At 43.1% G+C, this 144179-nt stretch overlaps 1 protein-coding gene across 1 annotated transcript; it reads left to right on the forward strand.

Annotated features, from left to right (window-relative positions):
* The first annotated feature begins 20979 nt into the window (after positions 1-20979).
* LOC126175620 (sialin-like) lies at positions 20980-118866 on the forward strand. The gene is made up of 10 exons (XM_049922504.1): positions 20980-21074; positions 39360-39571; positions 45539-45772; positions 55823-55907; positions 62744-62958; positions 71498-71650; positions 79945-80077; positions 100993-101234; positions 113303-113423; positions 118639-118866. The coding sequence occupies exons 1-10, from the start codon at positions 21047-21049 to the stop codon at positions 118716-118718; spliced, it is 1503 nt and encodes a 500-aa protein (XP_049778461.1). The 5' UTR covers positions 20980-21046; the 3' UTR covers positions 118719-118866.
* Positions 118867-144179: the final 25313 nt, after the last annotated feature.

The following is a 144179-nucleotide window of genomic DNA, read 5'->3' on the forward strand; positions in this document are numbered from 1 at the left end:
TGGCGATCTGGCAGCATGCCACTACGCAGTCTGTTGGCGGACAAACTTGAAACCATTATCATCAGTACATCTACACTACTGGTCATTAAAACTGCTACACCAACAAGGAATGCAGATAATAAATGCAATCAGACAGAGCTTGGATGGCGTTTACAGGTACAGCTGCCCATGCAGCTTCAACACGGTAATAGAGTTCATCAAGAGTAGTGTCACGAGCCAGTTGTTCGGCCACCATTGACCAGACGTTTTCAATTAGTGAGACATCTGGAGAATGTGCTGGCCAGGGCAGCAGTCGAACATTTTCTGTATCCAGAAAGGCCCGTACAGGACCTGTAACATGTGGTCGTGCATTAGACTGCTGAAATGTAGGGTTTCGCAGGGATCGAATGAAGGGTAGAGCCACGGGTCGTAACACATCTGAAATGTAACGTCCACTGTTCAAAGTGCCGTCAGTGCGAACAAGAGGTGACCGAGACGTGTTACCAATGGCACCCCATACCATCAAGCCGGGTGATACGCCAGTATGGCGATGACGAATACACGCTTCCAATGTGCGTTCACCGCGATGTCGCCAAACACGGATGCGACCATTATGATGCTGTAAACAGAACCTGGATTCATCCGAAAAAATGACGTTTTGCCGTTCGTGCACCGAGGTTCGTCGTTGAATACACCATCGCAGGCGCTCCTGTCTGTGATGCAGCGTCAAGGGTAACCGCAGCCACGGTCTCCGAGCTGATAGTCCATGCTGCTGCAAACGTCGTCGAACTGTTCGTGCATATGGTTGTTGTCTTGGAAACGTCCCCATCTGTTGACTCAGGGATCGAGACGTGGCTGCAAGATCCATTACAGCAATGCGGATAAGATGCCTGTCATCTCGACTGCGGTGATACGAGGCCGTTGGGATCCAACAAGGCGTTCCGTATTACCCTCCTGTACCCACCGATTCCATATTCTGCTAACAGTCATTGGATCTCGACCAACGCGAGCAGCAGTGTCGCGATACGATAAACCGCAATCGCGATAGGCTACAATCCGACATCAAAGTTGGAAACATGATGGTACGCATTTCTCCCCCTTACACGAGGCATCACAACGTTTCACGAGGCAACGCCGGTCAACTGCTGTTTGTGTATGAGAAATCGGTTGGAAACTTTCCTCATGTCAGCACGTTGTAGGTGTCGCCACCGGCGCCAAGCTTGTGTGAGTGCTCTGAAAAGCTAATCATTTGCATATGACAGCATCTTCTTCCTGTCGGTTAAATTTCGTGTCAGTAGCACGTCATCTTTGTGGTGTAGCAATTTTAATGGCCAGTAGTGTACTATATCCCAGGTGCAATAATTATTTCCGGCTGTGTATTTACCTACATCAATGTTTTATAATAACAATGCAGACAGCCTCAAAATATGAACTATGTGTGGTAGGTTAAACAGTTGTGGGGTATCTTGATGTATCTGAGGAGAGTAACTATTCTTGTAACTTATAAGATTATTTAATACGATTTAGCATGTTAACAATAAGTAACATAAGTTGTTAAAATTAATAATCATTAACTGTATAGAACTATCTTGCAGGACAGCACAGCAAAAGCACGTAGACAGAGCCGCATGTTGGCAGGCAGAGGACAAACATGTCAAAAGCTACCTTAAAATAGAAAGGCAGGCGGGAAGCAATAACAGGAAAAGCTCGTGAAGGTAAGAAGGAGGCACCTGATGGAATTTTGAAGACAAGAAAATGAAAGAGTCGTACTGAACCGTGAATTTACTTACTTTCAAAAACTTTTCTTAAAGAATTTACTTTATTTACTAGCGATCCATCAAGAACTTTAACACATTTAATCAAACTAGGTGAGCGTGGAAGTAGTTGCCACGAAGTAACTGATGGAAAATGAAATTACTTTTAACAAATGTGAATTTTATTCCTAAAAGCTTTTTCAAAACAGATTTAAAATTATAACCAGAAAAGCACCCTCGAAATATCAAGTTACGATTTTATTTAGAGGCAGAAAGAACAATATTAACAGTAGGAGCCTTCGGGCTGAAAAGCTTGCCTGCCCCCTCTCAACACGGCCGTAGTCATGACCGCTCACAACCTCTGAAAGAGTACACTGGTGCAAATCTGCAACACACCAGATTACTTTAAACAAACACAAAATTTTTTTTAATAACTCACACAAACTGCAATTTGCTTTTTTTTTTTTTTTTTTTTGAAGGACTCTTACGGTGGAAGGGTGGCAACCTTATAACCTAAAATGACTATTTAAATAAAACCCATAAAACGCAGACTTACATAAAATGTATAACATGCTCTACATTACACATATACCACCTCGCAAGATGATAGGCAGGATAAAAACATATTTCAAGAATTCGGCCTTTAAGCAATAAATTCGTTAACACCGAATCCGACAAACATGACAGAGGCAGCTATTAACGTACGGCAGACAGACACTAACTGCCTAACAAATGCGGGCGAGAGACAATCGAGCAAGCTGGGGACGAGAGACTGACCAAGAAAACAAATCGAATTTGGCAAGTAACTGAAACAACATATCACGAATAACTTAACTCCTAATAAACTGCGATGTCTGGCGAAGACCTGGCGCAGCACCCCCAAAACGCTCTCCCGAACCGTCCTCTGCCAGCCGCTTCAACGGACGCAGGAAGGCGCGCCGATCTCCCGTCTCACGGCGCCGCAGCTCGCACCGGCCAGACCGATGTCGACGGTTGACTCCTGTTGCTCTCGTGTCGGCCGCGAAGCCACTACGTCTCGCTATACGGCGCGGCCGCTGGACTCACGTGGTGACCTCACATGCGCCGACGTTCCAGGCGGACAAGCCATCTTGTGTCCCAGTGTGCGACCGACCAACCGATCGATCCAACCGCCAATACTCATTGCCTGAGCAAACTCGAGCAGACTGGCGGCCTAACACATACTAGCTCTCCGGACGACAGACTGACACTAACTGCCTCACCAATGCGGACGAGAGACAGACCCAGACTAACTTGGCTGACCAACTGACCATACTCGTCCTGATTGACAGACTGACCCCCTGCGGAGCTCATAGCACCCCTTAAATGCACGTGAACAGCCAACCTTTCCCCTTTCACACCAGAGGGATTACCACAGCAGCGCAACCGCCAGAAACGGAGGCGACAGCTTCACACTACGAGCAGCGGCGCGCTCTTCAAAACAGCAAATTTTACCACGGCTCACGTACAACGTTTGTTGGAAGGAGATTCCGAGGTTAGGTTCAGTCAAATAATTGGAATCGGTTTTAATTCCTTCACAGACAATTGCCCATTTTCTCGCAGTATTTGAGAGTTGTGTCTTAAAGTGTCTCTGTTGATTGTAGACCATTCTAAAGGGTGTGTGAGTAGAGTAACATCATGTTAGTGATGTACTGCGATAAGAGAAGGGTGAGGGAGAAACCTGGTGCAGGCACATAGCCTTGTCATCTCGAATAGCACCAAGGGGGCCGTCGATCTTAACATCCTCATCCGACGGACAGATCACCATAAGTAGCGTACCTGCCCTAACTCTGCAAACTATTACGGGGAAAGGTTTTTGATCTAAAGCAGAACATAGGCACAAAGTCTTGCGATCAGGAATTTCATGTCACAGCGCCTTCTTTCCTTTCTGGTCAAACAAATACTGGTGGTGAAGATTTCTTCCACGATCAGGATTCGAAGAAAGTATCTTCGAGTCGAGCGGCGCCGCGTAGCCATTGAGATCGGTTCTGACGGTAAAAATATCAGTACAGCTACATGAGTGCGAGATGTTGTCACTGGATGCAATTGTTGCCTTATTAAGGTCGTTCGTTGCCCTGAAACGTATTTATTTCGTTCTCTGACTGCTTTGTTTAAACTTAAAAAATGAGTAAGTGCAGGGTCTTTTCTCAGTGTCACAACTGACGCTCGAAATAAGTGCACCTTCGTGTTCATTAAACAATACTATTTACTCAATTTTTCGTGAGCGAATTGTCTTGTCAATAAATATCTACTTCCGATTCTTTAGAATCGATCTCCCATGTATAAACGTCATATCTCCCGAACATGATATACGATGATATAATTTTACAGGCGAATTTAATGATGCATGTCAATACTGTCTGCAGAATGTCTTGCGAAAAGATTTAGAAATAAAGAAGTAATAAATTAAAACGTCATGCTTGATGCTGTAGTTTTACTGCCTGAACAGCGAAAATGTAGTAAGCGATAACGTTTTCTCCTTTGTGTGAGAAGGAGGGGGGGGGGGCGAAGAGGGGGAGAGGGGGTTCAGCGAGATACATTTTCGTAAAAGTGTTCAATTGTGGTAAAGTTTGTTGGGAGTCGCTAAGTGCTCTCTTTCTCAATCCGTGAGTGAATGTAGTCTGGGTAATTTGTGCGCCGTGACTTACGCTGCTTCAAGACTATGCGCAGTTTCTAGCCGTGAGGACTGTGCGGCTGGTCCCGGCGGAGGTTCGAGTCCTCCCTCGGGCATGGGTGTGTGTGTTTGTCCTTAGGATAATTTAGGTTAAGTAGTGTGTAAGCTTAGGGACTGATGACCTTAGCAGTTAAGTCCCATAAGATTTCACACACATTTGAACATTATTTTCTGACTGTGAAGTTTGACTTATTGTGTTATTCTTTAACATGAGATTATCCGTCGTCGTCAGAAGATTAAGACTTTTAAATTTTTAAATTCGGAAAATAACACTTGGAAATATTGAAAATCAACTTTTAGTTGTCAGTGGAAGCCATTACATAGGCAGCCTGAAACTGGAACCCCATCTGGGGATAGCCGTTTAGTGACATACGAGGGGCGTTCAGTAAGCGATGCAACACATTTTTTTCCTCGGGCAATTTCGACTGAAAAAAATGCTAAATTTATTGTGGGACATCGTGGAATATTTCTGCTTCAGCTCCTATTGTTTCATGAAGTTCGATAGGTGACAGCTCTATTCGTAGCCTTCAAAGTGGCGTCTGTAATACATCGACGAACTATCGATTAATCGGTAGTACATGCACTTCAGTCACTATCGGTGGTCTGGTTTAACTGTCGATAGTCCTATCGTTATAATATATCTCTTTTTGAATTGGCGCCTGAAAAGTCGTCGGTTCCTATTACCTCCAAGCCGTTTGGAGTGCAGAGGAAAAGTAGATTCTGTGGAGGTATTTAATCTACAACAAATATGGTGGCGCCTTAGCCAGTCTAAGTTGTTCATAAACTATGTTGTTAATAGTGGGGCAGGGTTCGTGAAAGAGGCAAGTTTCTTGTTTGTCATCCAGTGATGACAGCTCACGGTCGTGCCCATCTCATACCGATCAGACGCTTATGGTAAAATCTACACACGTAAATAACATGGATTCGTGAATGTGCATTATACTGATTTTCATCTTCACACGTGTGAGCTTTTTAACTTGTAGCAAGGAACACAAATCTAGATTAGGCTGTTGTAAGATACCGCAGTTAGTAGAGGAAAAAATGATGTTTTAAAGGTTTGATAAGTATTTCTGATTGTTATGTATAATGCATTTTAAAATAAATACAATCATTTTTAAAGATTACCTTCTTGTGGACAATTGGGAATGTGGGTCTCATGGGAAGCGTGCAAGGGATAAGTCCCTACAGTCGCACTATCCTTTGTGCCCTCGGTGGCTCAGATAGATAGAGCATCTGCCACGTAAGCCGGAGATCCCGGGTTCCAGGCCTGGTCGGGGCACACATTTTCACCTGTCCCCATAGATTCATATCAGCAACACCTTGTCGGCAGCTAAGGATTTCGATTTAATTATAATTTCATTCTAGAGAAGCTGCACGGTCATCAATGGTATCTGTTCTTTCGGGGACAGATACCATCTTCATATAGTTAAAGGCTACCCGGTCATTGACCTTCTTCTGTGCGAATGTGCACTCTTTGCCCGAACTCTTACGGGACTCGTCAGCTTAGTCTGGCGCGAGTAATGAGCGAATGGGCAAATACCTATTAGGAACACTACGAATGGAGGTTGTGGACAGTTGGGAATGTGGGTCTCACGGGAAGCGTGCAAGGGATAAGTCCCTGCAGTCGCACTGTTCTCCGTGCCCTTGGTGGCTCAATGGATTTGCCGGCACGGTAGCTCAGCGTGTTCGGTCAGAGGGTGTAGCTACCCTCTGTAATAAAAAAAAAACTGAGTAAACGGATCAACGAACAACCTGAACGAGTGTCATTGGACGTCCGCCACGAACAAATTCAACGAACAATATAGAACAAAATGAGATTAAAAAAAAAAAAAGATGGATAGAGCGTCCGTCATGTGAGCAGGAGGTCCCGGTCGGGGCACAATTTTCATCTGTCCCCATTGATGTATATCAACAACACCTTTCGGAAGCTAAGAGTTTCGATTTAATTATCATTACAATCATTGTCGTTATTAGTTAAACACACCTGCTGCTGTCCTCTTCTGTTTCTGAGTCCTCATTGTACTTACAATAGTTTTCAGTTGTTCGTGTTAATGTGTAAAGTGATTCGAAAACACTAAACACTGACGCAATCCTAATGCCCCTGCGTCACCACTGCTTTTGCAGAAGCAAGAATATCATTCATATGTTAGTTGCCCATGATGTATCGATTAGCGGTGCTTACTCCTTCGTGGTCTCACCAGCTCCCGTAAATTTGAATATACACTCCTGGAAATTGAAATAAGAACACCGTGAATTCATTGTCCCAGGAAGGGGAAACTTTATTGACACATTCCTGGGGTCAGATACATCACATGATCACACTGACAGAACCACAGGCACATAGACACAAGCAACAGAGCATGCACAATGTCGGCACTAGTACAGTGTATATCCACCTTTCGCAGCAATGCAGGCTGCTATTCTCCCATGGAGACGATCGTAGAGATGCTGGATGTAGTCCTGTGGAACGGCTTGCCATGCCATTTCCACATGGCGCCTCAGTTGGACCAGCGTTCGTGCTGGACGTGCAGACCGCGTGAGACGATGCTTCATCCAGTCCCAAACATGCTCAATGGGGGACAGATCCGGAGATCTTGCTGGCCAGGGTAGTTGACTTACACCTTCTAGAGCACGTTGGGTGGCACGGGATACATGCGGACGTGCATTGTCCTGTTGGAACAGCAAGTTCCCTTGCCGGTCTAGGAATGGTAGAACGATGGGTTCGATGACGGTTTGGATGTACCGTGCACTATTCAGTGTCCCCTCGACGATCACCAGTGGTGTACGGCCAGTGTAGGAGATCGCTCCCCACACCATGATGCCGGGTGTTGGCCCTGTGTGCCTCGGTCGTATGCAGTCCTGATTGTGGCGCTCACCTGCACGGCGCCAAACACGCATACGACCATCATTGGCACCAAGGCAGAAGCGACTCTCATCGCTGAAGACGACACGTCTCCATTCGTCCCTCCATTCACGCCTGTCGCGACACCACTGGAGGCGGGCTGCACGATGTTGGGGCGTGAGCGGAAGACGGCCTAACGGTGTGCGGGACCGTAGCCCAGCTTCATGGAGACGGTTGCGAATGGTCCTCGCCGATACCCCAGGAGCAACAGTGTCCCTAATTTGCTGGGAAGTGGCGGTGCGGTCCCCTACGGCACTGCGTAGGATCCTACGGTCTTGGCGTGCATCCGTGCGTCGCTGCGGTCCGGTCCCAGGTCGACGGGCACGTGCACCTTCCGCCGACCACTGGCGACAACATCGATGTACTGTGGAGACCTCACGCCCCACGTGTTGAGCAATTCGGCGGTACGTCCACCCGGCCTCCCGCATGCACACTATACGCCCTCGCTCAAAGTCCGTCAACTGCACATACGGTTCACGTCCACGCTGTCGCGGCATGCTACCAGTGTTAAAGACTGCGATGGAGCTCCGTATGCCACGGCAAACTGGCTGACACTGACGGCGGCGGTGCACAAATGCTGCGCAGCTAGCGCCATTCGACGGCCAACACCGCGGTTCCTGGTGTGTCCGCTGTGCCGTGCGTGTGATCATTGCTTGTACAGCCCTCTCGCAGTGTCCGGAGCAAGTATGGTGGGTCTGACACACCGGTGTCAATGTGTTCTTTTTTCCATTTCCAGGAGTGTAGTAAAAGCACAACCCGTAGAATGCCAAGTTTTTTTTTTTATTTTTACGGTCGCTGGACATAATCATTAAAATGTACAGCTGTATTTACATGCTATCTTTTTTCACAGCATTACAGTGGACATTCATAAGCCATTCGGGCGAAATGTGAATGTTTCAGCGAATGTGAGACAAAACTAATCTCTTCTTGCCAACAGTTGACTGTGAATGTCCAGGAGTGTTTCTGCAAAACTCCAAATCCCGTAGATAATTCTTAAGCTCGTTTCCATTAATGATGAAACCTCTTGTTTGAAGCTTATGTAGCGGGTGAATAAGTTCACCATTATTTTTATTTATTTGTCATTTTTTCGAGTTTACATTATTCTGCAACCTGATTAATAATTTTTCGAGCGTCAGGAGGAAAAGTTCTATCTTTAAAGCTTCTAGCTATACGGGGTATTCGTAGGACGTGACCTCAATGTGCCAACAAGGCTTCTTCGTCACTCATTTCTTTATTTAAAAACCACACAAAAGGATAATTCTTCATCACGCAACTACAGTGCCACAACTGTTGAATCGCTGTCTTTGGTAGCAATGAGACAAAGAGCACAGTAGGGAAGAAGTGTTCCGTATGGGGCCGACCTGAAACGATCAGTACTTTCCGCACGCCACCGATAATCTCTGTTGACTCAGGAAATTTCGCGCTTCCAAATGGTTCAAATGGCTCTGAGCACTAAGGGACTTAACATCTGTGGTCATCAGTCCCCTAGAACTTAGAACTACTTAAACCTAACTAACCTAAGGACATCACACACATCCATGCCCGAGGCAGGATTCGAACCTGCGACCGTAGCGGTCACGCGGTTCCAGACTGAAGCGCCAGAACCGCACGGCCACACCGGCCGGCTCGCGCTTGCAAGATTATTTTGTTTATGTAAGAGGTGCGCAAATAGAGTTTTCTTGTTATTGTTTTGAAAATGAACCGTAAAAATCGATCATCTGTGTGGAATTTTTTCAAGAAAGTGGGGGATAATAGTCGGTTTGTAAAGTATACCATCTTCATTAAAGATTATAACCGTGATCAGGAAATAGGACTAATTTAAGAGACCACTAAAAAAAAAAAGAATGGTGAAAAACTATAGTTCAATTCTTTTATCTTGGCGGCTCGCGCATGCCCGCCTAGACGCGGGAGATTGCTGCGTTGCCAGTTGCACACGACGCACGCGCCAAGAGAAGCAGCGCCATAGTATAGCATAGTTCGCAAGCCTACGTTTAAGGGGGAGCGCGCAGTTCATGAAGTGAAGTCACCACGGCCACAGTAACCCTTTCGCTGCTACAAAGACGTGCTCCCTGCATTCCGCGCTGTGGGCGATTTTGTCACTGCACTGCTCGCCTGTGCAGACACATTGTGTTCCGACTGCTTTGGCACTCTTTATCATTCTATTCCACAAAAACTATTTGGCTCAAAAATTAGATTTTTACCTATCTTCTTGACTGATACCTTCCCCCCATAAATGACTTAATTTTGTTTCGATGTTCAACGCAGCATTAAATATAGTAAACCATTGCACGAAATTTTGAAGACTTTGCAGAGGTTAAGTCCATAGAGTATACTTTCTGGATGGTCGATTTTAGTTGCCACAATGTTGAGAATGAAATGTGGACAAGATACCTATATATTTCATTTAATTTAAGTACCACATAAGTGTCGTATGTAATATTGAGAAATATTCCACCTTTCGCTACTGTAACGAAAGTTTTACTTACACTGGACACGTCTGGCTTTATTTTAAAGCACTTCAATCAATCAAAAGGAAGTAGACAAAATACATTAAACAAAACTGTGGACTTACAAAAACATTAGGACTTGAATATGCCGTCTGTCAGTGAAGTGCTCAGAGCTATATCAAATATAATTTTGTGTGTGGCACACACAAACAGCATTTATTTGCTAAAACACTGATGAGCCAACACAAACGTTGAATATTGTGCTACCGCAGCACAAAACTACGAAAGGTGACTTGGCAATGGAGGACACAAAATACAGTCCTCTTATGATGCTTCAAAAGAGAGAAACGCATCTGGTCTAAATAAGTCGCTTATTACAGTTGCAGAAGAGGGATATATTTCAATACCATTGGTAAAACTGCGACTGTGGAACAAAAACAAGAAATAGAACATGAATACCATTGTGTATGTGCCATAGCTTTCACCGATGGAAGTGCTTTAAAATAAAGCCAAACGCGCCCTGGGTAAATAAAACTTTTATTACAGTCGCGAAAGACGGAATATTTCTCAATATTACATACGACACCTATGTGGTACTTAAATTAAATGAGATATTGTTATACAGTAAATATTATATGAAATTTAGGTATCTTGTCCACATTTCATTCTCAACATTGTGGCAACTAAAATCGACCACACGGAAAGTATACGCTATGGACTTTTACCTCTGCAAACTCTTCAAAATTTCGTGCAATGGTTTACTACATTTAATGCTGCACATCAAAACAAAATTAAGTCATTTATGGGGGGAAGGTATCAGTCAAGAAGACGTGTAAAAATCAAATTTTTTGGCCAAATAGTTTTTGTGAAATCGAATGATAAGCGTGTCAAAGCAGTGGGAACACCATGTGTCTGCACAGGCGAGAAGTGCAGTGATGACAAAATCGCGCACAGCGCGGAATGCGGGGAGCACGTGTCTGCAGCAGCGAAAAAGTTGATGAAGAGGCAAAGCACTAGAAATTTCATTCAAACGAATAAAATTCGTGAAGTAAGGCACTCCAATATTGTTTTAAAATATTAAGCACCCCACAAGGTTTGAACTCATTTCCTTTGGCTTGGCAGCCCAACACCTTAACCGTTCCGCTACCTCAGCTCATCTAATGGTGTGACTCCATAAGAACTCTAACACTCACGCAACTACTTATAAACACTGTTGGTATGACTATGAATTACTCACGCTTCGTCGAAGTACAATAGGAAATAAACAATTACCGCTGTTCGTTATTGCGAAAAAGCAGTTCATGAGATTGAAACAGACACCTTTCCTTGCTATCGCCTGAATTAGGAGTCTTATTGCTTGTTTGATTTAATTAATTAATAGAATATGGAGCAGTTGGTATAAAGAATGCTTTTTCCAAACTTTCTATAAAAGAAAATCTGCTATCAAGATATTGCTTTTGTTCTATTACTTTATTTATGACTGAACGTTTCTAAAACTGAAGACACTCGTCCGTGCTCTGCACTGCAGTCGAGATCTGGCAACGTCGTTCTCCGTTCATTGGCTGACTGTGTTTTGTGACGTCAGATGCGCAGAACGAACCTAAACTCGGCCGCCAAGATATATGACGCGCACTATAGGATCCACGAATTAGCAATAGAACTGAAAGATGAGGGATCAACTTGTGAGCTAGATCAAATCCAAGAGGTGTAACCAAAAGACTTGAGAAGCTCTATAAAAAATTATTTTAACAGAAGCCAGTTGTACGACGCCAGTTCACAAATAAAAAAAAAACTTGATTCTCTTTATGCACAAATGATTGTTACCGATATACTACCATTCAGAACTTCCGGCCACCAAGGTGTAAAAAATTTGTTTATGCCTTAGACATCAGATATGAGTTGTCAGATAAAACCACACTTAAATGTTTACAACTGCAGGTCATCCATCACAACACAAGATCTATGCACAAGTAAATAACATTTTTTAAAACTGTTTCTTTCTTTAACTCGTCGATGCCATACTGAGTTTCGTCTCATTCTTGTGATCAGTACATGTTGGTGTAAGTCTCGTCGGCGTAACTTGTAAGTTATTTCTTGGGAGTTTCAACCTTCCCCTCCCCGCCCCCACTCACCCGCACCCATCTTGTCTTTAGAAATCAGAAGCCATTGTGTCATTTGTGGTTGTTTACGGATACTGCTAACCGTACAAATCATTGAATAGGCTGATGACCATAGATGTTAAGTCCCATAGTGCTCAGAGCCAAATCATTGAATAATTGTGTTACATTAGGCTTAATATATTTTCTTATTTATTAATACAAATAAGCAACACATTTGAACATAGATGTCTTTATAATGGCGCTTTTTCAAAACATTGTTACTTCCGCGACCAAAGCTTTCACACGCTCAAAAAAATTCTGGAAGTACGAAGTGACCTTGGGATTGTGACAAATGAAAGTTCAAAAGCACTGCCTACCTTCACAGCAGAAAATTGCTTAGCTATGCTAGATATAATAGATCTTCGTGAACCTTTTGAGAAACCAACAACAACAAACTCAGTGGAGTAATATATCACTGCTTTCTTAATTATACCTTTTATACGAGGTTTTGTTTCAAAGTTTTCAGAGTTGTAAAGCTTCTTAACAACTAATGAAAGATGATGTGTTCTAGATTCCGTGATTAAATCAGTCAAATAACACATTGACTGTTAATATGCTTGTGACATTATTAGATCCTAGCTTTAAAAAACTCGTTTCAGGACATTTCAAGAGGCAGAGAACGCTGCACAAGTACTTCAGAAAGAGTATGCTGCTACCATAGCATCAACTACAAGAATAATACCTGGAACAGAAGCATCCATGAGCAATGCTAATGCGTCTACTGAATACGTCCAACAGTTTGAAATCGGATGTTCTGCTTTTTTTGCCCAATTAGCAACAGCGTAACGTCGATGTTGTTACACCAGTCAGTGAATCCACAATTCACCTACATCAATATTTTGAAAAACCTGTAATAGACAAGCATGTTTGTGTATTAGAAAATTGTGCAAAATCTAATAATATGTTGCATGTAATGGCCATTAAATTTTTGTGGTGTCCAGCTACTTCAATTCCTGTAGAGAGGGGTTTCTCCAAGGCAGAACAAATGTCCGCGGCTCGTGGTCGTGCGGTAGCGTTCTCGCTTCCCACGCCCGGGTTCCCGGGTTCGATTCCCGGCGGGGTCAGGGATTTTCTCTGCCTCGTGATGACTGGGTGTTGTGTGCTGTCCTTAGGTTAGCTAGGTTTAAGTAGTTCTAAGTTCTAGGGGACTGATGACCAATTATGTTAAGTCCCATAGTGCTCAGAGCCATTTGAACCATTTGAGCAGAACAAATACTTACTTAAAAACGTAACAGACTAAAGGAGAAGAATATGACCACCTTACGGTATCTTTGTGGTGCCACACAATGTGGCACTACGCAAAACTGGCGCTAATAGCACAGGCGCACAGGGAACACACACGACACAGATCTGTAAGTCCACATTATTGGTGATAAGTCGAGAACACCGTCCCGAAACACGTGCTACAAAACGCAACTGTTTCCTGCGCATGTACCCCGACATCAATATGGGATATGATCAGCATGCACACGTACACAGGCCGCACAAAGGTTTAGAATACTCTGTATCAGGTGGTCGAGCAGCTGCTGGGGTATAGCCTCCCATTCTTGCACCAGTGCTTGTCGGAGCTCCTGAAGTGTCCTAGGGGTTTGAAGACGTGCAGCAATACGTAGACCGAGAGCATCCCAGACGTGGTCGATGGGGTTTAGGTCTGGAGAACAGGCAGGCCACTCCACTAACCTGATATCTTCTGTTTCAAGGTACGCCTCCACGATGGCAGCTCAGTGGGGCCGTGCGTTATCATCCATCTGGAGGACGGTGGGGACACTGCACCCATGAAAAGGCGGACATACTGGGCACCAGTCATAATCCCATCCCACACCATCAAACCACGACCTCCATACAGGTCCCTTTCAAGGACTTTAAGGGGCTGGTATCTGGTTCCTGGTTCACGCCAGATGAAAACCCGGCGAGAATCACTGTTCAGACTATACCTGGACTCGTCCGTGAACATAACCTGGGACCACTGTTCCAATGACCATGTACTGTGTTCTTGACACCAGGCTTTACGGGCTCTCCTGTGACCAGGGATCAGTGGAATGCACCTTGCAGGTCTCTGGGCGAATAAAGCATGTCTGTTCAGTCGTCTGTAGACTGTGTATCTGGACACAACTGTTCCAGTGGCTGCGGTAAGGTCCGGAGAAAGGCTACCTGCAGTACTCCGTGGCCGTCTGCGGGCACTGATGGTGAGATATCGGTCTTCTTGTGGTGTTGTACACTGTGAACGTCCCGTACTGTAGCGCCTGGACACATTTCCTGTCTGCTGGAATCGTTGCCATAATCTTGAGATCACACTTTGTGGCACACGGAGGGCCCGTGCTACGACCTGCTGTGTTTGACCAGCTTCCAGTCGCCCTACTATTCTTCCCTCAAAACATCATCAAAATGTGTTATTTGAGCCATTTTCAACACACAGTCAGCATCAGCATGTCTGAAAACGTCTGCACACTTACTTGCTGCACCGTACTCTGACATGCACCAACACACCTCTGCGTATGTTGACTGCTGCCAGCGCCACCGTGCGATAACCGCAGGTCTAATGCACCTCCTGGTTACTTAAACTCGCAAACCGCCCACCACAGCAGCGTTGTTTCACCGTGCATCAGAATTATCCTTAATTTATGAGCACGAGTGTATTTTATACAACAGACAAAAGGACAAGAATTTAAATACCTTACTTTCTATAAAACAAAATTTTTCCTATCTTGTATTGTTGTATTTTAAGCAATAAAAATTTTGAGACAGCTATTTTTCATTTGAAATACCTGTCCAAAGCAATCGATAGTTAATGGCAACATCGAAAGGTATTAGAAATACTATCGGTAATATCGGATGTGTCAACTATCGATGTTTAAGCAACACAGTTTTCATTGTGGATCCAGCTATTCAAGTCTGCAGCATCGAGGAAGCGGCCTTTCTGTGTGATCTGTCGCTCGCGAGGTAGTAAGGGGTCGAGAGGTTGGCCCTTACTTGGTGCGCATGCTCATGGCACGTGTTACTAGTGGGGTGGTGCGGCAGGAGCCAGCGGCGAAGTTGAGTTCTGGCACAACATGTGGTGTTTGGTTTTGTGCTCAACACGCAGTGAGCGTTGAGAAGAAGAGCTTGCCGAAGTGTCGCCTGCTCGTATGTGTGAGTTTGGTCCCGAGTGTGCCATGGCAAGTTAAGTCACACATGCCATGGTAACCGGCTTTAGGCATTCCATCTTGGTTTCTTACTACGTGATAAAGGATCAGTAGATATATGTAAGCAAGACTGGTGAGCTGCTCATTATTAAGTGATTGTATGTTTATGGCGGTGCTAACCGTGCTTCTTAAATACAAGCATCTACACATTAGTGACGGGTAATGAAAGACGATGCTGTCTCGTAAAATCACATAATGTTTCATGAAAATATTGTTTTGCTTGGCTCCGTCTTCAAAATAAACTCAGCTGTTACTATCGCGTGGTGTTACGATGTTTAAATGAATGCTTAAGTTGTTTTTTAGGTGAGCTTTCCTGTTTTAATTGTTATTGTTTTATGTTTCGTGTAGTATGAATGTGTAAATGCAAGTCTGCTGTTCTGGTTGATTTATGTTTCAGTTACGTGAAGCGCAGTGCATTTCGTCCGACAAGGTGGGGCGTGGCATCGGGGCTTGACGTCTTGGCCGTTGCCAGCGGAACTAAGATTCGTTTGACCGGCTCCATGTGGAGGCCCTCTTCCTCGGTCACGTCTTTAAGCTGAGTATTGCTCCACCCTTTGTTTCTGGCTCCGTCAGGTCGTTAAGCTTGGTAGCCCATTCCCCTGCCACTCTGGCGAATGTACTTCGGGCTTGAAGTATGACGTCGATCTTGTGATGTTGAGTGGCACTCTGTCATTAGTGCCCGATCAGCTTCATTAAGGCTCCGCTTGGATAATTGTCCTTTTTTTTATTAATCAGGATGTTGATATTTGTACCTTGAGTGTGAGTTGTAAAGGTTTAAATTTTTATAAAGCAAGGTTTAATGTGTCTATGTTAGCAAGCAATCTTTAAATGCCATGGGTCTCTTTAATTAATTGTTTGTTATTTTAATTAGTGTTTATCTGTACTGGTACCTACTTGATTATTCTTTAGTTAGAAGTTGGGGCATTGGCTGCCTTCAGTAGGGAGCGTTAAGATTTTAGAAGTTACCTTTTAACTCCTTGGGTTTTGTAATATTTCTTCACGTTATTCCTTTGGCATGAAATGTTATTGCAAAGAGAAGTCATTGTATAGCCTAGTCTTATCCGTTTGGGTTTGGCAAGTTAGTTTTATTAAATGTTTGTGCCAGGAGCAATTTTAATTAATGCTTATACATTGGTTAAGTAAATGTTCATAGGGGTTTGAGAAAAGTTTTACTGTAATTGTGGTAAGGTTGTTAAACACCAAGCTATCTTGTTGTATTAAATAAAATTGTTTAACACAAGCTGTGTATGTTTGATATTGTGGCCCTGCTGTTTTCTGTGTAATGCTAGGATGCAAATGCGCGTCCAATTGGGCGACAGTAGATTGGTATCTCATCTCTGTCCTGGGTGTTTCCAGACATGTCTTCGGTCTGGAATCTCATTGACTGGAGTAGAAATACCTTGAGTCCCGCTTCTGACTGAGACCTGATTGATGAACAGCGAAGATGTGTCTGGAGACGCCCCGAATGGTGGTGGGATACCAGCCTGACCGTCACCCCCTATACAGCCAGACAGCCTTGGAGTGATGGTCTGGGGTGCCCTTTCTTTTCATAGGACGACCCCTTTCCTTGTCATCCGCTGCACACTTACAACACAGTAGCACGTCTACAGTATCGCCGATATTCTACCGAACCTCCACTGTTGTGACTTAATTCAACAAGGCACGAGTAGTGAAAACAAAAGACGGTTAGAGCTAACCATGAATGTCTGTATGCGTTACACCTGCAACATTCGCCGATATGATCATGTTAGTGCCTCATACTCCCAACTAGGGTGGCTGCGGCCGGACAAATTGCATGTTCTATGTCTACTTCACCGTCTCCTCGTCGCGCAAGCACCCCAGTACCTTGCTTCAGAGATTAAACACCTTTCATGCCATCATAACCGAAACAGGAGGTCACTGCTATTTGGTATCCTAACTGTGCCCACTCACAAAACAAAAAGTTTTACAAACTCCTTCTCAGTTGCCGCTGTCCGCCTCTGGAACAAACTGCCCCTTACCTTGTTCAAAATTAAATCCCCTGCTGCTTTTAAGAAGAAGTTGAAGCATTTCCTACTATCATCCTCATAACGTTTTCCTCAAAATTAATGTACAAGGCCAATCCTCTCCTCTGTCAAACAGCAAAGCTAGAGTCTCCTATCTTGCTCCTTTCTCTTCTTCCTCTTCATCTATCTCTATTAGCCACGCAATCTTCTTTTCCTTTATATTTCCTAAATTATGTTTCATCATGTCTCTATTCTACGTCTCACTCATCAGTCTCCCTCATACTTCCTGCTGCTAGCAATCCTATCTAAAATCTGTCTCTTTCATAATGTCTAATTATAGCAGTACTTATCATCTACGAATATAAACTGTATATTTATGTATTTTTCCAAGGGTGCCTTTGTAATTGTTTATTTCATTTTTGTAGTAGATGTAGTTTAACATGCCTACTAAAACTTATGGAAGTAAAATAAGTAGAATGCCTGGTTAGATGTAAGAGAGGGCCTGATGGCACTAATCTTGCCAGGTTAAATGAAGAAAAAAAAAATAAAATTGAAATATTCTATGTCCCGTTTTCTTCCCTTCATGGCAAGCCAACCTGGATTTAACATTTCAACAAGACATCTTGGCCAGCAAGGTCGCCGGATCTCTCGCCGAATGAGAAACGTTTGGGGAATTGTGGGTGGGGCTCTTCAACCAGCTTGGGATTTTGACGATCTAACGCATCAGTTGGACAGGACTGACTCGCTATGAGGAGGACATCAAATAACTGTATGAATCAATGCCAAGCGAAATAAGTGCTTGCATAATGGCCAGACGTGGGCAACGTGTTATTGACTTGCTCAATTTGTGAAGATCTTTCTGATGAATAAATCGTCCAATTCTTCTGAAATTATAATCATTTGTCTCTACATTTACGTCAAACCTATCGATTTTCGTCTCATTCGGATAATCCATTCTTGGTAAGTCGTTTTTTTTTTTTTTTTTTTTTTTTGCCTTAGAATGTATTCAACGGTAGTTACTGTTTCCAGCAAATTGTCGTAATATTGCAGTTTTACGGTAGTGGATTTGATGTTCTATGTATGCGCAATGTATTACATTTCTTTACATTCAATATCAACTGCCAGCCCGTGCACAATTCATCAAAACCTCGCAGGTACTTGTGAAAATCGTTACTGTCTTCTGGTGTTGCTCTCTTCTTATAGACAACTGCATCACCTGCGAACAGCCTTTAAGAGCTTCCGGATCATTCTACTACATTATTTATATACAATGTAAACAGTAATGGTCCTAACAAGCTTCTTTGGGGTACTCCAGAAATTCCCTTTAGATCTGTCGATTTTCTTCCGTTAAGAGCGACATGTTGAGTTCTGTCTACGAGGAATTCTTGAATCAAGATGGAAATCTGGTCCGATATTGGTAAGGTAGTATTTTTTTCACTAAACTGCAGTGCGGGACAGTGTCAAAGGCCTTCCTGAAGTCAAGGAACACGTCATCAACCAGAGCGCTGTTGTCTACGGCGCTATGGATCTCGTGGAGGAACAGGGCGAATTGAGTTTCGCAAGATCTCTGATTGCGGAATCCATGTTGATTTTTATGGAGGATACTTTCATTCTCCAAAAACATCATAATTATTGAACATATAACATGTTCCATAATTCTACATTAGATTGAGGTCAACGATATAGGTCTATAATTGAGTTCATCTGCCTACAACCCACCTCGAAAACAGGAGTGAGCAGTGCTTTTTCCAGTCGCTAGGTTCCTTCGTTGCTCCAGTGACCTACGATAAGCTGCTGCTAGAAAGGGAGCAAGCTCTTTTGTGTAACCTCTGTAGAATCTTACAAGTATCTCATCTGGTCCTGATGTCTTTTCACTACAAAACGATTGTAGTTGCTTTGTCTGTTCAGCGATAAGTTACCTTAATATATATCATTTTGAAGTCTGAACAGCCTTTGAAAGGAGGGATCGTATTACGATCTTCCGCGGTGAAACTACACTACTGGCCATTAAAATGGCTACGACGATGACGTGCTACAAACACGAAATTTAACCGACAGGAAGAAGATGCTGTGATATACAAATGATTAGCTTTTCAGAGCATTCACACAAGGTTGGCGCCGGTGGCGACACCTACAACGTGCTGACATGAGGAAAGTTTCTAACCGATTTCTCATACACAAACAGCAGTTGAGCGGCGTTGCCTGGTGAAACGTTGTGATGCCTCGTGTAAGGAGGAGAAATGCGTACCATCATGTTTCCGACTTTGATAAAGGTCGGATTGTAGCCTATCGCGATTTCGGTTTATCGTATCGCGACATTGCTGCTCGCATTGGTCGAGATCCAATAACTGTTAGCAGTATATGGAATCGGTGGGTTCAGGAGGGTAATACGGAACGCCGTGCTAGATCCCAACGGCCTCGTATCACTAGCAGTCGAGATGACAGGCATCTTATCCACATGGCTGTAACGGATCGTGCAGCCACGTCTCGATCCCTGAGTCAACAGATGGGGACGTTTGCAAGACAACAACCATCTCCACGAACAGTTCGACGACGTTTGCAGCAGCATGGACTATCAGCTCGGAGACTGTGGCTGCGGTTACTCTTGACGCTGCATCACAGACAGGAGCACCTGCGACGGTGTACTCAACGATGAACCTCGGTGCATGAATGGCAAAACGTCATTTTTTCGGATGAATCCAGGTTCTGTTTACAGCATCATAATGGTCGCATCCGTGTTTGGCGACATCGCGGTGAACGCACATTGGAAGCGTGTATTCGTCATCGCCATACTGACATATCACCCGGCGTGATGGTATGGGGTGCCGTTGGTTACACGTCTCGGTCCCCTCTTCTTCGCATCGACGGCACTTTGAACAGTGAATGTTACATTTCAGATGTGTTACGACCCGTGGCTCCACCCTTCATTCGATCCCTGCGGAACCCTACATTTCAGCAGGATAACGCACGACCGCATGTTGCAGGTCCTGTACGGGCCTTTCTGGATACAGAAAATGTTCGACTGCTGCAGTGGCCAGCACATTCTCCAGATCTCTCACCAACTGAAAACGTCAGGTCAATGGTGGCCGAGCAACTGGCTCGTCACGATACGCCAGTCATTACTCTTGATGAACTGTGGTATCGTGTTGAAGTTGCATGGGCAGATGTACCTGTACATGCCATGCAAGCTCTGTTTGACACAATGTCCAGGCATATCAAGGCCGTTATTACGGCCAGAGGTGGTTGTTCTGGGTACTCGTTTCCCAGGATCTATGCACCCAAATTGCGTGAAAATGTTATCACATGTCAGTTCTAGTATAAGATATTTTGTCCCATGAATACCCGTTTATCACCTGCATTTCTTCTTGGTGTAGAAATTTTAAATGCCAGTAGTGTATTTGGAAAGACCGAATTCAGTATTCCGGCCGTTGAAGAGCGACTTACATAGCGTCGTTATTATTTGACATTGTGAATAGGGAGAAAGGCGACCTCTTACGTTAAAATGTGTGGATAAAAATCCTAAGTCGAGACTGCAAAAATTCCTTTGTTGATTAGTAGGTTCAGCTCATTGACGGGCCACTTTGACTCAGGAATTTTATCCACATATTTTACAAGGCGTTATACGGATATAGAATTCAGTCTCTTTAGCAGCATAACGAATGTCGTTTCCTGCGTGGTTCTGAACTGAACAAACCGACACAGTAAACAACAGGGTTCAGATTTTACCCTCTCTCAGAATGACGTGTGGTTTTCGAGATAAGTGACGTTGGTGTCAGAATGCATGTGCACCTCCCCACCCTACCTGCTTGCACCGCAGAATCAGGTGAGCGTGCAGATAAAAACAGGCGGCAGGAGGACGCTGTCTTGTTGAGTCAACGGCGCCGTCGGCTCCCGCACATCCGCTCCCTGCAGAGGAGCAGCGCAAGGGCACAAGGGAACAGCAACCATGGCGACAACACCTCAGGACAGCAGCGGTAAGTTCTCATGCAGCCGTTAAGCGGGGAGGAAGGTTAGCGTTTCACGTTAGATTAATAGCGTCATCGTCAGAGACAAAGAATCGGCCGTGACCTTGTTGAAGAAACCATCCTAACATTCATCTCTAGCTATTTAGCGAAACACGGAACGTCTAAATCAGATGATCGGACGGTGACTACACCCACCTCCGGAACATGTGTCAGCATTTCACTCAGTGTGTCACCTTGTTTTCTTCTAAATGGCGAGCACGGAGACGCCACTCTTAGAAATGTGGTACACTGACCTTGCTTGACGGGTGCCACAGAGCCAGGACTAACTTAGTCTGGGGGCTAATGACCATTGTAGTTGTGCGCCCTAAAACCACTAAAAAAAGAGCCAGGACGAACGTGTTGAGCGAATAGAAGGAAGACTTTGCTGAATATCTGGGCTGTGAGCAGCGTGAATTTTGTGGAAGACAACACAATAGTACATCTTGCGTCCCAGCAGGATGTGGTATCTTATCACACTGATAACGAAAATGCACCGCTAAATCCTTCATCAGACTTAACACTCCTGAAAAGGCAGAAATTGTTAACTATCTTCGGGCGATCGTGGCTGTGTTTTCATTTCTGGCCTCGAGTCTCTTTATTGTTTCTTAATACGAGAAGTTTTTCATTTGCAGCTCTTGTGAACAAAAAAAAAAGCAAAAAAAAAACAAAAAAAAAAAAAAACAAAAAAAACCGTAGGGCTCCTGTAACGATATTTCGTGAAGTAAGAATGATACCATGTGGCTCCGAACTTGAAACACGTATTCTGAAGGAAGCACGACAACAGCTGTGAACTGCATTCTATAAAAAGAAAGTGCGTTTAAAATTAGTTGCGACTTTTGACGTTTGGCTGAATAGAGGGGGACGTGACGCCATTGCCCAGGTAACACCAATGGCGAGCCTGTTTTCCCTACCACGCCGCCAGCGGTTTGGCTGGTGAAGTGCATAGGTTGCCACGCTATGAGTAAACAGTACCACGTGGTTTCACGCATCAGACGCATCGTCAGCTCTCGTTTAAAGTCGTATTTTCTGGCTTTGAACTGTTCTGTAGTCCTCGATATTGTGAACAAATGTTTTGTGTTGGCCTTGAATTAACAATAACAGTGCAGTACCTGAATACGAGATTTGCAATAAAGGTGCCGTCCAAGAACACGTTCACCGGCTGGGGAGATAACGTTCTGCTGCAAAACATTCCTCGGAATTCAAAAATAGTAGTGGACGCATAAAGCTCCAAAAATGCATTGGTGGAAAGTGGATAGTTTGCTCTGGATACAAAAAAATGTTCCGTGGTATAAAGTTTAGCAGGTATATGGCGAATTTAATGAAACTTGTAGTGTTGTACAAGCCGAAACTACACGCGTACCAGGTCGACGAACTGGCTAACGGTAAATGCCATAGTTTAATCAGGCTTCCTTTGAATCACGTTCATTTAAATCCGACTGACAGTATACGGGTCTAAGTGAAAAGTAATGTGGCAAAATACAACAAGAAGTTTACGCTCACCGAGACTGAAATGCTGACAAAAGAAGCCACTGCAAATGTTGCACGACGGGTCTGGTCTTGGGTTGTCAGCCATACCAATAAGGTAGTTGAGGAGACATTGATTCATGAAGTACTGTGACGAGTTTTGAGGAGTGCGTAACTTGTCTTGTCGCCATGTTAAAATCTACTTCTTTTGTTTGGAAATATTCATCTCACTAACATTCTAATGGAGCTGAAATTGCGAGAGAATCCTGAAATAGTGTGTGCACTAATAACTGAGTGCACGTCAAGTCAGTAGTTTATGAAATGACCCTTTCTCAGTATAAAAATAAACGTGTAACTTCTTCACTTACGTTGTTAAAAAACCCACAGCAGTTCTCCTTTCACATCTGTAGTCACTTGAATACAGCGGCAGATATGCAAGTTCCGCATATTAATCATATGGCAAAACACTCTCGTCTTTGCACGCTATCATTTGCCAAGATGTTGTTTCGATATCTCAAACCAATTATGAGACTGAGATACGAGGGATTTATAAACGCTTCATTCTCTCTTTTCCTTCTTCTTCTTCTTCTTCTTTTTTTTTTTTTAATTACCCCACAAGTTCGTGACAGAAGCGCTTTAATTAGATTCCATTTTCTCGAGATTGGAAACAGACAGCGAAGAGTCGTTCCAAGTTTAAAGAATAATTCAATGTACTATCTACATTTAATACGAGGCAACATGTAACCTAATCCACACCAAACACAAATTCATAGGGACATCTATTTTTCATTGCAAGCTAAGAATTTCTTGCAGTAGTTTACCTGCTATCGAAATATCACAATAACTAGCATCATTAACGAAGTGATAGGCGGATAGGCGGATCATCACGAAGCTGAAGAATTTAACTATAAGATGGGCGAGAATGAGAATTTATTACTAGGTTTTTTTGTTAAATCGTTTGAGAAAGATCGCAGATGGGCCGGCTCGCTGTTCACTCAGTCAAGCGAGCCTGCCAGGTTCCGCGCCGAGTAGCTCTGGCATTGTTGTAGAGTGGCCACCTGCTGACAAGCTCAGCACATGCTGGCAAATACGCTTCCCTCCACTCGCTCCGTAATGCACTGTCAAAAGTCGCAACTTATTTTAAGCGCATTATAGCTACAAATGGTTATGAAGATACATATGGGGAGGTACATGCCACGGTTGCTGCCGCCTGGGAAGTGGCCGGCTTGTAGGTAGCCTACGCTTGGCTGCACTGGATGGGTCACCACCCGGATCTGCCGAGTGCTGTTGGTAGGACCGTTGCTATTCACAATATACATAAATGACCTTGTGGATGACATCGGAAGTTCACTGAGGATTTTGCGGATGATGCTGTGGTACATCGAGAGGCTGTAACAATGGAAAATTGTACTGAAATGCAGGAGGATCTGCAGCGGTATGGCGCATGGTGCAGGGTATGGCAATTGAATCTCAATGTAGACAAGTGTAATGTGCTGCGAATACGTAGAAAGAAAGATCCCATATCATTTAGCTACAATATAGCAGGTCAGCAACTGGAAGCAGTTAATACCATAAATTATCTGGGAGTACGCATTAGGAGTGATTTAAAATGGAATGATCATATAAAGTTGATCATCGGTAAAGCAGATGCCAGACTGAGATTCATTGGAAGAATCCTAAGGAAATGCAATCCGAAAACAAAGGAAGTAGGTTACAGTGCGCTTGTTCGCCCACTGCTTGAATACTGCTCAGCAGTGTGGGATCCGTACCAGAAAGGGTTGATAGAAGAGATGGAGAAGATCCAACGGAGAGCAGCGCGCTTCGTTACAGGATCATTTAGTAATCGCGAAAGCGTTACGGAGATGATATATAAACTCCAGTGGAAGACTCTGCAGGAGAGACGCTCAGTAGCTCGGTACTGGCTTTTGTTGAAGTTTCGAGAACATACCTTCACCGAGGAGCCAAGCAGTATATTGCTCCCTCCTACGTATATCTCGCGAAGAGACCATGAGGATAAAATCAGAGAGATTAGAGCCCACACAGAGGCATACCGACAATCCTTCTTTCTTTCCACGAACAATACGAGACTGGAATAGAAGGGAGAATCGATAGAGGTACTCAAGGTACCCTCCGCCACACACCGTCAGGTGGCTTGCGAGGTATGGATGTAGATGTAGATGTTGGTAAGCGGAGTCCACTCAGCCCTCGTGAGGCCAATTGAGGAGCTACTTGATTGAGAAGTAGCGACTCCAGCCACGAAAACCGACAACTGCCAGGCGAGTGGTATGCTGACCACATGCCCCACCACCGAGCGAGGTGGCGCAGTGGTTAGCACAGTGGACTCGCATTCGGGAGGACGACGGTTCAATCCCGCGTCCGGCCATCCTGATTTAGGTTTTCCGTGATTTCCCTAAATCGCTCCAGGCAAATGCCAGGATGATTCCTTTGAAAGGGCACGGCCGAATTCCTTCGCCGTCCTTCCCTAATCCTATGAGACCGATGACCTCGCTGTTTGGTCTCATCCCCCAAACAACCCAACCCACATGCTCCACCGTATCCGCGTTCGGTGACGCCTAAGGGCTGAGGATGACCCAGCGGTCGGTCGGTACCGTTGGGCCTTCAACGCCTGCTCGGACTGTGTTTCATAGGTAGCCTACAGCTTTGTTGTTGGTTCCCTCATGGCAAGTTCCGGAACAGAGGAACTGCCGCCTGGATATCGTAATTACTTCGCTGTGCATTGACACTACAGAGACGGCCGCCATTGGGCAGAACTACGGTGTCTCGGTGTTGTGTAATAGGCTTATGTGAGGCAGTGTAGAACTTCAAACAATGCGGCGAAAGCCGGACGGCAGGCAGTTGTCGGGTAACTCACTCAGCTACTATTTGAGTTCTTTTTTTTGTGTATAGTGCTTTTGTGGAAAGTTCGACGTTGAAATCAACACAGACGAATTACTGCGCCGCAGTAAAGGCGTGTGCTGTGGGGCAAGACTACAGACATACACAAAGATAGCAACGCAACAACGAATGCTTAGAGAGAGGTATGTACAGCTTAAGTATGTACAGCTCTTAAACGAAGAATGTGAGTTCATAGGCACGGGAAAAAAGGACACATTGATTAGCTGCATATTTATTAACGTCGTCTACTCATTAGGTTCAGTCTACCACATAAAGCTCTGCCGCCTTTCCATCATTCAGACTCAATAATATTCTTTTGAAAGCTTCTGTTTCCGTCAAATTGTGATAGATATTGCTTTTCGCTACAAATAATCTCCGATACATTTAGTCTAGTGTTAGATGAAAAATGGAAGAAGGTGGGCAGAAATCGTCTTGCTTATTCAACAATATTGTGTACAGAGTTACTGTGTAGATCTAGAATATCTGAAAAAGGGATTAGACGATATTCTACGCATGCCATTTTAAGAAGCATTAAGTCTTGAAAGAAGGAGTTCTGGGAGGACGCATTCATCAGTTTCATGTGAGAGTATTGAACTGGGTACAAAATTTCAAAACCCAAAAACGCTTAGGCCTACCTGGTCAACTAGATACTCACATTCGTTCTCCGGAATGTCAACATTTTTACAACAGTTGCGAGAAATGCACCCTTTTCTGAAATTACGAGCGCCACAGCGTCTTCCTATAAAGGATGTTCACTTGAGGTTTACGAGCAAGAAGAAGATACTGACCCTATCAGCGCATCCCCATATACGAGGGTTGGAACTTTAATAGTGGTAACTATTTATTTACAGCTCGTACAAAATAGATACGTGTTCCAAAGTTTTACTGACCTTCAAAGTAGTCACCAGACTTGTGCATAACCCGTTGCCAGCGATGTGGAAGTCGTAGGATACTCTTAGCAGCGCCAGTTGTGTTGACAGTTCGAGCGGCACGGTCTATTGCCCGACGAATTTGTAGCAGTTCTCAAGCGAATGTCGTGAAATGTTTCCTTCAGTTTAGAAGTCGAGTTGAACTCACGAGGTCTTAAGTCAGGGGAGTGCAGTAGGTGGTATAGCACTTAGCAGCCCCTTCAGTGAAACAAATCAGAACAGCTTGCACTGTACGTGCTTGAGCATTGTCCTGCAAAATGATGGTCAGGTCCTGCAGAAAGTTTCATCACTTCTGTCTCTATGCTGTTCATTTTTGGAACACAACATACGACCAGCGAGACAGAAATGATGACACTTTATGCTGGACCTGACCATCATTTTGCAGGACAATGCTCAAGCACGTACAGTGCAAGCTGATACTGCTTTGTTTGACTGATGGGGCTGCTAAGTGCTATACCAATTACTGCACTCCCCTGACTTAAGCCCTCGTGAGTTCAACTAGATTTCTAAAGTGAAGGAAAAGGTGATAATAAAATCGAGCCAAGTTTACAATGAACTTGGCAGCATGAGCCCACTTATTATGGCGTTATACCCTCTATGGCCTGGATGCAAGCACTAATTCGGTTGCAAAGAGTGTCATAAAGCCGTTGTGTACTTGCCTGAGCCAAGCTAGCCCACAACTGTTGGAACTGGTCCATCATATTCCAGATGCTGTCATTGGGACGCAGTTGACGTCTGACGTAGACACATACGTTTTTCTCCGCGAAAAGCTGTGGGGATCTTGCTGCTGAAAGAAGTATCTCAGCACAACTCAGTTCATAGAGAAACGTTCCATTTGTAGATGACCACTATCCTGTTGAGAAATGGCACCATGGTACTATCGCATAAGAGCGCAAATGTCCGTAATGTACCGTTGTGCCCTTATAGTCCTCTCAGTCACTGACGGTCGTGACCTGAAGTCATACCCAAAGGCTCCCATGACTCCCGGAGTAACACTGCGGCACATCTCCAAAACACTGGAAGAATGAGACGTCTCTCCAGGATGCTGCCATAGTCGCCGATGATGATCATCTGAGATAGTGAAGACCTTTGTTTCATCGCTGGACACAATGCGACGTCATTCGTGAGCAGTACTTGCTTCCCAGTGACGGCACCACTGCAAACACAGCCATTTGTATTATGGCGCTAATGGCAGACTCACATGGCATATTTCTGCTATCTTCTATCAGTGGTCCGGATGACTCAGAATGTTGCAGAGAGTCCACTACTTCTTCTCGGACGACAGGTGTAGATGTGAATGAGTGTGATGTGCTTGGTGCAGAGTAAGGCGATCGTCCCTAGTGGGTCAGACGTGGTTGCTCGGAACCTTGGCTACAGGTATGCCTTCCCTAACATTCCTACGCAGTATAACATCGGGCCACTGGTCCGCCCCAGTAGCTGAGTGGTCAGCGTGACGGATTGCCGTCCTCCGGGCCGGGGTTCGATTCCCGGCTGGGTCGGAGATTTTCTCCGCTCAGGGACTGGGTGTTGTGTTGTGTTCATCATCATTTCATCCCCATCCGGCGTGCAGGTCGCCCAATGTGGCGCCGAATGTAATAAGACCTGCGCCAAGGCGGCCGGACCTGCCCCGCGGGGGGCCTCCCGGCCAATGACGCCAAACGCTCATCATCATCATCATCGGGCCACTTTCACAACCGAATGCCCCACGGAACTGGATATTGAACGAATCGACTAAGAAGCGGAGACCCACAATGAGGCCCCTTTTAAAATGTTTCATTTGATGATAATGCTATCTCACACGAGCACACGGCATATCCATATCCTTCACAGGAACCATTCAACGTTTGATGCTGTTCATAGTCCTTATACATTGACGTGATAAAAGTATACCTGCTAATCTCGTGTCGGACCCATTTTTCCCCGGAGTAGTGTACCAGCTCGATGCCACATGGACTCAACAGGTCATTGGAAGTCTCCTGCACAAATACTGAGCTAAGCTGCCTTTACAGCCGTCCATAATTGCGAAGTCTTACGAGTGCAGATTTTGTGCACGAACTGACCTCCCGATTATGTCCCATAAATGTTCGATGGGGAATGTCGGGGGATCTGGGTGGCCAAATCATTCGCTCGAACTGTCCAGGACCAATCGCGAGCAATTGTGGGCTGGTGCCGCGGCCAATGTCATCCATAAATATCGTTATTTGGGAACATGAAGTACATGAATGGCTGCAGATTGTCTCCACTTAGCCGAACATAACCAGGAGCCAGTGCATCCCATGTAAGCACAGCCCACACCATCATGGCGCTACCACCAGCTTGCACAATGCCTTGTTGACAATTTGGGTCTATGGCTTCGTGCGGTCTGCGCGTCCGCAGCTCGTGGTCGTGCGGTAGCGTCCTCCCTTCCCATGCCCCGTTTCCCGGGTTCGATTCCCGGCGGGATCAGGGATTTTCTCTGCCTCGTGATGACTGGGTGTTGTGTGATGTCCTTAGGTTAGTTAGGTTTAAGTAGTTCTAAGTTCTAGGGGACTGATGACCATAGATGTTAAGTCCCATAGTTCTCAGAGCCATTTGAACCATTTGCGGTCTGCGCGACGCTTGAACCCTATCATTACCTCTTACCAACTGAAATCGGGACTCATCTGACCAAGCCACGGTTTTCCGGTGGTCTAGGGTCTAATCGATAAAGAAAAGGCACTGTTAGAAAAGGCACTCGCGTCGGTCGTCTGCTGCAATAGTCCATTAACGCTAAACTTCGCTGCACTGTCCTAAAGGATACGTTCATCGTACGTCCCACATTGATTTCTGGGGCTATGTCAAGCAGTGTTACTTGCGTGTTAGCACTGACATCTCTACGCAAACGCCGCTGCTCTCGGTCGTTAAGTGAAGGACGTCGGACACTGCTTTGTCCGTCGTCAGAGGTATCGCCTGACGTTTGGTATTTTCAGCACACTCTTGACACTGTGGATATCAGAATACTGAATTCCCTAACGATTTCCGCGTTCAGAGTCTTTTAATCGCCGTAGAGTGGCCAGAATCACGTCGGGAACCTTCTCATATGAATCACCTGAGTACAAATGACAGCTCCGCCAGTGTATTGCCCTTTTATACCTTGCTGTACGGCTGCCATCTGTATATGTGCGTATTGCCACTTCATAACTTTTATCACTTCAATGTGTATTCCATCAAGCCTATTAACGACACTAAACACGAAAACATTAATGCACCCTGGTGGTCGTTCTGCCTGTCACAGAAATTGCAACTCTAATCATTTGTATACCTGCCAGTGGTCTGTACGTGTACGAAGTTACGCTGGCATCTGACCATATCATCTGGGTGCTTCGTAGATTTTGTGGGGCAGTGTTTTTCTTTCTGCGGCAGTTACTGGATTTCTGATAAGAGTTTTGACATTCTATGGTGGTTTAAAAACTTGTAATTTTTCGTTGAAAGTGATCATCCGTTCTACGCTGTAACACTTTCGCTGATATTATTGCTTACCTAATTAAATACAACAGGCACAGTTTCAAGATTTATAGAAAAAGATAACTTCCAGCACCACAATTTCTGCCACATCATGTCACCAAGATATACACAAGAAAGTTGTACGGAACACAGAGCAAACAAAATTCCGTTGAACAAAATAGGCAGGGAGAAGGAATTAGGCATCATTAAGGGACTTACAGTAGCTAATGATTTCCCCAACTCAATGATGTAGAAATAAAGTGCAAAAAAAGAAAGATCTTTGCTTTGTAGAAGAAATACCGTAACTAAATGTGTGACTATTCCAGTAAGAGTTTGGGCAATTTGTGCGCGTTCGCACAGACGAAGGTCAATGGCTGGGTAGCCTTTAACTATATATATACGAGGGCAGTTCAATAAGTTATGCAACACATTTTTTTTCTGAAACAGGGGTTGTTTTATTCAGCATTGAAATACACCAGGTTATTCCCCAATCTTTTAGCTACACAACACTATTTTTCAACGTAATCTCCTTTCAATGCTACGGCCTTACGCCACCTTGAAATGAGGGCCTGTATGCCTGCACGGTACCATTCCACTGGTCGATGTCGGAGCCAACGTCGTACTGCATCAATAACTTCTTCATCATCCGCGTAGTGCCTCCCACGGATTGCGTCCTTCATTGGGCCAAACATATGGAAATCCGACGGTGCGAGATCGGGGCTGTAGGGTGCATGAGGAAGAACAGTCCACTGAAGTTTTGTGAGCTCCTCTCGGGTGCGAAGACTTGTGTGAGGTCTTGCGTTGTCATGAAGAAGGAGAAGTTCGTTCAGATTTTTGTGCCTACGAACACGCTGAAGTCGTTTCTTCAATTTCTGAAGAGTAGCACAATACACTTCATAGTTGATCGTTTGACCATGGGGAAGGACATCGAACAGAATAACCCCTTCAGCGTCCCAGAAGACTGTAACCATGACTTCACCGGCTGAGGGTATGAATTTAAACTTTTTCTTGGTAGGGGAGTGGGTGTGGCGCCACTCCATTGATTGCCGTTTTGTTTCAGGTTCGAAGTGATGAACCCATGTTTCATCGCCTGTAACAATCTTTGACAAGAAATTGTCACCCTCAGCCACATGACGAGCAAGCAATTCCGCACAGATGGTTCTCCTTTGCTCTTTATGGTGTTCGGTTAGACAACGAGGGACCCAGCGGGAACAAACATTTGAATATCCCAACTGGTAAACAATTGTGAGAGCACTACCAACAGAGATGTCAAGTTGAGCACTGAGTTGTTTGATGGTGATCCGTCGATCATCTCGAACGAGTGTGTTCGCACGCTCCGCCATTGCAGGAGTCACAGCTGTGCACGGCCGGCCCGCACGCGGGAGATCAGACAGTCTTGCTTGGCCTTGCGGCGATGATGACACACGCTTTGCCCAACGACTCACCGTGCTTTTGTCCACTGCCAGATCACCGTAGACATTCTGCAAGCGCCTATGAATATCTGAGATGCCCTGGTTTTCCGCCAAAAGAAACTCGATCACTGCCCGTTGTTTGCAACGCACATCCGTTACAGACGTCATTTTAACAGCTCCGTACAGCACTGCCACCTGTCGGAAGTCAATGAAACTATACGAGACGAAGCGGGAATGTTTGAAAATATTCCACAAGAAATTTCCGGTTTTTTCAACCAAAATTGGCCGAGAAAAAAAAGTGTTGCATTACTTATTGAACTGCCCTCGTATATATAACACCGCAGTGTGCGCGAGTAATGAATGGATGGGCAAATATCTATTAGGTGCATTACGTATGTAGATTGTGGACAGTTGAGAAAGTGGGTCTCACGGGAAGCTTGCAAGGGATAAGTCCCTGCAGTTGCGCTCTTCATTTGTGTCCTCGGTGGCTGAGATGGACAGAGCGTCTGCCATGTAAGCAGGAGATCCCGGGTTCGAGTCCCGGTCGGGACACACATTTTCAGCTGCCCCCATCGAGGTATATCAACAACACCTGTCGGCATCTGAGGATTTCAATTAATTATCATTTATTCTAGAGAAGTTGCACGGTAATCAATGGTACCTGTTCTTTCGAGAACAGTTACTATTTTCATATATAGAGGGTGCTACATTGATAGTGACCGTGCCAAATATCTTATTAAATAAGTATCAAACGAAAAAACTACAAAGAACGAAACTCGTCTAGTTTGAAGGGGGAAAACAGATGGGCTATGATTGGCCCGCTAGATGGCGCTGCCATAGGTCAAACGGATGTCAACTGAGTTTTTTAAAATAGGAACCCCCATTTTTATTACATATGCGTGTAGTTCGTAAAGAAATATGAATGTTTCAGTTGGATCACTTTTTTCGCTTTGTGATAGATGGCGTTGTAATAGTCACAAACGTAGAAGTACGTGGTATCACGTAACAGTCCGCCAGTGCGGGCGGTATTTGCTTCGTGATACATTACCCGTGTTAAAACGGACCGGTAACCAATTGCGGAAAAGGTCGATATAGTGTGATGTATGGCTATTGTGATCAAAATGTCCAACGGGCGTGTGCTATGTATGCTGCTCGATATCCTGGACGACATCATCCAAGTGTCCGGACCGGTCGCCGGATAGTTACATTATTTAAGGTAACAGGAAGTGTTCAGCCACATGTGAAACGTCAACCACGACCTGCAACAAATGATGATGCCCAAGTAGGTGTTTTAGCTGCTGTCGCGGCTAACCCGCACATCAGTAGCAGACAAATTGCGCGAGATTCGGGAATCTCAAAAACGTCGGTGTTGAGAATGCTACATCAACATCGATTGCATCCGTACCGTATTTCTATGTACCAGGAATTGCATGGCGACGACTTTGAACGTCGTGTATAGTTCTGCCACTGGGCACAAGAGAAATTACGGGATGATGACAGATTTTTTGCACGCGTTCTATTTAGCGACGAAGCGTCATTCACCAACAGCGGTAACGGAAAATCCACGATGGCTGCGACAAGTGGTACATCAGCGACGTTGGCGGGTTACTGTATGGTGCGGCGTTATGGGAGAAAGGATAATTGGCCCCCATTTTATCGATGGCAATCTAAATGGTGCAATGTATGCTGATTTCCTTCGTAATTTTCTACCGGTCTTACTACAAGATGTTTCACTGCATGACAGAATTGCGATGTACTTCCAACATGATGGATGTCCAGCACATAGCCCGCGTGGCGTTGAAGCGGTATTGAATAGCATATTTCATGACAGGTGGATTGGTCGTCGAAGCACCATACCATGGCCCGTACGTTCACCGGATCTGACGTCACCGGATTTCTTTCTGTGGGGAAAGTTGAAGGATATTTGCTATCGTGATCCACCGACAACGTCTGACAACATGCGTCAGCGCATTGTCAATGCATGTGCGAACGTTACGGAAGGCGAACTATTCGCTTTTGAGAGGAATGTCGTTACACGTATTGCCAAATGCACTGAGGTTGACGGACATCATTTTGAGCATTTATTGCATTAATGTGGTATTTACAGGTAATCACTCTGTAACAGCATGCGCTCTCAGAAATGATAAGTGCACGAATGTACATGTATCACATTGGAACAACCGAAATAAAATGTTCAAACGTACCTACGTTCTGTATTTTAATTACAGCGCCATCGATGACAAAGCGAAAAAAGTGGTCCAACTAAAACATTCATATTTCTTTACGTACTACACGAATATGTAATAAAAATGGGGGTTCCTATTTAAAGAAACGCAGTTGATATCCGTTTGACCTATGGCATCGCCATCTAGCGGGCCAGCCATAGCGCCATCTGGTTTCCCCCTTCAAGCTAGACAAGTTTCGTTCTTTATAGTTTTTTCGTGAGATATTTGGCCCGGTCACGATCATTGGACCACCCTGTATACAATGGATTTAAAGGGGAGACGGAAATTTTTGTACACCACAAAAAAGGGGGAAACGTTCTTATTGATAAACTAAATAGTGAACAGTTAATTTTTTCAAACGTTCCTCCTGTATATAATAATTGTATCAGATTCCGCCGGCCGTGGTGGCCGAGAGGTTCTAGGCGCTACAGTGTGGAACCGCGCGACCGCTACGGTCGCAGGTTCGAATCCTGCCTCGGGCAAGGATGTGTGTGATGTCCTTAGGTTAGTTAGGTTTAAGATTTAAGTAGTTCTAAGTTCTAGGGGACTGATGACCTCAGAAGTTAAGTCCCATAGTGCTCAGAGCCTTTCTTTCTTTTTTTTTTTTTTTTTTTTTTGTAGCAGATTCCATAAATATGTCCACTTCCTCGTAGCCTCTACTCAATATTTGCAGCAAAATAGAATATAAAATGATATAAAATGTAATGGATAATATAAAAGTCAGTAACAGTCAGTAACGGTAAAACAAATTTGTAAGTGATAACTTTATGTAAATAATGGAATTCGCAGAAAATGTAACACCTCGGTCTACATTCAAACTCTTCACGACACTTTCAGCCAAATACCGCAGGTGCAATGAAGACCTTCCTGCGGTATTTTCGCTGGGACGGGTTTTATCATCCACCATACAGTCCGGACTTGGCTCCCTTTGACTCTCATTTCTTCACTCATATGAACCGCCGCGCGGAGTGGCCGCGTGGTTGAAGGCACCATGCACGGATTGGGCGGACCCTCCCGCCAGAGATTCGAGTCCTTTCTAGGGCACGGTTGTGAGTGTTGTTCTTAGCATAAGTTAGCTTAAGTAGTGTGTAAGCCAGGGACCGATGACCTCAGCATTTTAATCCCTTAGAAATTCACACACATTTGAAGATTTTCACATGAACCGCTGGCAATGTGGACAACATTCTTGCACAGACAACAACTTGCAGACCAGCCTAGGGAACAGGCAGCAGCCTTCTGTGACGAGGGTTTTGGAAAGTTGATACCATGCTGTCACAAAAAGTCTAAGTCGGAGTGACGACTATGTGCGGTATAACGAATCGATACCACCCACGGGCATCATAAAGTTGGCAACGGAATTGCAAGTTTCAGTCAGATGCCGATAGCGGTTGTACAGGATCTGGCGGACCCAACGGTGTGCACCCGCTGAACCACGCCTTCAGCAGGTATATAACATGAGCGCCGCCTGCCGCCGCAATATAGGTGGCCGGTGATAACCACATGCACACTCGCACTTGGAGCCTCTTCGCTACTTTACACTACGGAGACGCTGCCTGGTCGGGGCTCTGACACCATTAATAGGGCTTCAATATAGAGAGCCACATCCTTGTTGACATTGAGACGTGGACTCTATTTCTTACTGAGTTTTTTGTAATGAGTTTTCGTACGCTTAGAAAAATACAAGTTACTGTGTTAACTTGTTCGCTAAGCATTTCTGCTTCTGCCCAGCTTTCCTACAACAACAGTTCCCGCACCACTCTGTAGCCCGCCTCCGCTTAGCGTTGTGTACAAAGTCTTACACACCACTTGGTAGGGACATAGTTGGAAGATGTAGCTAAATGTTGCAAATAAAATACAGTTTTGATTTTTTCTATGGTATCTATTTGACGACAATAGCCCTTGTAGTAAAGAGATAGCAATGACACTTGCCATGTCATTTTATGCAAACTCTTCAAAATTCAAATGCGGCAACCTGTTGATGCTGCATAAATATTTTTGTTACTACTTTATCGACGTAAGTGTTTCCTTTTTATAACTTTAATAGCTTAGTGCTCTCTGTTTAGCTCGTGTAGGCTAGAGATGGGCAAAACTGTTCTTTTCATAGATTGAATCAGAACTGTTCACTCCCTGAAATGAATTAGCTCTTTTTCATGACTCACCACTCATTTACAATAGAAAATAAATGGAAGGTACATTGCCCTTTAAACTTGGTTTATTCCAGTACTATACCTGTATTATGATCTTATTTGATCCTATTTTGAAGTAACACAGATAATGAGTAAGAATTTTGTATTGTTTATTGAAATTTCCACGATATGACAAAGTTTTTGATTATTGATTTATTTTGCACTATCGTGGTTTTTTGGGTGCTCAGAAAATGTTGTAACTTGAGATTTACATTAACAATATATTTGGCTATAATGTATTAAAATTTCATTAACCTCATACAAATACATCGCAAGCCATATATTTTTAAAGTGAACGTTTCCTTCCGAAGACGCCTAAAATCGCAAAATCCGTACCAGAATAAGAAAAAAAAATATAAATTTGACTGTAAAACGAAAGTGCTGCACATAGCCTTACGCAGAATAAAACAATGAAAATATTGGTGTATCACATTTTGCGATACGTTTATCGGTTCGCTCGTAATTAAAGCGTAAATTCGAGTGTTCATAATAAAAATCCTATAGTAAGAGGAGTCATCAGGAACTAATCTAATCAGTTTAAACAAATAAAAATAAAATAAAAACAATTGATGTATACATAACATAATAATGTAATATACATAGCGGTATTACTACGAAGAACAATATCCAGTAGGGACGAACTCCGATGCAGAGGCGCTGAGTCAAGCAGGTCGAGCCGCGAGCTGTATTACTGCGTGAGCTAAGACCGCAGAGACCAGAGTGACACCTGAGTCGCTTTGCTCAACGCTCTGGCTAGAGTTGAGAATGGTGGGGTGAGCGTTGAGCGGGCGAGTCCCGAGGGTGGGGGGAGCGGTGAACTCACCCACTCCGAGACAAATCGTCCGTTCCCTTGTGAGCAGGTTGTTGCAAGTAGTTCCTATGTTATCCGCTAGATGGCTCTCTGTCCCGTTGCTTGCATCAACTGCCCAGAGGGCAGGACGTGCGACTGAAACGATCGCCAACAGAGTGCGATGTGAAGTTAAGCTGCGCCAGACACTGCACGCGGCAGACGACGCACAGAGACAGCACGGCATATGTGAAACACAAAATCCAATGGGGCACTGCACAATGCAGGCAGCCAAGGTAGAAGCAGGGCAGAGGCCGGCGCTGGCTGTGTTGTGTGGCGTGCACTGTGCACTGACCAGCAGAGGCGCTGCTGATATGCTCCGTCTCTCTCTCTCTCTCTCTCTCTCTCTCTCTCTCTCTCTGCCGTGGGAAACGTTTGGAGCTACCGTTCTTTTTTTCTGAATCACTGATTGTTCACTCCTTTGAAAGATTCAACTCTATGAATTAGTTCAAGAGCGGATCCCCCATCTCTAGTGTAGGCAGTATGGTCTGCACAGATTTTTTTATGTCTTTCTTTAGTCGAATTTTTATGTTGTTCACAAATTGCAGACTTTCTAAACTTTTCATGCTAAATACCAAAAGCCGAATGTCAAGATTCGAACGGTCCCTTCTTACGATGCTTACAGTATAAGATACATAACCTTTCCAAATTTAAAAAAAATGGTTCAAATGGCTCTGAGCACTATGGGACTTAACATATGTGGTCATCAGTCCCCTAGAATTAAAACTACTTAAACCTAACTAACCTAAGGACATCACACACATCCATGCCCGCGGCAGGATTCGAACCTGCGACTATAGCAGTCGCGCAGTTCCGGACTGCGCGCCTAGAACCGCTAGACCACCGCGGCCGGCTCCAAATTTCAGGTTTCTATCCTTAGCAGTTTGGGCTGGGCGATGATGATTCAGTGAATCAGTCCTCTTCAGTCCCTTAGAGGTTGAATTAAAATAAAAGAAAAAAAGAGAGAGAAAACAAATACTGGTTGTCATAGACATAGCTCTAACAATGCTTTCACAATGAAAAATTTTCATAAAAAATTTAATACCCCTCCCCTTACTTCACCCCTAAGGGGTTGAGTATCCAAAACAGTGTAATATGTATTTTTTATTTCTAACAGAAAATCCAAATACAAATTTTCATAGATTTATCTTCAAAAATGTTTGCGTCATGAAATAATTCCATAAAAATTTTCATCCCCTATTTCATCCCGTAGGGGCTGAATTTCCGAAAACTGTGAAACACGTATTTTTTTTATTTCTAAGTGAGACGTCAAATACAAATTTTCATAGATCTACCTTTAATAGTACTTTAATAGTTCTATGAAAACGATTTATTTTCAAAAAAATTTCATCCATTATTTTACCCCATAGGGGTCAAATTTAAAAACATACTGAGCCTCGTATTTATCTATTTCTGGTCGAGAGCCCAAATATCGATTCTAGTAGGTATACCTTCAAAATTGACTAAATGGTGGCATGTCATCAAAAAACTTTCATCACCTATTTCACCCCATTAGGGGTGGAATTTCGAAAGATCTCTTCTTAAACAACGTCTGCAGTATAAGATCAACACCTGTCCAAATTTCAAACTTCTATGCTTAGTGATTTGGGCTGGGCGATGATGAGTCGGTGGCTGAGTCAGTCAGACGGGAGACTGCTTTTTATGGATAGAGTTTAGAATAAGTCTTTACATGGCGTAAAGTTATTAGGCACTCTTTGGTGACATCTCAGAGATGCGTTTGTTTCTAGTAAATCAGCCAGTAATTTACCATCAGAGGGAAATGATGCGTGTAACCATCTCAGATGAATGAGAACTGGCAGTAAGCGTCGTCAAATAGATAGTGTTCTTACATCTCTTGTGTTCAGTCGTTTTTAACTAATCTTTTTTCCTTCTCCTGAACTTTCTGAAAAAAATGATTGTGTGGAATATGTAGTGCTTTTCCTTGAAATTATATATAATATGTCTGTTTTTCCGGACATGTCTTCTGTTTAGTACGTAGCTGCGCTGATCACTACACCATCCGGACACAGTAGTCATTGTAAACGTAGGGACTACCTTCGTACGCCTCCCGGCAGACCCAAATTGTCATCTTACCCACACACTACTGATGTAGTACCGTTTGCCCTTTACTCTCATTATTCGCAACATCTCGATGATCCCTGTAAGATTACGTGCGTGGTGTTCATCCTCACTGAGGTGCTCAATTGATCGTCCCCACCTTAATTATATATGTGGTGTCTGTTATTTCGAGGAGAGAAAGGATGGTCAATTGACCACTTCACTGTAGATGCACACCAAGCTCGAACTCTTACGGGAACTGAGGAAATGCCGCGAGGATAATGGGCAAGGGATAGTAGAACAGTAGTTTGTGGGTAAGTTGAGAATTTGGGTCTGACATGAGCCGTGCGGGGATTGTCCGTGTAGTTGCGATGACCACTGTGTCCGGATGGCGCAGTGGTCAGCACATCTGTTTAGTAAACGGGAGATCTTCCTTAGAATCCGGTCCGGCACAAATTTTCAACTTTCCCCATTGATTTAGGAGGAAAGTTCAATAATGATTCACTTCACAGCTGGGAAGTAGGAAACAGAAGGCTGAGCTCCAGTGACAACAAACACGGAGGAGATTTGAATCTCACTGGTGTCATGTAAAGTGTATGGTGTCACAGGATTGAGTTATTATAATTTTTATTGTTTGCCATTGATGTATGGGACACCTTGGCTTCAATAAAACTCTGTTACACAGTTACTAAATTCTTGCACTTTTGACGAGAGAGTCATCTCATGTTTGAACAATTGACAGAGGTGATTTGGACGACGGCGTGCCTGTGTCCTCAGGCCTGTGGAAGACGCGCTACACGATGGCGCTGCTGTGCCTGCTGGGGCTGACCTCCAGCCTGACAACACGCGTCAACCTGTCGGTGGCCATCGTGGACATGGTCAACGAGACGGCCGTGCGGGAGCGGGACTCCAACGGCAGCGCCCTCGTCTTCTTCGACCCTGACGCCTGTCCGGGGGAGCTGGCGGTCAGGGGTCCGGGTGGCCGCAAAGTGAGTGAGTCTCTCCCATGGTGAAAACTGTGTCTTGTTTTACCTTCAGAGGCTGCGAATGTAAGTAGCCTTATGAAATGACTTTAGAAGTTTTCCTAATAATGGTTGTAGGAGCCTTGGTACTGGCACACAAGTATTTAACAAGTCTTGCCATCCGGACACAGTGGTCATCGCAACTACACGGACAATCCCCGCACGGCTCATGTCAGACCCAAATTCTCAACTTACCCACAAACTACTGTTCTACTATCCCTTGCCCATTATCCTCGCGGCATTTCCTCAGTATTTAACAAGTCTTCTACTACTTTACTTGCTTTATTTGATAAGATCTCGGCAACTTCATTATTATCCCTTACTTAATCAATTAATTCAGTCATCATGTTCTGTCGATCCTATCTGGAAGAACCTTCAGGAATGTGGAACGAGTCGAGGTATACTCCATCAATCCAATAAGTTTCGAGACTGGATTAATAAAAAACCAGAGAAAAGATAAGATGGTAGCTTCAAACGCTTGAGGTGTTCTACGAGGCCTGTTCGGAAAGTAAGGTCGATCGGTCGCGAAATGGGAACCACAGTGAAAACCCAAAATGTTTTATTTGCAACAATTTACTACATCTTCCAGCTACTTCTCGATATAGTCGCCGCTCCGACTTAGACATTTGGCGTATCGTTGTACCAACTTTCCAGTACCCTCGTCATAGAAGGCAGCCGCCTGTGCTGTCCGCCAATTCCCTACTTTCATCTGCAATTCGTTGGCTGTGCCAAAACGTTGACTTCATAGCCATCGGTTCGTATGAGCAGAGATGAACGTCAGAGAGAGCCAAATCTGGCTGTATGGTGGGTGATCAAAATCTTCCCATCGAAAACGCTGCAGGGGCATCCTCATTGCCCCTGCAGTGTACAGCCAAGAATTATTGTGAAGGAAGAAATGAATAATAGTTACGTTATGTGGGCTCCATGAACGAAATCAGGCGAAATCTCACGGCAGGAACCCATACCTGACCGGAGACACTATTGTTCTAGGTATCCTTACGTGCTCACTGTGCGCTGAGAAATGAAAAGAGCGACGTGACGCGACCGATGGGCATACTAGACACAATACGTAACACATCTGTGCGTCGTCAGATTTCCATTGTCTTTTCCAATTCGCGAGTTATAGGACCTCTGAATAACCCTCGTACTAGTTTCTCCCCATTTGAGAACAACGCAGATTAGATTAGATTAGATTAGTTTTTCGTTCCATGGATCCGTGTTGAGGAGATCCTCGTGGATGTGGAACATGTCTTTTTTTTTTTTTTAAAGCTGAAATAACAATACTAATAGTATGAATATATACAATACATCATTTGTTTCTATTAAAAAATTCGTCAATGGAGTAGTAGGAGTTGGCCACTAGTAAGTCTTTCAGGCTCCTTTTAAACTGATCTTTATTTGTAACTAAATTTTTTATGTTTGCTGGCAAATTATTGAAGATGAGTGTTCCTGAGTCGTGGACCCTTTTTTGAACTACAGTAAGTGCTTTTAAGTCCTTGTGCAGATCATTTTTTTCCCTGGTATTGTATTTATGAACTGAGCTGTTTGTTGGAAAAAGAGATATATTATTTAGGACAAATTTCATTAAGGAGTAAATATACTGAGAGGCAGTAGTTAGTATATCCAGTTCTTTGAAGAGGTTTCTACAGGACGTTCTTGTATTTACCCCACTAATAATACGTATCACACGCTTTTAGAATCTGAAAACTTTTGTTTGACTTGAAGAGTTGCCCCAAAATATTATACCATATGACATTATGGAATGAAAGTAGGCAAAGTATGCAAACTTTTTCATTTTTATGTCGCCTATGTCTGCTAACACTCGAATTGCAAATACAGATTTGTTAAGACGTTTCTGCAGTTCTGCTGTGTGCTCCTCTCTACTGAATTCATTATCAAGTCGCAATCCCAGGAATTTAAGACTGTCAACCTCTTCTATCTGTTCTTCTTTATACTTTATGCATATGCTGGGTAGAAACTTCTTATAGGTTCTGAATTGCATATAGTGAGTCTTTTCGAAGTTTAATGTCAGTGAGTTGGCTTTAAACCATTTATTAATATCCATGAAAATATCATTAGCAGATCTTTTAGAACTACACTCGACATATTATTTATTGCAATATTTGTGTCATCTGCAAACAAAACGAACTCTGCTTCTGGCAGTGTAACTGATGAGAGATCATTAATGTACACAAGAAAAAGCAATGGCCCTAAGATGGATCCTTGTGGGACACCACATGTAATTTCTTCCCATTCTGATGATGACTGATTACTTAATTCACTAGTCCCTTGCACTGACACCCTTTGTTTCCTGTTAGAGAGGTATGACTTGAACCATTTTGCAGTACTGCCCGTGACACCATAGAATTCTAATTTATTTAAAAGGATGTTGTGGTTCACACAATCGAATGCCTTTGAGAAATCACAGAAAATACCTGCTGCTTGTAACTTGTTATTTAATGAATTAAGTACATTTTCACTGTAGGTGTAAATAGCCTATTCGATATCAGAACCCTTTAGAAATCCAAACTGTGTTCTTGATAATGTGTTATTTGTGGTCAGATGGTTGAGAAGCTGCCTTTACATTACTTTTTCTAAAATTTTTGAGAATGCTGGCGAAAGTGAAATCGGTCTGTAGTTTGATGGTATTTCTTTATCCCCTTTCTTGAATAGATGCTTAACATCTGCATATTTTAGCCAGTCAGGAAGTATCCCAGTTATAATTGACTGGTTACACAAGTAACTTAGAATTGTACTAAACTCACAAGAACATACCTTAATTAACTTTGTTGATATTTCATGGTAACCCCTAGAAGGCTTTGTTTTTAAAGATTTTATTATGGAAGTTATTTCTTCTGGTGAAGTGAGTGACATATTCATGTACCTGAAGCTATTTTTAAAGCCTAGTTTCAGATATTCAAGGGCATTATTTTCTGATCCTGACAATCCCATTCTATCAGTCACGGATATAAAGTACTTGTTAAATAGATTTGCCACACTATGCCCATCGGTTACTAATGTGCCATCTACCCTTAGTGCTATTTGCTCCTGTTCCTTTCTGGTTCTACCAGTCTCCTCTTTCACTATATCCCATATTGTTTTTATTTTGTTCCCTGACATTGCTATCTTCATCTCGTAGTGCATTTGTTTAGATGTCTGAATTACTTTTTTAAATATTTTACAGTATTCCTTGTATTTAGCTAAATCATCAGCATTGGAGCTATTCTTGGTCGACAGATACATTTTCCTTTTTGTCTTACAGGAAATCTTTATTCCTTGTGTGATCTATGGTTTTATTATAGACTTCTGTTTAATTTGAGTAACTTTTAGAGAAAAACAGGTTTTAAACATGGTACTGACATTGTTCATGAATGCTGCTATAAATCATTGTTTGGGATGTTATTCAATTTGTGCATCACGTTGGCTTGAATGTTTGTTGTATCGTCAAAGTGTTGACCCTTCACCTGGATTTCTGTACTTTGTCGTTTTATTGCAGCACATTGCTGACAAAAAAGGCTCATCACGTGATGATTTTTTTTAAAGAAGAACTGCCCGCGTTTTGCATTTCGAACGTGTCACGGGAGGCGTCAATATTTTTCAAAAAACGGTTGAAATGGCTTTGAGCACTACGGGATTTAACATCTGAGGTCATCAGTCCCCTAGAACTTAGAACTACTTAAACCTAACTAACCTAAGGACATCACACACATCCATGCCCGAGGCAGGATTCGAACCTGCAACGGTAGCAGTCGCGCGGTTCCAAACTGAAGCGCCTAGAACCGCTCGGCCACCGCGGCCGGCCGTCATTATTTTTGCTCGGAATCAAGGTGTCTGGGAAAAAGTTTTCAAACATTTTTTTCCTCCTCAAAATATTGTCTTGAACACTTGATGCTCCATTGCTTTTTGTAATACAACAACACTTATCACACTACGCTGGCCCGCTGATGCTGAGTAAATGTTTAAGTAGACTCAACAGCTAAAGCCGTCAATTTCCTTTTACCTCCCAGGACAGAAGCAGTGTGTCTAATCTTCTGTGCACAACTGTGAGAAAGTGCTTGGAATATTTGTGTGGCGTGTATCCGAGGCAGATCATACGAAACGCCGCAGTATTCAGTTAGGGGAATGTGGGGAAGCGTCGGAAAGCTACATGCAGGCTAGCTGGGACACCGACCCCTCGTTAACCCGCCGAGTGGATTCGATCCGTGGCTGGCATATGTCTTTGTGCTGAAATCGGTCGCGTCAACACTTGGCCCTACCCGGATGCATATGAGGTGGAATGTCCACTAATTGTACTGTCTGTTGACAACTGTTCGAATGCACATGATCGCACACTTTTACTTAGTCCCTGAGCGGAAGATGCTGACAACGGCAACTTGCGATCGGCTTGTAGCACATTGGCTGACGAGACAATCTCCACCTCCTTCTCTCAGAGTAGCCAGCATACTGCCCGTGAAAGGAATGAAAGTGCAAAAGGTTAGTGTGTTGCAGAAATAACACATTCGTTTATCAGTTGGCAGAGACCGTAAATATTCTGGAATGGCACGAAGTCGGCAGACTTCTACCTATCACAGAGGGGCAAAGTAAAACTACGTTGTTTAAATATTGCGCTGACGTCGCTCATGCGCCAGGAAGAAAATCAGTCTCGGAACTTCTTGGATGGAGAATGTGCACTAATTAGATCTCTAGAAAGCATTAAAAATCTGCTTGATAATATTTGTGTTTATGCCAGGCAAATACAAGCTAGTAAATTTAGAGAGGTGTTACTTTTCAATAACGCTGCTTTTTCTAAGTCGACAAATCCTATTACGCTGAGGTGTCTCGGCTCCATTCTGGCAATGTCAGAACTACCTCTCTGGTGCCTTTGCCTTTCCTAAAGCCAAACTGAGTGTCATCTTTTCCATCCTTGTTCATACCATTGTTGTCAGCAATCTGGTCGAGTGAGCTGTTAAGTTAATTGCATGATAATTCTCGCATACTTTTGGGATTGTCTGAAAGGTATTCTTCGTAAGTCTGAGAGTATGTCGCTAGCCTCATATATTCTACACAATGCCAAAACTTTAATGTTAAATATCTATGAATGCATCAAAGCATAGTGAGATAAAGATATGGGGATTCGTGAGTCATGATTCAGCCATTCTGTTGATTCCCCTTCGTTGTAAGCAGTGGAAAGTGAAAATCATGTGCAGATTCGTAGCACTCCCTTAGGTTCAGGTAGTTGAATTTTTTTGAAGTAAGTAGGAACTGTACTTTACAGAAGCCATTCCCCATATCTCGGCTACGTGGAGCTAACTGACGTTTCAACGCGCATCCTGCTATATGATTGAAAAACATCACTCTAAGAGTGTATCAACAGTTCTAAAAGAAGGTGACTGTCATAATTTAAAATCATGTGGAGAATACGAGCCGCGCCTGGTATACAGACTCACAGAAATTCAAACGTTCATCTTCATCTCCCAACACTTCAGCATCCCACCTCATCACGCAGTGATACTTCTTGGCGATTCTCTCAAACCTCCGTCTCGTCTCTGTCACATCTGAATTGTAATCTGAGTATTACCTGCTTATAGCACACCTTACAATCCAGCATCTGGTTTAGGAATCTCTGTTCCGCCATGACATGATGAAGCTGATATTTTGCCACGCCTGCAGGTCTTCCCCAAGTGTGCCGCCTCCTCTTGTGAATCATGGACAGTCTATTCACTATTACCAACTGTTATTTATTGCACAACTCGTTAAGTTTTTCAACTTTCTCGCTCGAATCCCCCGTCGTTACTATATTGTCACCTCCCTTTGCATAATGAGTTTCGCATCCAGTGCTCTCACACACCCTCTCCACCCATTCATCATATGCTTGTGAAGTTGGAAAGTATAGCTAAAAGGAAGAGGAGGCGAATGTTACAAACTTAATTCTTTAACTGTGTCTGTTTGTTGCAGGATGGCGACTTCACGTGGGACAAGCAGAAGCAGGGTGAGCTCTTGGCTGCCTTTTACTACGGCTACGTTATCGGACACGTTCCTGGCGGCATGCTTGCCGATTACTTTGGAGGGAAGATTGTGTTCGCAGTCAGCATCTTCGTTTCGTCTCTGCTCTCTGTTCTCTCTCCGGCTTCAGCGTGGGCTGGTGACTACGTCCTGTTTGCCAACAGAGTCGCACAGGGACTGGTGCAGGTACTTTTTACATCGTCATGTGCTTTTATGAAAGCACCCTAGGCTACTGGTGACACAACGAGCAGCAGTAGGCATTTTCATACACTAAACAACACCCTCCCTCCCCATGTAAAACCATGGGTTGGTTGCAAACACTTTCATTTCACTTAAATTAATCATAATGATCTGTTCCGTTTGCCCAGCTAAAGGGATGTAAGATTATTTTTCGTTACATTTTATTCCTATGCTATAAATAAGTAAAATACATCCTAAGACAAAAAAAACCTATCTGGGTTCCACGAAGGAATTATCCGGGTGGGATGGAAATCAGTTGATGTGTTGTAAATGTACAAACAAATTATTTCAGTTTCAGAAAAATTGGAAGACTTATTCAAGAGACAAAGCTTGGCAAGTTAATAACATGTGGCTCCACCTCTGGACGTGATACATGTAGTTATTCACCTTCGCACTGACTGATACTGTGGGATATCGTGCCAATTTCTGTCCAACCGATGCGTTAGAAAGTCAAAATTCCGAGGTCGTTGGAGAGATCTGTCCACAATGCTCCAAACGTTCTCAGTTGGGGAGAGATCCGGCGACCTTACTGGCCAAGGTAGGGTCTATGAAGCACGAAGACAAGCTGTAGAAATCCTCGCCCTTTGCTGGCAGGCATTATCTTGCTGAAATATAAACCCAGGATGGTTTGCCATGGAGGGAAGCAAAACGACCGTAGAATATTGTCCTCGTGCCGCTGTGCTGTAAGGGTCTCGCGGATTACATCCAAACGGGTCCTGCTATGAAAAGGATTGACATCCTTGACCATGCCTCCTGACTGTAGCGCTGTATGGCGGACGACAATCAGGTTGGTATCCCACTGTTGTCTGCGGCTTCTCTATACACGTTTTCACTAGTCATTGGGGCTTAATTCGACGGTCTAACCCGTCCGTTGCACAGATCTTGGCACAATGTCTCTCAGGAGGACATCCAACAACTATATCAATCAATGCCAAGCCGAATAATTGCTTGTATAAGGACCAGAGGTGGGCCAGTGCATTACTGACTTGCTCAATTTGTGAAGCTCTTTCTCCTAAACAAATCATCAGTGTTTCTGAAATTGTAATCACATCTGCCTACTTCCATCCCATTCAAATAATTCCTTCTTGGTTAGACACTTTTTTCGGTCATAGAATGTAAATGTCTTGAGGGAAGTTAAAGAAGACGAACCAGGAAATACGACACCTTGCCAGCATTGACAATGGAGTCTGCTCATTCTTTTTTAAGGTTATTTTGTGACGCGTATTGCGGCACATATGGACGTCCTGCACTGGAGGCGCGTTTCCGAGCTCTGTTGCAGTGGCGCGCTATGCAAGAGGTCACTAGCAGAACACGGGAAATTCCGCAAACACTTTTGTGACCGTTGTCAAGAGGAGAAGCAGAGCAGGTTGGAGTACGTTGACGGTCACCAGGGGAACCAGACCATGAGGAAGCAGAGTGCTGCAGTTCCAATGGCAGTGTGCAAACAGCATCAGTGGACTGCAACTGTCTGTATTGGGAGTGGTAGGCTGTAATGTGGATATCGCGAGCTATCGTGGCAGATGGCGTGTTTCTTTCAGAGTCCAGATTGCAGATGGCAACTCATAGACAGGGAGGAAAAAGGGTTGAGAATTTTCGCTTGGCAATAAATTGCTGAGTTTGAAGTGTCGTATGTTCTAGGGTGTGTCTTAATTTCAGTTCGTGGGCACGATAGTCTTCAGAGTTCTGACCAACCAAAATACAGTACTGCGATTTCTGGCTGTATCGATGAAATCAGCCTGGTATTGTCTGTTGTTGTGAAGATGTGCAGCAGGGTCATGGGTAATTTCATAGTGCCATGCTTGTATTTAAGTGAGTTATGTGACGTGGCCGTGGTGCTATCTGAGTGTACAATTATTGTTTTGAATTGGAAAACATGGCGAGGCCATTGTGAGGTCATTCTCTATTAGCGATAAGTCATGATGCCTTTTACTTGTTTATCCATTGTTGTTGTAGATTTTGTAGTAAGTTGTGTATGAGTGTAGTTTGTATTGCTCTGTCTGTTGTCTGTCTGGGAACGGTGGAGGTGCAGGTACTAGTGGACTGTAGATCATTCTAATGAGCAATTCTGCTTATTGCGGAAGGATATAGGAAGGAAACAGAAGTAATCCGCTGAATTACAGACCCATATAACTATCGTCGATTTGCAGTAGGATTTCGCAACACATACTGTATTCGAACATTGTGAATTACTTCGAAGAAAGCGATTTGTTGACAAACAGCCAACACAAATTCAGAAAATATCTCAGAAAATATCTCTTGTGAAACGCAAATACTAGCTCTTTAATCTCACGAAGTAATGAGTGCTATCGACAGGGAATGTCAAATTGATTCCATATTTTTACTTTTCTAGAAGACTTGGTACCGTTCCACAGCAACTCAGTTGTGCGACTGAATCCGTGAGTGGTCACAGTCCGTAGTAATTGACGGATAAATGGCTCTGAGCACTATGGGACTTAACATCTATGGTCATCAGTCCCCTAGAACTTAGAACTACTTAAACCTAACTAACCTAAGGTCATCACACAACACCCAGTCGTCACGGGGCAGAGAAAATCCCTGACCCCGCCGGGAATCGAACCCGGGAACCCGGGCGTGGGAAGCGAGAACGCTACCGCACGACCACGAGCTGCGGACAATTGACAGATAGTCATCGAGCAAAACAGAAGTAATAAATGGCATTCCCCAGGGAAGTGTTATAGGCCATCTGCTGTTCCTGAACTGCTTAAGCAATTTAGGAGACAATTTGAGTAGCACTCTTATTTCTTCTTGTGAAATTTAAATCACCAACTTTCTCCTCCGGTTGCGAGAATATGTTGTTGGCACCCACATACATAGGGAGAAATGATCATCATAATAAAACAAGAGAAATCAGAGCTCGCACAGAAAGATTTAAGTGTTCTTTTTTCCCTCGGCCGATCGGGATGAAACGGTAGAGAAATAGCTTGAAGGTGGTTTGATGAACCCTCTGCCAGGAACTTAACTGTGAATTGCACAGTAATGGTGTAGATGTAGATGTTCCTGTTTTATTTTGGCTCCCCCATGCAAAGTCATCTGCGAACAGAAGCAATATTGTTTTATGTAATGTTTGCCTGTATCTTTTGATAAATTTTTACTTTACATCATTAATGTCCACTCTGATTATTTTATTACTGTGGGGCAAATAATTTTTTTGTTACTCATTTGTTACCTGAGTTTATTATTGCAAGACGTTGAGCACAAGTGTTTCCTGTATTCAGGTGTACTCTGGTATTGTAAATTGTTGTTTCAAAAAGCAACTTGCACGATCTCCAGCCAAACACTAGTCCTATACAAATCCTGAGCAACAAATTGGTTGAAAAGCGAAGTAATGCATTTCGCTGGCGTGGTCCCTTAGTAGAGTATTCTCTGGAAACTGTGTCTTTCACTCCTTTGTCGTGTTTCAGGAGTGGTCGTTAGGGATGTGGCAAATGCCTTTGCCTTTTGGCTACGTAAAGGTGGGATGGCCTATGAGGCAGTCATTCGAGAGAGGCCCCCTGTGAGCACTGTGGCCAAGTTAACACAACAGCTTCGCTAGGTAACGGGGAAGCTCGTTACAGTTGGCACTGGGGGGGGGGGGGGGGCTGCACCTGGACATGACTAATGAAATACTTGGTTGGCGCTGACAGAGGCAGAGTTGGTGCTGAAATTTTTCGTGTGCGAGGCTCCTTCTTGTTTTTTCTTACGTAGGTTACAGGTTATTACTACGCATTACGTAAATAGGCTAAATTATTTAATATTTTTAGCTAAAGGGGCAGTAAGCAAGGAGGTCATAGATAAACTGAAAGGTAAGGTGGCGTGGGTAGATGTTATTACAAGTGGTACGTTGTCAATTACAACCTTGCAGAGCAGTAGAATGATTATGAGGTACCAGAGTTAGAAACAGGAGGAGTAAACAATTTGGTAGAATATCACACCAACTAGTAGGTATAATGAACAACTATGAGCTCTTTGCAGATTCCATACCGGCAATAGTGAAGTGTATATATCACTTGGTAGCCTTAAATGAGCAAAAACAGGAGTTGAGGGTTGATTGATGTTGAGATGCTGCAAATGTTGTAACCACATACACTGGGCAGTTTAGTGCAAAGAGTAGCGGCTGCTATTACTGGAAAGAAAAAACTCTTCCATGAAGAATTGTGTAAGAGAGTAATGCCATTTAGAGCCATAAGAAAATTAGCCGGTCTCATTACGGCCGCAAGCAGGGGATAAGAGAACAGTTCGACAACTACATAAATGAGGTATGGACAGTCACTTATGCGTTTTGCCTTCTAGATACTGAGGCGGAAATCGTAGCTAATATAGTAGAAAGGTTCAAACCTGCAGGTCGGTAGTGCATAATGCTTGCCTCACCCCGTCAAACATTCAATGACTTAGAGGAATTAGCATGCAGTATTGACGGTTTCAGACATATCTCCCAAGGGATGTCGAAGAGAGGAAGCCGCTAAATATGGAGGGAATGTTCCACGGAATTAAGAGGAGACAAGGTCGGATGAGTGTTTCTTCTGCGGCACTACTGGCCATTTTAGATGCGACTGCACACAAAGAAATAAAGATTCAACCATGAACAGATGACAGATTCCCAGGGGTACAGTTGGTAGTGTTAGTTCTGTCGTTGCACAGTGTGGTATTAGGTCGATGTTTTTATGACAGTGAAATGTGAGCACATTTATGTCTTGTAAGATTAACAGTGAGCCATCGTGTGTCCTTCTAAATACATGTAGCTAAGTTATTATGTTAGGAGAAAGTTGTTTCCATACTCAATAGGCAGCATACTGATCGCCAGGGTTAGTCAGGATGTTGTGTCTTACATTACTGCTATTTCGAGTTCAGTGCATATGCTGGGACAGATGTATGAGGAACTGAAGATTCGTGGTTTACGTGGAAAATGAAGATGAGGGTGGCGGAAGAACTTTCCACAGACGTGATTTTGGGGTCAGATATCCTTAGGATGATGGAAATTGTTCCTAATTTGGGTCCTGACTGTTTCACCTTCCAATTCTGTGAAGATGTCCTTCTGCCTGTACTCTTACGTTTCTATAGTCACAATACATCGGGAGCGAGGTGAGGATGTCATAGTTCGTTTGAAACACTTGCCTTGAGCTGGAGAAAAGAGATAAATCAGTTGTGTGGCAATTTAAGGATTTTTGGTGAACAAGCTGGGGACTACCAGTCTGATTATATATCGAACTGAGTTCACTGATATGGTGCTATATCGTTTGCTGCTGCCCCTTTTAAATGAATTAAAATGTTCTAGTGGAGGAGATGTTAGAGCAAGGGATCATTTGGCAGTTTAAGTCACTATGTTCTCCACCTATGTTCTTAGTGCCAAAACTGTCAGTTAAACCCAGCATGGTAGTGGATTATAGAGAACTAAATAAGAACGTAATTCCCTTGTCCATAACACTGCTGGATTTGGAAAAGAAGATCGTTTGCATGTGCCCAGATATAGACAATCTTAGATCTCAACTATCTATACACTCAGATTATTTCAGCTGAGGGGTTAGGCATTTGCTAAGGACTGGAACCTTTTTGAAATTAATTGCTTACCCTTCGGGCTCACAATGCTTGTAGCAATGTTGTCTCCACTATTGTATATAGTATTTTCTAATATCAAGGTTAAATCTGTATATCATTATTTTCACGATTTAGTGACTGAAGGAATAGTTGCGAGGAGCATATTGAGTATTTACAAGAAGTCTTCACGTGCCTTAAGTTGGCAGTAGTATATCTAGGGGCATCTGAACAGCTTTGACCAACACTGAACCTTAATGACATCATGTGGAGTCACTGGACTTGTGTAAATAACATTGTTATGATGACAGATGGCAATATTTTAAAAATGAGAAGAAATTTAAAAGTCAAGGAAAGTGCTACTAGGAAATTTAAAAGTATTTGAGATGGTGGGTGACAAGAAATTTAAAAATAAAAATGAAACAGCCAGTGACAGCAAAGCACATTTTTTTTATCGAAGTCCGCCATGTTCAAAAATATTTGCATTTTCAATTTTTGCACCATACTAAAAAGTATCAAATTATCTTACAATGTTTCCAAAAGCCTTTTGTTGTTTTCACCCGAACTGGGCACTATGTTCAAAAGTATTCGATTATTTATCGTAAATTACATAAGCACACACACACACACACACACACACACACACACACACACACACACACACGCACGCACGTACATATAGGTGCACATATGCCAAATATTGTACCAACTCATCTCTAAACTTAGTCTGCTTCTTTGTAATGTATTAGAGAGTTTATGGGAAGGAGAAAAGCTCAAACAATAATACTACAGATCAGAAATTTGATATTAACATTCCATAGAAAGCTAGATGGACATATTTACTTACAATCTGGCGATGGCAGAAGTATTCAAAGTTTAAAATGTTCAATGTTTTTAACATTCAATGTTTCACATTTTTCTCACACACACAATACAAAAGTATTCTAGAGGCAAAGAAGATTACATCCCAAAGACAGTTACATGCATGCTTGATGGTCTATATACATTCACATACACCAATGAGGACAGCTTATTACTTACTCTGTAGCAAGAATGCAGAATATTCGGAGCAAGCACATCTGATGTTTTTACATTTTTCCACACATGCACAATATAATCTGTCATCATCATGTTTCAGTTTCTTTTTCACATATTCACAATAAAATCGACCATCGAAATAGCAAAACGGTTAGTGTCACTGCTTTTGGTGTGGAAGGATCTGGGTTGGATTCCTGATACATCCTCAGATTGATCTGAGGTAGGGCTGTCTGTAACGGGATTCACTCAGCCTCACAATAAAACCAATCATTTTTCAGATTGTAGTGACCACAAGCTAATATATTCACCTTATCCAGAAGTATAAACCATTTATCGTCTTGTGCTGGTAAAGCTAACTTGTGGTGTTTAACTGTAGAAACTACACACTGCTTTGATTGAATTACATTCTGCATAGTTGCTTTAATTTCCAAATTCACATAAGCTATAATCACCAGTACTGAGCTCCTTTACAAAAGATTGTTTTACATCCCTTGCTCTGTGCTTTATGTGTCCTGACTCGACCTCAAGTGTAAAGATTTTTACTCTCAGTTCTATGAACAAGCATAAGCGTTTAGTCAGTATACAAACATGGAAAAATATCTTATAGAATCGATCAGTTATTCCGGCTTCATCCACGCATTTCCAAAACACTTGCAATGGTGAGTGAAGCTTCAGCAGCATTCTAAAATCAAGAGGCATATTGGTTGGTTGTTGTGGGGGAGGAGACAAGAGGCATATTGCTGAGGTTTTAACTTGCAGTACTAAAGGCCTGTCATCTGCTGATTATATTAACTTATGCTGTCACAGAGTGCAACCACATTTCACTTCACCTCAATGTGTCATCGTTATATCGCAAAATTTTATGAAATTCCTCTATGCATCACTATTTATATCAAAATTGTAACAAATTATCCTTTTATGGCAAAAATGTAACAAACTGACATATTTTACAGCAAAATTGTTAACATATTACAGCAAAATTGAAACAAACTGTCAACATATTCCAGCAAAATTGTAAAAAATTTTCCTCCATGGTACAGCAAAAATGTAACAAACAGACCCATGTTACAACAAAACTGCAATAATTATCCACACATTTTACAGCAAACCAGTATCAGATTGTCCTACAAGCTGTGACAAATATCGCATGTTACAGTGAAACTAACAAATTGATCATTGTTACAACAAAGCTGAAACAAATTTACCAACCATCTTACAGCAAAACTGTAACATTTTCCCCCTCCATGTTACAGTAAAACTGTAACAAGTTTCACTCCACATTACAGCCAAACTGAGCAGCATTACCCTCCACCCAATAGTACTTGTGGGGAGAAGGGATAATGGCAATCAACCCATACTGACAATCCTTGCCCTACTTTGTAAATTGATTATCATTTGCCTTAACTATAAACTGACAACCATTGCCCCAAATCTGCATAAATAGGTGTCATGTTAAAAGTACCTGAATGATCTGGATTTTGTGTAAATTAGTATCATGATCAAAAGTATCCAAAAGATTTAAATTTGAATAAATTAGTGCCACATTCAAAAGTATCAGAATGACCTGATTTTTGGATAATTTAACATCATGTTCAAAAGTATCTGAAAAATCTGAATTTGTGTAGAATAGCACCATGTTCAAAAGTATCCAAATGATTTAAATTTTTTGCCATGTTTAGAAGTATCTGGGCAAATTATGTTTGTAACTGTAAATTTTAGCGTAAGTTCGTCTTTGTGACTGATCTACTGCTTGTCGAGTGAACTCGCAATTGCCAGGAAAATTTGTCCTTATTACCTTGAGTTCAAGTATGATGTGTACTTTTTGATAAAACGAAAATTTATGTAACTTAAAATATTTGCAAATATAAGTAAGCCAGAAAAACCCATCGTAATTTCACAGAAAGTTAATGTGTGAAAAAATGTAAAGCATTCAACAATTTAAACTCTGAATATGATATGTCATAGTTAAAGTGTGTGCAATAGGCTTAGCTGAATGTTGTATGTAAAGATGTGCGTGAAAAATGTAAAAATATGAAAGTAAAATAATAGTGCTATTTAAATTCTGATACTTCCATGTCATAGCTACAGTTTATGTTAATTTGCTCACTCAACCTTAGTGTAATCTTTTTTTACAATAAATTTTATGTCTAGAGTATTTTTCTTGTCTAAGTTTCGTCCTTCACATTCCCTCTGTAAAATATTACAGAGATGAAATTTAAAGATGATTAGGTGAACAATATTGGATCTAAACAGAGAGGTGTAATTTACTGCTGATGAGGCGGTATAGTATTTAATATAAATATTAGTGGAGCATTAAAACAGTGAGAGAAGATCTTTTCTGATGATGAGATAGTACAGTCTTTGACATAAATATTAGTGGAGTATGAGAACAGAAAAAGCTGAAATACACAGGTGGAATACAATATGTGTGTAATTACGAAATTTGTTTGATAAATAATCGAGTACTTTTGAACATGCCATTTGGAGAAACTTTTGAAACTACTGTAGTATAAGTGGATACTTTTAAAAATGAGTCAAAAGTAAAGAATTGAGATACTTTTGAACATGGAAGAGTTTCGCAAAAATTATTCTGTGCTGCTATTTGCTATTTCATTTCAATGAAAATTTTTTCCACACTAACTTTGTTTTTTAAATTACCTACCAATCATCATCGCACACACTTCTGAATTTCCTGTCAGCAGTATTTCTGTTTTTTAAGTTTCTCGTCATCCACCATCTTTGATTTTTATATTTCCCATCATCTGACCTCTTGGATTTTCCGCAGTCTTCTATATTGATGACGTGATGTGTTCACGGTCAATGTCAGCGAAAATGTTCCAGAAGCCCCATAGAAATATCACTTGTTGCTATTTTATTTTAGCGTCCTCTTACAAAGCCAGTTGTGGGCAGAAGTAACGTTACTTTTCAGGCGTGTGTCTGTATGTTAGGATAAGTTTTTGTTATATATTGTTGTTGCCCACTGTGGAGATCAGATTATTTAATTACCATGGCGCGAATAATTGTTTTGCTTTTAGTTATGTTATTAGTTATGAGAAGTTAACTAATGCAAGAGGTTTAGCACAAGTGTTTGCTTTATTCATATGTGCTCTGGTACTGTAAATCATTGCTCAACAACAAAATACTGATTAAAAGTCCGCAACTGCACAACCTCCAGCAAAACCTCATCCCGTCCAAATGCGGCGCCATAATTTATAGTTACTTTTGTAAGCTACAATTTTTATATTTTTTTCTCTAAACTGTAATTGAAGTACAAGCATTGATGTGCACAGTAAGGTTCAGAAGTGATTTTTCTTAAGTGATCTGACATAAAGCAACAGAGTGTTCAGTTGTAGCTATGAATTAGTGGTGTATAATCCAGAATTAGAAATCTGACTTACAAGTGAAGTTAACAATTTATTTTTGTTCCAGGGTGGAATAATACCAACCATACAAACTCTTATCTGCAGGTGGTCGCCAGACCACGAAAGAAGCAAGTTCTCTATAATTTTTCTAGGTAAGCTGCGAAATTTGTAAGCCTTGTGACTTAGTTGCTCTAGATGGTAACGACTCTTCTGTTCCGTAAAGACAACACTGGTTGCCGGTAGAACCGATAATTATGCTGAACTCGTTAGCCTATTGTTATTTTCGTGATACTGATTAAACAATATAGAGCTACGCACTTAATTTGCTCAGTTTTTCTTCTGATCATTATTTTACAAACAACTTTTGCATGTAGTCGCTACAATTGTGTATTACTTATGCTTGTCAGATCCATAAATTAGCTTCGAAGTCATACATATCTGCATTAAGCTTATATACTTACAGCGACCACTTTTAAGGAGAGTATTTTCCTTTGCAGTGGAGAAATAAACTTTGCTTAGTAACTTAGACTTCCTTAGTATTTTTTATGTATATAACACTCACGGCAGTTAGCCAAATAGCACGAAATTTACATTTTCCTTTGGCCTTAGCCGTTGGTCAAAACAAATCGACAACGTAAGAGTAACGCTTCGAAAAACCACAGAAGCGTATGAGTAGATGGCATTAATTGCATCTGATTGTAGACATATGGCGGAACTGCAAGGGTAGATGGCATTAATTGTAGTTGATAGTAGACATATGGCGGAACTGCAAACGGTGTAAGTATGGTTTGTTGAAATATGTTCCAAGGTCGTGTACATACATTGACGACCATGCTATGCGTAACTGTCCATGACTTGTGATTTATCATTTTTAATCCTTTCTAGGGTGGTGTATCAGCATTTATTAGGCATTTGAGAATGGGAAATGCACGAAACTAGCTAGTAGAGTTAAAAAAGTACCATTTTGAAATAACTGTCTGGTGGAGATGATGTTCTTCAAAAGAACGTTTAGGCTCTTAAGGCTGTGGTTATATGAAACACTTTTTCAAATTCTTGTGACACCATCCAGACACCGCATTTTAGTCGAGTTTTCATCAAAGATGACAGTCTATAGTTGCGGTCTCGGTTCACCCCACATTTTTCGCGGCAGCACAATAATTAACAAGTGTTTAGAACATTTATGTACATCTGCACTGCTTTCTGACACACTATTAGGAAGGACCAGTTAAGCTATCTGAGTATACTTATATAGTGATACATTTTTTATTGTGCGTTTTGGGAAGCTTATTTATATGGTGATGGATTTGTCATACAGCCCATGTTTAGAAGCTAATTTACGTTAAATACAGTTTTTATAATTCATAAATGTAATACAGAACTAAATTTACAATCACTAAAAATAACCATATAATTTTGGTAATGCATGAATGTAAATTAGATATAACCTTTTTGTTTTCAAAAATCGTACCGAATTAGACCATAGCTAAATTTGTCACACTTATCATTTAGAAAGTTTCTCTATATCTTACCCTGAAGTGTTTGCACCCAAACAGTTGCCATTTTACACCACACACTAATTCTAAGACTAGAAACACCATAACGTACAATCTATTAATAGTAATCTCAAGGTGTCTTTCCTAGGTCTTGGTTTTAATTTTGAGACAAATGGAGCGTTGGTAGACAGACATTTACTTGGCTGTGTTATACAAATTCATTATGAGGAAGTTCATAATCAATGTTCTGGCACTGGGTGATTTGTGGCTTTCATACTGTGTACATGGGGCAACACCATACTTTAGAGTGGCCATTGTTTGTCGGAAGGCTAAATACAGTTTAGTGGACACCAGGAGTCTTTTTGCGGTGACTCTGTATTATCGTTTGCTTACACTCAATACCTGAATTTTAGGCCACCTTGCAGCATAACTGTCTCACATCAAGTGTAGCGGCAGAAGTCTTCGCCACCCCCTCCCGCTCTCCTCAGGCATTCTGAAAAATTCGTCACGGGTGTCTCCTTATCTTTATTTGGTCAGACTGAATTCCCCCCCCCCCCCCCCCCGCATAAAATCAAGATACTTTAGTAACTTTTATTCTCTTGATCAACGCCCATTTTTCCTACACTTCAGTACGTAAACAGATTGTTAACAGTCACTTCTCATAACACATTCCACAGATCGGGCGAAATTCAGAGTCCCTCTTCTACGACTCTCACTGTATTGTTAGCTTTGGCATCCCATTGACTACCATGCTGAATCTTGAAAAACCTCCAGTCTCGTAAATCTTGGTTCTTGCCTTTCTTCTCTCTTCTAAACCTTCCAATTTGGCTATTCCCCTTCTGCTTCGATTGTCACTACCAGAATTCTTCTCGAAGATTTTGATGGGCTAATGTAACAATGTTGTAGCAATCTTTTTCTTGAAAGTTCTATGTTCTACTCGCTTGCGTACGTTCCTACTGCTTCCGCTATTATTCTCAAATTTCCATTTCAACGAAGGCTGTGTAATCTTCCTGGTTACAAACTGTCACCAGTTAATTCTGTAACTAAGTCCGTCAGACCATACGCTTCTGAGTCTCGACCAAGGCTCTCTATATTTTAAAACTTAGCGTTCTCTTCTTCACATTACTCCAACCATTCAATTCGCCAAGGAAAATACTTCTTCTTAGGAAATATAACAGATTTTTGTGCTAATACAGTGTAATCTCGACACAGGACTTCCGTACATCTCAACACTTCTGAGTGCAGACTTCGACTACTTCATTTCAGTTGTTACTACCGCATTAATAAAATTTATAAGAGAGTAAATTTTCCCTACTGGACCAAAGCGTCAGAGTACACAGAAGTTACATACAATTACATTCAAAGGAAAATAACAAATTCGTACAGCACATTGCATCACAATCCACTTATATTAAGACACGAAATAAAAAAAAGAAATTAAAATGAGTGGCTAATTAGAAAATTTATTACGCACTTCAGCTAAACATTAGACTAATGTAACTACTTGAATATAGAAGAAGCGCTGAAAATATGCCAGTTATACTGCTTGCATTTCGTGCCCTTGGACTCATACAAATGCAGTCTGCTTTCTATACAAGTTGTAAATAACTTTCAGCTCCTTATACACTCCTGGAAATTGAAATAAGAACACCGTGAATTCATTGTCCCAGGAAGGGGAAACTTTATTGACACATTCCTGGGGTCAGATACATCACATGATCACACTGACAGAACCACAGGCACGTAGACACAGGCAACAGAGCATGCACAATGTCGGCACTAGTACAGTACCTTTCGCAGCAATGCAGGCTGCTATTCTCCCATGGAGACGATCGTAGAGATGCTGGATGTAGTCCTGTGGAACGGCTTGCCATGCCATTTCCACCTGGCGCCTCAGTTGGACCAGCGTTCGTTCTGGACGTGCAGACCGCGTGAGACGACGCTTCATCCAGTCCCAAACATGCTCAATGGGGGACAGATCCGGAGATCTTGCTGGCCAGGGTAGTTGACTTACACCTTCTAGAGCACGTTGGGTGGCACGGGATACATGCGGACGTGCATTGTCCTGTTGGAACAGCAAGTTCCCTTGCCGGTCTAGGAATGGTAGAACGATGGGTTCGATGACGGTTTGGATGTACCGTGCACTATTCAGTGTCCCCTCGACGATCACCAGTGGTGTACGGCCAGTGTAGGAGATCGCTCCCCACACCATGATGCCAGGTGTTGGCCCTGTGTGCCTCGGTCGTATGCAGTCCTGATTGTGGCGCTCACCTGCACGGCGCCAAACACGCATACGACCATCATTGGCACCAAGGCAGAAGCGACTCTCATCGCTGAAGACGACACGTCTCCATTCGTCCCTCCATTCACGCCTGTCGCGACACCACTGGAGGCGGGCTGCACGATGTTGGGGCGTGAGCGGAAGACGGCCTAACGGTGTGCGGGACCGTAGCCCAGCTTCATGGAGACGGTTGCGAATGGTCCTCGCCGATACCCCAGGAGCAACAGTGTCCCTAATTTGCTGGGAAGTGGCGGTGCGGTCCCCTACGGCACTGCGTAGGATCCTACGGTCTTGGCGTGCATCCGTGCGTCGCTGCGGTCCGGTCCCAGGTCGACGGGCACGTGCACCTTCCGCCGACCACTAGCGACAACATCGATGTACTGTGGAGACCTCACGCCCCACGTGTTGAGCAATTCGGCGGTACGTCCACCCGGCCTCCCGCATGCCCACTATACGCCCTCGCTCAAAGTCCGTCAACTGCACATACGGTTCACGTCCACGCTGTCGCGGCATGCTACCAGTGTTAAAGACTGCGATGGAGCTCCGTATGCCACGGCAAACTGGCTGACACTGACGGCGGCGGTGCACAAATGCTGCGCAGCTAGCGCCATTCGACGGCCAACACCGCGGTTGCTGGTGTGTCCGCTGTGCCGTGCGTGTGATCATTGCTTGTACAGCCCTCTCGCAGTGTCCGGAGCAAGTATGGTGGGTCTGACACACCGGTGTCAATGTGTTCTTTTATTCCATTTCCAGGAGTGTATTTCATTCCTGCTGCCATCACAGTTCCAATGAGAGTATTTGTATCAACAGTGTCAAAAAGTTTCTCTAAATCTACAATTGCTATGAACATAGGTTTGCCTTTCTTTAACGTGTTTTCTAACGCAAGTCGTAGGGTGCGTATTGCCTTTCGTGTTCCTACGTTTCTCTGGAATGCAAACTGCTCATCCCCAAGGTCGACTTCAACGATTTTTTTTCATTCTTCTGTAATATTTTGCAGCCATACCTTATTATATTGATAGTTCTGTAATATTCATACCTGTAAGTTCCTACCTTTTTTAGTACTGGAATTACTACTTTCTTGTTGAAGTCTGTGGGAATTTTACCTGCGTCATATTTCTTGCACACAGGTGGAACAGTTTTCCTAAGGCTAGCTCTCCCAAGAATCTCATTAATTCTCAGGAATATTGTCTAATCCAAGGGTCTTATTTGGTTATGACTGTCAGTTCTCGGTCAAATTCTTCGCAAAGTACCATATCTCCCAACTCATCTTGATCTTCTTCCTCTTTCCTTTCTATGATACTGCTTTTATTTTCCATATAGCCGTTCGATATATTCCTTCCATCTTTCAGCTTTCCCTTCTTTGCTTAACACTGCCTCGTCATCTCACCCTCTGATACTCACTCAGCTGCGTCTTTTTTCCTCCGAATGTTCCTTTATTTTTCCTACTGGTGGCATCTATCTTTCCTCTAGTGATGAATGCTTCTACCATTCTTCCATATCACGTCTAGCTATTCGGGTTTCTCGATTTTGCACTTCCCGTCAGTCTCCGTTTTTAGACGTCTGTATTCCATTTGGTTCCTTCATTTGCTGTAATTTTATACTTTAGTCATTTAGATCCCATAATTCGTGCGTTAATCAAGAATTTCCTTTGGGCTCTGTATTTTTGTCTGTTTGAACCTCTGCTGCCTTGAGCTCACCTCTCAAAGCCACCCACTTGTTTTCTATTGTATCTCTTATTACTTATTTGTCTTCCATTATATTCCTTACTCGTCATTCAATCAGTGGGTGCCTAATTCTTCCTTTGAAATGCTCAGCAACCTCTGGTTCTTTTAACTTTTCCAAGTCCCATTTCCTTAATTTTCTACCATATGGCAATACCTCCAGTTTTAATCTGCAGATCGTACCAAATAAATTGTTAGGTGTGTCCTCATATACCCTTGCAAAAGTTCTGCAATTTAAAATCTGATCTCTGTATTTCCATTATGCCATCTACTGGAAACTTCCTTTTACGTCCACGTCTCTTTCACGTATACAACCTCCTCTCAGTATTTCTCTATCAAACACTGACGAAGATTAAATTATGCGCTGTGCAAAATTATCGCAGGTGGCGTCCTCTTTCATCGCTTTCTTCCACTCCATGTTCTCCTAATAGTTTTCTTTCTTTTCCTTTTCTTGCTAACGAATTCCAGCCCCCCAACACAGTTCAGTATCCCTCTCCCATAACTATCTAAATAATTTATTAGATCTCTTCGTATGTTCTTTCAGTCTCTTCATCCTCAGTGTTAGGAGTTGACTTCGTGTCTATCTTCGCTAGGAAAATGTGTTCATTGTGCTATTCTTAGTAGTTTACCCGCTTTCCTATTTTCTTTATTACTGTAAAACCTACTATTGCTTTAACCCTATCTGGTTTTGTATTTATAACAATGTACTCAACCTACCAGAAGTTATGCTCATCCTGCCATCGAACCTCCCTAATTCTCACTATATCCAAATTCAGACTATCCATTTCTCTTTTTAAATTCTCTAGCCCACCTAAGCGATTAAGGGATCTGACATTCCACACTCTGACCCATAGAGTGCCAGTTGTTCCTGATGACATCCTTCTTAGTAGTCCAAGCTCAGAGATTCAAATGGATTTTTTTACCTCCGGTACATTTTACCCAAGAGGATTCCACAATCATTTAACTTTAGTAGAACTTCATGCCCTCGGAAAAAATAGCAACTGTAGTTTCCCCCTGCTTTCACCCGTTAGCTACAGCGTATCAAGGTCATTGTAACTGATGTTACAAGGCCATCTTAGTCAATTACCCAGACTATTGACTCTGTAACTACCGAAAAGGCTACTTGCCGTCTTCAGGAACGATATGTTAGTCCAGCCTCTCCATAATAATCCTCCGTTGTCGGTACACCTTCGTACACGTATCTGTATCGTTGAGGCACCAAAGTCACCCCACCTCTACGAGATTCGTGGTTCGTGGGAGACGAATTCTACAAATAAACTCTATGAAAGACTTTTCATAATTGCAGTCATGTTAGACGCGTTTCATAGAATACCAAAGAAAAAAGGATGTTTGGAATATGACATATTGGCCACTAGAATCGACTGTATACATTACAGGACACCCTGTGAGCATATAATAGTGATACATGGTCGATTTTCTCCTGCATGAGATTGTAATTAAAAGCATGCTAGGTTTACTTGCTCTTCCTGCAGGGCAATACGTCGGTACGGTGTTATCAATGGCAGCAACAGGCGCTCTATGCGCTACGTCGCTACGCTGGCCGCTGACCTTCTACGTGTTTGGCGGCGTCGGGCTGCTATGGTGTCTGCCGTGGTGGCTGCTGGCTTCCGATTCGCCGGCACAGCACAAGAACATCGACCCGGATGAGCGTCGATACATCGAGGCCACTATACAATCGAGTGCCAAGGTACAGTTCCTTCTTTTTTTGTATTTCATCAACCTACCGACTGGCTGCACGCGTCCCAACATGACTTCCTTTCCCGTGTCAACCTCTTCATCTCAGGGTAGCACTTACACCAAACATTATCGATTATTTGCTGGATATGTTCCAATTTCTGTCGTCCCCTACAAGTTTTGGCCTTTACGGCTGCTTCTAGTAGAACGAAAGTTATTCCCTCATGACTTAATACACGTCCAATTATCCTGTATCTTCTTCTCCTCGATGTTTTCTATACATTCCTTGCCTCTGTGATGCTGCCGACAACCTTACCATTTCTGAACAGTCCACGTAGTTTTCAGCATCCTGTAGTCTTACAACTCAAACGCTTTTATTTTTCCCAGTTTCCCTAAGCCGATGTTATGCTCCAATCGTCGTTCTCAAAATTTCTTTCCCAAATTAAAGAATATGTTTGATCTAGTATTTTTATTGGCATTTGGCCATCGACATATAGCTGTTTACCACATTTACATAGTACTGTATCATTATTAATAGTTATTCTACTCTGCACTTCGTTAACTGGTATATAAAAAGAAATTAGTGTATGGATAAATGATTGATTCCTGACGCCACTAGAAACTACTTACAAACTAATTATACGTTAACAATAAAGAAACACATATTGCAGCATCATACAAAATATCATGTACACAGTATATCTAGATATTTGAGTCATACATCTTTAACTGGCTGAACATTACATTTAATAACAGTTCACAACAGAACACTACAGCCGGTGTCGGAAGGTGAGCCTTTGCTTTAATCAATGCTCTGTTCAAAGATTTTTTCTGTGTCTTGTGTCTGGTACACGAGAATCGTAGATGGTACTCGTCTTCTTCTTCACTGCATAAACTACATAATGGAGATTCCTTCAGTCCTATTCGTAATAGGTGGGATGGAAATTTGACACAATTTAAGAGCATGCGCAACGGGTTGGCATACTCTGGATCAGGTGGTCGAGCAGCTGCTGGGGTATAGCTCCCCATTCTTGCACCAGTGCTTGTCGGAGCTCCTGAAGTGTCGTAGGGGCTCGAAGACATGCAGCGGTATGTCGACCGAGAGCATCCCAGACGTGCTCGATGGGGTTTAGGTCTGGAGAACAGGCAGGCCACTCCAAGGTGAATCTTCTGTTTCAAGGTACTCCACCATGATGACAGCTTGGTGCGGCCGTGCGTTATCATCCATCAGCAGGGAGGTGGGATCCACTGCACCCCTGGAAAGGCGGACATACTGGTGCAGAATGACGTCCCGATACACCTGACCTGATACAGTTTCTCTGTCAAACACATGCAGGGGTGTACGTGCACCAATCATAATACCACCCACACACTATCAAACCACGACCTCCATACAGGTCCCTTTCAAGGACATTAAGGGGTTGGTATCTGTTTCCTGGTTCAAGCCAGATGAAAACCCGGCGAGAATCACTGTTCAGACTATACTTGGACTCGTCCGTGAACATGACCTAGGACCACTGTTCCAATGACGATGTATTGTTTTCTTGACACCAGGCTTTACGGGCTCTCCTGCGACCAGGGGTCAGTGGAATGCACCTTGCAGGTCTCCGGGCGAATAAACCATGTTTGTTCAGTCGTCTGTAGACTGGGTGTCTGGAGGCAACTGTTCCAGTGGCTGCGGTATGGTCCCGAGCAAGGCTTCCTGCAGTACTCCGTGGCCATCTGCGGGAACTGATGGTGAGATATCGATCTTCTTGTGGTGTTGTACACTGTGGAAGTCCCGTACTGTAGCGCCTGGACACGTTTCCTGTCTGCTGGAATCGTTGTCATAATCTTGAGACCACACTTTGTGGCACACGGAGAGCCCATGCTACCAGCTGCTGTGTTTGACCAGCCTCCAGTCGCCCTAGTATTCTACGCCTCTTAACGTCATCAATATGTGTTCTTTGAGCCATTTTCAGCACACAGTCACCATTAGCACGTCTGAAAACGTCTGCACACTTACTCGTTGCACCGTACTCTGACATACACCAACACACCTCTGCGTATGTGGACTGCTGCCAGCGCCACAGGTCAAATGCACCGCATTGTCATACCACGAGGTGATTTAAGCCCGCAAACCGCCCACCGGAGCGTGGCTTCACCATGTATCAGCATTATCCTTAATTTATGAGCATGAGCGTAGTTATGTTACACATTGTCATGACACACTCTACAATTCGGCACGCCCTAGCCGCAGAGAGTTGTAACCTGCGTCAGCGAAGCGCGACACTCGATCGAGTAATCTGCGTGACATGTAATACTTCAAGCGATATTGAGAACAAAATCAGAAATTCGAAGGCATTACTTTTCAGCAAGACTTCGTAGTTATATTTTTCTGTGTCTGACGAATATTTATTAACCCATTGATTAAAAGATGTTCTGTCTGTGAGATTCACTTCATCACGAATTTATTTTCAAGTTTTTCCATTCTGATACCCACTGGTGGGTATGAGCATTCGTAGATTTGGAAAGCATGGTTCGAATGTATATTCGAATACAGTGATACTGAAGTCTGTCCAGTCTGGATACCGAATATGAATTAACAAATCTCTTTTTGTGAGGAATGTCCCCTTTGCTTATGCTAATCTGCTTCTTACATTCTCCTCGTTTTGTCTCTCATGCGTTACATTGCATCCAAGATAGCAGAACTCCTCCACTTCGTCTGCTTCGAGGCACCCATCTATGATGAAAGTTTGTCTCTAATATTCTTTCCTATTACTCCTCATTAGTTTCAACCTTCTTTAGTTTCCTTTCAATATTCTGTGCTTATTAGACTCTACAAACCGTTCAAAAGGCCCTGTAATTCTTCCTCACTTTCACTGAAGATAGTAAGGTCATAGGCGAATCTTGTCATTGATATACTTTCAACTGGAATTTTAATCCGACGTCTGAAGGTTTCTTTTATTTCCGTCATTCTTTCTTCGATGTATAATTGAACAATAAGGGAAAAAATCGCATACCTTCTTATGCCCTTTTTAATTCCTGCAGTTCGTTCTTGGATTGCCATTCTTAATACTGCATCTTGGTTCTTGTTACATATTACCCATCATTCCCTATACCTTACGCTTATTTTCCTAAGAATTTTACTAATGTTCACTCTGTATGTGACTCACGTATGTGAGCGTAAAACTGATAGTGTCTTCGTTAAGACAAGCTACTTTGTGATTAAGATGATGATCCGAAGATGGACGACACTGCCCGAAACTGGAAAATTTTGAATAATAAAACGGAGATCGACAGACTGAGAGTAAGGAACTTCTTATTTACAATGAAGGACCAAAGAAACTGGCATAGGCATGCGTATTCTAATACAGAGATATGAAAACAGATAGAATACAGCGCTGCGGTAGACAACGCCCGTATAAGACAACATGTGTCTGGCGCAGTTGTTAGAACGGTTACTGCTGCTACAATGGCAGGTTAACAAGATTTAAGTGAGTTTGAACACGGTGTTATAGTCGGTGCACGAGCGATGAGACGCAGCATCTCCGAGGCAGCGATGAAGTGGCAATTTCCCCTTAGAACTGTTTCACGCGTGTACCATGATTACCAGGAATCCAGCAAAATATAAAATCTCTGCTATCGCTGCAGCCGGAAGAAAATCTTGCAAGAACGGGACCAACGACAACTGAAGAGAATCGTTCAACGAGACAGAAGTGCAACCCCTCCGCAAATTGCTGCAGATTTCAATGCTGGGCCATCAACAACTGTCAGCGTGCGAACCACTCAACGAAACGTAGTCGATGTTGGCTTTCGGAGCCGGAGGCCCACTCGTGTACCTTATATGACTGCACAACACAAAGTTTTACGTCTCGCCTGGGCCCGTCAAATCGGACATTGGACTGTTGATGACTGGAGACATGTTGCCCGGTCTGACGAGTCTCGTTTCAAATTGTATCGAGCGGATGGGCGTGTACGGATATGGAGACAGCCTCATGAATCCATGGACCCTGCAGGACAGTAGGGAACTGATCAAGCTGGTGGAGGCTCTGTAATGGTGTGGAGCGTGTGCAGTTGGATTGATATGGGACTCCTGATAGGTTCAGATACGGCTCTGACAGGTGACACGTACGTAAGCATCCTATCTGATCACTTGGATCCATTCATGTCCATTGTGCTTGGGCAATTCCAGCAGGAGAATGCGGCACCCCACGCGTCCAGAATTGCTACAGAGTGGCTGCAGGAACACTCTTCTTAGTTAAAACAATTCCGCTGGCCACCAAACTCCCCACACATGAACATTATTGAGCATATGTGGGACGCCTAGAAACGTGCTGTTCAGAAGAGATCTTAACCCCCTTGTACTCTTACGGATTTACGGAGAGCCTTGCAGGATTCATGGTGTTAATTCGATCCAGCACTACTTCAGACATTAGTCGAGTCCACGGCACGTCATGTTGCCGCACTTCTGCGTGCTTGCGGGGGCCCTACAAGATGTTAGGCAAGTGTACGACTTTCTTTGGCTGTTCAGTGATTTAATTCCTACGTGTGTTATATCTTGTGTTTATGTCTTTCCTGAACACTTTTGTACCCCGTCTCTCATCGGTCAACTGAAATTCTTCTTTTGGTTCAAATGGCTCTAAACACTATGGGACTTAACATCTGAGGTCATCAGTTCCGGACTGAAGCGCCAGAACCGCTCGGTCACAGAGGCCGGCAATTATTCGGTTAGCCAAGGTTTCTTCCCAGTTCCCTGCCTCATACCTACAGTTGTTTGTTCAACTTCTGTGACTGTCCTTTTTAATTATGCCCATTCTTCTTCAACTGAACTGCGTATTGTTGTTTCATTATCCCAGTATCTACCACCTTAAGGAACCTCAGACGCATATCTTCATTCTTCAGTAGTTCAGTACCTCTTTTCGCACTGATTCTTCGGGACGATTCTGTTAAACCTCAGGCTACTCTTCATCATTTTTAAATTTTGATCCGAGTTTATATCTTGTCTGAGTATACTTTACGATATCTGATTCAGAATGTTTGTCTGACCGTGAGGTAATCCACCTGGAATATTTCCGTGTCCTTTGGCCTTTTACAACTATCCGGCCACCTCTATAATGGTGTGCTCCCTATTACCAGCTGAAGTTTATTGCTTTATTCAATAAATCTGCCTCCTCTCTAAGTACTGCTGTGAAACTACTGTTGAGCATTTAGCATACTCTTGATTAACAAGATCTGAACCCAGTGAAAATTACAAAGAAAAGTCCACTCCCCATAAAATCATGTGGAATTCCAAGAAAAAAGTCTCGCAATGGAAACTAATGAACATGGGAAGTTAAACAGGGGTGGACCAAATAAACATGGTATATGGCTAACCCAGCTCAGACAGATGTAATGAGAAAATGAATTAAAAAGATACACGATAATCCCCTGGCATAGGAAGGTGGGATTGTAAAGTAAATGTTATTATTAGCTATGTTCACATAAACCCCCCCCCCCCCCCCCCCCGATGAATGCGGAATTGGTAAACAGAGTAAGGAAAAGACCCAGAAAAGTACATATAAGGACCACATCCCTTGCCTAACCGCGTGTTCAACTAGCTAACTGCATGAATTCATTTAGAAAAACAAGACCAACTCGAATCAAAGGACTTTGCGGTTTCCTCGCCACAAAGCATAGACATGCAGTTCATCAATACCATGGTTTGAAAAACACGAAGGCAGTCGAAGATGAAGTTCCCCTCTAGAGATTCAGGATGAATTTTGTACGAATAGCTGCTCTCCTTCTCAAAATGAGGCTGGTTCTGCCAGCATCAAATTCTTGTTAATCAGTCGCTGTGGACCTTCGAAGTACCAACCAATGACAAATTTATGACAATAGCAACAATCTCCCTTCTCGTAAATAATCGGCTGTGATTAACCAGCGATTCACATTTCCCTTTCAGAATGGGGCAGAAAGCAGAAATTCTGTCCCACTATGAGAACAGTGCTGCACATATACATTCGCGAGTCTTCATCCCCACTACGAGAATACTTTTTGTGAACCAATTCGGAAACGAACTCTCCTACAAAACTCAATCATCGATTACTGCTGCTGTCCTTTGAGTCCAACAGATTCTTATCGCCCTGAATGTGTCGTGTTTTCCCATCCACCTACAGATCTCCATCTTTTTGGAAAGCATTCTTTACGCTGCTTCTGAAAATGGAAGTTTATTGCTTTCCAAAAGCTGCCCCCAGCACTCCGTAAGGCACTTATCGAAACGTGAGGCACTGTCTGTGGCACCACTTGTCCGTTCGTGAGTACTTGCCTCAGGACTGCTTTTCAGCGAGGATCTGTTTTGTGACTCACCTACAGTTCTCAGGCCCTCGCGGTCAGCCGCCGGACGCAGCTTACAGAGTACATTACACATATTACTGGCGTTAGTTTCAGTTACATCCACATTTTCATGCATCACTAGTAATCTGGGTTGATTTAGCAATCTAATACGAATGATGGGCTATTATTTAGGTTATTGAGCAGTTTTAGGAAGAAATCTATTCCGTAAAATTACTACTCAGCCCATATTTTCCTATATCTGTCTCCTATTCCTCTCCCTACCACAGTACGCCAATCGCTCATAATTATTAGATTTTTATCTCTCTTTATACGCTGAATTTGCCGTTCAGTGTCCTCATATGTTTTCTCTAGCTCTTCATTTTCTGCTTGTGGCGTCGGCATGTATATCTGAACTACTGGTATCGGCAGTGATTTGCTGTCGATTTTGATGAGAATAATCCTATGTGGTGTGCGTACTGTAAGACCTACGGTACACACACCATCAGATTATTTGACTTGTCGCTCTAATGAAGTAGGCGAGTGTCAGCAATATGTCTCGTGGTCTTATCGTGGCGTGTTTATCTTCTGCCGTTAGCTCAGACGGTAGAAATGCCACTTGCACGCTTAGAGTAGCAGATTGACGGTGACCAACTTTAAACAGAACTTGATTAATTTTCAAACACATTTATTAAAATAATGACAAGTATAAATCTTACTTAACTTGATTCTGGATGCTATTTACAATTGACAATCTGAAGTTCCTTTGGTCTTGGTACGTTAATCTTATTCTCACATATCTCTGATACTTGACAAAGTGTCTATTCATTTATCTTCATGGCTATGTACAGGAATATGGTAATCTTATTAGGCGCAGACTGAAACTTGACTATAGACTGGTACAGACAAATGCAGACTACAGCAGACTAATGCAGACTGGTACAGACTAAGGCAGACTGACTAATCGGAGGTCTGTACACTCGTTATAATACCTCGAGCGTTCAGGTATCACTGCGCGAGTGTGATCCGCGAGGAGAAAAGGTTCTACGTTAGCATTGGCTGCGTTACATATTAATACGCCGATCAGCGGAAGCAGAATTTGGTCCGTCTGTAAGACAGCTCCATCTCGTAGTGCGGAGACGGACGAGCGCTGCGCCTGCGCTGTTGTGCTTAGCAGGGCGCACTCTAGTGGGAAAATTGTGTACATGCTGATTACGCGGAACTATGTACACAACATCCTAAAACTGAAATGTTCACAGTAACTCATTCTCTGTGCCACCATCCTATCGATAACGCATCCTACTCATGTTATACCATTTTCTGTTGGTGTTGAGATTGTGCTACATTCGTCTGACCAAAAATTCTGATCATTTTTTCGTTTTACTCTATTGACGACACTGTGTGTAGGTTGAAGCCTTGCATTTCCATTTGCAGATTTTGTAACTTCCCTTCCACGTTGAAACTTCTGACATTACACACTCTGTCTCGTAGTATGTTACTCTTTCGTTGGTTGTTTATTCTTTTTCTCTCCCTTTGCAGTCCTCTCCAGGAAATTCGGATGGAGTACTAATCCAGAATCATTTACCAAAGGAGAGATCATCAATTACATGCCACATGTCCAGTGGATACATATGAAGTACCTTTATCGCAGTGATTTCCATTGTCTTCTTCATCCTCATGTCGTTGTTATTTTAAGGCAGTTTCCCACCCCAATGTCTAGAAGGTTCCATGAATCTTTGTCCTTTTATCCACTGTCTTTGACAAGGCCACTGAAAGAACGAGGGTGATTCCTTCAAAATTAAACAGTGCTGGGATCCAACTCGTTACCCGTGTCAGTTTGGCTAGTAGTTAATGAAACTGTCCCTAGACCACAGCGACGAGGAGTAAAAAAAAAAAAAAAAAATGGTTCAAATGGCTCTGAGCACTACGGGATAAAAAGAAAACGTTAATCCAAAACACATTTTTTCCTTTTAGTAGTACACTGTTTTATTTGTTGCCTGCGTACCAAAGTCATAGTTTCACTCCTTTCCGCTGCAGATGTGATTTGAACTGCTCTATAATGATAATCATTAGGTGATTACTGGACACTTACTTCCACAATATCACTGCCATGCACCAGTTTAAGGAGACAGGGTCATAATTTATCTCTTGATTATCGTTTCACTGCTCGTTTGGTTTAGCAAGCTGTTCGTGCAGTAGTGCTTGAGCAATGTAGTGTGGTCAGGAGGAGTACCGTGTGCACTATGTTTCTGATGTTGCAGCAAAAACTGCCCGTGCCCTGGAGAAGCTTGCTGTCGACGCCAGCTATCTGGGCGCTGGTAGCGTACTTCGTGACTTACGACTGTACCTTCTACCTGTTTCTCTCTTCGCTGCCGCTCTATATCGCCGACATCTTGCACTTTGATGTGGAAAGTGTAAGTATAGGAAACTTCTACCAATGTTATTAGCGTAAACATACTCTCCGTGACACATACGCTCAGGTGACAATAGTCGTGAGGTAGCGATATGCACAAACACAGATACTGGTGGTATAGTGAGGACACAAGGCATAACAGGGCAGTGATTTCGGAAATCATTAGGGAATTCCGTATTCCGAGATCAACAGTGTCAAGAGTGCGTCGAGAATACCAAATTTCAGGCACTGCCTCTCACCGCAGACAACGCTGCGGTCGACGGCCTTCACTTAACGACCGAGAGTAGTGGCGTTTGCGTAGAGTTGTCAGTGCTGAAAGACAAGCAACACTGCATGAAATAACCGTAGAAATCAATGTGAGATGTACGGTGAACGTATCCACAAGGACAGTGGGGTGAAATTTGGCGTTAATGGGCTATGGCAGCGGATGACCGACGCGAGTGCCTTTGCTAACAGCACGACATCGACTGCAACATACTCCTCGACTCTTGACGACTGGAAACCCGTGATCTGATCAGATGACTCCGGATGTTAGTTGGTAAGAGCTGATGGGAGAGTTAGAGTGCGTCGCAGAGCCAACGAAGGCATGAACCCAGGTTGTCAATAAGGCACAGTGCAGGCCGATGGTGGTTTCATAATGCTGTGCGCTGTGCTTACGTGGAATAGACCGGGTCGTCTGGTCCAACTGGACCGATCATTGGAAACGTTTATGTTCGGCTGCTTGGAGACTATTTTCCGCCGTTCATGGACTTCGTGATCCCAAACCAACGATGGCATTTTATAGATGACAGTGGGAAATGTCACAGGGCCACAGTTGTTCGCGACTGGTTTGAAGAACATTCCGGGTAGTTCTAGCGAATGGTTTGGCCACCCACATAGCCCGATGTGAATCCCATCGAACACTTATGAGACGTAACCAAGAGTTCAGTTCGTGCACAAAATCCTGCACCGGCAGTACTTTCGCAATTATGGACTGCCCTAATCGCAACATGACTCAGTATTCCTACAGAGGACTTCCTGCTTCTTTTTGAATCCATGTCACGTCGAGCTACTGCACTACTACTGGAAAAGGAGGTCCGTCGTGATATTAGGAGGTTTCCCACGACTTTTGTCATCTCGCTGTACATCCATGTTGGTTCATATTACTGCTGCTGGTGACCGGTTCTTTTTTGTTAACATTCTGTCGTTGTCGAATTCATTAGTTTCTCTTCTAACATATCTAGCGAAACTATGGTCAGTCATTCGACAGCGAATGACGAGAGAAAAGGAAAAAAAGATCTCTTCTTGACAGCGACATTTTTAGACGTTGTCAGTTTATAAATCAATGTACACTGTTAAAAGATACTTCAATGAATATATTCAACCCACAAATGGGGTTGCTAAAGATTCCAAAACTCTTTAAGGTACCAATTACCTTACATGTACAAACGGAAGTCAAAGGGTCCAAATCGTATCTCAGTATCATAAATTCTACACTTCGTGGTTTGTATGCATGTGGCAGCGCTGGAGACAGTTCGTAACAACTTACTAGAGAGGGCGTTGTCGCTGAGCCTTCCGAAACAGTTGTGTGTGCAGAAGAAACTTCAGCTGGTCCCGCCTGTACAGAAGGACGGTGATGCACAATGGAGAAGACAGTCAAAAGTGTTTCACAAGAGTCGCAGACAACACGACATGGGGTTTGCAGATTCTGAAAGAGATATCGCCAAAATACACTGACGAGCGAAAACATTATGACCACCTGCTTAATAGCTTGTTTGTCCTTTTTTGAAACGAAAAGCACCGCAGATTCTGCGTATCAGGGATCCGACTTTTTGTTGGTGGGTTTGTGAAGGTATGTAATACGCGTAAATAACGGGCCGCTGATTCGCGAAAGCGGTAATGGCCCCGCTAGCGACCCAGATGATTTCCATAGCATTTACATCAGGCGAATTTGGTCGCCATAACATCAACGTGAGTTCACTATAATACTGCTCAAACCACTATAGCACTGTTCTGGCTCCGTGACAATTATACTGCTGGAAGATGACATCGCTGTCGGGGAAGACATAAAGCACGAAGGGATGTAGGTGGTTCGCAACTGTCAGCGTGTCTTCGATTACTTCCACAGCTCCCATGCAGGAGAATGTCTCCCATAGCATAATTCTGCTCCCATCATCCTGCGTCCATGGCGGGCTGCACCTTTCGAGCCACCGTTCAACTCGATGACGGTGTTTGCAGAGACGACCATCGATCTAGTGTATAAATAATGTGACTCACCTGAAGAGCCGATACGTTCCCACTGATCGACGGTCGTATCCCGATGGTCCGTGCCCAATTCAATCGTAATTCACGATGTTGATGGGTCAACGTGTGAACACGTAGGGGTGGTCTGCTGTGGAGCCCCATTTTCAACAATGTACGATGAACGGTGTGCTCCGAAACACTTGTGCGTGCACCAGAATTGTGCTCTTCCTGAAGAGATGCCAAAGATGACCATCTATCCTACTTTACAGAGCAGACAAGCCTCCGAACCTCACGTTCTATGAATACTTGTGGACGTCCAACCATTTAGCGCCTAGTAGTAGTTTCACTGTTCTTCTACCTCTTTCCATAGATGCTCACGACAGAAAGACTTGAACATTCGACCAGATTCGTCGTTTTCGAGACGCTCATTCACAGGCTCTGCGTAGAATCTGCCCTTTGTCATAGTCGCTTATCTCAACGGATATACCCATTTGGAGCACCTAATCTTCGCTAGGGTGATCCCCCGATCGTGTCTGCTCCGCTTACATACTTTTGTTACCGCGTCACGTGCCTGCATCGGCACCAGGCAGCATCCAACGTCGCGGTGGGCTGTGGTAATGAAGTCTTGGCTGTTCAGTGTAAGTATTATTCGAAATATTTGAAGAAGAAATGTGAAACGCCCTCTTAGAAAAACTAAGAATGACTGTGCTGGTAAAACTCTTACGTTATCTGATTTTCAAACAGCTGAGCAAAACTCACCGTACTCAAACAGTTTTATCTTTACTTATTCTGATCACCACTAAACTGACACACAATATTTTTAGCGCAACGCAATAACCCCTACAAAAGAATGGCCCTGACTAACATAACCTATACCTCTCATGAATCACTTACCTTACAAAATTCTTCGTTACTCGAACTACTGCAATACAGCGAGCGCGAATACTGGCAGTAAATAAAAGATTATAACTACTGAAGGCTCTAACTACTGATAGGCATAGTCAGCAAATGAAAGATTTTGATAGATAACAAACAATGTATTTACCTTTTTCAAAAGTCATATATATATATATATATATATATATATATATATATATATATATATATATATAATTTTGTGAGATCCAATTAAACAAATTTCCTTTTTCTGACGGACACACGTCCAGATCGTCCGCTCAAAACACCCACCACTGAAGGCGGCTCACCTCCAACTGCCCAACGCTACACGCTGTTCACACCGAACAGCCCAACACTACACTAGCGAGTATTCCAACAATGAGTCCTACCAGCCACAGACTGCACACAGCGCAGTCAGCGATTTTCATACAGAGCACTACGTGGCGTTACCAACATAAAAACCTAAACAGCCTGCTTACAAATGTCTCAATGAACGTGCTAACAGATGGCGTGAAATAAGTGTAACTGTAGTCATTAATAAATAATCGAAGCAGCGGCACGAACAGCTCTAATCTGGCCTATCGAACATGAGAAGATACCACAGACAATTTCTCAGGGCGCTATGGGAGCGAGGCGATTTGGAGATTCCCCAGCTGTGGAACACTTTATTGTCAGGCATTATTTAGGGCACTCCATCTACTGCTGAACGAACGCTCAAGATTTTAATTACTTTAATTCTGAGCATAAGCAATACGGACCACCCCTGGTAGAAATTTGGTCCAGTCTCAATCGGACGCACCTCCACCTAAGAAACGGCGAGCTGTTCAGAAATACAGACTCACAACGTCAGCTCATAATCGATGCATCCCCCTGCGCTTGTCTTGCGTAATACCGGTACACGACTCACGCTGCAGTGTTCGTGAAGCACATTCCTTAAGTATTGCCTTTAAGGTGGACCATTTCATATTTTCGATCAGTAGCTGTGTAAACGCAGCTCTTACCTTTATAGCATGTTTTAAGAAAAGCTAAAAATTAAAAAAAGTTGTTATTAGGTTACTCTGAGTGTCTGCATAGCGTTTAGTGGATTGATTTCGATCTCTGTTACTTATCTTCTGTAATAGTTGTTAGGATGTTACGTTTTGCAGGCGTTCTTCTACTGGTGTAAGAAAATTCTTGTTCAGATTTTTAGTTGGGGGCGGGGGGCTCCAAGCTGTCTTTAATCTTTGCGAACAGCCAAAGGAAATGGTTTGTTAGCTAGCTCCAGCTGCTCATTTAGAATGTATCGTGGCGAATTGAGGGTGTGAATGTATGTTCCTTTTTCGTTTAGGAGGTCTCCTGGCTTCGTCAGAGATAAGTAATATCTGTAAATTATCGTTGATGTTAGAAACAGAGTGTCCATGTTGATTTACGTGAGTGGTGAATGCAGATTCATTTGAGTTTTTTAGTCTAAAGGCACCCAAGTGTCCATGCTGTCTTGTATTAAAGCTTCAGCCGGTCTGCCCAGATAAAAGCTTTGGCAATTGTCTCAAGCAATCTTGTGAATTGCTGATGTGTCGAGGCCTAAGCTGGTTGTAGAGTATCTGTTACATAAACTTGATTGAAATCAGCGCTGCCCCTACGCCGGGAAGAATAACGTTTTCCCTGTTATTGCATTCGGGTGAGGGAAGCAATATTGGCGTTATTTACAAGCAGATCCCTCGCGTAGAATTGAAAACTGAAATCAGGAAAGTCAGCTGGAGATTTCAATCAAGGTGCTTACTACTGTACCTCATTGCTCAGACAAAGATAACATAATATGCACACATCGGGTCTGAAATTCGGGAATATAATGCAAAGTTTTGGTCTGCTTGCTTCAATATGCTTTCCATCAGACGCTTTATTTTGCCTGTACCCGCTTTCAGGAACCCCTCAACATAAGCAAATGTTAAATATGAATATATTGAAAACCTGTTTTCCAGACAGCTGTTTTTATTGTTTCATATGATGTTAAGTAACTGGTTTCAGAACATACAGTCCATTATCACGTGCTTACCATAGGACTTAAGGGGATACGGAATCGGATTTTGGGTTAAAAAATCGAATTTTTTTTTATTGGCGTATTATATTCTGCCATGTTTCCTCTTTAAAATGACGTATCATACATAGCTCTACTACAATTATAACTATTTTATTTTTATATATTTGTGAGATCGGGTATTGCGCTTTAGTTATACACGTCTCTCGTGGCTGACCATGAACTTTTTGGCAGTACCTTTAAAGTGACATGAATTCAAATATCCCGGTTTCCAGCGACTATTTATACACTAGTTGCCCGAAAATGTTTCTCTCTGGTTTCCTCAAGTTACTCTTTGACTTTGTGGCGGGACTGTTTTGTAAACAGTGTGATATAAGAAAGTAGTTGTTGTTGAGTTATTTCGTATTTAGTGCTTCATTTTTCGCAGTGAAAATGCCTAGAGCTAAAGCAAAAGTATTTAAAAAGCGTGTGAACTGGCAAAAGAAAAGAAATAATGATTCATTAGCAAAGCAAAGCAGTTCATCATCATCACTGTTGGAAAATGTGAATCCACTTGTTACTGATTTGCCGAACGAACTTACACCAAATGAAAACAGTGCTTCTCATAAAAAACTAAGAGATCTGGAAGAGAAATATAATTTACTTGATAGAGGGAATGAAGTTTTTGAACTCATTGATACGAATATATTGTGTGAAGCTCTTGAAAACAGTTTGTGCTGCAAAAAATGTCATGGAAACGTTTCTCTGAAAGTAGAATCCCATGTTGGCCTGGCTGCCCAGTTTAATTTAATATGCAGTGTTTGTAAATACAGCTGTAAGTTTCCAAGTTCGGTTTCAGTAACTGTAAATAATGGATACAAGAAAACTGAACTTTATAGTGTAAATATTAGGTTAGTTTATGGATTGCGAGCAATTGGTAAGGGCAAAGCAGCTGGTGATATGCTATGTGGTGTTCTAAATCTTCCAAGTGCACCTTCAAAGTTTGAAGCTTACAATTATGTACTAGGATCTGCAGTTGAAGATGTAGCACAGAAGTCAATGCAGGTTGCTGTGGAAGAAGCAGTGGAAGAAAATGACGGCAGTCGTGACCTCACAGTGGCGTTTGATGGCACGTGGCAGAAAAGGGGCCACACCTCCAACAATGGTGTTGTAACAGCAACTAGTGTTGATACTGGCAAGGTTATTGATGTTGCAATAATGTCTAAATACTGTAGGTGCACAGGCAGGCTGAAAAATGAACACAGTGATGACTGTATTGCTAATTATTATGGTAGTAGTGGTGGCATGGAGGTTGCTGGGGTGAAGAAAATTTTTCATCGCTCTTCACAGTGGTATAATGTTCGCTATGTCAAATATCTGGGAGATGGTGACTCTAAAGCATTCAAAGAAGTTTTGGAAAGCAAACCATATGGGAACAGTGTAAATATAAGCAAACTTGAATGTATAGGACATGTGCAGAAGAGAATGGGTGCCAGGCTGAGAAGGTTAAAATCAGTTATGAAAGGGAAAAAACTAGATGATGGGAAAACCTTGGATGGCAGAGGAAGATTGACTGATTCCATAATAGACCACATTCAGAACTGCTATGGCCTTGCAATCAGGCAAAATACAGGCAATCTTGAAGAAATGAGGAGAGCTATATGGGCTTTATATTTCCACACCGCATCCACGGATGAGCATCCACAACATGGTTTGTGCCCCAAAGGTGAAAACAGCTGGTGTAAATACAATAGGGGACTAACAACAGGAGAGAAATACATTCACCACCACAGTCTACCATCAGTCATCATGGCAGAAATAAAGCCCATTTTCAGAGATCTGGCTGACAGAAGTCTTCTGATGAAATGTCTTCACGGAAAAACGCAGAACCCCAACGAGTGCTTGAATAGTGTGATATGGCATCGTCTCCCAAAAACAGTGTTTGTCGGAATTAATACACTACATTTTGGTGTGTATGATGCTGTGGCAACCTTCAATCTTGGAAATATAACTAAATGCCAGGTCCTTCAAAAGTTGGGTATGTGTGTTGGTTCCCGTACGGTACGTGCTATGTTCTTTTTAGATCAGCACAGACTAAGGCATGCTGATAATATAATCAAGACATTAGTGAAAAAAGCAAGACAGGTGCAGAGGGGTGCCAAAAGAAGACTTGAAGATGATTATGAAGACTGTGAAGGGGGTATTAGCTACGGATCAGGAATGTTTTAATCTTCTTTCTCCGTTTCCCGTAAGTTTACTTTTTACTTCATCTAGGAACATTATCTCAGGTACTGGTCAACCTAGAAGTCTGAAATTTTTATGACGTAGTGACATAGGTCCCTATTACATACTGAAACAACGATTTTTTAATTACTTGATTTACAAAAGACTTAGGGGTGATAGTCTAGTAAAAAGCGATGGAAAAAATTTACTTAAAAATAAATGTACAATATCTCTGTAAGAAAATACTTTGACAATAAACTGTTGTTTCAGTATTGTTGTAACATATGAATGCACATACAGTAAAATTTTTACCTCTCTGTCTCCAGTAGTTTGTGAGAAAATGTTCCCTATAGTAGGCATATATTAACATTGCGGGGATAGGTGATTCCGTATCCCCTTAATGCAGCCAAAAGAAAAATGTTACAATCTTTCTCATAGGACTGTAACTTTTTCCAGACAATTAAACCTGATTTCATGGATTTAATACGGAGCTATATTTTCTGATCCTTTTGTACTATAGAAGGGGAGATAACTGTTTGGAAAACAGATTTTCTATACATCCAAATCTATTGAACTGCAGATACACAACACTTCTTCGCCAAGATTAAGTCCCTAATTTGAGTAATTTACTCACTTCTTATATGTAACAGTCTCTTAGATTTCACAGAAAATATATGATTTTATATCCAGAAAGAAACTGTCAATAATGTACGTGATATTTTGGATTAAAGAAATTTCATTTAAGTATTTTAATGTCATATATCATCCACTGACAATTTTATTAGTTAACGAAGTATTTCGACCTCTGGTAGCTCATTTTCAGACTTAGCTTCCATTAAAGTCGTGGAGTGTCTGTATTGTAGATAAATACTCGTAGATGCGACAGCCATTGGGACTAATCTAACTAATTGTTTATAGCCCCGAGCGCATTGTAAAAATGGTCCTTGTGTTTTGCACAGAATGGCATCCTATCTTCTGTTCCTCACATCACTGGCGCAGCTGGTAATTTGCTGTTTGGCTGGTTGATTGACCTTATTTTCCGGAAGGACTACGTGTCAAAAATGTGTGGATTCCGTATCATAAACGGAATAGGTAAGTTTATGAAATGTACCTATTTTTTGTGCTTAGAGCCTTTTTACTAGAATTTTTATCTAATTTCCTTTTTACCGAAAGTGACGCTGTGTAGTGGAGCAGCCCTGAATAATTATATTTTTATTCATTATTTTACTGTCCACAATGCTCTCGGGAATTCCTGGGCTTCAAACTGTCTTTCGGTAACTGACTGAGGGGACATAGTGGCTATTGATTCACTTAATTTCGTTAGATTAAGGCCTTAGGCCGTTTCTTACATTGGATTACGGCAGTAAAGAAAAAATCCTTTTACATCCCATTTTTAATTAACTATCGTTATGATTATAATACTATTAATAATAATAATAGGTGTTTTGCGGGATATGCTTCCTGCAACCACCCTAAAAGGAAAACAAAGACAGAGGATGAGATGGTCAGATGAGGTTAATCGACACCTCATGTTCTGTTATTACCAAGCAACAAACCTAGGAACCAACACAACTGGATACAGATCACAAATATACACATTTATTACCAGATACCCAGAAATAAAATTTTTAACAGAAGAACGACTAGCTGATCAGGTCCATGTAATAATAAAAAATAACAGGATACCCCAGTCAGAATTAGAAAACATCAAACAACTAGTACAACAAATACTGGAACAAAATAATGTGCAATCAGAAGAAGAAGAAAATACAGTAATGGACTCAAACATCCCAGAGCAAACAAACAAAGACCAACACGCATCAAATAAACAATCAGAGGAAAACGAAATCTTAAGACAGCCACCAGAACAAGCACAAATAGAACCCGAAGTGACACACATGTCAGATATAGAAGAGAAATTTCAGCTGACATATATAGAATACAAAGACACAAATACAGACATTAGACCATTCTTGCATAGACCGCCAAATAACCCACAAGTCGAAACAACAATAAAAACTATCAACACAATCATACACAACAAAATAAATGAAAACACAACTATGGAAGAGTTACAACTACTGGTTTATATAGGAGCACTCACTACTAAATATACACACTAGGCAGATATCAGAACCAACCAACACACAGAAGAAACCCACAAAACCAGCATGGCAACACAGGCTACAAATCAGAATAGAAAAACTGAGAAAAGACATCGGACAGCTAACACAATTCATAAGAAATGAAATGTCAGAAAAAAAACGAAAAAGGTTAGGTAAAATCTCACAACAAGAAGCGATAGAGCAATTAGATGAAAAGAAGCAGAATTACAAGCATTGGCCAAACGACTTAGAAAATACAAAAAAAGTGAAAATAGAAGGATACAAAACCAAACATTCAACACAAACCAAAAGAAATTTTACCAGACAATAGATAACACACACATTAAAATAGACAACCCACCAAACATAACAGACATGGAACACTTCTGGAGCAACATATGGTCAAACCCGGTACAACATAACAGGCATGCACGGTGGATACAAGCAGAAACAGACACATACAAGATGATACCACAAATGCCTGAAATGATAATTATGCAACATGAAGTCACCCAAGCAATTAATTCTACTCACAATTGGAAAGCCCCTGGAAAAGACAAAATAGCAAATTTCTGGCTAAAGAAGTTCACCTCAGCACATTCACATCAAACTAAATTATTTAACAGTTACATTGCAGACCTATACACATTCCCTGATACACTTACACATGGAATAACTTATCTGAAACCTAAAGATCAACCAGACACAGCAAACCCAGCTAAATATCGCCCCATAACATGCCTACCAACAATATACAAAATATTAACTTCAGTCATTACACAGAAATTAATAACACATACAACACAGACCAAAATTATAAATGAAGAAGAAAAAGACTGTTGCAAAGGAGCACGAGGATGTAAAGAGCAACTGATAATAGATGCAGAGGTGACATATCAAGCTAGAACTAAACAAAGGTCTCTACACTACGCATACATTGATTACCAAAAAGCTTTTGATAGTGTACCCCACTCATGGTTACTACAAAGATTGGAAACATACAAAGTAGATCCTAAATTGATACAGTTCCTAAACATAGTAATGAAAAATTGGAAAACCACACTTAATATACAAACAAATTCAAATAATATCACATCACAGCCAATACAGATTAAGTGTGGAATATACCAAGGAGACTCATTAAGTCCTTTCTGGTTCTGCCTTGCTCAGAACCCACTATCCAACATGCTAAATAATACAAATTATGGATACAATATTACTGGAACATACCAACACAAAATCACACATTTGCTATACAGGAGGATCTAAAACTACTGGCAGCAACAAATCAACAACTCAACCAATTACTAAAGATAACAGAAGTATTCAGCAATTATATAAATATGGCTTTTGAAACAGACAAATGTAAGAAAAATAGCATAGTCAAGGGAAAACACACTAAACAAGAAGATTACATATTGGATAACCACAGCGACTGCATACAAGCGATAGAGAAAACAGATGCCTATAAATATTGAGGATACAGACAAAAAATAGGAATAGATAATATAAATATTAAAGAAGAACTAAAAGAAAAATAGAGACAAAGACTAACAAAAATACTGAAAACAGAATTGACAGCTAGAAACAAGACAAAAGCTATAAATACTTATGCTATACCAGTGTTGACCTACTCATTTGGAGTAGTGAAATGGAGTAACACAGACCTAGAAGCACTCAATACACTTACACGATCACAATGCCACAAATATAGAGTACATCACATACATTCAGCAACAGAAAGATTCACATTAAGCAGAAAGGAAGGAGGAAGGGGATTTATCGACATAAAAAACCTACATTATGGACATGTAGACAATTTAAGAAAATTTTTTCTAGAACGAGCAGAAACTAGCAAAATACACAAAGCAATCACTCATATAAATACATCGGCTACACCACTGCAATTTCATAAACACTTCTACAACCCTTTAGATCACATAACATCAACAGATACGAAGAAAGTAAATTGGAGAAAGGAAACACTACATGGCAAGCAACAACACAGCCACACATCGATCAAGACGCATCCAGCACATGGCTAAGAAAAGGCAATATATACAGTGAGATGGAAGGATTCATGATTGCAGTACAGGATCAAACAATAAACACCAGATATTACAGCAAGCATATTATTAAAGATCCCAATACCACAACAGATAAATGCAAACTTTGCAAACAACAAATAGAAACAGTAGATCACATCACAAGCGGATGTACAATACTAGCAAATGCAGAATACCCCAGAAGACATGACAATGTAGCAAAAATAATATATCAATAGCTTGCCTTACAACATAAACTTGTAAAACAACACGTTCCCACATACAAGTATGCACCACAAAATGTACTGGAGAATGATGAATACAAATTATACTGGAACAGAACCATTATAACAGATAAAACAACACCACATAACAAACCTGACATCATACTCACCAATAAAAAAGAAGAAATTAACACAACTAATCGAAATATCCAAATCCAATACAACAAATATACAAAAGATAACAGGAGAAAAAATTGAAAAATACACCCAACTAGCTGAGGAAGTCAAGGACATGTGGCATCAGGATAAGGTTGACATTATACCAATTACACTATCAACTACAGGAGTCATACCACACAATATCCACCAGTACATCAATGCAAAATAGCTACATCCAAACGTATATATACAACTACAGAAATCCATAATTATTGATACATGTTCAATCTCCCAAAAGTTCCTAAATGCAATATAACATATACTGTACACTTAAAAGGAAGTCACGCTTGATCAAGATCCGTGACACTTTCCATTTTTGACCAGACATAACCTCTGAGAAAAGAAAGAAAAAATAATAAGAATAATAAGAATAGGCCTCCGGTATGTTCTGCCAGTCGTAAAAGGCGACGAAAGAACAAACCACTAATAGGGCTAACCCACTTTTAGTGTGATTAGTTGGTTCAGGACAGAACTAAAGAAGCCTCGGACAAGCGCCGTCATGGTCGGGGACGACGCTTGAACCCTATGCCCACCCACAATGGTAACGACACTGCTAGCGAACTGGAAAATGATTTAAATCCGAATAGAGGTGTTTTGCAGGATATGCTTCCTGCAACCACCCTAGAAGGAAAACAAAGACAGAGGATGAGATGGTCCGATGAAGTTAATCGACACCTCGTGTTCTGTTATCACCAAGCAACAAACCTAGGAACCAACACAACTGGATACAGATCACAAATATACACATTTATTACCAGATACCCAGAAATAAAATTTTTAACAGAAGAACGACTAGCTGATCAGGTCCATGTAATAATAAAAAATAACAGGATACCCCAGTCAGAATTAGAAAACATCAAACAACTAGTACAACAAATACTGGAACAAAATAATGTGCAATCAGAAGAAGAAGAAAATACAGTAATGGACTCAAACATCCCAGAGCAAACAAACAAAGACCAACACGCATCAATTAAACAATCAGAGGAAAACGAGCCACCAGAACAAGCACAAATAGAACACGAAGTGACACATGTTGGATACAGAAGAAAAATTTCAGCTAACATATATAGAATACAAAGACACAAATACAGACATTAGACCATTCTTGCATAGATCGCCAAATAACCCACAAGTCGAAACAACAATAAAAACTAGCAACACAATCATACACAACAAAATAAACGAAAACACAACTATGGAAGAGTTACCACTACTGGTTTATATAGGAGCACTCACTACACTAAATATACACACTAGGCAGAGATCAGAACCAACCAACACACAGAAGAAACCCACAAAACCAGCATGGCAACACAGGCTACAGATCAGAATAGAAAAACTGAGAAAAGACATTGGACAGCTAACACAATTAATAAGAAATGAAATGTCAGAAAAAAACGAAAAAGGTTAGGTAAAATCTCACAACAAGAAGCGATAGAGCAATTAGATGAAAAGAAGCAGAAATTACAAGCATTGGCCAAACGACTTAGAAAATACAAAAAAAGTGAAAATAGAAGGATACAAAACCAAACATTCAACACAAACCAAAAGAAATTTTACCAGACAATAGATAACACACACATTAAAATAGACAACCCACCAAACATAACAGACATGGAACACCTCTGGTGCAACATATGGTCAAACCCGGTACAACATAACAGGCATGCACGGTGGATACAAGCAGAAACAGACACATACAAGATGATACCACAAATGCCTGAAGTGATAATTTTGCATCATGAGGTCACGCAAGCAATTAATTCTACTCACAATTGGAAAGCCCCTGGAAAAGATAAAATAGCAAATTTCTAGCTAAAGAAGTTCACCTCAACACATTCACATCAAACTAAATTATTTAACAGTTACATTACAGACCTATACTCATTCCCTGATACACTTACACATGGAATAACGTATCTGAAACCTAAAGATCAAGCAGACACAGCAAACCCAGCTAAATATCACCACATAACATGCCTACCAACAATATACAAAATATTAACTTCAGTCATTACACAGAAATTAATAACACATACAACACAGAACAAAATTATAAATGAAGAAGAAAAAGACTGTTGCAAAGGAGCACGAGGATGTAAAGAGCAACTGATAATAGATGCAGAGGTGACATATCAAGCTAAAACTAAACAAAGGTCTCTACACTACGCATACATTGATTACCAAAAAGCTTTTGATAGTGTACCCCACTCATGGTTACTACAAAGATTGGAAACATACAAAGTAGATCCTAAATTGATACAGTTCCTAAACATAGTAATGAAAAATTGGAAAACCGCACTTAATATACAAACAAATTCAAATAATATCACATCACAGCCAATACAGTTTAAGCATGGAATATACCAAGGAAACTCATTAAGTCCTTTATGGTTCTGCCTTGCTCTGAACCCACTATCCAACATGCTAAATAATACAAATTATGGATGCAATATTGCTGGAACATTCCAAACACAAAATCACACATTTGCTATACATGGAGGATCTAAAACTACTGGCAGCAACAAATTAACAACTCAACCAATTATTCAAGACAACAGAAGTATTCAGCACTGATATAAATATGGCTTTTGAAACAGACAAATGTAAGAAAAATAGCATAGTCAAGGGAAAACACACTAAACAAGAAGATTACATATTGGATAACCACAGCGACTGCATACAAGCGATAGAGAAAACAGATGCCTATAAATATTGAGGATACAGACAAAAAATAGGAATAGATAATACAAATATTAAAGAAGAACTAAAAGAAAAATAGAGACAAAGACTAACAAAAATACTGAAAACAGAATTGACAGCAAGAAACAAGACAGAAGCTATAAATACTTATGCTATACCAGTATTGACCTACTCATTTGGAGTAGCGAAATGGAGTAACACAGACCTAGAAGCACTCAATACATTTACACGATCACAATGCCACAAATATAAAGTACATCACATACATTCAGCAACAGAAAGATTCACATTAAGCAGAAAGGAAGGAGGAAGGGGATTTATCGACATAAAAAACCTACATTATGGACATGTAAACAATTTAAGAAAATTTTTTCTAGAACGAGCAGAAACTAGCAAAATACACAAAGCAATCACTCATATAAATACATCGGCTACACCACTGCAATTTCATAAACACTTCTACAACCCTTTAGATCACATAACATCAACAGATACGAAGAAAGTAAATTGGAGAAAGAAAACACTACATGGCAAGCACCTGTATCATCTAACACAGCCACACATCGATCAAGACGCATCCAGCACATGGCTAAGAAAAGGCAATATATACAGTGAGATGGAAGGATTCATGATTGCAATACAGGATCAAACAATAAACACCAGATATTACAGCAAGCATATTATTACAGATCCCAATACCACAACAGATAAATGCAGACTTTGCAAACAACAAATAGAAACAGTAGATCATATCACAAGCGGATGTACAATACTAGCAAATACAGAATACCCCAGAAGACATGACAATGTAGCAAAAATAATATATCAACAGCTTGCCTTACAACATAAACTTATAAAACAACACGTTCCCACATACAAGTATGCACCACAAAATGTACTGGAGAATGATGAATACAAATTATACTGGAACAGAACCATTACAACAGATAAAACAACACCACATAACAAAATCTGACATCATACTCACCAATAAAAAGAAGAAATTAACACAACTAATCGAAATATCCATACCCAATACAACAAATATACAAAAGAAAACAGGAGAAAAAATTGAAAAATACATCCAACTGGCTGAGGAAGTCAAGGACATGTGGCATCAGGATAAAGGTGACATTATACCAATTACACTATCAACTAGAAGAGTCATACCACACAATATCCACCAGTACATCAATGCAATACAGCTACATCCAAACGTATATATACAACTACAGAAATCCGTAATTATTGATACATGTTCAATCACCCGAAAGTTCCTAAATGCGATATAACATATACTGTACAGTTAAAAGGAAGTCACGCTTGATCAATATCCGCGTCGCTTTCCATTTTTGACCAGACATAACATCTGAGAAAAGAAAGAAAGAATAATAATAATAATAATAATAATAATAATAATAGAAGCGGAAGGATGATCTGCATACATGACCACTTGGAATAACAGTAGGAAAGAGTGTTGCACCTTGAGGATATTATACCTAGGAACACATGGTGTTTCGTTGTCGTTGTTCCGGTCTAGTGACTGATTTTTACTATAACATGAAGAAATGCGCATTGGACACCACCATAAGCAATTTCCGGCATTTTATACTGTTTTTTGTTGTGGGATATGTAGCATTTGTAAATATTACGAGTTCTACATATTTAAGTGCTGTATAATAAATTAAAGCTATTTGTTACAGAGTTTTATGGTGAGTAAAATTCTGTATATTTTTAAAACTAGTTGCATAAGGTTTGGACGTTTGAGCCATGCTTCCTTCGTCGTTCGACATGTTGCACCGTGAAACGGAAGAAAGTGCTCTACTATGGAACACCGACATTTGCAAATAAACTGAGTTTTTGTACTGTTAACAGCTTTCACTGTCTTGAAGATTGAAATTTGTGTTAGTTTCCAATAGCTTCTATTTCAAAATGTTTCTGACCTGTAAATGGCCTTTTATAACACTCCTTATTAGTTTGGTGGGAATACTTCTTATTAATCTGATTTTACTTATTAGTTATTGCTGTGTAGTACACTATTGACGCAAACATAGGCTATTAAGTGCAGTATTTACAAGATTTTCTAAAATGCAACACTATTAATTTTTATCGAGAATATTTGTTCCTAGACACATCACTATGATGTATTTTGGAAAAGTTTTTCACGATTTGAAAAACCTTACTTCTCCAGAGTAATTTTTGAAGTTTTGGGAAAAGACCGCAACGAACATCAATTGAGTTCTATAATTAAAAACGGAATAAGAAAATTTAATGAACCTTCTATTGTAATGCGAAAGTGTGAAAAAGACTGAAAAGTGTTCCCCTTACGGCTATAGTCTGTCCAAAATTCCTTTAGAATTGACACTTCGGAAAGAGCACGTGGAGACGCCGAACAGATTTCCCACGTACCGCACGGAACACAGGCGTAATCTTGAATGTCATTCACTCGGGCTGTCAGGCAAACTATTTACTTTATGACTATGGAAACTGCATCAATATGTTCTGGAAGCGTTATAATAGTTTTGATTTTAGTTTAATTGCGGCAACAAAGACGATATGACAATTTATGAAAGCGCAAGACATGCGGGAAACTCTCTTTATTGAAGTTAGGTGAACACATTATGCGAATGAACTCTTAAGAATACATCATATCATCATAGATTCGAAACCAGAACTCTGTCGGAGATCTCTAATGCGAAATAATTTGACTTAAATGTGACGCACAACTGTCCGCTCTCGCGTCATTTACCAATCGGGCGCCTGTACAGTTTCGACACGAGAAAAAGATCGTTGTAGGTTTGTAATGAAACTGTTATTAATTTTTCTGATTCGCCTACTTAATTCTAACGCAACGGAAAATAAGATTAAGTTTATTTATGATGGTGGGAAAACGTACCTTGAACAGGCCAACCTCTACTGTGTAGAACGAACAAAAGCGCTACAAATAACAGGGTCTCTGTATTACAGAAGTTATATTGTAAACAGTAATATTTATTTTGGGTGATGAATACTAAATTCCTGATATGAACTTCCTCTGGAATTAGTTGCTATTAAGGCCTTCTTATTAAAATTGCAAAGCTTACGACGATATAATTTTGTTACGTATTGCTTACAGATGTAAACTACGCACGCCAGACGTGTAACTGGATTCGCCTGTGCTCCATTTCTACGGGGATAATGGAAAATCTCCACTGTCATCGCTGTGGAGGATTCTTGAAGTGTCGCCGTAGCTGTCACTATCACTGTTTTCATTTACTTAAATTATCATCTCCTCAACTGAATTTTCTAACAGAGCTTCATTCTGCCATGCTCTTTCCATGATTCTCTGCGTACGCTTGACGGCTGTCTACCAATTTTCAGTAGCGACGCTCCTGACAGCTTCTCTTGTGAGTGCTTCGACTGCAGAAAGGGTAAATTTATTATTATTCCTTGGAAAGCAACCTTTAATTTCGGCCTATGTGAACTCTGTTGAGTTGAAAAGGCAGTGATAAGGCTGTAGCCTAATGACTGCATACCAGTTCGTCGATTTCGTGAAGATTTGGAGAAATGTTTTTCCCATAAGTTCCACCTCTTTAAGATGATCACTTATATCGACGTTATTACACCGAAGCCAATCAATGATCCTTTCGATTTGCCATGGTACGTATCTCATTAATAACAACTGAGTGGTAAGGAGCACTGTCTAGCAAAACTGCTGACAGTTTTCCAAGATCTAGTATGAGTGAATCTTCGAACCACTTTGTAAATCTAACGTGGTTAATTTTTTCGGGATAATCTCATGTTTTCCTTGTTTTAAAAAGCAGGAGACTGTTTGAGAGACAATCTTACGTGGTGCCTGCATGAAGTAGAATAGGTCTGCTCCCTTTGCCAGATGGCATTGCCTTTGTTACTTTAGCTGCGTCCTCTGTCCAGCACTACTTGACAACGCGAAAAAAACTGATCTATGTTTCGTCTAGCCATGCCGCTTCGTTGATATTTGCTATGGATGTCCCTCAAAAAATCAGCATTGCCGTGCAGATATAGCCTCCGACTCAAACAGCTTACGGCCACAGGAAAGTCCATAGTGAAAGCCAAGACTGCGCAAAACCGTGGACAAGGATGTACGACTGCCTTGGAAAAGTCTTCATTCTTTCAGTGTGACCAGTAACTTCCTGAGCGTCGGGTGTTTCTTCCTGCGATAATAATCATAAACATGATGACGAATCGCATCCTCTGCAAGTTATTTTTCCAGGGTTATTAGGTTTCGGTGGTTCTTGAGCTTACGGAAACAAGAAAAACGGAAACAACGAATAAGGGTAACAACGAATAACGGTAACAATAAATAAAATAATAACTCCCACAACCGTAAAACAAACACACACAAAGTCACAGGGAGCAACGATTACACAGGAAAGCAAGCTTACTGCACCTTAAGCCCATTCCAAGCAGGAAGTGTTGTGGTGTGGGGTAAAGGTTTGGCAACTTCGGGGATTAGCTGCAGTTGCAGGTAGCGTAGTGGTCCGGGGTATTGATGGAAAATAGTTACGCAACATATGAAGGAGAAGTATTATTTCATACTTCACTGGGTTGGCGCTGCTGAAGTCTGGAACACCAAAACATTTACATATCACATCATCCAAAAGCTATTAAAAGTATAGCTTTGCAGCTGATTTTGATTGTAGATATCAAGTCTATCACTATTACCACACCGGTCACTGGTTCTTTCTTGAATCACTAAAAGATGGCAGTACCTCGGAAATTTGAACTCTTGAAAAACAATATGGCTGCAGCTCGTCACATAAAGATATTTTATGTCTTTCAACGCCGCACTTTCATAATTCATTCCCGTACCATGTCCTTCAGCAACCACTACACCATATTTACTTCGTATGGAAATCTATTCGCTTGTTAAGTTAAATAAGAATGCCATTTGAAATGCAAGCACGTATACATGGATACTGACAATTTAATATTACGTACTGTTATGTTAATAATTACTCATATATGATTCACATCATAGTATATGTTGGTATATAACACAGAGGAATACGTAACATGTGCCACTTTCTCTACCAACACTAACTTTAATGCATGTGAAAGAATGCAAACTAGCATCAGAGATAATGTTTACTTCAAACACAAAATCCGCGATGTCCTTCCCTCCCTGGTTTATCAAGTTATGACCATCTGCACAGGCCTGGTGACAGCTCGTCCATCAGCAGTGGTGAGGGTCACAGCTCGTGATATCCGTCTCGAGCTTCTCCTGTCTATATTTCTATGACCTTCGAAGAACTTGTAGCCTATTTCGCCATAGACAGAAAGTACGTGAGATAACAGTAAATAAAAACAGTATTCACGTCTTTCACGTCTTCACTTTTTGCAGCCAAGTGTTTTAATATACAAGAGCAGCAACTTTCGGAAACTCTAAGCGGCATGTGTCGGGTCCCCCTGAGTGGCGTCCAAAAGGAAATCGCTGGACTCGATAAATGGTACTTTCTGTAGTAATCATAAATTATTCTCTTCCAGTATTAATGATACGATACCAGAGAAATACGTTAGGGTGTAGACGAAATCTCATTAGTATTGTATTTCTGTTAGGAGATTAACGCCGATCTCAAATAGATAACTGAATGAGGGGTCATTCTCTTCGTGTGAAGGTCCGTAGAAAACAATGCACCATTTAACATTTTCCCATCTGTACTTTGTCTGCAAGTTGTGGGGCATATAAAAGATACCTTCTGGTTGCTGTGGTGTGACCATTTCTCCATGCTCTTTTTAATATTGTCTGACACCTGCACTTCGTAGACTCACTTGATACTCCAATTGCGTAGGCTTCCGTGGCCCGAGACAGCTGACATAACAATATCATGGGTATGGTACCACGACATTTTTTAAAAAACCTATTACGTTTCAGTCACGGTTACAGTACCCACCAGTGTCTACCTGTAGACCTAGAAGAAGACCACAGAAAGTGTGGCCAGAACGTTGGTTTCACCAACAGTATTTTACTGCTACTGGGAGACCTAGAAGAAGGCTACTGTAACCGTGGCCGAAATGTCGGTTTCACCAGAAAATTTTTACGAGTATGTCAGTTCTTGATACTGTTCTTCTCAGATCTTTTTTCCAGTGATACAAAACCCGTATATTAAATGAAATATTGTTAGGTACGAAGGGTATTTGCTGCCGCAGTGGGTGAAAAACGCCTCGTTGGCCTTCTAGGGCGTAAGATGTGTGAAATTCTTCCAGTAGTACAGAATGTCTTAGCCTTATAGGAAGATCTTCATCCGGATTTATTCCTATAGAGTCTAGGTTGCAGAAGCTTTAGGAGGCATCTCCAAAGTGGTTAAATACGCTGTTGAGTAGCTTCTACATTTACATTAACGGTTGATAAATATTTAATCGTTCTCCTAAGATCTTAAAACGAATGATGGAGAAATAGATATTGGGGTATCGTACTGAGCTATTTTACAATACTGGTCTGAGGGTACAAATGATTCGATATGAAGATCCAGTTCGTGTCTAGGATCATTTAACTGTAATTTTCGTGTCTTTCTCAGTATTTTTGGATCTTAAAGAAATGTTAAGTGTTGCGGGAAGGAATGTGTACTCCGGAGGGCAGTAAGAGAGATTTGTTGACTGTTATACAGTCTTCACAGGTTTAATGCAACAGCACGACCTGAATCTGATCTCAAGTAATAATTCCCGAAGGCGTGGACTGTCAGCAGTTAATACAATGTTTTTAACTTCAGACTGTCACTCAATGGTTTTCTGATAAAACTGGGTTGACTGCCATCATCCAAACACAGCGGTCAACTTGCTCAAATCTTTACGTTCTATGATGCGTATACGTGCGGTTTGAATACACATTGACGAAAAAAAAAATCGAGTCACCAAAAAATAATTAATGTAGAGTAATGAAATTTCGGGAATACATTTGTCTAGGTAACATATTAAAGTGATAATTAAACTGATAAACACTGCAACAACAATGCGCGAGATAAGCCATTGCAAATGTGCCTTAGTAAACGGTGCGACCGCCAGAATGTTGAACGCAAGCTTCCAAAAGTGCACGAATTGTGCTGTAGATACGTCAGATATCAGTTTGTGGGATGGAGTTCCGTGCCTGCTACACTTGGTCCGTCAATACAGGGACGGTCAATGCTGTTTGTGGATGACGCTGGAGTTGTCGTCCGATGATGTCTCGTATGTGCTCGACTGGAAACTGATCTGGTGATCAAGAACACCAGGACAACGTGTCCTCACTCTGTAGGTCATGATGGGTTACAAAAGCGGTATGCGGAGGAGCGTCATTCTGCTGGAAAACACCGCATGGAATGTTGTTCATGAATGGCAGCACAACAGGCTGAATCGCCAGACTGTTACAAATACGCGGGCAGGGTGCATGGGATAACCACGGGAGTGCTCCTGCTGTCATACGAAATTGCGCTCCAGACCATTACTCCTGGTGTAGTCCCGTGTGTCCAGCATGCACAGAGGTTGGTTGCAGGCCCTCAACTACTCTCCTTGGAACCAATGCACTGACATCACTGATACCGAAGCAGATTCGGCTTCCGTCAGAAAATACGACACACCACCACCCTGCCCTCCAACGAGCTCTCGCTTGACACCACTGAAGTCCCAAATGGCGGTGGATTGGGGTCAGTGGAAAGCACGCTACAGGGCGTCTGTCTCGAAACTGTCCTTGACGTAACCGTTTGGTAACAGTTCGTTGGGTAACTGTGGTGCTAACTGCGGCTCAAACTGCTGCTGCAGATGCAGCACGATGCGTCAGAGCCATACGTCGAATACCCTCTCGGTAGTGCCAAGTGGTCGTCCGGAGTCCAGTTTTCTTGAGACCGTGCATTCTCGTGAGCACCGCTACCAGCAGTGATGTACAGTGGCTACATTCCGGCCAAGTCTGTCTGCAGAATCGAAGATGGAACATCCAACTTCTCGTAGCCATATTACACGACTCCAATCAAACTCTGTGAGGTGTTGATAATGGCGTCTTTATCACCTTAAAGGCAGTCTTGACGACCACCACGTCTAAATGCAACTTACGCTCACGACCATTACAAAGCATATTTAAAGCAAACCTGACTTGCATTCTCATAATAGGGCTACTAGCGCCTCTTTACGTGACTGGTGCGAAATTTGAATAGACATCATGTATCAGATACAGAAACACGACTACCAACTTTGTTTTATGTCGCACAACCCCTTCTTGGTATTGTGATTTTTTTCCGTAAGTGTATTTCAAACTCAAATACACTGGAGCACATTGTCAACCGAGGTAGAATTTGCGGGAGCTATGTGTGAGACACAACTTTCAGTTTTGGTGCAAATGAATTTGTGGTGGTTCTTTTTACAACAGAAACAAAAGACGCTTCCATTCTTTGCACGGTTATTAACTTCTTGAACGCGAATGAACCACAGAAAACAACGGTTATTCGAGTTTATATCGTGATATGTTAATCAGTGTTTGCCATAATCTTACAACCTTATTGCTAATGAACTACTTGTTCACAGACGATAAGGTATATTTTTTGTTTTCTGAACTTGTTGGTTTGGAATGAAAATGAAATGCGGCTGCAGAAGTGGTGTAACCCATGGAATTAGATACCTTTCTGACGATAAGCGCATAAGTTCATCTACATCTACATCTATACTCCGCGAGCCACCTTACGGTGTGTGGCGGAGGGTACTTATTGTACCACTATCTGATCCCCCCTTCCCTGTTCCATTCACGAATTGTGCGTGGCAAGAACGACTGCTTGTAAGTCTCCGTATTTGCTCTAATTTCTCGGATCTTTTCGTTGTGATCATTACGCGAGATATATGTGGGCGGTAGTAATATGTTGCCCATCTCTTCCCGGAATGTGCTCTCTCGTAATTTCGATAATAAACCTCTCCGTATTGCGTAACGCCTTTCTTGAAGTGTCCGCCACTGGAGCTTGTTCAGCATCTCCGTAACGCTCTCGCGCTGACTAAATGTCCCCATGACGAATCGCGCTGCTTTTCGCTGGATCATGTCTATCTCTTCTATTAATCCAACCTGGTAAGGGTCCCATACTGATGAGCAATACTCAAGAATCGGACGAACAAGCGTTTTGTAAGCTACTTCTTTCGTCGATGAGTCACATTTTCTTAGAATTCTTCCTATGAATCTCAACCTGGCGCCTGCTTTTCCCACTATTTGTTTTATGTGATCATTCCACTTCAGATCGCTTCCTTGTCCAAATACATTAACTGTAAAATGTTGCCTTCCTACAATTGCTTCGCTACGCGGGAATTGTTCAGCGCTTGGATAAGTCTTCGGGGGATGCACCAAGAATCGTCGGCACGAATACGTGCCTTTATGCATTAACATTTTTACCCAGCGACTGCAGGCCCTGAAAACGTAGGTTGCACTCTATGAAAGTGGCGCTCATAATTTCTGGAGATGCGATCCGAATGGTTTCTACACTCCTGGAAATGGAAACAAGAACACAATGACACCGGTGTGTCAGACCCACCATACTTGCTCCGGACACTGCGAGAGGGGTGTACAAGCAATGATCACACGCACGGCACAGCGGACACACCAGGAACCGCGGTGTTGGCCGTCGAATGGCACTAGCTGCGCAGCATTTGTGCACCGCCGCCGTCAGTGTCAGCCAGTTTGCCGTGGCATACGGAGCTCCATCGCAGTCTTTAACACTGGTAGCATGCCGCGACAGCGTGGACGTGAACCGTATGTGCAGTTGACGGACTTTGAGCGAGGGCGTATAGTGGGCATGCGGGAGGCCAGGTGGACGTACCGCCGAATTGCTCAACACGTGGGGCGTAAGGTCTCCACAGTACATCGATGTTGTCGCCAGTGGTCGGCGGAAGGTGCACGTGCCCGTCGACCTGGGTCCGGACCGCAGCGACGCACGGATGCACGCCAAGACCGTAGGATCCTACGCAGTGCCGTAGGGGACCGCACCGCCACTTCCCAGCAAATTAGGGACACTGTTGCTCCTGGGGTATCGGCGAGGACCATTCGCAACCGTCTCCATGAAGCTGGGCTACGGTCCCGCACACCGTTAGGCCGTCTTCCGCTCACGCCCCAACATCGTGCAGCCCGCCTCCAGTGGTGTCGCGACAGGCGTGAATGGAGGGACGAATGGAGACGTGTCGTCTTCAGCGATGAGAGTCGCTTCTGCCTTGGTGCCAATGATGGTCGTATGCGTGTTTGGCGCCGTGCAGGTGAGCGCCACAATCAGGACTGCATACGACCGAGGCACACAGGGCCAACACCCGGCATCATGGTGTGGGGAGCGATCTCCTACACTGGCCGTACACCACTGGTGATCGTCGAGGGGACACTGAATAGTGCACGGTACATCCAAACCGTCATCGAACCCATCGTTCTACCATTCCTAGACCGGCAAGGGAACTTGCTGTTCCAACAGGACAATGCACGTCCGCACGTATCCCGTGCCATCCAACGTGCTCTAGAAGGTTTAAGTCAAGTACCCTGGCCAGCAAGATCTCCGGATCTGTTCCCCATTGAGCATGTTTGGGACTGGATGAAGCGTCGTCTCACGCGGTCTGCACGTCCAGCACGAACGCTGGTCCAACTGAGGCGCCAGGTGGAAATGGCATGGCAAGCCGTTCCACAGGACTACATCCAGCATCTCTACGATCGTCTCCATGGGAGAATAGCAGCCTGCATTGCTGCGAAAGGTGGATATACACTGTACTAGTGCCGACATTGTGCATGCTCTGTTGCCTGTGTCTATGTGCCTGTGGTTCTGTCAGTGTGATCATGTGATGTATCTGACCCCAGGAATGTGTCAATAAAGTTTCCCCTTCCTGGGACAATGAATTCACGGTGTTCTTATTTCAATTTCCAGGAGTGTATATCAATCTACAATGACCGACGTCAGCGAACTTGAGAACTGGCAAATGTGATGAACTGTGGTTATTTCACAATCATGCGATATTTGCATGCAATGGGGAAGGCCCAAAAATCGGGTGCGTGGCTACTGCAGGCTCTAAGCCAAAAATCACAAAAATCAGTGGGTGGCCATATGTGCATCACTGCTTGCTCGTCATCAACTGGGTCATGAGCAACATCGACCATTCATATACTGTATCGTTACTGGTGACGAGAAACGGTGTCTTTATGCTAACATAAGAAAAGTAATGGAATGGTTGAGCCCAAACAAAGCAGCAGCTCCCCATACAAAACCTGAGCTCAGCCAGAAAGGTAATGCTACGGATTTGATGGAACAGCGACAGTGTGGTGTACTAAGAATTGCCTCCCTGAGGTGTAAGCAGCACTGCTGACATATATTGTCAGCAACTGAGACGTCTCGCAGATGCAATCCAAGAACAACGACCAGGAAGGTGATGCTGCTCCACAATAACGCCCGCTCGCATTCAGATAGACTGACAAAAAGCTTTATACAGGAATGGAGTTGGGAAGTCGTTTCGCACCCAGATTTCGCCCTCAGATTTCCACCTTTTCCGCCCTCTGTCGAACTACTTTCAAGGAATTTCCTTTCGAGACGAAAATGTGCACCGAACATGGCTCGTCGAGTTCTTCACTTCAAAACCGTGTGATTCTACAGTCGTGGAATCGAGAAGTTACCTAGCGTTGGCAGACTGTTGTAAATAGTGAAGGAGAATGTGCTATTGATGACTAAAGTCTCTGTTACGTGCACACTAATTAGCCGGAACATCATGACTACCGACCTACTATTGATATAAACCCGTCCAAGCGATAGCAGCGTCACCTGGGATGTATGACTGCTGGTCAGACACATGCACGGTGCATGAAGCATCTATGAGCGGGCTGCCGTGTGTAGAACGACGAAGGCACGTCATCTATCTGAGTTTGAGTACGGTAGATTGTGACGGCCTGGAGGCTCGGAAACTGCACGACTTGTCGAGTGTTTGAGGAGTGCTGTGGTGGGCGTCTTCAACATGCGTGGTGAAATCAGGTCCAGATGTCGTGGGGTTGGGTGGCCACACCTTGTTACAGATGTCGGACGTCGTAAGCTGGACAGACTGGTAAGACGGGATAGGTGGTGTACTGTGGCAAAACTAAGATCAGACTTTAATGATGGGCAGAGTAAAATTGTGTCCGAACACACAGCGCATCGAACAGTCCTAACGATGGGCCTCCGCAGCCGACGAACCGTGCTCACGTCAGTGTCAACACCACGACATCGGCAACTACGACTGAAATGGGCACGTGACCATCGAAATTGGACGTTGGCGCAGTGGCAGAAGGTTGCATGGTCTGATGAATCCCAATAGCTTCTTCGTCATGTCGATGGGAGGGCGCGAATCCGTCGTCTTCCAGAGGAACAGTTCCTTGACACCTGTACTGCGGGTTGGAGAAAAGTTGGCGGCGGCACCACTATGCTCTGGTGAACATTTACGTGGCCTTTCATGGGTCAAGTGGAACTCGTGCAACGCACCATAATGGCCAAGGAGTATCGTACACTGGTTGCAGATTACGTACAACCTTCATGAAGATCAGGTTTCCCAGCGGCAGTGGCATTTTTGAACAAGATACTGTGCCATGTCATGAGGCCAGCAATGTGGTGGAGTGGTTCGAGGAACACAGTGGCGAGTTCCATTTGATGTGCTGGTCCCCCAACTCGCCAGATCTGAACCCAATTGAACAGATCTGTATTGTATTGAAGCTGGCGTCAGAGCTCATCGACCCGTCCCCAGAATTTATGGGAATTAGGTGACTTGTGTGCGCAGATGTGGTGCCAAGTCCCTCTGGCGACCTAACAAAGCTTCATTGCTTCCATGCCATGACGCATCGCCGCTGTCATCCATTCCAAAGGTGGATATACTGGCTATTAGATAGGCGGTCACAATGTTCTGGGGGATAAGTGTATCAGTTGTGTTTATTAAACTCACTGAAAAACGCTGCGAATTTATGTAACAATCTAGTATCTTACAGAAACAAAACGAGATCTAATCAAGATGACACACAGGTGTCGAAACTTGCTTGGGTAAAGAAAAAAAATACTTTGTGTTTGACGGAAGATGGAGTTTTTAAAACCGCAGCTGAAGATTTAGTATGACAGTTCCACTGTGCACTGGTTATGTCAGGATAGCCTTGTACCTCTTTACATCGAAAGCTAAATTTTTTCGGTAGAGGAGTTTGTACACTACTGGCCATTAAAATTGCTACACCGCGAAGATGACCTGCTACAGACGCTAAATTTAACCGACAGGAAGAAGATGCTGTGATATGCAAATGATTAGCTTTTCAGAGCATTCACACAAGGTTGGCGCCGATGGCGACACCTGCAACGTGCTGACATGAGGAAGGTTTCCGACCGATTTCTCATATACAAAATGCAGTTCACCGGCGTTGCCTGGTGAAACGAGGTTGTGATGCCTCGTGTAAGGAGGAGAAATGCGTATCATCACGTTCCCGACTTTGAGAAAGGTTGGATTGTAGCCTATCGCGATTGCGGTTTATCGTATCGCGACATTGGTGCTCGCGTTGGTCGAGATCCAATGACTGTTAGTAGAATATGGAATCGGTGGGGTTCAGGAGGGTAATACGGAACGCCGCACTGGATCCCAACGGCCTCGTATCACTAGCAGTCGAGATGACAGGCATCTCATACGCATGGCTATAACGGATCGTGCAGCCACGTCTCGATCCCTGAGTCAACAACTGGGGACGTTTGCAAGATAACAACCATCTGCACGATCAGTTCGACGGCGTTAGCAGCAGCATGCACTGTCAGCTCGGAGACCATGGCTGCGGTTACCCTTGACGCTGTATCACAGACAGGAACGCCTGCGATGGTGTACTCAACGACGAACCTGGGTGCACGAATGGCAAAACGTCATTTCTTCGGATGAATCCAGGTTCTGTTTACAGCATCATGATGGTCGCATCCGTGTTTGGCGACATCACGATGAACGCACGTTGGAAGCGTGTATTCATTATCGCCATACTGGCGTATCACCCGGCGTGATGATATAGGGTGCCATTGGTTACTCGTCTCGGTCACCTCTTGTTCGCATTGAACAGTGGACGTTACATTTCAGATGTGTTACGGCAAGTGGCTCTACCCTTCTTTCGATCCCTGCGAGACCCTACATTTCAGCTGGATAATGCACGACCCTATGTTGCAGGTCCTGTACGGGCCTTTCTGGATACAGAAAATGTTCTACTGGTGCCCTGGCCAGCACATTCTCTAGATGTCTCACCAACCGAAAACATCTAGTCATTGGTGGCCGAGCAACTGGCTCGTCACAATACGCCAGTCACTACTCTTGATGAACTGTGGTATCGTGTTAGCCGCATGGGCAGGTGTACCCGTACCCGCCATCCAAGCTCTGTTTGACTCAATGCCCAGGCGTATCAAGGCCGTTATTACGGCCAGAGGTGGTTATTCTGGGTACTGATTTCTCAGGATCTATGCACCCAAATTGCGTGAAAATGTAATCACATGTTAGTTGTAGTATAATATATTTCTCCAATGAATACTCGTTTATAATCTACATTTCTTCTTGGTGTAGCAATTGTAATGGCCAGTAGTGTAATTTAGCAGTTGAGAGTAATGGTGATGAATGAAGTAACTATGAAAGGATCATCTACAGTGTACTCTTAAGTAATCATTCATACAGCCAGTTCATTTTTTTTGTAACGCTGCATGCTGTGTCTCGTAGATGGCAGAAGAGCGGAGCCGGATACAGCGCCCTCTTGCACACAGGTCTGCTGGTTCCCGCGGTGGCGCTGGTGTTGGTGGCGCTGGTGGGCTGCGACTCGGCCGCCATCGTGGCGATGCTGGCAGTGAGCGGCTTCTGCATGGCCTCTCACTGCACCGGCATCTACATGAACATGCAGGCCATAGCGCCCAACTACGCTGGCACTATCGTCGGCTTCGTCAACACCTTCGCCAATATATCAGGCATCATCGTCCCGTACATCGTTGGAGCCGTCACAAATGCAAATGTACGTCATATCACCGTCACTTGTGGGAAGTAGAAGTGGCTTAGCACCAGGATCACAGTGTACTGCCTTAGGAAAGAAAGTGAAAATAAGGTTAGGGCAGGTTTAGGAACGTGTATTTGAGCAATATTTACCAAATTGCGGTAGTTCGAAAATGCAACGTTGTGGAGCCATGACTACGAGACAGCAGTCAGTCAGTGGCGAATGCACGAAAATGCCGGCGTTTAATCTACCTTGCCCCTGTTATACTAAAGAGTGCAGTTAGTTGCTAAATTAGCTCAAAGTCTTTGTTTAATCTGGACAGTAAAACCTAGAAACCTATAAATTACTATCCACAGTTGCTCCTCGAGAAGTGATGTTATGCATTATTTACTGTCGAAAGCTTGGCTAACCAAGGTACAAGTACCGCAGTGCCATTAATTGCCACAAAGCTGATATTGTTAAAGAAATTATTGGTGCATGTCTGAAAAAGTCCTAGGTTGCAATAAATGATTGTTGACCACTTAATAGCCGCCCTTCTGCAATGGGGCATTTCTGTCTGTGATTATATGGAAAATCCTGTTCAAAGTGAGGTCCCTTGGATTGCTCTTACCTTATTATCACATTTTTTCTATGCATTCCGCATTATTTGCAGACTGAAACAGTTTCTTAACTATACAGTTTGTTTGCCAGTACACTGCAGCAGGGACTCAGCAGCAACTTCTTACCAAGCTTGTTTAGGTCGGTCGGTAAATAAGGAATCCTTATAGTCTCACTTTGTTGTCCATCTGTCTGTCTGTCTGTTAAGACCTCTTTTCCTCTGTAACTTATGTGGGTAAAAAGTTAAAAATTATGTCGCGTACTGCGATATACAGTCCCCTGTTGGTGTGAAAAATTTGCACTTGTAAGTCAATGAAATCAAAAGATACCGTCGTATGTGTCACATATTTTGAGACTTGCAAACTCACTCATCAGAACCTATACATGTTGGACCTGGTGGTCTAGCGCAAAAGTATGTGTCTTGAAATTAATAAGTCACCTGATAGTCTCGTTCGGATCACGGATTTTTGGATCGTTTCAGCCTAGCCTTCACCTGTCAACGATGTGACGATTGGCCAGAAACAACATGTGGTTCGGTTTCTACGTTAAGCTGTAGGTCCCATTTCACCGATTGGAAAACTGCGATAGTTTAGGGATACGTAAGTCGCTGAAGCGGCGCACAATAGAAACACTTGCACTAGGTCATTGAGCCACAAGAAATGATGATTATTGTTATCTACACTCATGCTCATAAATTAAGGATATTGCAGAATGTGGTGCCACACAACGTGGCACTACACAAAACTGACGCTCACAGCATAGGCACATAGGGAACACACATGACACAGATCTGTAAGTCCACGGTATTGGTGATAAGTTAAGAAAACCGCCCCGAAACACATGTGCTACAAAACGCCACTGTGTCCTGCGCATGTACCCCGACATCAGTATGGTATATGATCACCATGCACACGTACACAGGCCTCACAACGGGTTAGCATACTCTGGATCAGGTGGTCGAGCAGCTGCTGGGGTGTAGCCTTCCATTCTTGCACCTGTGCCTGTCGGAGCTCCTGAAGTGTCCTAGGGGTTTGAAGACGTGCAAAATGACGTTACGATATACCTGACCTATTACAGTTCCTCTGTCAAAGACGTGCAGGGGTGTACGTGCACCAATCATAATCCCACCCCACACCATCAAACCACGACCTCCATACAGGTCCCTTTCACGGACATTAAGGGGTTGGTATCTGGTTCCTGGTTCACCTCACATGAAAACCCGGTGAGAATCACTGTTCAGACTATACCTGGACTCATCTGTTTACGTAACCTGGGACCACTGTTCCAATGACCATGTACTGTTTTCTTGACACCAGGCTTTACGTGCTCTCCTGTGACCAGGGGTCAGTGGAATGCACCTTGCCGGTCTCTGAGCGAATAAAACATGTCTGTTCAGTCGTCTGTAGACTGTGTGTCTGGAGACAACTGTTCCAGTGGCTGCGATAAGGTCCTGAGCAAGGCTAGCTTCAGTATTCCGTGGGCGTCTGCGGGCACTGATGGTGAGATATCGGTCTTCTTGTGGTGTTGTTCACTGTGGACGTCTAGTACTGTAGCGCCTGGACACGTTTCCTGTCTGCCGGAACCGTTGCCATAATCTTGAGATCACACTTTGTAGCACACGGAGGGCCCATGCTACGAGGGCACATGCTGCGGAAGCAAAGGGAACTTCACAGCAAACATAAACATAGCCAACGCCTTGCCGACAAACAAAAATCACGCGAAGCGAAATGTAATGTGAGGAGGGCTATGCGAGAGGTGTTCAATGCATTCGAAAGTAAAGTTCTATGTACTGACTTGGCAGAAAATCCTAAGAAATTTTGGTCTTATGTCAAAGCGGTAGGTGGATCGAAACAAAATGTCTAGACACGCTGTGAAACAAATGGTACTGAAACAGAGGATGACAGACTAAAGGCGGAAATACTAAATGTCTTTTTCCAAATCTGTTTCACAGAGGAAGACTGCACTGTAGTTCCTTCTCTAGATTGTCGCACAGATGACAAAATGGTAGATATCGAAATAGACGACAGAGGGATAGAGAAACAATTAAAATCGCTCAAAAGAGGAAAGGCCGCTGGACCTGATGGGATACCAGTTCGATTTTACACAGAGTACGCGAAGGAATTACCCCCCTTCTTTCAGCGGTGTACCGTAGGTCTCTAGAAGAGCGTAGCGTTCCAAAGGATTGGAAAAGGGCACAGGTCATCCCCGTTTTCAAGAAGGGACGTCGAACAGATGTGCAGAACTAAAGACCTATATCTCTAACGTCGATCAGTTGTAGAATTTTGGAACACGTATTATGTTCGAGTATAATGACTTTTCTGGAAACTAGAAATCTACTCTGTAGGAATCAGCATGGGTTTCGAAAAAGACGATCGTGTGAAACCCAGCTCGCGCTATTCGTCCACGAGACTCAGAGGGCCATAGACACGGGTTCCCAGGTAGATGCCGTGTTTCTTGACTTCCGCAAGGCGTTCGATACAGTTCCCCACAGTCGTTTAATGAACAAAGTAAGAGAATATGGACTATCAGACCAATTGTGTGATTGGATTGAAGAGTTCCTAGAAAAAAGAACGCAGCACGTCATTCTCAATGGAGAGAAGTCTTCCGAAGTAAGAGTGATTTCAGGTGTGCCGCAGGGGAGTGTCGTAGGACCGTTGCTATTCACAATACACATAAATGACCTTGTGGATGACATCGGAAGTTCACTGAGGCTTTTTGCGGATGATGCTGTGGTATATCGAGATGTTGTAACAATGGAAAATTGTACTGAAATGCAGGAGGATCTGCGGCGAATTGACGCATGGTGCAGGGAATGGCAATTGAATCTCAATGTAGATGGTTCAAATGGCTGTGAGCACTGTGCGACTTAACTTCTGAGGTCATCAGTCGCCTAGAACTTAGAACTAATTAAACCTAACTAACCTAAGGACATCACACACATCCATGCCCGTGGCAGGATTCGAACCTGCGACCGTAGCGGTCGCTCGGTTCCAGACTGTAGCGCCTAGAACCGCACGGCCACTCCGGTTGGCCTCTCAATGTAGACAAGTGTAATGTGCTGCGAATACATAGAAAGAAAGATCCTATACCATTTAGCTACAATACAGCAGGTCAACAACTGGAAGCAGTTAATTCCATAAATTATCTGGGAGTACACATTAGGAGTGATTTAAAATGGAATGATCATATAAAGTTGATCGTCGGCAAAGCAGATGCCAGACTGAGATTCATTGGAAAAATCCTAAGGAAATGCAATCCGAAAACAAAGGAAGTAGGTTACAGTGCGCTTGTTCGCCCACTGCTTGATTACTGCTCACCAGTGTGAGATCCGCACCAGATAGCGTTGATAGAAGAGAGAGAGAAGATCCAACGGAGAGCAGCGCGCTTCGTTACATGATCATTTAGTAATCGCGAAAGCGTTACGGAGATGATAGATAAACTACAGTGGAAGACTCTGCAGGAGAGACGCTCAGTAGCCCGGTACGGGCTTTTGTTGAAGTTTCGAGAACATACCTTCACCGAGGAGTCAAGCAGTACATTGCTCCCTCCTACGTATATCTCGCGAAGAAACCATGAGGATAAAATCAGAGAGATTAGAGCCCACACAGAGGCATACCGACAATCCTTCTTTCCACGAGCAATACGAGACTGGAATAGAAGGGAGAACCGGTAGAGGTACTCAAGGTAACCTCCGCCACATACCGTCAGGTGGCTTGAGGAGTATGGATGTAGATGTAGATGTAGAACTGTTGTGTTTGACCATCCTCCAGTCGACCTAGTATTCTACCCCTCATAACGTCATCGATATGTGTTCTTTGAGCCATTTTCAACACACAGTCACCATTAGCACGTTCGAAAACGTCTGCACACCTACTCGCTGCACCGTACTCTGACATGCACAAACACACCTTTGCGTATGTGGACTGCTGCGAGCGCCACCGTGTGACGACCACAGGTCAAATGCACCGCATGGTCACACCCCGAGGTGATTTAAGCCCGTAAACCACCCACCAGAGCGTTGTATCAGCATTATCCTTAATTTATGAGCAAGAGTGTATATGCATAATTAAGTTTGTATGGAACACCCGCAGTACGAATCCTACCCGCACTTCTCCAGTTTTTTTATGCACAGATGTAGACAGATTTTTCAGGTGTAATAATATTATAATTTTTATTGCGTCCACGGACTGACACCAGCAGCGACTTTCCAAATGAGATAAGATGTGTAACTCTGATATCTTCAGTTTCATTAAGAGTATATCCTTTTGTCAACAGTGCATTTTATAGTAACATAAGTTAATAATAATTACACATGGAGAGCAGCAGTATTTTGTACAACAGTGTCTTCTAAGGAGGTGGCAGCACACAGTGTAGAGCTACTATAAGAATACATAGAGGATTGGTGTTTAATTCGTGAATTGTTAATTTTTTTCCATCTGCTATTCGAGAGTGAAATATGGGATATGGCTGACTGATATTTGGTTTTGGCTAGAGGTTGTGTATGTCTGGTCTCACTCGGGCGGATGCACATGTACAAACTTGCTTCCCTCTTAGTTTCTTGTAATGGGATGTGTGAGTGACATTGTGCATATACTATCTGGACACCTACCGGTGGAAACACTCACTTTAATTTAAAAGAAAATTGTGACTAGAATTAGAAAAACGTATTATTTTCCCCTACTGCCACTGATTCCTTTGCAAAGGAAGATGGTTACACTGACGTTCTCTTAAAAAGAAGTCATGGATCTGCCATTGCTACATAGTCCATATGTACAAAAGAAAATCGTGATCGGCAGTAGAGAAACATCGTGCACCTGCCTTTGCTATGCAGTCCATAGTTTAAAAAGAAAATCGTGACTGCCAGCAGAAAACAATATTTATTTTATAAACAAATCCATTACTTACATTACAAAGATGGAACTTCTGCTACCTCTATCATTTAATTTCTGCCCCTTTTCCATTCAAGAATGGAGGGTGGAAAGTAGGATTGTCGGTAAACCCCCACAGTAGCACTAATTCTTCAGATTTTCTTGTTGTGGCCATTTTGCAAGATACGTGCAGGAGGAAGTAAATGTCACCTGACTCTTTCTAGAACTTTTTCCCTCAGATTTACGACAGTAATCCTCTCCTGGGGCACAAGATCCCTCTTGTAGCATCTATCACTGGAGTTTGTTTAGAACGTGCGTGCTTCACCGTGTTGGATCTTGTCTAGCTCTTCTATTAATATAACTTGGTAAGGGCCCAAAACTGACGAGCAAACCTCAAAAAAACGGTCAACAAATGTTTTGTAAGCCCCTTCTTTCGTGGATTGATTACATTTCTTTAAGATTCCTCCAATGGAGCTTAACCTGTCATCAGCTTTTTCCCAATTTGCGTGTTATGTGGTAATTTCACTTCAGGTCAGTACAGACGGTACTTGCTGGTATTTCACGGTTGCTTCTGTTTATATTAATTTTTCGTCAATAGTGTAATCATATAGTATTGGATTTCTTGGTCTACTTATGAACATTACACAACATTTACTTACATTCAGTGTGACATTGTTATCTCCTTATAGACAACTACAAATCTGCCACACGATTCATGGAACTTCCGGTGTTGTCCACTGTATCATATATATTGTTCCAGCTACTTCGCAGTTCTGCCACAACCAATCAGTCATGTAACACGATTTAATAAAGATATACAACTACCTAACATCAGCCAACGGCCTTGTCGCAGTGGTAACGCCAATTCCCAACAGATCATCAAAGTTTAGTGCTGTCAGACTAGGCTAGCACTTGAAATGGTGATCATCTGCTCTGCAGCGGGGAGCACTCAACCCTTGTCAGGCAAACTGAGGAGCTACTTGATTGAGAAGTAGCGGCTCTGGTCACGTAAACTGATATATGGCCGGGAGGGCAGTGTGCTGACCACATGCCCCTCCATATACGATCCAGTTACACCTGTGGGCTGTGGATGATCCTGCGGCCGGTAGGTACCGTTGGGCCTTACAAAGATATAGGCAATCACCTTCTTGATTTCATAAAGTGTCCTGATATGTGACTATGAGGAAGTCTTACGTTTTCCTTTGGTAAAGAACAGTATTACGAGACTGGAAGCTACTGTTTACAACTACGGAATGGGTGGTGTGTCTGAACCTGTAGTAGTCTGTTTAACTGTATGAAATGCCAACAAACAGCATTTAAAATGTGCTTCACTGTACTCTATCCCAATCACTTCCATGTAATGTAAATTATTGAATAGCTTACAGAATAGTTGTTGTGTTGTATTTTATAGTAATCTGCAATTTGTTCCAACAGGGACGATACAAGTATTACATATAAGTTAATAATTTCTGAAAGCGTAACTGGAATAACAGCGATCATACACAGATCAAAAAAATTTTTGCATCACCCTGGTTCCCAGAACTCCTGAAGATAGCTGTGGATTTTTTATCACAGGCACAGTCCCTTTGACTGTTCGGACATGTCACTAAACCCGCCCAAAGATGTAAACAACCATGCATAAGCAGCACCTATTACACGGAGGGGATCAGACAGTTGAATCAGTTCCAGTCATTCCACCAGGAAGGAGGTACACGGTTCGACCGCATCCGCATTGTTACTTTGTGCCAGGAAGGGCTCTTAACAAGGAAGTGTCCAGGCGTCTCGGAGTGAACCAAAGCGATGTTGTTCGAACATGGAGGAGATACAGAGAGACAGGAACTGTCGATGACATGTCTCGCTCAGGCCGCCCAAGGGCTACTGCTTCAGTGGATGACCGCTACCTACGGATTATGACTCGGAGGGACCTGACAGCAACGCCACCATGTTGAATAATGCTTTTCGTGCAGCCACATGACGTCATGTTACAACTCAAGCTGTGTGTAATAGGCTGCATGATGCGCAACTTCACTCCCGACGTCCATGGCGAGGTCCATCATTGCAACCACGACACCATGCAGCGCGGTACAGATGGGCCAAACAACATGTCGAATGGACCGATCAGGATTGGCCCCACGTTCTCTTCACTGACGAGTGTCGCATATGCCATCAACCAGACAATCTTGCCGGCCGCGGTGGTCTCGCGGTTCTAGGCGCTCAGTCCGGAACCGTGCGACTGCTACGGTCGCAGGTTCGAATCCTGCCTCGGGCATGGATGTGTGTGATGTCCTTAGGTTTGTTAGGTTTAAGTAGTTCTAAGTTCTAGGGGACTGATGACCACAGATGTTAAGTCCCATAGTGCTCAGAGCCATTTGAACCATTTGAACCAGACAATCTTCGGAGACGTTTTTGGAAGCATCCCGGTCAGGCTGAAAGCCTTAGACACACTGTCCAGCGAGTGCAGCAAGGTGGAGGTTCCCTGCTGTTTTGTGGTGACATTATGTGGGGCCGACGTACGCCGCTAGAGGTCATGGAAGGCGCCGTAACGACTGTACGATACATGAATGCCTCCTCTGACCGATAGTGCAACCATATGGGTAGTATATTGGCGAGGCATTCGTCTTCATGGACGACATCGCGCACATCTTGTGAATAATTTCCTTCAGGATAACGACAACGCTCGACTAGAGTGGCCAGCACGTTCTTCAGAAATGAAGCCTATCGAACATGCCTAGGGTAGATTCAAAAGGACTGTTTATGAACGACGTGTCCCACCAACCACTCTGAGGATCTACGGCGAATCGCCATTGAGGAGTGGGACAATCTGGACCAACAGTGCCTTGATGAACTTGAGGATAGTATTCCACGACGAATACAGGCATCAATGCAAGAGGACGTGCTACTGCGTATTGGAGGTACCGGTGTGTGCAGCATTCTGGACCACCACCTCTGAAGGTCTCGCTGTATGGTGGTACAACATGCAATGTGTGGTTTCCATAAGCAATAAAAAGGGCGGAAATGATGTTTATGTTGATCTCTATTCCAATTTTCTGTACAGGTTCCGGAACTCTTGGAATCAAGGTGATGCAAAACGTTTTTTGATGTCTGTACATTTAGAGGTGCCTCTTAGCATGTGCTCCAGCTCCATACATCGACCCTACACGTCATCAATGGAGATACATACTGGCTTGAAAAGCGTCTACCTATAACAAACTGTTACCAAAAAAATAAGCACCATTTGCTATCTGGAGCGATTGTTTTTTGTTATACAGAAGTGCTACATTAAGGCTAGAGAAACATATTTTTCTAGGACGTTGCATACCATCAAATATAGATTTTGCCGAATTAGGGCTAGATCCCGTTAATAACGTTAATCCATAGATCTTAAGAAAAGGAATAAATGTATCACACAATCTTAAGCCATGCCGTAAATTCGACCTTTAACTACAGTTTATATGTTATGTGTATGAAAAAGAAAATGGAAGAGGTCGAGCTCAAATAACGAAAACTGGAGTATATGTCGAAGACAGTTACCACAAAGTATAAACATGAACTGTTATTGGAAAGTAAGAGAAGCCATTGCAGAGGTGTAATCAAGGTTTATAATTTTCTTTAAACACAGTGTATGCAAAAATCTGGAGACAAGTGGAGAACTTACGATATTATCATTTGCTATAAATAGCAATGGAGCACTGACAAAAATGATAGATTCATGAAAGTTTATTTAGTTAAAGGTAACCCAAACACTCTGTTTATAAAGCGCCTGGCCCATTTGGATCTGCTTAAAAAGATAATTTCATTGAAGCTAAATGTGGTGGACTGAATACTGTGCATCTAGCAAAGAAAGAGTTTAAAATTGACGGAATAAAAACGTTTAACAACCACTCATTTACTAAAATTGTAAACTTTTATAAAGAAATTCTGTAAAAATTTTGGGCAGAATATTTGGTGACTTACATCCAAGAAGATGTGTATTGCAGTAACAACAGTGTATGCAGGAAATAAAGGGCAAATTAAAATTCACAAGGAACTGAATTAATTGTGAAGGCCATGCAAGTGATAGTTTAAAGGAAACAAATTGATTTGTATTAGAATTCCAGAACAAACTTTCCTTGCATTTATCAAGTTACTGGTCGGAGAATGAACTAGATGATTTGGATTTAGATTTAAATTTTAAATTAATAATTACCCTGGATGTTACGAAAACCATAGCATACAAACATAAAAGAGTTATTTTCTGTGTGTAAATATATTACCTTCGCTTTTATTTATGTAAGCAAAAAAAATCCTTGTACTTGTATAATTTCGAGTTTCTTTTAGTTCATGTGCTCAGAAAAAGAGGTTTCTTTATCATCGATGAAAGCGTTATGTAGATTTTGGAAGTTTTCAACAGTGATGACGAAGATAACCAGTTATTGGACGAGGAGGATAAATTTTTTTCTGGAAGGAGATATGGAAAATGGAGGTGAACATCATGTCATACAAGGTCCTGAAAAAGCCAATCATATGGTGTTTCAAAATTGATGCAGGTGTGATTTAGGAACGGATTATGTATGTGATAATGAAGATAATCTGTTACTAGATGTAGACGATAAAATGTTTCTAGAAGGATACATGGAAAATGTAAGTGAATATGTTGTCATAGAAAGTCCTGAAAAAGCCGATCAAATGGGGTTTCGAAATATGGTGCAGATGTGATTCAGAAACAGGTTATTTACGTGAGTTTGATTTATACACTGGCGGAAAAATGTCAGGCTTTGAAGTAGGCCTCAGTGAGTCAGCAGTTCTACAACGGACAAAATTTATACCTGAACTTGGATGTGATGTTTATGTAGATATTTTTTAACTCTCCCGCTTTGCAGTATTACTTTGCTTTAGAAAGTGTGAGAAGGGGTGGAACAGCATGCACCAACCGTAGAAAGATCAAGAAGTCATTCCCTCCAGGCATTTAAATGAAAAGAAGTGGTACATACTGTTTTAGTAGCATTGGGCTGACAATCGTGAAGAGGATGTATAGCAAGCCAGTTTATCTACTAACTAATTTTAATTCCTCAATATCACGTACAGCTGTGACGAGGCGTCAGTCTGAGTCTTCTGAAAAGATCAGTCTCCCTTAATGATAAGAAAGTACAGCAAGTGAATTGGAGGGTTGAATCTCATGGATCGGAAGAAAGTGACTTACGAGACTGACAGAAAGACAAAAATTAAGTATTATCTGTGAATTTCCTTCGCTCTTCTTGACATCAGTGGAAAAATGGGTATGTAATAGGTCCAAAATTGTCAGCAGAAGAAGGATTGAAATAACAATATCATTCTTAGAGTTTTGATAATACATTGCAAGAAGTCTAAATGGCAATTATTCAAGTCGAGAAAGGAATTATGCAGTTCTTATATATACAAATATGTCCCAGAATTCTTTTTAGAACTACAAATAAAAATGTCTGAAACAATAATATATTTCGTTTATAAACACTCCGGTTATCACAGAAATGCATAAATTTCAATCACTAGCGCTTCAATTTTCTTATGTGCCTGAAAGGGCTGATTAAATATTTTCTACTTCTAAATTGTTCAGTGATGGTTGTCAAGTGTCACAATCTTCTCTCAAAGTCTAAAATGTCTACAATAATACGGCGTCATCACAAACAAAACAACATTTGCGTCAAGTATCGTAATGTTATTTTTCACACACGAGCACACACATATATATCCATCAAAATAGGCACCTAAAACGGAACCGTGAACTCTAAAATTGAGTGCCGTAATGTTGTTTACATGGCTAAGCATATGCGGCTAAAAAATAACATCCGAAACAGGTAGTTTAGCTTCCTATTTAGAGCTAAATTAGGTGATGTAGGAATACTAACCTGACCAAGGTTATAACTGCAGAAAATACCTGTTGGCTAATATAATACGCTAAGCAGGTAAGCACAAGAACAAATAGGTAGTCTCAATTACTGCTAGCTACTGAAAGAATGTAATTAATTACTTTTTTACTTCTACACTTGGTCTATGCAAGTTTTCATCTTTCGCCATTGCATTTCCGCGATAGTCTGTGTGACAGCAAGTCACATTTCCCACTGTCCCTTTCCCAAACTCCTACGGGAATCAATAATCTGCGAATAGGAAGAGGGACGCTGAATTGCAAGCATGGGATAAGTTGGAAATTTGGTTCGATCAGGGATCGTGTCTGGATGACCGAACCAGTTAAGGTAACTGCTCATGAAAGCAATATATCCGGGATCGAGTCCCTATTGGGCACAAATTTTCGACTTTCGCCACTGCATTTCCACAATATCCTGTGTGACTGAGTGTCACTAGTTTCCCACCCATCTTTTCCCTTTACTTTCCATTCCTCTACTGCACATACAGCGACCACATCATCTCGACTCATGTTCATAGTGGACAAGCTTTAGTAACGGAGTGAAGTCGAAATCTTTTGCTGTGAAGAAAGTGCATAACATCAAAATTTCGAAGCTTACGAAAATATGCTATTTTTTATACCAGCAGTTCGAGATGTTTAATTATAATCATGACAAATTTGTTTTGTAATCCTTACCTTGATGATTGGTCAGAATATGGTCGCTACTGGGGATTCGTGCTTACGTTCTTCTCGTATGTCAACAGCCGACACGGGCGACGTGGAACATGGTGTTCTACATGGCAGCAGCGGTGTTGGTAGCGGGCTACGTCCTCTACGCCGTCTTCACCACCTCCGAGGAGCAGCCTTGGAACGTCCCACCCACAGGTGAGGGCTGCGGCTGCTTTCTGCTCCTCCGACAGAGCACGACTGCGCTGGCCTTCTTGCTGCTCTGTTCCAGTCTTCGCTGTCAGGGTCCCTGAGGTCTTTCAATGCATGAGGAGAGCTCCTACGACTACATGCTGAAAGCTTCAATTAGTCCCAAGTATGCTGAGTAGGGATCATTTGCTGACCACTTCTATTCTGTGGATTCCTGTGGCACAGAAGAATATGTTCACAAGGTGGACGACAGGCACTCGTGCATTGTCCTCTTGGAAGACAAACCAGCCACCGAATTGTTGAATGTAGAAATGAGGAATATCATGGAGGATCCTGTCACAATACCTCACATACTTCAAATTACCCCCTACAGTGGGGGGAGGCGTCTGACATCTGTATACGATACTGACCTAAAACATAACTGATCCATGTACATGATGAACATGTTGGTCTGTAAGCCTGAGACCTGCAACGGCACCTGTCCGCCGCCACACTCTTCTACGACGCTCATCAGGCGTCAGACAAATCGTTCACTCGTCGGCGAAGAGAATACAGTTCCACTGATAGGTTCATTTCCAGGTTTTTTCTTCTTCGTGTTCCACGATGACAGGGGAGTTCATAATCTTATTTAGTGATGGATATCTAGAGCCCAAATTAATGGTGAACAGACGGCTGCGTATTTTGGGTCGACACAGGCCTCCTAGTTGTCTCCATCGGACACATCGCAACCTATGAATATCCGGAGGATGGTAAAAAAACTGTAAGTACCTAGACTTCTCCGGCATATTAACTGATGACATTCTTGTCGGGTGTGCAACCTGATCATACGATCACCTAGACGCAATATTTCCTCTCGGTCCATCTGGTCACCATCTTCAGGTGTGAACCGTGTTTGCTAGTGTCGCCGGAATTGATTCATACCACGAACGGCGGCCATTTTATACGCCGCAGAAGACCAACAGCACGTCCACCAGAATCCTAAATGTTTCTGGATGTATGCCGATGATGCGTTTATAGTGTGACCATATGGAATAGACGCTCTGAAAAATTGCCTGAATCATTTTAATTGTTCGCGATTGAGATCGAAACGGATTGAAATCTTCGTTTCCAGGCGTATTGGTCAACAGAAAGGGAGATGGTACTCTGTGACACAATGTTTATCGAAAACCTATGCATCCGCATCAGTGTCTATGTGAAACGAGTTGTCATCCATTGTACCAACGCACCGTGGCAAAAAGGGCTTATTCCATCCCAGACATAGGAAGCTGGAACACCTTAAGTTGTGTTCAAGCAGAATGGCTTTCGAGTCTGGATTTTTGTCGGAACCAGTTAATGACACATGTAGATTGGTGGCTTTCCTACCATCGGCAGGCCGCATATCGTAAAAAAGTAGGAAGGATTTTAAAAAGATACAATATTATAACTGTATTTCGTCCGCTAGCCAAGATTAGAGCGCTCCATGGTGGTAATTGACTCGGCCTGCAGAATGTATTGACAATGGTACCCCATAGCGATTCATCGTTTTTGTCCGGTTTTCACCTCTGTAGCGCTGTATCTTCACTTGCCTTAGGAGTCAGCGATAACGAATCCTGGCTCAGGCTCTGCTACCCTTCTACGAAGCAAAGAGATACCACCGTTCATGGTATGAATCAGTTCCACCGAAATTAGCAAATAGGGTTGTCACCCGAAGATGGAGGCCATGTAGACCGCAAATGTTTGTATTATCTGACTGCATATCCGACAAGAACATTTTGGCTGGAATGAGCCCAATACAAAGGAGGTGAGTTTCTGAAATCAAAATGGTTCAAATGGCTCTGAGCACTATGGGACTTAACATCAGAGGTCATCAGTCCCCTAGAACTGAGAACTACTTAAACCTAACTAACCTAAGGACATCACACACATCCATGCCCGAGGCAGAATTCGAACCTGCGACCGTAGCCATCGCGCTGTTCCAGACTGAAGCGCCTAGAACCGCTTGGCCACTCCGGCCGGCGGTGAGTTTCTCTTTCTCTTTTTTTTTTCTTTGTTGACCACTCGTTTTCTTCAATGCACGTCTTTGTTGACCACTCGTTTTCTTCAATGCACGTCTAACCTGCGATTAGCTGTTCCCATTTTGGCAAAACATATCTTTAAGGTATTGAAGCTCAGTTGGAGGCTGTCCTTTGTCACAAATTGCATTTGCCTTTTGAACCACACTTATTAGAACAGTGTACTTCTGCCCCAGATGATGACAGTTCGTTGCATGTATGGCGGTGTGAGTCTTCTTTCTGTAGACTGCATGACATAGGGTACCATCTGCCTTTCTTTTTACCAGAATGGCTAAGAATGGAAGACGTCCCTTCTGTAGTAGCTCTAACAAGTATTGTATGTTTTGATGGACGCTGTTCAGGTGGTTCAGGAACCCACTCAGAGCCCTCTGCTACGTTCCCACACAACGAACGTGTCATCCACATAATCGAAAAAGAGTTTAGGTTGGAGTCGTGCAGTTGTTAGTGTGATCTCGAAGTGCCCACATGTGATTGTCAGCCGCAGGGGCATGTGGCTCAACTTGTCCATGGAGTCAGCCATGGCTTAGGTTTACATATCAAACGCCTACGTAATCTCGACACTTCACCGGAAGATGATCGAGACGCAGAATTTCAGTGCAGCCACTCGGATGGAAGGCCGAAAAGATTCCGCCAGTAGTAAACTTCGGGAAAGTCTACATTCACACATACTTTAATGCTCGAGGGGGTACGTGACAGAAAGCAGCCGGTGGTGAAACTGTCTAATAGCGGACAACATATCCAAGCACGTCTGAAAATAGAGGGCACACTGTTATATAAATTAAAAGAGAAATGTATATGATGGATACATATTTGAAATGAGATAGTTTCCATCGTAGTTTATGTACTAATTAACTTACTAGTATGTACACACATACTTTAGTGTGCTCCGTTATGGAAGATGTAAGCTGGTTCATTTCAAGGCATAAAGAAGGTTCCTTGTGTATAGTTCCGTTCATTTCATAAAGCTATAGCTTTCAGTGTCAACTGAGCTGTCCATCTTGAGGCAGATGCTAGAGATTCGTCTTGTATTCGGTTTCCACACAATATACGAGTATTTCCTAGTTTTTATAAAACGTTAAGCTAAAAGTCCATCATCTCTTTCTTTGTAATTCTATTTCAGCGTATCTATTAACCAAGAATAATAAGCAGTTTTTTTATTGGGTCTGCCCGAGCGGTGGCCTCAGCAGAAAAATATGTAAGGACAATACACTGAGGGGGCGAAAGTCATGGGGTACCTCCCAATATCGTGTCGGCCCTCCTTTTCCCTTGCGTAGAGCAGTAAATCGACTTGGCATGCAATCAACAAGTCGTTGGAAGTCCCCTGCAGAAATATTGAGCCATGCTGCCTCTATAGCCGCCCAGAATTGTGAAAGTGTTTCCGGTGCAGCATATTGCGCACGAACTGAATTCTCTATTATGTCCCATAAATGTTCGACTGGATCCATTTCGGGCGATCTGGGTGACCACATCATTCGCTCGAATTGTCCAGAATGTAACCAATCACGAACCATTCTGGTCCAGTGACGTGGCTCGTTGTCCTCCATAAAAATTCCGTCGTCATTTGGTAACATGAAATTCATAAATGGCTTCAAACGGTCTCCATGTAGCAGATCATAACCATTTTTCAGTCTATGATCGGTTCAGTTGGACCGAATAACCCACTCCATTTCATGTAAACACGGCCCACACCAGCTTGCACAGTGCCTTGTTGACAGCTTGGGTCCCTGGCTTCATGAGGTCTGCGCCACTCTCGAATCCTACCATTAGTTCTTACCAACTCCAATCGGGACTCATATGACCAGGCCATGCTTTCCCAGTCGTCTAGGGTCCAATCGGTATGGTCACGAGCCCAGGAGAGGCGATGTTGTTCTGTCAGCAAAAGCACTCGTGTCGGTCGTCTGCTCCCGTAGTCCATTAACGCCTCATGCCACCGCGCTGTCCTAACGAATACGTTCGTCGTACAGCCCACATTGATATCTGCGGTTATTTCACGCAGTGTCAGTTGTCTGTTATTACTGACAACTCTACGCAAACGCCGCTGCTCTCCGTCGTTAACTAAAGGCCGTCGACCACTGCGTTGTCCGTGGTAAGATGTAATGCCTGAAATTTGGTATTCTTGGCATGCTCTGACAATGTGGATATCGGAAAAGTGAATTCCCCAACGATTTCCAAAATGGAATGTCCCATGCGTCTAGCTCAAACTACTATTCCGCGTTAAAAGTCTGTTAATTTCCGTAGTGCGGTCGGAGTACAAATGACATCTCTGTCAATGCACTGCCCTTTTATACCGTACATATGCGATGCTGCCGCCATCTGTAAATGTCCATATAGCTGTTCCATGACTTTTGTCACCTCAGTTTAGTTAATGTACTGTCATATCTGTTAGTTTTTGAAAAAGAAGTATGTGCTGTGAAAGACTTGTCAACCAGAGAACTGTAGAGAACAAAATATAAAATAAAATCGAAATGAAAAGTTATGAGTCGTTTATGCTGGAAAAATAAACTGATCCAAGCCAGAGAAGAGTGTGAGTGATATTCCTACTAGGGCACGTGTGCTGCTATGTATTATAGCTCCTCAGTTATGCACCATCTGGTAATGAACTGCTATACAACAAAAGTTCATCTGCCAATGTTCTTTCTATCTCAAAGTAATAGCTAATGTCTAGAAAAGAGACCTTGGGATGATTATTAATTGATGGGCTTACTCACCGTTGCTTTTCGAACTTAAAGTGTAAAGAAAACACATTAATTATTTTGTGCATGTTGTGTAAAGGATGTATACAATCGACTTAGCTGTGCTCGAGAATAAGATAAATTTTATAATTATTAGAGGAATTATATTTTGATTATATTTCTACAGCTCATGCATCTTATCTTTTATTTTATAGTAACTAGAAATGTCGCTCTAATTGCAACTTTTACAGCCAATTAATGTAATTAATATAAATTAACTTCTGAAGTGGATTAGCACAGTAAATCAATAACCACATAAATCGATGTACAGGATGGCTCTAAGATATTTATTAAGGGGTATGTTTAATTTATTCCCTTACAGGTTGAATGCCACAGCACTGTTGCAGCGCACTTACAACACTATATCTCCAATTAACTGTGAACATCTTTTATTTAGTAAAAACAATAATTTCTTTACTCAGATAACTATTATTGTTCCAGAAAACGGATTCTCAGTGAAGAACGACAAGGGCATCGTAAATACCACCTTTCACGGGGACGACTCTCAACGCAACAGTTGAAGGTCTACTACACCAGCATACTTTGCAGCCCATCTGCCTCAATCTTAGGTGTTCTTATTTATTGTAATTTCACCGCCTATCTTTCTCTAACAGCTGGTGCTCACGCTAAACGTGTCATGTTACTGAAATTAAATGTCAAAATCGAAATAAATGCCACTTTTTGCTCTCTATTTATTTCTTTATGACAGCCAGTTTGTACCGAGTCTTAGAAGGTTTCTACAGCGAGTCTTTGCTATAAAGACGCTTAACTCTCTGTGAGACAAGTGTCACTGTCACACTGACAGCATTCTGCTGACGGGCTAAGCTAGGGTAAGCACATATCAGGAGTGTCCACAAAGTAAAGTCTTATCACGTATTTTTATTGAAACTAATATATGCTGATCAAAATAATGAAAGGATAAAAACCGTTCTCGGTATCCAGAAACATACCCAACATACAAAACTGCAGATGCTTTCGTGTCCACTTCTTGTCCTGTCGTCTGTTCGCTTCTGTCTTGGGATCTTTGGCCGACGTTCGTTTGGCGTTTTTACAGCGTTTCTGCAGCAATGGTGGGTGAAGCATTTTCAGTGCCAGTAGTACATGCTGTTGGGCCCTCAGGTTTAAAGGGTAGAATCGTCTGATTGACTTTCACATTTATTGATGGCATGCATGAATAGCATCGCACAGATACAGATTTGACTTTATCAGATCAACCACCTACTACCACCGGATTCATAGACAGAATATTTCGAAGATAAAATATTAACTCAACAATAAATTATTAATAAAGGCTCAGATTTAAATACTTTTTGCATCATAATCAAAAAATAACAGCATGAAAAAGTGCCTGTGCCAGGCAACTTCCGAAATATGCTGCCTAAAACATCAAATATTTGTTATAAATACCATAACAATAAGAGCAGTAGCTTCAGTTTTGACTGATCATGGGTGTTTGCCTTCTTAATACTGCCATAAACATGACCTTTGTACATAAACCTCAGCCCGCATATGCACCTACAAGGCACAAGAAATATCACAGAAACCAACCTGAAACATAACTAGCAATAAATAATCCAAAAGCTGTATTTCATCTGATTTGTTTCAGAGGTAACTAGTTCCGGCGTTCCATTATGCCATCATCAGGCTCTCTATGAGCCTGTGGCTGAGCTTATATTTCCAGATGAAATATCGTGCAAAAGCGAACCATTATTCATCTCAGCATATCTAACACAGCTTTAAACTCGTAAACAATATGAGCCATTGTCACATTCAATAAAAAATTTTCTGGGTTTGTGACCGCATTGTCAATATACACTCCTGGAAATTGAAATAAGAACACCGTGAATTCATTGTCCCAGGAAGGGGAAACTTTATTGACACATTCCTGGGGTCAGATACATCACATGATCACACTGACAGAACCACAGGCACATAGACACAGGCAACAGAGCATGCACAATGTCGGCACTAGTACAGTGTATATCCACCTTTCGCAGTAATGCAGGCTGCTATTCTCCCATGGAGACGATCGTAGAGATGCTGGATGTAGTCCTGTGGAACGGCTTGCCATGCCATTTCCACCTGGCGCCTCAGTTGGACCAGCGTTCGTGCTGGACGTGCAGACCGCGTGAGACGACGCTTCATCCAGTCCCAAACATGCTCAATGGGGGACAGATCCGGAGATCTTGCTGGCCAGGGTAGTTGACTTACACCTTCTAGAGCACGTTGGGTGGCACGGGATACATGCGGACGTGCATTGTCCTGTTGGAACAGCAAGTTCCCTTGCCGGTCTAGGAATGGTAGAACGATGGGTTCGATGACGGTTTGGATGTACCGTGCACTATTCAGTGTCCCCTCGACGATCACCAGTGCTGTACGGCCAGTGTAGGAAATCGCTCCCCACACCATGATGCCGGGTGTTGGCCCTGTGTGCCTCGGTCGTATGCAGTCCTGATTGTGGCGCTCACCTGCACGGCGCCAAACACGCATACGACCATCATTGGCACCAAGGCAGAAGCGACTCTCATCGCTGAAGACGACACGTCTCCATTCGTCCCTCCATTCACGCCTGTCGCGACACCACTGGAGGCGGGCTGCACGATGTTGGGGCGTGAGCGGAAGACGGCCTAAAAGTGTGCGGGACCGTAGCCCAGCTTCATGGAGACGGTTGCGAATGGTCCTCGCCGATACCCCAGGAGCAACAGTGTCCCTAATTTGCTGGGAAGTGGCGGTGCGGTCCCCTACGGCACTGCGTAGGATCCTACGGTCTTGGCGTGCATCCGTGCGTCGCTGCGGTCCGGTCCCAGATCGACGGGCACGTGCACCTTCCGCCAATCACTGGCGACAACATCGATGTACTGTGTAGACCTCACGCCCCACGTGTTGAGCAATTCGGCGGTACGTCCACCCGGCCTCCCGCATGCCCACTATACGCCCTCGCTCAAAGTCCGTCAACTGCACATACGGTTCACGTCCACGCTGTCGCGGCATGCTACCAGTGTTAAAGACTGCGATGGAGCTCCGTATGCCACGGCAAACTGGCTGACACTGACGGCGGCGGTGCACAAATGCTGCGCAGCTAGCGCCATTCGACGGCCAACACCGCGGTTCCTGGTGTGTCCGCTGTGCCGTGCGTGTGATCATTGCTTGTACAGCCCTCTCGCAGTGTCCGGAGCAAGTATGGTGGGTCTGACACACCGGTGTCAATGTGTTCTTTTTTCCATTTCCAGGAGTGTATATAAAACTACCGACGTTTCGGTATGTGTTGCAAGCTGCCTTCTTCAGGTTTTTTTTGTTTACTGCTGATTGAGAAAACTTTTTTTGTTATATACTTGCATACATAGCTGTAATCTAATTTTGATAAGCTCTTTAGGATGAAGGGAAGGGATGTTAGAAGTCTTTATTGGTGTTTTCATTATTTCTTTTCATTGGTGGAAACCCGACGTTTTTAGTGGTGTTTGCATTATTGCATGTGATTGTTGGAAATCGGCGAATGGAAAACCAGGCGGCAGCTGTGACTTGGCGTTGTTTTCCTGCTTGCTTTCTAGCACCGGCCGGGGCACGCCAATACTCTAATGTACCTGCGTCCGCTGCGGTCCCCCGCGCGCCTGTATGTGTTGCATCACGTGAGCTATCGTCACTTAGTGCTGTTATTGCAGGCAGCCAACACGTCGGAAGTCGTTACCCGTCTTCTCTGTTCATGTTGGCCGGACGTTTGGCTATTTCTATTGCCTCTCTAATCTTCCTCCTGAGAGTAAGAGGCTGTTTCGCAAGTACGCCTGCTTCACCAAGATCAATCTGTTTGCCGCACTTATCCTGGTGTTCTGACACCGCTGACTTGGTGTGCTGTCTTAATCGGAGGTATCTTTCGTGTTGAGATATCCGTGTGCTGATGAGTCTCAAAATTCTACGCCGCGCAGGTATCAAACCGATGTTCTTCTCACAACGAAAGATTCAGTCGACAAACTACATGCTGATGGAGTTAACGAAATCAGGTGCGAATGTGGCTTAGTGTATGTAGGCGAGACGGGGCGACCCATCAGCACACGGATTCCATTATTCCATCAATAACACAAGCAACTCCTGGTGCATTCAACGAGCATAACAGCAGCGTTAATAATGGTATATAAAACCGTACTGAACTGTCCATACAACTGACAATATACAATCGGTACAAAATCTCTATCCGACACAGCAAACAGAACACACAGAGGGCAGCCGCATCACATCATTAGTTATTAAAATAGTCTGGTGACGCACTGTCTATGGGTAATTGTCAGATAATGCCGGTTTTAGCAAAAACCAGATTACAGTAGCTGTTACATGTAAATTGAGGTGATAAAAGTCGTGGGATACCTTCCACTATTGTGTCGAAACTCCTTTACCTGGTTTAGTTCAGCAAAATGGACTCAACAAGCCGTTAGAAGTCCCTTGCAGAAATAATGAGCTAGGCTGCATCTATAGCCGTCCATAACTGCGAAAGTGTTCCCGATGCAGGATTTTGTACACGAACTGACCTCTCGATTGTGTCCCATAACTGTTCCATGGGACTCATGTCGGCGATCTGGAGAGCCAAATTATTGCTTGTCTGTTAGCACTGACAATTCTATGCAGACACTGCTGCCCTCGGTCGTTGAGTGAAAGCCTTAGGGCACTGCGCTGTCTGTGGCGAGAATTAATGCCTGAAAATTGGTGTTCTCGGCACACTCTTCACACTGTGGGTCTCGTAATACTGGATTCCCCAACGATTCCCGAAATGGAAGGTCCTGTGCGTCTAGCTCCAGCTGTCATTCCGTGTTTAAAGTCTGTTAATTCCCGTCGCGGGGCCATAATAACGACGGAAAGCTTTTCACATGAATCAGCTGAGTACAAATGACAGCACCGCCAATGTGCTGGCCTTTTATACCTTGTGTATGCGATGCTGCCGCCATCTGTATAGATATATATCGCTATCCTATGAATTTTGTTACCTCGGTGTTTGCTATTGCTTGGCACAGCTATGGACATCAAGGACACAATATAGGTCTGTGTGTGTTTGATACGCAAGATGCAAGGAACACCGACGCGCTACCACCAGTATCCGTAACCCACAGGCTCCAGCACCTCAAGTCTACTCAACTCTGCAGACCCACAATAACTGCTGTGCATGCGGGCGACCTCTCATAAACAAGCCCGCTCTCAGTTTGCGGCCAAACTTCTACCGGCAGCCGGGCCGCATCGTCAACACCATGGCACTGCTGAGAGTCCCCACACTCACTCCCCTGCACACCAGAGAGGCACTCCACGCCAGCCAACAGAAAGCCACAGGAAGTAGTGGCAACCTAGGAAAACTAGCCAAAATAATGCCACACCTGGCACACCAGCCGCTTGTGCTGGCAAGACATCAGGAAATACACTAAACAAATGTCTGATGGAGATCCCGAGAGAGAAGCTAACGGACAGTAGGTCATCCTGTCTACATTTCAGATATGAACATGCGCTAACTTGGCCGAAATTGGCCATGGAAATTAAAATAAGTAACGTAGGCTGTGGATCGTTCATATACAGGGTGATCAAAAAGTATAAACTTAATAAACCACGGAATAATGTAGATAGAGAGGTAAAAATTGACACACATACTTGGAATGACATGGGGTTTTACTAGAACAAAAAAAAAAAAAAGACAACAAAGTTCACAAAATGTCCGACAGATGGCGCTGGACAGCAAAACTGCTACCGTGACGGGTGAGAGGTACGCCGATATGTTACAGAATCGCATCATCCCCAGCCTGGCTGTTAAACACCTGCTGGAACGTACAATGTTTATGCAGGATGGTGCTCCATCCCCATATTGCTAGATGCGTGAAAGATCTCTTGCGCGAGTTGTTTGGTGATGATCGTGTGCTCAGCCGCCACTTTCGTCATACTTGGCCTCCCAGGTCCCCAGACCTCAGTCCGTGCGATTATTGGCTTTGGGGTTACCTGAAGTCGCAAGTGTGTCGTGATCGACCGACATCTGTAGGGACGCTGAAAGACAACATCCGACGCCAATGCCTCACAACTCCGGACATGCTTTACAGTGCTGTTCACAACATTATTCCTCGACTACAGCTATTGTTGAGGAATGATGGTGGGCATATTGAGCATTTCCTGTAAAGAACATCATCTTTGCTTTGTCTTACTTTGTTATGCTAACTATTGCTATTCTGATCAGATGAATCGCCATCTGTCGGACATTTTTTGAACGTTTGTATTTTTTTGGTTTTAATAAAACCCCATGTCATTCCAAGCATGTGTGTCAATTTGTACCTCTCTATCTACATTATTCCGTGATTTATTCAGTTTTCAAATTTATACTGACTTTTTGATCACCCGGTAAATACAAAAACGGCTGTTTTCTTCAAGTGACTCTATATTACCTTCCTATATCGTCTGGAGTCGTTATAATTGCAAGGAACAAGCTGATATTATGTGACAGGTGAATATAACTGAAATATAGCACCAAAATCCGGCATTCACGTCTGGGAAAACTAATCTTGGTCGTCGCGATGTCTATGTGAGTAATATCACCCTCAGCATAATGATATTTTTCCACCATGTTCACTGTTGTGCATTTATAATAAGGGTCCGTGGCTGGAAACAGAACTACTTTTATACATTTTTAGCAGTGTACTCGAGTTGATGCCATCATGGGAAATGTTAATCGAAGCTACAGAATTGGCTCTCATGTTGGGCTTTTCCTGGGGCTTAATTAATTTGTAAAGCGGTTTGTGGGAAAGGCGGATAGCATGGCGAAATGATTTATAAATTGTTTTGGAAAACGAAATTCCCTTTTCTGCCACTCAGACATGTTGCACCACAGAAGGAAGTTCTAATCACGTCCCAACTACAGTCAAAATGCTTGAGTGGCGAATGAAAAGTCATGAATCCTAATATCTACTTGTGGGAATCGTTGTTTTCCGGACGTTGCAGATTCCCTATATGCTGCTGTTTTATCATACTGCATGGGTCTCAGGTGCCGCCGTAGCCGACTTTGGTGGTGACTTATTCCCTCCAGCTGCTAAAATGCTGCTTGTCTTTGTTGTTAATAAAACCAAACGGCGATAAACCATTCTTTAAGCGATCTCATATATTGTGTCAGCAGAGCAGAGTGAAGAGCTGTACTTTACGACAGAATGGATAATAGTTCTTCCCTCACAAAGAAGAAAGAGTTATTAAAATAAGCGGCCTAAGAAACGTGCCTGCCCGGTGAAACGTTGTTATGCCTCTTGTAAGGAGGAGAAATGCGTACCATCACGTTTCCGACTTTGATAAAGGTCGGATTGTAGCCTATCGCGATTGCGGTTTGTCGTATCGCGACATTACTGCTCGCATTGGCCGAGATCCAATGACTGTTAGCAGAATATGGAATCGGTGGGTTTAGGAGGGTAATACGGAATGCCGTGCTGGATCCCAGTGGCTTCGTATCACTAGCAGTCGAGATGACAAGCATCTTATCCGCATGGCTGTAACGGATCGTGCACCCACATATCGATCCTTGAGTCAACAGATGGGGACGTTTGCAGGACAACAACCATCTGCACGAACAGTTCGACGACGTTTGCAGCAGCATGGACTATCAGCTCGGAGACCATGGCTGCGGTTACCCTTGACGCTGAATCACAGACAGGAGCGCCTGAGATGGTGTACTCAACGACGAACCTGGGTGCACGAATGGCAAAACGTCATTTTTTCGGATGGTTCAATTGGTTCAATTGGCTCTGAGCACTATGGGACTTAACAGCTATGGTCATCAGTCCCCTAGAACTTAGAACTACTTAAACCTAACTAACCTAAGGACATCACACACATCCATGCCCGAGGCAGGATTCGAACCTGCGACCGTAGCAGTCGCACGGTTCCAGACTGCGCGCCTAGAACCGCGAGACCACCGCGGCCGGCTTTTTCGGATGAATCCAGATTCTGTTTACAGCATCATGATGGTCGCATCCGTGTTTGGCGACAACAGGATGAACGCACATTGGAAGCGTGTAATCGTCATCGGCATACTGGCGTATCACCGGGCATAATGGTATGGGGAGCCATTGGTTACACGTCTCGGTCACCTCTTGTTGGCATTGAAGGCACTTTGAACAGTGGACGTTACATGTCAGATGTGTTACGACCCGTGGCTCTACCCTTCATTCGATCCCTGCAAAACCCTACATTTCAGCAGGATAAAGCACGACCTTACGTTGTAGGTCCTGTACGGGCCTTTCTGGATACAGAAAATGTTCTACTGCTGCCCTGGCCAGCACATTCTCCAGATCTCTCACCTATTGAAAATGTCTGGTCAACGGTGGCCGAGCAACTGGTTTGTCACGTCAGAATACGCCAGTCACTAGTCGTGATGAACTGTGGTATCGTGTTGAAGCTGCATGGGCAGCTGTACCTGTACACGCCATCCAAGCTCTGTTTGACTCAATGCCCAGGCGTATCAAGGCCGTTATTAGAGCCAGAGGTGGTTGTTCTGGGTACTGATTTCTCAGGATCTATGCACCCAAATTGCGTGAAAATGTAATCACATGTCAGTTCTAGTATAATATATTTGTCCAATGAAGACCCGTTTATCATGTGCATTTCTTCTTGGTGTAGCAATTTTAATGGCCAGTAGTGTATATAGCACTATTGCATTCCAAACCCGCTACAGTTCATAGGAGTTCTTACAGTTCCTTTTTTATGCAGTCGTAATGTACAGCAAGGAGCAGGTAGGGTATGTTTATTTTAAACTTTTATATATTGCATGGTCTACTTATTTAAACATTTAGAAACGTTTGTAACACACTGCAAGGAATAGTAGTGGCACTGCATCCAAAACGCGCTTCAGGAGCTGAAGTTCTTACAATTACTTTTTTATGTGGTGCCGGTCGTTAGGTATCGTGGCCCATGTGTCCACGTTCTACAAGAACCATGGGCGGTGCGCCGCGTGTCTCCTGCCTGCCGCCGGTCTTGCAAACTGCGGAGACTGTCTCCTCCAGACACGTTCCGGCCGTCAACTCGCGCGCCTCCAGTTATTTTGCTCCAATTCGCGAAGATTCCTGGAGCAGCACAGCCAGGTTTTCCGAAACGTTATAAAAGCTCAGGTTCAGTTCAGCTTTACGACGTTTTTAAGTTATAAACTGTTGCATGTGGAATGGGTAGACGTGCAGGAACAGACAAGTGTTTACCAGTCGCCACGCTGCCAGCCTAAAGGCAGTGTGTGGGTCGGCCACTGTATGGAGGGACCACTGCCAGCAGTCAGGCCACGTCATTCTGCTAGTCGCCTTTTCTTGTTATACTACGCTTGCTCATAAAGAGGATTAGTGTTCGTATACACTTAATTTAAACACAATATTATGTGTAGTGGTTGCTGTACAAGCTTAGATTTTGCAATTGGCTCTGAGCACTATGGGACTTAACATCTATGGTCATCAGTCCCCTAGAACTTAGAACTACTTAAACCTAACTAACCTAAGGACATCACACAACACCCAGTCATCACGAGGCATAGAAAATCCCTGACCCCGCCGGGAATCGAACCCGGGAACCCGAGCGCGGGAAGCGAGAACGCTACCGCACGACCACGAGTTGCGGACTAAATTTTGTAATTAGCAGTCGTAACGCATCCATATTCCTTCATTTTTTACATGTACAGGTGCAGATAGATTTTTCTGTTGTAATTTTTGTCAACAAAAAGAAAAAAAAAGAATTCTTGTCTCTGTTCGGAGCGCATAATCTCCAAAAGTGAAGACCTGATTTACGAGTTTTTCGCAAAATGATCGGCGTTTACTGGAGAAGGTTTGTAGCTATAGAGCTTTTCCAGCAACAGTACTAGGTTTCTATTAATATCCACAGAGAGAAAGACAGTGCTGTAGTTCTCGACATTTCGTCTTCTATATCTCACCTTAAATACATCACTTTCTCTATAAAACTTTTATCTGTTGACTAGAAAATACAGAATACAGGAAACTAAACGAAATAATTTTGTGCTTTTTTCTTTGTCTTTTTCTTTTTTCTAATTATACAATATGAAAAGAATAACTGGAAACTCTTAATTAACATAGATTAACATAGGAAAAGGAAAAAAACTCCAAAACTCTCCTTATGAGCAAAAACAAATCAGTGGGTACTCGTTTTGAAGGCGCCAGATTCTGGTCAGTAGCATGCCATGGTGTTGCGACACCGAGCCTTCGATGAGTATAAAGCTGCACATTTCAATCCCGCCCTCCGGGGAGGTCCCAAGGGCGGGACGGGTTGGAAAAAGTGCTCCCTAAGTATGTACTTAGAGCTGGTGAAATTGCTGTTTATTAAAACGTGACCTATTTCGCGCCTTCAAGCCGCATCATCAGGTGAACCTACACGGTAAAAAGCAAAGTACCGTTTCACCACATTCTGTGGATATTAGAATTAATAAAGGAATGTCTAAAACATACAACGTTAAAAACTCATAAGCACACCCATCAAAATTTCAGACAGTGTCATCAATACAATGGCGAGGGAAAGGTAAAGAAGAGGTACTCAATTCTTTAAAATTTGCCTACATTTAGAAACCGGTTGTGTTTTGATAAACAACAATTTTACCAGCTGTAAGCGAAGTTCTTCCTAACATAATGCCTTCCAACAGCTGCGGTTGCCCGGAATATAAAATAGCTCCCCAAGTAGTTAACTAAAGTGGACTGATATTCGACGTGTCAGAAAAAACGTTCAAAAAATCGATCACGTTCTTGTGCGCATCTCTGAAAAGATAAAAGACGTCCGTACCCATTATCCCGGTGCCCACTGCATTTTCTATGGTGGAAAATGTGTCGCATCCAGTCAGAGAAGCATATTTGTGTTGGCACCCGGAGATAAAGGGCCAGTATCAGCTGGAGAAGGAACCGTACGTCCGCCGCGGCGCCGCAGAGGAGAAGGTGTCCATCTATGTGGTCCACATTACACCTCAGGCTGAGGGAGTGTCTGCCACGGCGATGGAATGGTGTATATACTAGTTGGGTATGTACACTATTGGCCATTAAAATTGCTACACCACGAAGATGACGTGCTACAGACGCGAAATTTAACCGACAGGAAGAAGATGCTATCATATGCAAATGATTAGCTTTTCAGAGCATTCACACAAGGTTGGCGCCGGTGGCGACACCTACAACATGCTGACATGGGGATAGTTTCCAACCGATTTCTCATACACAAACAGCAGTTGACCGGCGTTGCCTAGTGAAACGTTGTTGTGATGCCTCATGTAAGGAGGAGAAATGCGTACCAACACGTTTTCGACTTGTAGCCTATCGCGATTGCGTTTATCGTATTGCGATATTGCTGCTCGCGTTAGTCGTGATCCAATGACTGTTACCAGAATATGGAATCGGTGGGTTCAGGAGGGTAATACGGAACGCCGTGCTGGATCCCAACGGCCTCGTATCACTAGCAGTCGAGATGACAGGCATCTCATCCGCATCGCTGTAACGGATCGTACAGCCACGTCTCGATCCCTCAGTCAACAGATGGGGACGTTTGCAAGACAACAACCATCTGCACGAATAGTTCGACGTCGTCTGCAGCAGAATGGACTATCAGCTCGGAGGCCATGGCTGCGGCTACCCTTAACGCTGCATCACAGACACGAGTACCTGCGATGGTGTACTTAACGACGAACCTGGGTGCACGAATGGAAAATCATCATTTTTTCAGATGAATCCAGGCTCTGTTTACAGCATCATGATGGTCGCATCCGTGTTTGGCGACATCGCGTGTCGAGGTAGCAGCGACTCTACAGTGTCATAGAGCAACCTACACTGCAGGGTCGACGCAAAGTGTGACATTTGAGTGTAATGTGTGGCTACTAAACACTGCTTCCATCATTATTTTGTGAAATGTGGAATGAGAAAACAGAATTTTAAGTAAGTGTTATGTAAACAAGACCGAATTTTTAATGGCGTTCAGCATTCCTTAAGAAAAGTTGTGAACAGAAGTTCATCGCATACCATTATATTAAAAAGCATTCTCTTATAGTCAGATTTTGAGATTGAGCACAAAATAACACTTTAATGGCATGATTTCATGTGTCACTATAAAAGTATTTATTTCATGAATGGATATAGATTGATACATATGACAAAAGCACTTCGGAATAAAATCTCAGACCAAGGTTTTTGAGAAACGGACGTTATTTTGGGTACCTCTGTCTTACATTATATTATGTCCTTTCTTTAATCTTTACTGTTAAGCAAAATTACTGTTGATCCCGTTGTCTACTATCGGATTTCAAGAATTAATGATAATCGTTGAGGAGAGTGATCATCTTTCTTTGGAAAGGCTTTTGATGGCTAGGGCATTTCAGTTGAATAATTTCACACATGTCACTTCTAATGAAACAGTTCTTTGTAAAAACCACAACTTACTCTACTAGTTCTGACTTTATTGACATCTCTTAGCTTTCATGCTGATTTCCTTCAATTACATGCAAATTTAAATGAATCTTTTTGAGTCACTATTCACTATTGCTTGTATTACAGATCGAGAACAATAGCAGTTGGTTGTATAATAAAACAGAGGGTAGTTGTGAAGGAGTGTGAATTATTTAAGAGCAAAACTGCTTCGTGGTCATAACAGTTAATGTCTTTTAATTATTTGGTAGCGAAACTATAAAGGGGCCATACAGGTGACAGAACAACACGTATTACACTTTTATTAAAAATACACTAATTTATGAGTATCGATCAACTACGGTGTTATTGCTCACTTCTTACACTGCCGTGTCGCTGCCAGTTTTGATGTTAAACAAACCGTTAGTCTCCTTTCCACTACTCTTCAGCAACTACGATTTTCTTTGTTTATCCTTGAGACATTCTGTTCAAAGTATGCAGGAATGGAACAGGTCGGCTTAATCTTCCTTATTCCTAGCCAGAAGGCCTAATGTACGACGCCGATGAACTAGAGATTTGCTAACTATTCCTAGTGCCCTTTTGATTCCCTTCCTAAATTTTATTTAACTTCCTACATTACTTCCATTACGCACAGACAGAACAACAGCAGTGACAAGCTGTTATCCTGTGCTATAATCTTCTTAGCAAGGACTTGTTTTTTTTACCCTTCACCTTTATTATTCTCACTTGACTTTTTAGGTATAGTTAATTACTCGTATGTCTCTGTACTTTAACCTCAATCGTTCAGACATTCTCCAACTGCTTTTCTAGGTCCACAGATGCTAGTAAGATATCGTGATTTTTTTGCAAATTGCTTTCCACGACTAATTCCAAACTCAGCCACAACACAAACACATCTCTACACCGTGAAGTCGCAGTCATCCACCCGCTACATAAACACTCTTGATAATTCATAACAAATGGAGGCACGCAATGGCAAACACCTCCGATGCCCACTTTTCCAGTAGGATGTTTCTCAGGATTGGGGATTCCCACACTATTCCCAAACCTTATTGGCGAGTATGGCACCGGCTCTAAATCTTATGGCACAATTTCAAATCATTTTTTGGCTAAATTCGTGCTTAGAGTAAAAGAGCATAGGAAAATATTGTTAGTACTGACAAGTAAATCATACACCCAAGACGTCATCCATCATGCTAACTGTAGCACACGTATCGAGGTAACAAGTGCTGCCATAGTACAATGCACTAGTCAAGCGTATCCGCGAAATCGAGATTAAAGTTTTTGGGGCCTGTTGAGATCGCCAGCTATCGAGCAGGAAGGTTAGAATTGAGCCGTGGCTGGTTCGCGTCATGCCTTCTTTTTTTAACATTGGTTGCAGTCCAGTGGTGTCTTATTTCTTCTTCGGTTTCCGCCATAACGTTGCTGTCTTCTCTCCGTGAGTGGCAGCAGCAGCGTTTATCGATACTAGTACTGCTGTACTATCTTTGATGTGGCGGATGTGTTTTCCGGGTGTGGTGTGTGTGGCAGTCGGTCGGTTGGGGCAGAGCAGCGAGGAAGTCTCCCTGGCACGTAGTCAGGCTGGAGGGTTACGAAGTTCGTCGCCCACCGATCCTGGACACTTAAGTTGAGTGCTCACTTAACCTACTATCAAGCCTCAGCTGCTATCACATCCATGGGCTAGCAGGATAGAGCGGATGCGGCTATATTTGTGGAAAGGGGCCAAAATAACTTACTGTTAGTTGCACTCAACATATAAACTTTATTTCTTAAAACACACAATCACACAAGCAAGAATCAAAACTCTCAAGGTTTTAACGAAAGACCTCCTTTGATTTAATTTACATCGGCTGAAGGCCACATCGAAAATCCAAGGCACAAGACCTAAGCAAGGGATTGAGGTACAGGAGTTCTTCTGGAGGTTTCACTTCTTTAGAAAAAAATTTATCTTCAATATAAATAGGCTGAAAGCCTTAGCTTAAATTTTTCTCATATAACTCAGATGAAGGCCTCACATTAATCAAGAACAGTGTTACGGCTTACGGCCGAGACACGATTTTCAAAGTGTAATCTAAACAGGCTGAAAACTCGGCTGAAAGCCTAGGAAGAAGAGCTTTCAATTTGAAAATGCTGAAGGCCTTATCTTAAAATATTTCTTGTAAAATTCGGCTGAAGGCCTCACACTAAAGAATAACAATCTTATGACTTAAGAGCAAGACAAGGATTTTGAATGTTTAATTTAAGAGAGATTAAAAACTATGCTGAATGCCACACACCATGCAGAAAACAATTTTACAGCTTAAGGCCTAAAGGTAACAGCTTATAAATTTCAATAAAAATGGACTAAAAGCTATATCCTAAAATGCTTCACATAACTCTCGGCTGAAGGCCGCATATGAAACCCAAACAATCTCATGGCTTAAAGCCCAGACAAAGAAATTTCCAATTTTTAATTTCAGCTGGAAAACTCGGCTGGAGGCCACATACCAACTTGAAACCAAATCACAGCTTAAGGCCTAGAAACAAGGAATTTTCAGTTTAATTTTGAAAGGCTGAAACTCGGCTGAAGGACACATACCATACAAGAAACATTTTTTTTTAGCGGCTTAAGGCCTAAGAAGAAAAAGCCTTGCAATTTTAATAAGCTAGAAACTCGGCTGAAGGCCACACAGAGGACTTAAGACTAAAAAGGAAATCACTATGTAAAACACAAGGAGCGGCGCTCAGAAGGTTCCAAGGGTGGGCCTGGGAATGTAACACTAACACACGTCTAGGTGAGACAGGCAGCCAGACCGACAACCTCTAAATCGGAAGGCAACCCAACCGAAAGTCAGACGACAAACCAACCAACAAGATCAGTTCTGCTCCAACCGACCAGCAAAACGACAAGATGTCAATAGCACAAGGTTCTGGATACTGGTGCCCAATCCTGCCAAGTCAGAATAAACGCCCATAACTACCAACAACAACTCAACTGTCAAACTGCACGCCATGCTGGACAGCATCAACACGACGAGGAAAATACACTGCCAAAAAGTACATCAACGACTAGGGCAGGTCACCGGAACGTCAATGGCCTCAAGGCAGAAGATACGGCTAGCACACTTGATTAATGAAGGAATAAATCAAATTAAGTTAAACATCACACAGGAAGATGGCTGCAATTCTAGCCGACTTCAATGCACACACATTGTTGCTAGCGGGAATCTTCCAGAAAGCGACAACCAGGATCAAACGAAGAGATGTGATAGCAGTTGACGCTTGATAGTAGGTTAAGTGAGCACTCAACTTTAGTGTCCAGGATAGGTGGGCGACGAACTTCGTAACCCTCGCAAGAAGTGCCTCACAACTCCAACAGCGCGTACACGCCGCCAGCGGTTCCGGTCTGACTATGTGCCACCGAGACTTCCTCGCTGCTCTGCCCCAACCGACCGACTGCCTAGGCCCAGAAACGGTCAAAGGACCAAATACAAGTCGGCCGATGAGGCGACCAACAGAACGACCAACCAACGGTCGTTCCCACTCCAGTCTCCTTCCGTCGGACAGTTCAAGTGTGTCGCCAGTGGTCGGCGAGCACTGGCGCATACCGAGTTAGTTTCGCTGCTCGACTCGCTGCGACACATTGCTACTGTCACCGCGCACGTCACGCTATGGCTGTACAGCAGTTTGCCGCCGCACTCGAAGTTCTCCTCCACGCGTTGGGGTTCACCGGCCGCCGCCCACGTCCGCCACGGCGCAGGCGAACGCAGCAGCATCGGATGGGCCTCCAGTGCTACAATTGCCAGCAACTGGGGCATGCCGCGCGGGAGTGCACGAACGCCGTCGCGTGCTTGAAGTGCGCGGCGGCTCACGACACTCGCCGCTGTACGAAGCCTCGAGGTTCGGCCAGCAGGTGCGTGAACTGTGGCGGGTCGCACGCCGCAAATTCGCGTAGCTGCGGCTACCTTCGGGAGTTTCGCCGTCTGTCCGCCGCACCACGTCCTGCGGCGGCGTCCACGACCACGTCGGCCGCCCCGCCCCCCCGCTCCGGCGTGGGGTGCGAGCCGCGCCGTCTTGAAGCCGCCACCGACCACGCTATGGCCGGCTTCCAAGCCGCCTTTGCGGCCGAACGGGCCGCGCTGAAAGAAGAGCTCACGGCCGTCCATCGCCAGCTCCAGCAGCTGCGCGATGAGCTGCGAGCCGTCAAGAAGACGTCGGCGGTTTCCGCCGCCGCCCCCCCCCCCCCGTGCCCCGGCCGGCGGGGGTCGATGCGGCCACGCAGGCACCTGCCGACCCGTCCCCTGCCGCGACGCAAGTGGTTGCGCCTATGGACACCGAAGATGTGCCGCCGCAGCCGTCCCACTCAGTTCCGACGCCTGCCGGCCACCGTGCTGTGACAATGACCGACTCATCCCCTGTGGAACAGCCGCTCCTCAAGAGGTTGCAGCGCCCCAAGAAGACGTCGGCGGTTCCCGCCGACGCCCCGCCCGTGCGTCGGCCGGTGGGGGTTGATGCGGCCGCACAGCCGACCGCCGCTCCGTCCCCTGCCGCGCCGCAAGTGGTTGCGCCTATGGACACCGACGATGTGCCGCCTCCGTCGTCCAACTCAGTTCCGCCGTCTGCAGGTCAGCGTGCTGTGGCACCAACCGACTCCTCCACGGTCGAGCAGTCCATTATCCAGAGGTTGCGGCAACCCCGCTTTCCATCTGACCACGAGTTGCAGCCTTTCCTTCAGGGACTAGTGACATCGCTCCAGGACGGGTCTTACCCCTTCTTTGACCACCCGTACCCCTACTCTCTGACACGTGTTCGGCCTCCCCTCCCCCATCACCCTAATCGCTTTACCCAGTATCAGCTCAGGTGGCTCAATTTCTTGACCAAGAAGGAGTTACTCCTCATTGACAAACATCCCATCTTCTCGAACGATGAATGGCAACTATTGGCCGAACTCTCGGAAATCCATGTGACGGGCCGTCTCCCCGCCAAGTATCGCCAGTACTACGGATAGCCCTGCAGTGCGAGGTCATCATCATCATCCGTCAGCGTGAGTCATTCTCCCCTCCGGCCAGCCATTTCGGCCGTTCGTTTTCCGCCTCTCTAACTATTCCTCTGCCTATTCTTTCGTCTTTCGCAAAAAAAAAAAAAAAAAAAAAAAAAAAAAAAAAAAAAAAACCCAGCACAAGTCACGTAGAAGAAACACCCGCCATGTTCTCCCTTAGCATCACCCCGCCATTTCCGAAGGAGAAGCGCGTACGCGCTAGAACTTCGTTTCCTGAAGAGGGTCCATCCCTCAGCAATGTGCGAAGTGGCGAGCACTGGCTGTCCGCGCCTCACCGGCGCTCCGTCCCCGACTTCACTGCTGCTGCGTCACGACTGAGCTCCCAACACACGACGACCTGGAAATACTATCGGTAGCTCCAGAGATGGTACGACAGTGCACTTATCGATAAGCGCTGCTGCTGCCACTCACGGCAGCTAAGGCAGGAAGTTAGTGACGACAGTAAATGGAATAAGAAAACGAGGCGGCAGTACCGTAAGAGAAGATGACAAACAATAAACAGGATGAACACGAGCCGCGCACGGCTCAACCTCCTCCCCTCCTCACTCCCTCGGTCTCATCTATGCAGAGGGAACACGCCCACTGGCTAACCGATATCCCTGCACCAGGAACGGATCGACATAAGTCCTGCAAGATGACCAGTTCAAGTATCATTGCTAGCCCAACAACGAAAAGCGAGACACCGGCTCGAAGCCAACCAGGCAGAGGAAACACATCCGATAGGCAACCCGACATCCCTGCACTGAGAAGAACCCGAGCTAAGTTTCAGGAGATGACGAACTTCAAGAACTATTCACAGTTGAGAACCAAAAAGCTACTGGAACTAATGCATTAACTATGCCCGCACCCTATCCAATTGACAGTCACTAGGTTGAGTGCCATCCAAAACACAGTGTCCTCAAGGCCCCTAATAGCCTTAAACAAAAATTCAATGGCCGCTCCTGTCTCACCCACCACCGCCGTCGTGATGTCAACCACATGAAGAACGGCAGCACACAAACGGGCCACTAAACCCGGAACACTCTCCTCAAAAGATTGGCGCCTTATTGCGAACTCGTAAACAAGATGGTCCTTTCTGAGTAGGCCGATCCCCGGACACTGTCTGACCACCATTACAATACACCTGAAACAGTCAACAACCAAAACAATATGGTGCCAGGAACAGAAATAAAATTGAAACTGACAGTAATTGGAATGGCAAGAACACAAACGTAACCAAGCTCTGCTACCATATATGGTGGCAGACGAGAAGTATACGTTCTGCGTTCGAGATTCATCGCTTTTTTCCTGATCTTTTATCAAAGACTTGTATCGGTAAAATGCATGAAGTTTCTTCAGAAAGAAACAATAATTATAAAGATAGTCACCTTTTTACATTCCTGGCAAGGTATAATCGAGGTATTATTCCGGACCGCGTTAAATGAACAATTGTGGATCCATTCATGGATGTATTAAAATTTTTCGCTGTGGGGTTATTACTTTTATAATTTTTCATCGTCGTCTGGAGGCCGACAGGGTTTGTTGTGGTAACTTTCATGAAAGGACGCTTTCTGATGTCAAATCTGATTTTATCTCGCAATGCCATCTTCCCGTTTTCAAGAATATTTATCCGTTATCAAGAAACACGAAGACGGCTGTGCACAGCAAATGGCTGAAATTTTTACGATATGTTCCTAAGATCAGGATCTCGAATAGCCTTGAAAATTTTCTTTATATCGTTATTCTTTTCCAGGATATAGAGGTTCAAAGTTACCCTACTTGTACACCTAAAATACGCACGTAAAACCCAGCGTGAGGAGAAAACGTAGTTTATAAAGTGACGTAGAACGGAGAAATATGCTGTAAAGTGTCTCCGGTATCATCATAGTGGTTCTGGGAGTCCCATGTTGTGGTACCGAAGCGCATGCAAAATTTTTGTGCAGCTCGAATCCGGTCTGAGGTATAAAACGAGTTTTGCCTTATTTCATTTTCGCGTAAGTAAAGTATCAGAATTATACTGACTCATAAAGTTGTTTTCTTACGAGTGACATGCCCTGCTGTAGCAGGAAAAAGAAAGGAACTAGTGGAAAAATGCTCCGATCGGAGCAGAAAAAAGGCGAATATGCTCCTGTTTAAAAGACTGACTAAGAAGTCGGGTATCAACCAAGTGTTTCGTTCTACATTCCTCAACACCTTAAAAAACTCTCCCAAAAATTTTGGCGTGCGAACATATTCGCACTTTTTTATTGTGAGAGAGAAGGAGACAGTGACAGTGGAGAAGAGACGGAAAAGTAATAAATACTAAAAGATAGCAGACCGTGGTTGTGGTATTGAAGGAGCGAAGGAGACAATGGCAGTGTGAGGGAAAGAGATGGACTCAGCGGCAGTCGAAGATAGTTGACAGTGACAGAACAGTGCTAGGAAAAGAGTGAAGGGGACATTGCGACCGAAATAAAGAGAAGGAGATAGTGGAAGTGGCCGAGGGCCAGTGACAATGAGAGAGAGTGTTATGACAATGACAACGAGGAAGACAGAGGTAATGATAGTGAGAAGAAACAGACGCAACGGGAAGGAATTAATGAGATAGTAGTAATAAGAGAGACCAAGAGGAAGACAGTAACAGAGAGAGGAGACGGTAGTAGTAGGACAGAACGAAGGAGACTGTGGACGTGAGGCAGGCAACAGTGACAGCCTGAACGAGATAGTGACAATGAGTTGGGCTGAATGAGTGAGTGAGAATGGGCAGGTAAGAGTGAATGGGTGTGAGCAACTTAAGCGATAGAGCAATGGGTGTGAACTAGCTATAGTTAGGGGAACTTGTGAGAGTGAGGTTAGAGCGCGAATGTGTTCGCGTGCCAGAATTTTTGAGAAAATTTTTAAAGGTGCTGAGGAACAAAGAATGAGGCAGTTGGTACCCCATTTTTCAGTCAGTCTTTTAATTAAAAAGGAGCCTATTCGCCTTTTAGCGCAGCATTTTCCCGCTGTTATTGTTGTTATTATTACGATGATGATGATTATTATTGTTCGTTTCCAAAGAAATATGATAAGTTGAAACGATATAAATTTTGGGTGGAATATTTCAAAATCATGACGAGACTGGATCGCAGCACAGGATGACTTCTTGCCTGGCGCCTCAGTCGGTTTCGCTAACGCCACTGATCGGCAGATGGCGCTCTCGTGTTAAACACCCCTGCAAAACTTTGAAACTCGATTCTCGGTAACGCCAGACAAGCGCATCGTACTAGACGAGCATTTTATAAGTCTGACAGTAAGTATATAGAATTACAATTTGGGAAAGATGAGAGAGGTTGGTAATGTGTCTGCTTCATTTGTGAGTGCTGTGGTTACAACTGACAACTGACAAATGGAGCGGCTGGAAGACAGCTAGCAAGAGATAGCTGGTTACAAGAGCCCTCCCTGCTTCCTCGACAACAACGCACTGCATTCGTAAGCTCTGAGCAAATTTACCTTCTTACATCAAAGTATGCGGAGTGTCCCACCCGTGGGTGCTTAAGTTGTCCGTGATGTGCGAATGTTCGTTATTACGGTGCCTTAGCTTCTTTTGTTCGTAGTGACGAACGCATTATTTGTGTGGAGACGGTCAAGTGAAAACAACTTCTGACTTAGTCGACCATGAACGAGGAAAGCCCAAGACGCTTAAATTTTTCCTGCTTAATGACGCTGCCGATTCACTGGGTTACTAGAAAGTTTGATACGGTCAGCCGGCCGGAGTGGGCGAGCGGTTCCAGGCGCTACAGTCTGGAACCGCGCGACCGCTACGGTCGCAGGTTCGAATCCTGCCTCGGGCATGGATGTGTGTAATGTCCTTAGGTTAGTTAGGTTTAAGTAGTTCTAAGTTCTAGGGGACTGACGACCTCGGAAGTTAAGTCCCATAGTGCTCAGAGCCATTGGAACCATTTTTTTGACAAGGTCATGATCCATCTCATTATGTGTGACTGGTCTGATGCTTTACACCACGGGGCCGATTTAAGGTGACGCCGTGGGCCAAGATGCTATATTGTGCAACATATTCTTATATTTTTCAAATGTATTATTTTAACACCATGTAATATCGTACGGTAACTTCTAACACGACTTATTTCACTGTTTTAAGTACTAATAATTCCTATGTTCGTTGTTTTTGAACCAATAACCAACACTACTGAATATTCTAAAACTAACATCACTGTCGACTCTTATTATCCCCACTCAAATATCAAGGAATAATGACTACTTACGGATAATCATAAAACTGAAGAAAATCTATGGACCACCACCTACTTTGGGCTTGTGTACTCTGAAGCTGACCGAGTGACTGAGGCGCTCTTACTTTGGTTTTCACTAAGTGGGAACAGCAAGGTGGCCACTGTTCTAGAATTTTACCATCTACATGTACATCTACATTCATACTCTGCAAACCACTGTGAAGTGCATTACAGAAGATACTGCCATTTTACCATTTATTAGGGCTTTTTCCTCCTCCATTAAAGTATGGAGTGCGGAAGGTATTATAGAAAAAGCGTCCTGTGAGCGCTGTGTTTATCCTAATCTTCACGATCCCTATAGGAGCAATACGTAGGGGGCTGTAGTATATTCCTAGATTGACCATCTACAGTTGCTTCTACTAAGTTTTTAGAAAGCTAGGCACATAGGACATTCCATTTCATAAATCGTTAAGGAATTCAATATGATCCGAGGTTCAGTCTCAGAGTGTACTAAGAATGTCAAATTTCAGGCATTGCCTCTCATGACGGTCAACACAGTGGCCGACGGCCTTCACTTGACGATCGAGAGCAGCGTCTTTTGCATAGAGTTGTCAGTACTTACAGACAAGCAACACTGAGTTAAATAAACGCAGAAATCAACGTGGGACGTACAACGAACGTATCCGTCGGCACAGTGCGGCAAAATGTGGCGACGCGAATGCATCTGCTGACAGTACGACATCGCTTGTAGCGCCTGTCCTGGTCTCGTGACCATATCAATTGGAACCCGAGAAGACTGGAAAACTTTGGCGTAGTCAGATAAGTCCAGATTTCAGTTGGTAAGAGCTGATGGTAGGGTTCAAGTGTGGCGTAGACCCGACGAAGCCGTGGACCTAAGTTGTCGACAAGACACTGTGCAAGCTGGTGGTCGCTCCTTAGTGGTGTGGGTTGTGTTTAGAAGGAATGGACTGGCTCTTTGATCAAACTGAACTGATCATTGATTAGAAATGGCTATGTTCGGCTGCTTGGAGGCCATTTGTTTCAAAACAATACGCCATGTCACCTGTTCACAATTGTTCGCAATTGGTTTGAAGAACATTCTGGACAGTCCGAGCGAAGGATTTGGCGATCCAGATCACCCGACATGAATTCCATCGAACATTTATAGGGTATAATCAAGAGGTCAGTTCGTGCACAAAATTCTGCACCGTCAACACTTTCCCAATTATGGACGGCTGTAGAGGCAGCATGGCTCAACATTTATGCAGGGGACTTCTAACGACTTGTTGAGTCCATGCCAAGTCGACTTGCTGCACTACGTTGGGTAAAAGGACTATGTGACTGTGTGGTGTCGTTTCGCAAGCTTCTTCATTGTCTGTCGTTTTTCTTTCTGGAGATGACACCTTTTCGGCCTGTTAAGTGTACAGTGATATCTGCACTTTATAAGGACCTCCAGCTCTGCAAGAATACAACTATGTCCACACCACAATTTTCATGCAAGATGGGGTGACACCACCTGTCGCTTGCCGGATGAATGATTTGTTTCGAGGAACCTTCGATAGTGGGCGCATCATCTCTAGGCAATATCAAGACGTGTGGCCTTCCACGTCCTCCAACTTAAATTCACGTGACTTCCAGTTGTGGGGAAATCTGAAAGATAGTGTCTATCAGGGATGTATCCGGTTTCATCCTGATGTGAAGGGTAGCATACGATGACATATCTCTTTAATTAGAGTGGACATATTGTGAACAACTGTCGACCACGCAGTGTTATGGATGCTGCATGGCAGAGTCAGGAGAACATATTGAGCACATATTGTAGCTTGTGACCATATTCTAATAAACGTGCCAGAACGACAGTTATCATGTGTCGGACCGTTCCTCCACTTTTACTGCAAGAACACCACATTATGACCGCTCACAGTGTCATATTTTCGCCCGGTGGCAAAAAGTGGAACTATTATTTTTTTTTCAGCACACTGCGTGAGCTCACTCGTTAACGAACATACCTTCGACGTTTAAGAGTCCTGCAATGTATACAGCCCGCGCCGCAGCACTCAGAACACCGTCATTTTAACCACTGGGTACTTTCTACAGTAAGCATGGGTATGATACTTATTATGTCTCTACGCTCGTCGAGGAATACGTGGAGTCTAGGAATCCTACTTGCTCGGTTCGCTAGATAAACAATTCAAACAAATCGTATTAATGAGTTCTATTACAAAAAGTAAATGACAATACTTAACTTCGACAATTACACAAATGTGTCGCAAGTTAAGGGCGACATACAACATAAGCAATCTCTTCAGTATAACAGTTCCCAATTCTGTGTTACGTAGAGTGTACAAGCGAAGTAACGAGCGTTGACACCTCTATCCAAGTCACTAGTTTTGAAGTGGCTATTCAACTGGGCCGTCAGCTTATGTCCTCTTCACATAGGGGCCGTTGCTGTTCTGTTGTCGTCCTGGAGAACAGCCGGTCAGCGTGTGATTGGCTGACGTCTTCTCACAGCCATCTCTTCTCTATGGTTCCTGACTGGCGTGCCGGCGCATGACTTCACGCTGTAACAATACTGAGTAAAATGCGTTTTGGATGTCAAGAAATACTTCATCTACTGGACAGCCTTGGTCCACGGCTTAAAGGCTGTTGTATAAAAAAGTGGAATTTTGGTTCCACGTGATCGATGTTTTCGAATTCCATACCGATGAACTGAGATCATTCTTTTCGAGATGCCTCATTACTTTTGAACTCAGAATATCTATATTACCAAGCGACTTTCCCGAAACCTGGAACACAAGGCAGTCGCAGGTTGCCTATCTAATGGCCTCCAGGGGCAACAAAAATATGATTTTCAATATTTCGTGTAATTATTGACCGAATTAAAAAATTTAAAGCGCTGTCATAAGATGTTCAATAAAATATGTAATTTTATGTTGGAAGTTTAAGACAGTAAGACAAGGACTACAGAGACTGTGTGTCTTTGGGCTGACGCCATTCAAATACCCGGACTTCATTCAACCAATATTTGAGAATGAGGGCACTGAGCGACCTGTAACATACTTTACGCGTAATTTCAAACCTTTTCTGAACTTTTTCTCCCTCACATGCTGAACGTCAAATATTTAATACATTAACTCATTCGTAAAGTAATCAGAAGTTGAAGCTGTTTTACAAGTGGGAGTTCGATTATTTAAAGAATCAATGGTTTTATGAGATTCCAAAAGAAATGGATGTCAAGAAAATTGGAAGGTAGTTCTGTGGACCACTTAAACTGATACCTTTCTTGTAGAAGGGTGTAACCTGTACTTTCTTCCAACCACTGGGCACGAGGTTTTGTTCGAGGTCGCTACGATGTTTTATAGTTAAAACAGGTGCAAACGTAATTGAAAATTCAGAATGGAACGTGATAGGGGCTCCACTTGGCCCTGGAGCTTTCTTCAAGTTTATTGTTTCATTGTTCGAACTGCCATGACTGACAGTCGCTAGTCGTTACAAGTGCCGACTTGTGCACAGTCTCTGAAAAAATTTTTATCAATTATTCCGGGTCATGTAAAAAAAGCAAAAGTGTAGTGTTAAATGTTGACGAATTTAAGGCCTCTGGACAGAACAAAATTTCGCGACAAGCGTCATAATTCTGTGTCACACAGCACAACGCCGCGACACACTTGTATCAAAGCCTAATCTATGTAATGGTTAATGCTGGAAACTGTACACCTCACACAGTACAGCGGCTATCTGAATGGATGAAAATCTTACAGAAATGCGTCGATACATGGGAGGCAAACGTACTGTACATCAACATTATGGCTGAGCTCAAAAGCAACGAAGGGAATATGAGGCAGGGTCACAAAATCAGCTTTAAGGCAAGAAGATTACAACTGACTTTAATTCAGACGAAAAGATGTGAGAATATTTTATGCAAGTTATTCGATTATTTCGCTAACTGGCGTATGTTGTTTGGTGCGAGGGTATATCAACATCAATATTTAGACGAGCTTTGCTTTAGCAGTGTAAAGCAAATAACCTTTGTCGATAATACTGTGGTGGAAGATCATATCGACGCACAGCAGATAATAGTGAAATTGAATGTCTAAAGAAAATTCTTGTACCAACGTGTAATACGTAAAGGGTGACTTCTTAAACGATTTACCCTATATGTCGAATGTGTTCTTCAATCTTCCGGAAGGACACACAATTTTATGTCTGTGATCTGTTATTTCCGACGCCATAGACACACTTGCACAATCATCCGCATATAATACTAAAAAGTTTTATTATTTTCGGTTCAACATCGCTAAAGGTTAATTTTCTCTCCGAAGTGTGGTGCTTAGAGCATAAACCGCTTCCGAAATACTATCGTTTTGTATTCCTGCTATTCCT

Source organism: Schistocerca cancellata, chromosome 3, assembly GCF_023864275.1.
Source record: "Schistocerca cancellata isolate TAMUIC-IGC-003103 chromosome 3, iqSchCanc2.1, whole genome shotgun sequence".
Lineage (NCBI taxonomy): Eukaryota > Metazoa > Arthropoda > Insecta > Orthoptera > Acrididae > Schistocerca > Schistocerca cancellata.

What these genes read in the sequence shown, in the direction of transcription:
- LOC126175620 (XM_049922504.1), top strand. Translation starts at nt 21,047, where the DNA reads ATGGCGACAACACCTCAGGACAGCAGCG. An exon ending in TCGCACAGGGACTGGTGCAG is followed by an intron (nt 45,773 to 55,822) that starts GTACTTTTTACA and finishes TTTTTGTTCCAG; the next exon opens with GGTGGAATAATACCAACCAT. An exon ending in CTATACAATCGAGTGCCAAG is followed by an intron (nt 62,959 to 71,497) that starts GTACAGTTCCTT and finishes CTGATGTTGCAG; the next exon opens with CAAAAACTGCCCGTGCCCTG.